This window comes from Taudactylus pleione, unplaced genomic scaffold (assembly GCF_031769625.1).
Source record: "Taudactylus pleione unplaced genomic scaffold, aTauple2 ptg000845l, whole genome shotgun sequence".
Lineage (NCBI taxonomy): Eukaryota > Metazoa > Chordata > Amphibia > Anura > Myobatrachidae > Taudactylus > Taudactylus pleione.
The window spans coordinates 3040889-3177745 of record NW_028285247.1 but is presented as its reverse complement, the minus strand read 5'-3'; the positions used below and the strand labels follow the sequence as shown (position 1 = coordinate 3177745).

The 136857-nt window shown below is 45.1% G+C and overlaps 3 protein-coding genes across 3 annotated transcripts; 1 reads left to right on the top strand and 2 right to left on the bottom strand.

The window, feature by feature from the left end:
* The first annotated feature begins 22990 nt into the window (after nt 1–22990).
* Nucleotides 22991–73017, top strand: LOC148474405 (taste receptor type 1 member 3-like). The gene is made up of 6 exons (XM_088458687.1): nt 22991–23193; nt 23641–23941; nt 26293–27063; nt 29869–30057; nt 71439–71559; nt 72030–73017. The coding sequence occupies exons 1-6, from the start codon at nt 22991–22993 to the stop codon at nt 72944–72946; spliced, it is 2502 nt and encodes an 833-aa protein (XP_088314813.1). The 3' UTR covers nt 72947–73017.
* On the bottom strand, nt 47182–55753 carry LOC148474406 (olfactory receptor class A-like protein 4). Its single transcript, XM_088458681.1, has 2 exons — nt 55467–55753; nt 47182–47530 (listed from the first exon to the last, which is right to left on the bottom strand). The coding sequence occupies exons 1-2, from the start codon at nt 55751–55753 to the stop codon at nt 47182–47184; spliced, it is 636 nt and encodes a 211-aa protein (XP_088314807.1).
* An 8040-nt stretch (nt 73018–81057) lies between the features above and the next one.
* LOC148474404 (olfactory receptor class A-like protein 4) lies at nt 81058–82044 on the bottom strand. The gene has a single exon (XM_088458686.1). The coding sequence runs from the start codon at nt 82042–82044 to the stop codon at nt 81058–81060; it is 987 nt and encodes a 328-aa protein (XP_088314812.1).
* Between the last annotated feature and the right edge of the window lie 54813 nt (nt 82045–136857).

The window sequence follows — 136857 nt, the reverse complement described above, 5'->3', positions numbered from 1 at the left end:
TGTTTTTCTTGCTCTTTCTTCCTTATTTCTTTTTTCTAACCTTTGTCAACTCCGTTTCTCTCCCTTCTTGTCTCCCAGTCTGTCCTGTTATTATCTCTGTCCCTTTCTTCTAACTCCTAATTTGTACTAGTGTTTTTCTTGTCTCATTCTCTCCACCCACTGTTGTGCGGACCTTTTCCAATGCCCCACCGTCCGGTTAAATGCGCTGCCCGCTCGGCTTCCCCTGGCCTGCTGAGACCCAAATGGCTGGTGGTCATGTGGCCTGTCGCGACTCTGGTGACTCTAGTGATGGCTGCGCCAGGGTCAGAGGCTGCTCCCGGCAGTGTGATGCAGTGGCAAAGGGCCCCGTCACGCCGCATATTGATGAGGGTAGCGTCCCAGGCGGCTGCAGCGGGCGCGTCCCTGGGTGCTTTCTCCATGGCACCGGCAGGGTTAGCGGTACTTCCGCTTGTCCCCGCTGCTGGTGCAGGGCATGGTGTTGGGTCCCTGGTTGCTGTTGTCTCTGACCAGGGTCGGCGGCGTTCCGGGGCAGGGGGTGGGGCTAATGGCCACAGCTGTCCCGGTGCCCAGGAGCTCTAGGCCAGGGAGGGGGAGTAGGGTGCCTTTACAGGTCCCTGTTGGGCACCCTGCAGGTCAGACTGGCCCTGTCACTCAGGTGCAGCATGTTCAGAGAGGCATAGTGCCCATACACAGCAGGATGGCTTACACTGCCCCGCTGTATAGTGAGGTGGTGTCTGCGGGGAGAGTCACATTTGGTGGGGGCCACTTGGTGCTGGGTAATACCTACACCCTGCTGTTAGCGCAACGTGTGTGTCTGGCACACTTACGTAATTCCCTTGTTTTTCCACTGTGGCTTTGGCTAGGTGATCCAGCACCTGTAGTGCAGCAGGTTGAGTTAGCTTCCTCCCATCTCGTAATCACGGGTTCGGCACATAGGATTGCTCCTCCCATGCCGCAGCCTTCCCTACCTGCGCCAAACACGGATCCATTAGCGGCCGCTAATGCATTAGTAGCTTTGGCAGGTGCTTTGGCACCTTTGTTGGCGTTGCAGTCCACGTCAGCCTCCCCCGCGTCGGCTCAGTCATCTGCACACTTGCAGGAAACTTTTTCCCCCCTGACGGGGCAGCTTCTGCGCGCTTTAGGTTTGCAGGGGGTTTCAAGCCCTGGTGCTGCGCCTTTGGCTTCTCCTTCTACGTCTGCTTGCTAGATTGGTGTTGCGTTGCTTACGATGTAACATTAGCTTTCGGGCTAAGCATGTCCCTGGAGTCGATAATACGGTTGCAGATGCCCTTTCTAGGTTTAATTGGGTAAAATTGTGGGAGCTGGCACTGCAGGCAGCGCTCCTGGGAGATAATTGTCCTGATTATGTCTGGCAGGATATCAGACCGGATTGGAGGAACTAGCAAGGCGTTCTGTTGCTCCTGGGACTTTGCGTTCATATGAAGCTGCTTGGCGTGAGTGGGACGAATATTGTCTTTCTCCTGTGGATACGGGTAGGAGGCAGCATCAGTTGATGCATTCTTTTATTTTGTGGCGCGTCGTTCCTTGTCATCAGCGCAGGCTTGTGTCCTCCCTGCTGGTTGGAAGGACATGTTGTAGAGCAGAAGTCAGACAGAGGTCCCCTGATTTGAGGGGACATGGACCTTTAGGAGTAAGTCTGCTGAAGGAGGCGGGGCTATGCAGGGAGTGTAAATAGAGACAGCAACCCAGTGAGTAGAGTACAGATGGGAAATAACAGTGCAACAGCATCAGCCATGTAGTCTGTGGAATAGTCTGTGTGGGCCGGCAGGGGACTTGGAGGATGGCTGTGCTCCAGCAGCTACAGAACAGGACTCCAGGGATCAGTCATGGAGCAATGGTTATTGGGGGTGGCCTTTTTCTCTAGCCTGCTTGGACGGCCTGATCCCACCCATAGTTTTTTAGTCGCCAAAGTGCTTAAGGGTTGGGGGCGGACTAGGTCGGTGAAAGAGGATTGTCATCGGCCGATCGATGTTAATTTGTTGTCACATCTATTGACGGCAGTCGAAAGTGTATGCTTCTCGCAGTTTGAGGTTCATTTGTTCAAGTTAACATTTGCAATGGCGTTTTACGGTGCATTTCGGGTTAGTGAGCTGGCGTCGCCGGCGCGCACTTCGGCGTCTGCTCTGCTTCATCGGGATGTATTTTGCAGCGAGGTTACTCTATTGTGCAAGATATGCCGCTCTAAAACCGACCAGATTGGGTGGGGTCATTGGCTAGCTTTGCAGAAGTGTCAGGACGCATGCATATTTGCGGCAGCATCCCGAGTGTGGGGAAGCGTGGCTGGTGCATCAGGATGGATTATTGGCCATTTATTCATTTATTGGGCCGCTGAGTCGGCCGCTGCACATTATTTAAGCTCTTTTGCTTCGGCCCATAGTGTTAGGTGGTTGGGTTTTAGAGGAATACTGTGGCATGAATTGAAAGGGTGCTTGGTGTATGCTGTGCGAATGTCGGCCTAAGGTGTTGATTGTGCAGTTGGGTGGAAATTATCTGGGTAAATGTACGTCTTTGGATCTTAGGTGGGTTATTGTACATGATTTTGAGCTGATGCATCAAGAGTGGCCGTTTTGTACGTTGGTTTGGTCTGCGATGATTCGTCGCTGTTATTGGCGATCCAGCAAACCAGGTACAGTAATGGAAGAGGCGCGGCGGAAGGTGAACACTGCGGTAGCTCGTTTTCTGTTGTCAGTGGGTGGCAGAGTTGTGGTTCATAGTGCAATCAGGTTTAAAGACGTGCATTTTCTTTCTTTCTTTGTATATATTGTATAACCAGCAGCACATAATCTGAGATAGTGGCTAACTCGGACTTCAAGCAAGAGGCTTTTATAGCACATAAACAACAAATCAATAATATTCCCCATGAATTCTTTCCTCTGTCACATACAGCAGCACACACACTGTGTCACACACGGCAACAGCACACACCCTGTCACACATGGCAGCAGCACACACACTGTGTCACACACGGCAGCATCACACACACTATGTCACACATGGCAGCAGCACACACACTGTGTCACACACGGCAGCAGCACACACCCTGTCACACACGGCAGCAGCACACACACTGTGTCGCGCACGGCAGCATCACACACACACTATGTCACACATGGCAGCAGCACACACCCTGTCACACACAGAACCACACACCCTGTCACACACAGCAGTGACACACACACCCTGTCACACATAGCAGCAGCACACACTCCCTGTCACACACACAGAAGCACACACAGCCACACACACAGAAGCACACACACCCTGTCACACACAGCCACACACACACAGAAGCACACACACCCTGTCACACACAGCCACACACACAGAAGCACACACACCCTGTCACACACCTTGTCACTCACAGCAGCACACACACCTCTCTGTACAAGTGACTTACCTCCTGCATCCAAGGAGTTAATCATCAGGAGTCTGAGGCTGCTCCGCCTCCCGTACCTCTCATCTCTCTCCTACACACCACGCACCCCCCACCCCCCAGCAGTAGAATAATATGGCACCTGTATTAAAAAAAAAAAATACTGGGACTCCCAGCCCCCGCCAACCGCCCGCCCCCCTCCCACAGCAGTAGAATAGCAGTAGAATAGCAGTAGCAGTAGAATATGGCAGTGCCAGGGGGGGGGGGGGCGGGCGGCGGGGGCTGGGAGTCCCAGTATTTTTTTTTTTTGAATGGTGCCGACCATTCAAAAAAAAAATACTCGGACTCCCAGCCCCCGCCGCCCGCAAGATCCCCGGTACTCCCCCGACACATACTGCAGCTTGAACAATTCGGCGGCCACTTACATCATGCGGCCCGGCCGAACTCAACAGCTCCGGAGGCGTAGTCCACAGAGCGCCGCTGACAGCTGCATGAGAGGCGCTGATGTCACGGTGCCAGCCTGGGAACTGGCTGGGAGGGGCTTGCGTGCTGCAGCTCCCCCTACAGCCAGCCCAGGCAGTGTCAGTATTTCTTAAAAAAATAAAACAAAATTTGTTAAGCAGCGCTGCTCGCCGGGTCAAACAGGGGGGGTTTCCAGGGACTCGGAAACCCCCCCTGCGTGCGCGGGTGCTCTCCGTCCCTACAGGGAAATGACACAGCCCGTCCGGATGTGCTTTTTTCTGGAGAGTTGAACACCAACGAGTGATGTGTTTGGTCTGCATGTGTTTTGTTGGAGTGTCTGTTCTTTGTTGTCCACCACCGTACTAACTGTAAGCTCACAATCAATTTCAATTGGCAAGATCTAATTATCTAATTCGATAGCTCTAATTCAATATTTAATTCATAATTAATAATCTGATGTCAGATAAATTTGACCTTTAATTTTAAATCCAACTCCTGTTGTCTGTTTGTTTATTTTTAGATAAGTTTAGTCATGTTAAGTCTGTAAGGTATAGGGAGTTTATGCACAGTCTGTATGCACTAGATCATTTGCCCAGGAGTTCACGGGAAATCGCTGACGACATAGCATTGTTTGCAAGTCGTCCAGTGTGTACCTAGCTTAAGAGTGGCAAGTAGCATTCCTCTCAAAAACAGCACAGAAAGGTTCAGCATTAACCCCCTAGCAGAGGGCCATGCATTTAGTCTATAGAGGCCAGGTAGCTTTCTCCTACAGTTATCATCGTGACTACAGCATACAAGGGCAGACAGACGATGAAGCATCCTTGACAGCAGATGTCCTTCCATCCTGGCAGCCAGCACTGAGTAGGGGCCCTACTAAACATTAGGGGATAAAAGTTGATCTCACCCACCATATCGGCCCAAGTCATTCCTCCATGCAGCACTGACAAGCTTGGCGAATGGGGCACTCGGCGAGGGGCTATCCTGTGGGCAGGTTTCCTCCAGACATGGCACCCTGACAGCAAGGACAGAACCTGCAGAAACCAGCAGCGTACACCATCCATAGCAGGGGCTTTAGACAGGAGGCTCTGCAGTCAATCCCCTGGCCAGTCTCCAGACCCAGGCTGTCAGCAGGAACCGCCAGACTTCATCTCTGCAGACTGTGCCCATGACTGATCCCTGGAGTCCTGTTCTGTAGCTGCTGGAGCACAGCCATCCTCCAAGTCCCCTGCCGGCCCACACAGACTATTCCACAGACTACATGGCTGATGCTGTTGCACTGTTATTTCCCATCTGTACTCTACTCACTGGGTTGCTGTCTCTATTTACACTCCCTGCATAGCCCCGCCTCCTTCAGCAGACTTACTCCTAAAGGTCCATGTCCCCTCAAATCAGGGGACCTCTGTCTGACTTCTGCTCTACAACATGTCCTTCCAACCAGCAGGGAGGACACAAGCCTGCTTTTTTCAGTTGCTGGGCCCATGGTCAAGTCTTCTCCCCTGTGCTTACAGTTTCTAACACGCTGACCGGCGGGGTCACTGAATGTACACAGCAGCCCTATTTGACTGACAGAGTTGCATTCTGGCTATCAGGGCTGAACTGAGTGATAACAGGGGTACTCCAGACTATGGGGTACCACAGAGGACACAGACACCCGCCAAAATCTCCCTCGCCTGCAGGCACCCGCAGCAGCCCCAGAAGCAGCCGATGGGGCAGCCGGAGGAGCCACGGCCACTAAATCCACCAACAAAGCAGCAGGGCCTGCCAAACGGTGCCGGATGGTAACTGGTGGCTGTGGCAAGCCCAAAGACAACTTGCCCATGAACACCAGGGGAGAGGGGTCCCTGAGCATCCATGTAACAGCTAGGCAGAGCTACAGGAAAAGGAAAGGAAAGGCTGAATAGCAAGGGAGTACAGGAAAGAAAGAAAATTGTTAGAGATAGAAATTACACAAAACACTGAGCACACTGTACCAAAGGGAAGCGGTTAAATTACTGCTGCCCGGAATGCTGGCCATCGGAATCCCGACGCTGGAAGTCTGACCTGCAACTAAAGATAGACGTCTAAATCCTGACGCCTGTCTTTAACCAGATGCCGAAATCCAGACATCCGGCATCCCAAACAGAGGTAAGTGGGAACTGTTAGCTGTTAGTCGCAGGGGGGGTTTAGATTTAGGCACCCCCATTGGGGGGGGAACGATGGGTTAGGCACCACTAGGGAGAAGTTAGGGTTAGGCATGCCCCTGGGAGGGTTAGGTTTAGGGTGCGGGAAGGGGGGGTTAGGGTTAGGCACCACCGTGGGGATTTAGAGATAGGCACCACCAGGGGGAGGTTAGGCACCACTAAGGGAGGGTTAGGGTACTTACCAGCCCCAGTCAGGATCTCCACTATTCGGACTTCCGGCGTCGGTATTACGTCCACCAGGAACACATCCGGCGCCATTACATACCGATTTCGTACCAGAGACACTGCAGCACTTCCTGGAAATTCACAGGAAAAGAGGCAGATCCCTGCCTAGCACTCAGCTAAAAACAGAATTCCCCACCCCTAAACATTCCCCAAACCCTATTATAGGCTAGACCAGTGGTCAGGGAACAGGGGTAAATTACCCCACATGGGGTAAAAATTAAAGTCCTGGGGGTAATAGATGGACATAGAATGATTCATATGCATGCCAGGCTGTGCCGCAGGGAGGCTCTAAGCTGGACGCCCGCTGAGATGTTATTACCAGCGGGTGCCCGGCTCTTTCCCTGCAGTGCCGCGTTAGCCAGAGGCTGGAGTTCTCTTCTGAACTCCAGCTTCCGGCTCTCTCCATGCGCACTATGGGAGAGACGTCATGACATCTCTCCCATAGTTCCGAGGAGCAGCCGGGTGGACAGGACGGCGGCGGATGCAGGAGCGGGGATTAAGGTAAGTGGGTTTCTTTTGGGTTTTTTGTACAAGCGGCACTACAGGGGCATTATATGGGGGCACTACTACAGGGGCATTATATGGGGGCACTACTACAGGGGCATAACTATGGGGGCACTACTACAGGGGCATAACTATGGGGGCACTACTACAGGGGCATTATATGGGGGCACTACTATATGATTTCCTTCCTTTCAAATCAAGGGATAACGTCGTCGTATCTAAATATAGTTTGGGGTAAAAGGTAAAAAAGTTCCCTGAACCCTGGGCTAGACAAAACACAATATATTAAGTTCCCTGCACTGTGGACCTCACAATCTAATGTATACTAAAGAAGCGCTTGTATAGTGGATAGTGCTTAAATGTAATACCAGCAATAGTGAAACATACACACAATAACACTCAATACGTATAACGTAGATAAATGTTTAAGTGTTTTCAGTGAAAAATGAAGTGTCCTGAAAAGGTTTCCCCATTAAGACGTGGGCGCTGGATACCAGGGTAAGTGGGATAAACTGACCCTACCTGTCCCTGTGTAAGATCTTCTCCGTGCGGGGGCTGGGTGTGTCTAGGTGGCTGCAGTATAATCAGCTGTATGACAATTCCGTCTGCCGCTTGTAATATCAGTGGCTCGCCGGAGCAGCGTCTTTCTGCACTCTTCTGCCTGGTGGAAATCTGCCGTTCTCATGGAGAGGAATTTGCGTTCACTGGAATAGTGACGTCAGGGGTAGTCTAAACACCAACGCGTTTCATCCGGTAGGACTTTATCAAGGTGTTGCTGTGAAGCCCTTGTTCACCTTTTATCCTTGTGCTAGCCTGGTAATTGGCTGGTTAATTATGTCAATCAGACATGTCTCAATCCCGCATATTTAGCCGGATAACGGGATAAAAAGCTGGGCAATCTAAAAGTGTGCATTTCTTTAATATGTGTATACAATAAAAATGATAAATGAATTTTATTAATAAAATCTGTTTAAAAGTAGTGTGCAGTTATAATTGGTTTAATAATAAAGCCAATTAATGCGAATGTAAAATCACAGAATGCTAACAGACAAACATTTACATTACATTATCAGTAGAGTGTATCATGTTGTTCCATTTTTTGCTGGATTGTATCATATAAACAATAAATAAATAAATATAAAATCAAATCAGTCTTTAAACGAAAAATTGATACAGATTATAATTTGAGAAAAGCTCCTAAATCAAAGTCTATATTTAGACCCTTGGGGTGTAGGGTTCCAATTCTGTATATCCATTCAGTTTCTGTTCTTGAAATTTTTTCTATATATTGGCCCCCTCTACAATCTTTTTCCACTTTTTTAATTGCCATAAATTTCATTCCTTTAGGATCTTTGTTATGGTGCATCAAAAAGTGATTGGAGACACTGTGTGTGGTTAGACCTTTATGTATGTTGTAAACATGTTCTCCTATTCTTGTTTTTAATTGCCTTATCATTCGGCCCACATACTGGAGTCCGCAAGGACATTCCAGTAGGTAAACCATACCTTCAGTGTGGCAGCTCAAACTCTGGGTGATGTTGAATTTTTTCTTGTTCGTATTGGAACAAAATTCTGTAATCGTTTTGGTGGATTTCTTGCCTGTTTCCCTGCAGGCTTTACAATTTAGACAGTGATTAAATCCTTTTTGTTTCTGTGTAAAATTCAGTCTCTCTGGAGGTATACAACTTTCCGTAAGTATGTTTTGTAGAGTTCGTGCTTTCTTGTAGACAATACTGGGCTTGCTGGTAATTTCATTTTTTATCTCTGGATCAAGTTCCAATAGGTGCCAATGTTTCTTTAGACTCTTTTCCAATCCCTTAGTGTAGCTATTGTATTGAGTGATGAAAAGGGTCTTAGGCGGGCTCTGTTCTTTTTTATTTTTGTAGAGTAGCAGATCTTCTCTTTTCATTTCTTCTACTCTTTTCAAACTGTGATCGATGTTTTTTTCTGAATAATTTCTTTCCAAGAATCTTTTTTTGAGAAAGTTGCTTTGTTCTTTAAAGGTTACATTATCCGTACAGTTTCTTTTGATTCTTTGGAATTGTCCCCCTGGGATATTACCAATCCATTTTGGATGGTGATTACTGGAGGACAGAAGATAGTTGTTACAATCAACTTTTTGAAAAATGTCCGTGTCTGTAATGTGTTGTCCTCTATATATATCTCCAGGTCCAAAAATTGAATACTCTGTTTACTATAATTGTGAGTAAACTCTAGATTCAATGAATTGTTATTGATGTAGTTCAGAAATTTGGTAAGTATTGCTTCTTCTCCATCCCAGATAAATATGACATCATCTATATATCTTTTCCATTTTATCAAATGCTTTAGAAATGGGTTGTTATTCCATACATGGTCGTCCTCCCATTTGGCGACAAACAGGTTCGCATAACTAGGCGCAAAGCGACTACCCATTGCAGTCCCAGTCTCTTGCTTAAAAAAGTGATCCTGATACCAAAAATAATTATGGTCCAATATGAACTCAATACTACTCATAAGGAAGTTTATTTGTTGGTTGGGAAGGTTAGACATACAGTTCAAATAATGATATGTATGTGCGCAACCGTCAGCATGGCGGATACAGGTGTATAAAGATTTGACATTGCAGGTTACCAAGATATATGACTCCTTCCATAAAATGTTATTCAGTTGTTGAAGTATGAATGTGGTGTCTTTTATATAGCTCCTTTGTTGTACAACTATTGGTTGCAGAAAGATGTCCACATATCCAGAAAGATTAGAAGTTAGGGATTGGATGCCGGATACTATCGGTCTCCCAGGTGGATTCTGTGGGTCCTTATGAATTTTAGGAAGTTGATAAAATACTGGTGTTCTGGGTGTGCTGATGTTTAAATAGTCAAACTCTTTCTTGTTTAGAATGCCCAAATCTAATCCTTCTTTAAGATGTTCTTCCAATTCTTTCTTATAAGTTTCTAGAGGGTCTCTTTCAAGTTTTTTATATGTTGTGTCTTCTGATAAAAGTTTTTCTGTTTCTGCTAGATAGTTACTTTTATTCATGATCACCAATCCTCCACCTTTGTCCGCTGTTTTGATGATTATTTCTTTATTCTTCTTCAATTCTTGTAGAGCTTGAATTTCTCCTTTATTTAGATTCATTTTGATGGTGGGTTTCTACGGCATATTTTCTATGTCTCGTTCCACTAGTTTTTGGAATGTTTCTAGGACTGAACCCTTCATAAAACTGGGAAAAAAGTTGCTTGGAGGTTTCAAATTTGTATGTTTAATACTTTGTTCATTATTTCTTTGTTCCACATTGGTCCTTAATATGGGATTTTTTTGAAAATATTTTTTGAGGCAGATCTTCCTCATAAACTTATGTAAGTCAATGTACATCTCAAATTTGTTTGGTAGGGATTGTGGTGCGAATTTAAGTCCTTTTTTTAAAAGGTTTTGTTGATCGTCAGAGAGTAATGTAGAGCTCAAATTAAATATTCCACTCTGATTGTTTCCTACAGTAGAAGTGGTCCCGTTTATGGAAGATTTCTGTGTTAACCCTCTTCCTCTCTTTCCTCTTCCATTCCACTTTTTCGAAGTTTCTTTGTTTGCGGACTTATATTGGAGTTGTCCAAACTGTCCAGAAGTTCTAAAAAATCTTCCGTTGAATTCTTTCTGGATCTCTTCTTAAGACTAGTGCAATCAACAATAGCATTTTCTGTATCTCTTTGTGTGATTCTTTGTCTGAGCTGGAAAGCTTCTTGTTCATTTAGTTTCAATGCTTATTTTCTTCCTATTTCAAAGGAGTTGTGAGCTGATTGGGATTTGTGAGTTCTTTGATGACTTGTGGATTGATTGAAATTTTGATAGCTAAAATTCCTTTTGTTGTATGGTAGATATATTCTGCTTCTATTATTGGTAATGCCTACCTGCGCTCTGACTTATACAGTGGGGGATGTGTATTCATTCAGCAGCGGTACCTATAAGGTAACCCAAACCTTGTAGTTAATAATGGTAAATGAAGGAGGGTACAGCGCTCGAATGAAGGGATATTTAGTGAGTGTTCCCAAAGAAGAGAGGTAGACAATCTGTCTGTATGAGACAATTTATTAGGAGTCACACTGCTCCTTTGTTAAAACAATGGATATATGTCCATAGGTATATATATATTAAGGATACAGTTTGTGGATGAATGTCTGTAACGTTGGTGGTTACCACTAACTGGTCTGACTGTCCCAAACTTAGGGTGATTACTTAGATAATTGCAGTGTTTCAGTATATAACATGCAGTGTGGTACGTGCTGTTTGCGCAAAAAGGGATAGAAAGAGACACTCTACTCACATATTCACGGAAAAAGGGAGAGAAAACAAACCCTTACAAAACAGCTTTCATAACCCAATACAACCAGGACACAAACAAACTGAAACACATCCTGGGGAAACATTGGCACATATTACTCGAAGATGAAATACTAGCAGACATACTACCAGATCGTCCAAAGATAATATACAAGAAAGCGAAAGACTTGAAGCAAAAACTAGTGAGGAACCATAACAAGATAAACACACCAATACAAACCACCTTATACCAAACCAAATTAAAAGCAGGCTTCTACCAATGTGGAAACTGCCAATATTGTAAAAATGGGCACCTAACCACAAAACGAATAGAGAAATTCCAATCGAATCAAACTAAAGCGATACATGAAATTAAACAACATATCACTTGTAACAGCACCGGAGTGATATACATGGCAGAATGCCCCTGCGGCCTACAATACATAGGACGCACCACTAGGAAACTGAGTGTAAGAATGGGAGAACACATCAGGAATGTGAAAAGAGGTATAGACACTCACAATTTGTCACTACATTTCAGAGAGACACACAATAGGGATCCCAAAGGACTGAAGTTTTTAGGGATATGTACCATCACAAAAAATTGGAGAGGTGGGGATTTTGAAAAAATTTTGAATAGAGAAGAACTCAAATGGATATTTATCATGAAAACACTCACACCACTTGGATTAAATGTAGACAATGAGATCAAAGCAGTGATTGTTAAAGAATAGGTAGATTACATATGTCATATAACTTTTCTTTCCCATAACCAAGATGGCCGTCGAGTATCACTATTCCGATAGATATGAGATCCAAACAGGAATAGATCTAGCGGAATATGCAGCACACAATAAGCAGAATACACAGTAACTTGTCTATCTTGTTTCTCCCTTCATCAAGATGGCTGCCGAGCAACACAATCCCCCCTTTTTTCTTTTATATATAAGATATCTAAGGGATCACCACTAACCAGGTTCCCTTAACAAAGATGGCCACTGGATATAAGAGACATAAGGAAGTACATACACCACAACCAAGATGGCGCCCATCAGGATTTCCCTATATATAGGGACACCACACACAAGATGGCGCACAACTTCACTCCTTGAGAAAGGCCCGGAAGGCCGATACGCGTCGGAGTGTCATATCCACAGACCCCTTATCTAACATAGAGACCGCCAGACACCTAATAAGGAATCCGAAGTCTCCTCGCGACGGAGCGAGTGGAGCCGCTGATACCCCCGCTGAGCCTGGGTGCCGTAAGATCACGCAACACGTGACACCCGGAAGTCTCACAGGGCACAGTGTGTACTGCACGACACCGGTGCGGAACATCGGAGACCAGGAGGACACAGCGGAAGAGATCAAGTACACCTGGAGGTGTACAACAAGGACGTAGAGGGTAAGTAAGTGCACCTGGGGGACACGGGACGCCGCCCCACCAGACACTGCTTACATACCTCGCGTAGAGAACTTAATACTTTTGAAGCCAGACTCACCCTTTTTTTGCGCAAACAGCACGTACCACACTGCATGTTATATACTGAAACACTGCAATTATCTAAGTAATCACCCTAAGTTTGGGACAGTCAGACCAGTTAGTGGTAACCACCAACGTTACAGACATTCATCCACAAACTGTATCCTTAATATATATATATACCTATGGACATATATCCATTGTTTTAACAAAGGAGCAGTGTGACTCCTAATAAATTGTCTCATACAGACAGATTGTCTACCTCTCTTCTTTGGGAACACTCACTAAATATCCCTTCATTCGAGCGCAGTACCCTCCTTCATTTACCATGTTCTGCTTCTAGGTTGTTCTCTGGGGGTTTTTAATAGGTAATTCTTCTGAAACTTCTTTTCCTGTTGTCTGGGTGGTTCTTCTTTGAGATGTTTTTTCTGTTCTGCATGAAACTTGGTTTTACAGATGCTTGGATCATAAAGTTTTTTATCTTCTAGGTCTCTCCAAAATTTCCTTCTCTTCCGCTCCTTTATGTCTCCTTCAATTTCATCAATTTTTGTGTTAGTGAACTGAATTAGCTTCTTATAATCTTCCATGTTCTTAACTGGAATAAATTCTTCTTCATATTTCTTTATACAATCCTGTATGTCCTGTAACGATTCCTTTCTGTCTTGAATGATTAATCTGATCAGTTTCATAGATGCCTCATCCAGGATTCTGTTCCATTCTTGGTGGAAATCATTATTTTTAGGCGCAAACGTGGGATTCTTTTGCAATTGCAAACCTCTAGGAATAAGGTTACATTCTGTATATCTCTCTAATGTGGTGATTTCCCACCATTGTTTTGTTTCTGATATACAGAGTTTTTCAAATTCTAAAAATTTAGCGCAAAAACCCTTTTCTTTATTGGGTAAATCTTTAGCCTTTAAGTTAATGCTAAAAGAATCAGCACTCTTAAAGTTCCGATGAATGTGCCTAATCTCAGACATATTTTTATTTGGATATATAGGTGTGTATAAGTACTGGGTGCAGCAAGGATTTATACAATTAAGTATTGACAATATAATAATGAATCATGCGCTCCCAGTGATAAGCAGCTTTCTTTTAAATGGCAAGATCACTGGCCAGGTAAGGGTTAATGTATGCTACAGAAGCGCTTGTATAGTGGATAGTGCTTAAATGTAATACCAGCAATAGTGAAACATACACACAATAACACTCAATACATATAACGTAGATAAATGTTTAAGCGCTTTCAGTGAAAAATGAAGTGTCCTGAAAAGATTTCCCCATTAAGACGTGGGTGCTGGATACCAGGGTAAGTGGGATAAACTGACCCTACCTGTCCCTGTGTAAGATCTTCTCCGTGCGGGGGCTGGGTGTGTCCAGGTGGCTGCAGTATAATCAGCTGTATGACAATTCCGTCTGCCGCTTGTAATATCAGTGGCTCGCCGGAGCAGCGTCTTTCTGCACTCTTCTGCCTGGTGGAAATCTGCCGTTCTCATGGAGAGGAATTCACGCTCACTGGAATAGTGACGTCAGGGGTAGTCTAAACACCAACGAGTTTCATCCGGTAGGACTTTATCAAGGTGTTGCTGTGAAGCCCTTGTTCACCTTTTATCCTTGTGCTAGCCTGGTAATTGGCTGGTTAATTATGTCAATCAGACATGTCTCAATCCTGCATATTTAGCCGGATAACGGGATAAAAAGCTGGGCAATCTAAAAGTGTGCATTTCTTTAATATGTGTATACAATAAATATGATAAATGAATTTTATTAATAAAATCTGTTTAAAAGTAGTGTGCAGTTATAATTGGTTTAATAATAAGCCAATTAATGCGAATGTAAAATCACAGAATGCTAACAGACAAACATTTACATTACATTATCAGTAGAGTGTATCATGTTGTTCCATTTTTTGCTGGATTGTATCATATAAACAATAAATAAATAAATATAAAATCTCACAATCTGCCACTACCTAGGGGTTACGTATGTTCCTGTACATAAAGTGCACCCTCTCCTCACAAAATGGCAGAGGTGGACATTGCAAAATTTCTAACACCAAATACAATACAGTACAGTACACATCAACAACTTGACTGTCCATGGCCAATATGAACTCATATCAGGACTACACAAGTATCTACATATAAAGGAATTTAACACCACATAACATACAAGGGGGGAGGGGTATTTATCATACAGTGGCAATCATCTGAAGAATGGGATTGTCTAATTTTTTAATTTATTAATTAATGTTTCTCCCTCACCCAGTTAAATGCTGTCAAGTCAGTTGGTATGATGTGTACTACACAGGGTTGTAGCAAAATATATGGGGGTCTCATAGCAATAATTTTTCACAGGGCCCCCTATGCCTCCCCCCATCCTAGCGAGGGCCATCAACCATCGATGATTACCAATCATCGATGGTTAACCACAAATGGCCGATGGTTTTGCCATCAATGGTGGAATTCCAAAGGTTCTCCACCATCGATGGCAAAGAGCCCTACAATGTTTTTTTTTCTCCTTCTTGGAGCAGAGAGACTGAGCATAACTTCACCACAGCATGACACGCAAAGTCCCACCCCCAAATATGATTTGCCTGCTCCCCTGTGACTAATAGAGCAGGGCTGACCATCGGTAGGCAAAACCATAGATGGTTTCCAGTCCATGGATACACACCATCAAGGCTAACCACCAATGGAACCATCAGCGGTGACCATTGATGGTTAACCCACCAAAGACCATCAACTGCTCAGAGCAGTGTGGGTGCTCATCTTCCTGAGACCCATGTTCTGCTGCAGGGCAGCACAGCAGCTGTTACACAGGCCCAGCCACCTCCACCTCTCCACATTAATGATGGGAGGAGGCATAGCCAGAGGTGTAGTCATGGAACCAGTTAAACATTAGGAGCAGTATTTGATATATATGCAAATTATTTTGCAGTTTATCCATTATGATTGTAATGATCCAATGTTTGCTCTTTCTGCTTTCTAAATTAACATACAACATTAAATTAGCGGTGTGCACCGGCCACTTTTCGTGTTTTGTGTTTTGGTTTTTGATCTGGATCTTTCTTCGTGTTTTGGATCTGGATTGGTTTTGCCAAAACCACCCTTCGGTGTTTTGGGTTCTGGGTTTTGTGTTTTGGATCTGTATTTTTTTTTAAAAAAAGCTTAAAAACAGCTAAAATCACAGAATGTGTTGATTTTTCTGCTCCTATGCTATTATTAACCTCAAAAACCTTAATTTCCACTCATTTCCAGTCTATTCTGAACACCTCACACCTCACAATAGTGTTTTTATGTCCAAAAGGTTGCACCGAGGTAGATGGATGACTATGCTAAGTGACACGAGTGGGCGGCACAAACACGTGACCCATCTAGGAGTGATACTGCAGTGGCAGACAGGATGGCAGTTTGAAAAACTAGGCCCCAAACTGTACATAATGCAAAGAAAAAAAAGAGGTGCAAGATGGAATTGTCCTTGGGCCCTCCCACCCACCCTTATGTTGTATAAACAGGACATGCACACTTTAACAAAGCAATCATTTCAGCGCCAGGGTCTGCCACACAACTGTGGCTGAAATGATTGGTTCGTTTGGGCCCCCACAAAACAAGCTGGCAATTAATCTGTCCCTGCACAAACTGGCTCTACGGAGGCAAGATGTCGTCCTCATCCTCCTCATCCACCGATTCCTCACCCTCTTCAGTGTTGTGTACATCCTCATCCTCACAGAGTATTAACTCATCCCCACTGGAATCCACCACCACAGATCCCTCTGTACGTTCTGGAGGCTGGTCTCCCTGGAAGAGTTGATAATTCATTTTGATGAACATCATCTTCTCCACATTTTGTGGAAGCAACCTCCTACGCCTTTCGCTGACAAGGTTCCCAGCTGCACTAAACACTCTTTCGGAGTACACACTGGAGGGGGGGCAACTCAGGTAAAATAGAGCCAGTTTGTACAGGGGCCTCCAAATTTCCTCTTTTTCCTGCCAGTACAGGTATGGACTGTCTGACATGCCTACTTGGATGCTGTCACCGATGTAATCCTCCACCATTCTGTCAATGGTGACAGTATCATATGTAGTGACAGTAGACATGTCAGAAATTGTTGCCAGGTCCTTCAGTCCGGACCAGATGTCCAAACTTGGTCCTGCCTGCCCTGCATCACCGCCAGCGGGTTGCTTAGGATAGCTAAGTTTTTTCCTGGCAGCCCCAGTTGCAGGAGAAAATGAAGAAGCAGCTGTTGACGTGTCACGTTCCGCTTCAGCTGACAGTGTGTTCACCAGCAGGTCTTTGCACCTCTGCAGGCTTGTGTCGGCCGGAAAGAGAGACACCACATAGGCTTTAAACCTAGGATCGAGCACGGTGGCCAAAATGTAGTGGTCTGATTTCAACAGATTGACCACCCTGGAATCCTGGCAAAGCGAATGAAGGGCTTCATCCACAAGTCCCACATGCCGAGCGGAATCGCTCTGTCTTAGCTCCGCCTTCACTTTCTCCAGCTGCTTCTGCAAAAGCCTGATGAGGGGAATGACCTGACTCAAGCTGGCAGTGTCTGAACTGACTTCACGTGTGGCAAGTTCGAAGGGCTGGAGAACCTTGCACAACACGGAAATCATTCTCCACTGCGCTTGAGTCAGGTGCATACCCCCTCCTTTGCCTATGTCATATGTGGATGTATAGGCTTGAATGGCCTTTTGCTGCTCCTCCATCCTCTGAAGCATATAGAGGGTTGAGTTCCACAGCGTCACAACCTCTTGCTTCAGGTGATGGCGGGGTAGGTTCAAGAGTGTTTGCTGGTGCTCCAGTCTTTGGCATGCAGTCGCTGAATGGCGAAAGTGGCCAGAAATTTTTCGGGCCACCCAAAGCGTCTCCTGCACGCCCCTGTCGCTTTTCAGAAAATTCTGCACCACCAAGTTTATTGTGTGAGCAAAACATGGGACATGCTGGAATTTGCCCAGATGTAATGCCCGCACAATATTGGTGGCGTTGTCAGATATCACAAATCCCCAGGAGAGTCTAAGTGGGGTAAGCCACTGGGCGATGATTTCCCTCAGTTTCTCTAAGAGGTTGTCGGCAGTGTGCCTCTTACTGAAACCGGTGATACACAGCGTAGCCTGCCTTGGAACGAGCTGGCGTTTCTGAGATGCTGCTACTGGTGACGCTGCTGCTGTTGCTGCGTAAGGTGATACATCTACCCAGTGGGCTGTTACAGTCATATAGTCCTTAGTCTGCCCTGTTCCACTTGTCCACATGTTCGTGGTTAAGTGGACATTGGGTACAACGGCATTTTTTAGGACACTGAGGACACTTTTTCTAACGTTTCTGTACAGTCTCGGTATCGCCTGCCTAGTGAAGTGGAATCTAGACGGGATTTGGAACCGGGGACACACTACCTCCATCAATTGTCTAAATCCCACTGCACTAATGGCGGATACCGGATGCACGTCTAACACCAACATAGCAGTCAAGGCCTCAGTTATACGTTTTGCTTCAGGATGACTGCTGTCGTACTTCATCCTCCTCGTTAAGGACTGTTGGAGGGTCAATTGTTTAGTAAAAGTAGTGGTGTTCCTACTTCCTCTCTGGGATGATGAACGACTCCCTGCAGCAGCAACAGCAGCAGCGGCAGCAGGAGGCGTAGCAATGCAGGATCCTCCGGAGGAATCCCGGATAGGAGAGTCAGTCATGCCAGTGACATGGCCTGCAGGACTACTTCCGATCCTGACTAAGGAGGAAATTGACGAGGAGGGAGTTGACGGTGTGGTTTGCAGGCGCTTGGATACAACAGGACAACGGGATTTAGGTGTCCCTGGACTGCTTACGGTCTTAGCCAAAGTTTCTGAACTTGACAGTAACTTATTATGAACGCGCTGCAGGTGCCGTATAAGGGAGGATGTTCCTAGGTGGTTAACGTCCCTACCCCTACTTATTCCACCTTTACATATGGTACATATGGCAAGACAGTTGTTGTCCGGATTTGGATAGAAATATTGCCAGACCAAAGAGGTGGAATGTTTGGTCTTCTGCTCAGGCATGACCGTGATGGGCTTTTTCATCCCAGGGACAACAACTGTCTCCCCCGGAGCCTGATTTAAACAAACCACATCACCATCAGAATCCTCCTCGCCAACTTCCTCCTCAGCGCCAGCTACACCAGTATCCTCATCCTGTTGTACTTCAACAGTGACATCTTCAATTTGCATATCAGCAAGTGGACTGTGGGTGCTCCTTTCAGCACTTGCAGGGGGCGTGCAAATGGTGGAAAGAGCCACCTCTTCCCGTCCAGTGCTGGGAAGGTCAGGCATCGCAACCGCCACCACACTTGGACTCTCCTTGGGGATTTGTGATATCTTCTTAGAACGCACAGTTCTTTGCTGTGCTTTTGCCAGCTTATCTCGTTTGATTTTTTTAGCGGGAGAAGGGCTTCCATCGTCATGTGAAGCTGAACCACTAGTCATGAACATACTAGTCATACTAGTATGACACACACTAGTCATAGGGAAAGACCTTAGCCGTTCCTTGCCACTACGTGTCATAAATGGCATATTGGCAAGTTTACGTTTCTCTTCATATGATTTAAATGTTTTTTTTAAGGTCATTTTCCTGAACTTTGTCATTTGGGATTGTATGTGGCTTCTACTATGACATTGGGCATCGGCCTTGGCAGACGACGTTGATGGCATGTTATCGTCTATGTCATGACTAGTGGCAGCAGCTTCAGCACTAGGAGGAAGTGGTTCTTGATCTTTCTCTATTTTATTTTTATCGGAGAAAGTTTGGTCCTCCATTTATGTTATATCGATTTGATATATACGTGCGGCTAAGGCGCACACAAACAGAAAATATTTTTTTATTTTTGCCGGAGAGTAGTGCACTTTGTGGGTTACACCACCCTTTAAGAAATGAGCCAGCTGGCTCTTTACTTATGGGACACAGGCGCACACTTGGCACTGCTCCTTTGTTGATGCACGTGCGGCTACTGCGCACACAATTCACAAACACAGAAAATATTTTTTTATTTGGTTTGGAGTGTACTTTGGGGGTTACAGAACCCTTTAACGGTAAAGCCAGCCGGCCCTTTACTTATGACACAGGCGCACGCTTGGCGCTGCTCCTTTGTTGATGCACGTGCGGCTACTGCGCACACAATTCACAAACACAGAAAATATTTTTTTATTTGGTTTGGAGTGTACTTTGGGGGTTACAGCACCCTTTAATGGTCAAGCCAGCCGGCCCTTTACTTATGACACAGGCACACGCTTGGCACTACTTTGTTGATGCACGTGCGGCTACTGCGCACACAATTCACAAACACAGAAAATATTTTTTTATTTGGTTTGGAGTGTACTTTGGGGGTTACAGCACCCTTTAACGGTCAAGCCAGCCGGCCCTTTACTTATGACACAGGCGCACGCTTGGCGCTGCTCCTTTGTTGATGCACGTGCGGCTACTGCGCACACAAATCACAAACACAGAAAATATTTTTTTATTTGGTTTGGAGTGTACTTTGGGGGTTACAGCACCCTTTAATGGTCAAGCCAGCCGGCCCTTTACTTATGACACAGGCGCACGCTTGGCGCTGCTCCTTTGTTGATGCACGTACGGCTGCTGCGCACACAATTCACAAACACAGAAAATATTTTTTATTTGGTTTGGAGTGTACTTTGGGGGTTACAGGACCCTTTAATGGTCAAGCCAGCCGGCCCTTTACTTATGACACAGGCGCACGCTTGGCACTACTTTGTTGATGCACGTGCGGCTACTGCGCACAAAATTCACAAACACAGAAAATATTTTTTTATTTGGTTTGGAGTGTACTTTGGGGGTTACAGCACCCTTTAACGGTCAAGCCAGCCGGCCCTTTACTTATGACACAGGCGCACGCTTGGCACTACTTTGTTGATGCACGTGCGGCTACTGCGCACACAATTCACAAACACAGAAAATTTTTTTTTTTTTAGCACTTGGGGGGAGCACTCCAGATGAACAGAGCACCCCTGGACAACACTACAGCACCCCTTTAGGACTGGGACACTGCACAGGACTTTGGAGTGGACACAGCCTCTATGGACAACTGACTGCACAACACAGTCCAGCCAGCCCCTATGGACTTTGAAGTAGTTGACACAGCCCCTATTAACAACAGCAGCACAGCACAACACAGCCAGCCCCTATGGACTTTGAAGTAGTGGACACAGCCCCTATGGACAACAGCAGCACAGCGCAGCACAGCACAGCACAACACTACTCTGCACTACACTACACTACACAGCCCAGCCCAGCCAGCCCTAACTCCCACCCTCCCTCTTCACTGTCCACAGCCGAGTGAGAAAATGGCGCCGACGCGGGTACCTTATATAGGATCCAAAACCCGCGAGACCCGGAAGGCGGGATGATGACATTTTGCCTCGATTTCAGATCCGAGTCAGGCGGGAAAAGTTGAGCCTGACTCGGATCTGCCTCGGATCGAGGGGGCTCGGGGGGGTTCAGATTTCAGAAATCCGAACCCGCTCACCCCTACATTAAATGAATGGTGATAGCAAATGTAGGTATAAATGAAAAAATATATATATATAAAAAAGAAAAATGATATAGTCTCCATAATCATATAATATAAAGTAAAATTTAAGAAGGTTATGATCCGCTAATAAATCAGTCAGGTAGTTATGCTCCTTGAAGACGAGACATGGATGAGCAGAGACGGAGACAGAGCCCGTGACAGCAGATCAGCTGTCCTGTAACAACACACTGCTGAGAATAAAAAAGCCATAGCTAGGGGGGAAGCCTGGCCTTGGAGGCGGCCCCATAGCAGCTGCACCCCCTGTAGCTATGCCTTAGTACTACACCTTTAAGGAAGACTTTTCATTCACTCACTGAGAGGGTTTAGATGTAAAACAAATGTGGCCTATGGTAAAAAAAAAAAATCTCCTCCACTGCTCAATCAATATTTATGTAAACCAGGAGCATAGCCAGAACTTTGTGGGTCCCATAGCAACATTTTAAAGGGGCCTCCTTCCCCTTCTAGAGAGACACCTTTCTCCACAGTGGTTGCTCATTTTATGCCCCATAATAGTGCCCTAGTTAATTGTATGCACCTTACAGTAAGAGTGCTATAGTTCATTTTATGCACCATGCAGTAATAGTGCTCTAGTTCATTTTATGCACCATACAGTAATAGTGCTCTAGTGCATTTTATGCACCATACAGTAATAGTGCTCTAGTTCATTTTATGCGCCATACAGTAATAGTGCTCTAGTTCATTTAATGCACCATACAGTAATAGTGCCCTAGTTCATTTAATGCACCATACAGTAATAGTGCTCTGGTTCATTTTATGCACCATACAGTTATAGTGCCCTAGTTCATTTTATGCACCATGCAGTAATAGTGATCTAGTTCATTTTATGCACCATACAGTAATAGTGCTCTAGTTCATTTAATGCACCATACAGTAATAGTGCTCTAGTTCATTTAATGCACCATACAGTAATAGTGCTCTAGTTAATTTTATGCACCATGCAGCAATAGTGCTCTAGTGCATTTAATGCCCTAGTTCACATAATACCACACAGTGCCACCAGTTGAAATTATGCCATATTGTATTCCGCGCAGGTCACAATATGCCACATTGTGGTGCTGCCAGTACACATTATGCCACACAGTGCCCCCAGTTCACATTGTGCCACACAGGGGGCAAGCACCAACCAACTCCTACCTGAGGGGGATACTACCTAATGCAGGACATTCCATTTTAAGAACTTCTTAATGTAGTCACACTGTTTCTTTCTTAAACAGTCCAATTTCCGCCCCCCACCTAACCAAGAAGAAGCAATATGACAGTGCTGCACTTACTGATTAATGGATCAGACCCAATTTCTTAACAGGCAATTTCCAGAACTTGGTAGACAATTATAAGAAGGGGATCCTCGGCCCCCTGTGCCTCTGGGCCCAATAGCAATGGCAACCCTTGCACCCACGATAGCTTCGCCCATGATGTAAATATAAATTTTAGGTATGCATTTATATTGGCGTAGTGGTTATATTTGCTGCCTCACAACCCTGAATGCATGAGTTAAATTTTTAAACAAGGTACTATATATGTGTGGAGTTTGTATGTTCTAGCAAACATTTTGTTTATTTATTACTAATTTTCAAAATAAAAATGTGCCCATTCTAGATTATAGATTAATATTCCCCCGACATGTTGACAGTCTGATATAAACTGTTCATCCGGTGAAAATAGTCAGTCCAAAATGAAGCTGTTGTGAATATTTAGTAAGTCACATATGTGAGAGATGTGTATTTGCACAATACCAGCTGGAAAGCGGAGCACTGTACACAAATCCATCAGAGCAAATAGTTGCTCATTTTCATGCACTCTGCAATCAAATAATAATTTTCTGCAATACCAATGGAACACATAAGCATGTTCCTGTATTCCCAATGGAGATGCCCAGCTTTACTGTATTTTCCATTGTATTAGTTATCAATTACCAGCCAGTGTGGGCTCTGCTGAAGACAGACGTGACCAAGGGGACGTTTTTCAACAAACCTGGAGATTTAAAACTTGGTGGCCTGTTCTCCATACACAGAGAAGCTGATGTGCTAGACGACAGGAGGAGGAATGACACCACTATGTGCAAAAAGTAAGACAGATTCATCTCTACCTAACATGAGCATATATGGGAATATATTTATTTTCAAAGCCCTGTGGAGTATACTGCTCATATCTAAATATATAAATAAATATATTTATTTATATACAGTGTCATTGTTCAGCAGGAACTCAGTTTCATTAAGTAAGATGTAATGTCCTGGGCCAAAATTTATTTTCCATAAGATAAGTGTTATTTTTTTAATTAAAGCATATACAATTAATTTTCTATAGCTCCACCCACAGTTCCTGAACCTAATATATATATTATTTTTTAAGATTTCAGGATTTGAGTCATTTCCATTGGCATTCTGGGCATCTAAAAAGTATCTAAACTCAATAAACAGCCGGAATAATTTATAATTTCCAGAATAATTTCATGCAATGTTTCTTTTCATCTCAACTGAAAATTATTTTTCTGAAAATAATTTTTCTGCAGCTTAAATCTACCTGAGTTTGTTGGCTTACTTGCAATGAAGTTCACTGTGGATGAAATTAACAATCGCAGCGACATCCTGCCTAATATCAGTCTCGGATATGAAATATACGACACCTGTTCTAATACAGAAGTGATCCTACAAGCAGCTCTGAGGTTTCTGGCTGAGAGAAATGAGACAACTCTCCAGGTTCTTTGTAATTACACAGATTACAAGACCAGGGTGTTGGCTGTGATCGGACCTTCGACATCAGACATGGTTATGCTAACTGCAAAGGTGTTTGGATTCTTCCATATGCCCCAGGTAGGCACCAGAAGACTGCTAAGGTTATGTTATTATATTTATTCCGGGATTCATAGAAACAATATTTTTATTCTACGATATTTATTCTTATGGATATTGTATTACAGGGTCATGATATAATTACTAGTACTATAGACAGAGGGTATACATCTTCCTTCCTATTATAGTTTTAATGGAATTGTTGATGAAATGGAAGTGACTTTTATGGACTGAAGAAACTTAATTTTAAGTTTTTTTCACATTGAGGTTAATTTAAATCCTGAAAAAGCAGTTTGTGCTACAAAACAAACATATCAGCAATACATTAGGACCTTTGCAGACTTGTTTTATACAGTTTTTGGAATGCTGTTTAGGTAGGCTTCCCATATCATTACTTTAATTTGGGGGACACATTGACACAATGACCCTCAAATTAATACAATAGTCACTGACACACTGTGTGCATCCTTTTAGAACTAACTGCATTGTACAAAGGAAATGGGGAAGATCTTTAATTACATACTTTTCTCATAATGCAATAATACAATAAAAGGCTTCAATCCTTGTTCTTGGGGTAAAACTGACTCTGGCTGGGAAAACATAGGAACATTAGCTTAATGATACAGCTAATCTTTCTGTACTAACAGGCATATTTATCACAATCTGCAAAAAATATCCAGAAAATTTGAGTACATTCGAAATGCGATATTTGCAAATATTGCATAAATGTAATATAATTTGCATCATGGAACCAGGGGCGTATCTATAATGGGTGCAGGGTGTGAGAAGCACACGGGCCCCTGGGTCCAGGGGGGCCCGCACAGCCGCCGGAGAGAGAGGAGGAGCCCTGGTTGGTGAGTGAACACAGAGGAGAGGAGGGTCTCTAAATACGTCCCTGCATGGAACAGAGCTTTTGAAAAAGCTCTGTCCTTATGAATCCCTATCCGTACTTTTCAGGTATTTTTCTCATAAAACACCCTGAGAATGTGTCTGCGCATGTGCCGGCCTCAATGCCACTGCACCTGGAGCTGGCTTCTGTGATCAGCCTGTGTGTCTAAATAGACTACAGGCTGATCACAGAGAAAATAAATAATTATAATAAAAATTATATAAAATAAAACTTACCTGCACGTCTTCTTTGATCCATGGTCAGCTGATCTGTGTGGTCAACTGAGATGCCAGCTGAGACTTCAGATGACCGCACAGATTAGCTAACTTGGTCACCGAAGGAACCCACCAATCACCAATCTTAGGGTGCAGCATGCAAGTAAGTTTTCTTTTTAGTTCAAAATGATAAGATGTATTGTCTGTTAGTCAAGCATTAACTTGTTTAATAAAATTGAATAAGATTATGTACTGTAATAAAATATTCTGAGAACAGTATACTCAATCAGTCATGTTTCTAAAAATATGTGCAATGGAATCAATCATGTGTTATTATAACCAGAAGCAGCCAATCAGATGTTGGAGTTTCATGTTTTAACTAGAAAAAAATACTACTGATACGGGTTAATAGCACCTCTTTCGGTTTTCTCATATGCTCGTTGTGTATTCCCTGATATCCCCACTTAATAGATTTACTAATTCCTTCCATAATGCATCTTAATGGTATTATTTCCCTGATTATACGTCGCCGTTTCCCAACATTTTACACCATAACGTATCAGATGCAGTGTGTTGTGCTGACTTAGGGGTTTGTTTGTGAAGTTGAACTAAAGCATTTCATTTTTGCTGGAGAAAGGGGTGTATATCAGCTTCTCTCCATTTATCAAACTGTTTATACTGGAGAAATAAGTGATTTATCTGGTGATAACCTATTTTGCAATGTGCTTACCAGTGCCATAGACTTCTATGGGGACCAAGACCTGAGTCTCTTTGATAAGTGGTAAAAAGCTATACTAACTAGCATTATCCAGAGAATCCGGAGAGGCCGCTCTAGTGCACATTACTGGAATTCTATGCCAACAGTGTTAGGCTATAGTCATACAAAGAAAATCCTCCTTTTAGAAGTGGGGTTTCTGCCAAAACTCCAAGAGGAGACCCAGATTAATAAATAGTGGGGAAACTGTGTTCTGTAAGTCTGCGATATGCAGCAATAGAACCCTTAGAGATGTATATTGTCAGTACAGTATGGTAATTCATGACTAAGTGGTGCAAAAGCTCGAAAACACACAACATACCGTATATATGTATTCTAATCTGTGCATATATTCCCAGTCCAGCATCAGCAACTGTTCACTCAGCAGACAAAGACAATAAAAAAAAACATGAAACCTGCACTTTACACATTGGCCGCAGGGCTATAATCATCATCATAATAATATATAATATTCTTCACCCCTAGGAACCCAATGTTTGTATTATCTTTACAGATCAGCTATGAAGCTTCCAGTGAAAGGCTGAGTGACAAGTCTACTTTCCCATCCTTCCTGCGCACCGTTCCTAGTGACAGCAGTCTGGCACAGGGGATTGTGCAGTTACTGAAGGACTTCCAGTGGAACTGGGTGACAATCGTGGCTAGTAAAAATGAATATGGCAAACAGGGTCTCTTACAGATTACCTCGGAAGCTTCCCAAGCTGGCATCTGCATTGCCTACCAAGACTACATACCACAGAACATAAGTGACCCTAACTTTAACACATCTTTGCAAAAAATGTTTCTTGAAATTCAGAATACAGGAGTTAATGTCACCATATTATTCTCCTCTCTACCGGAAACTCTACGTTTTTTTCAAGCGGTAATAGGATCGCAATTAAAAATGGTTTGGATTGCAAGTACAAGTTGGTCTCAGTCTGACACTATCCACCAGCTGCCAGGCATTCAGACCATTGGCACGGTCATTGGCTTTGCTGTACAGGGTAAAATCCTGCCTGGTTTTCAGGAATATGTACGAAATATACTATATCAGATAGAGCAAGAGAGGCAGCAATTTGTATTCCAGACCCAAGGCCTTCAAGAGCAATGTGAATCATGCAGCATGCTGACTACAGACAATATTACAATGCTACAGGACCCTATGGTGCCCGGCTTGGCATACCGAGTGTATATTGCTGTATACTGCACAGCTCAAGCTCTGCACAATATTATGCAAAATACACAGTGTAAGCAGTGTACAGATGCATCCAATATACGTCCTTGGCAAGTAAGTATGGCAAGCTTTGGAAAGTGCATGCAGTACATCTAGAAAATGGTTGCCCTCTAGCTGCCGTCCCAGCAGTGCCTGGCAGAGTGTGCTTGGATTTGTAGTTCCCCAATAGCTGGAGGGCCACTGGATGTCTAACTATTATGTCTCTTGTTTATTAAATTCAGTCTATTAGGGGTCTATTCATCATGTTAATTATAGGGGGCCGGGTGGCCCTTGATAATTAATTATCCAACTTGCTATGAGTAGCAGCTGTTGATACAAAATCACAGGACTGATTCAACATTGCTCCGTTGCTGAGACAGCTAATCCGAAGATCAGCTGTCTCCGCGATTCTGGCTTAGCAGTGCTATAGCGCATGCTTGAACTAGGGTTCACACATGCATACAATAACTCTGCATCCGGCGGAAGGAGCCAAACAGGGGCAGAGGGATCAAATCGGATCCGATCCCTCTTCACAACCCTGTACTTCCTTCCCATAGGAAGGAGCGGGGGTCTAGGAATAAACGTCACCTGAATATGGTGAAGGTTCCCGCTGTCAAGCCCTGAAAATTCAGTATTATTTCAGGTTTCCTGGTTTTTCTATGGATGGTTCCATATGAAATGTTAATTCATAGGGCCGGATTCAATTAGCCTCGTTAATTTACTGCATGAGAAAAAGGGTGATAACCTCAGACTTGTACGCCCCAAGGTCAATCAATTAAAAGCACTTTTTCTCGCTCAGTAAATCTGCCGCTATTGTACGTTAACTCATACAATCCAGGATAAGTACCCAGAGCTATGGGTTGACGTGTTTGCGGATGCCACGATAAGGGCAGAAAGCCCTATTTAACACAGATTTCTGTTCGATCCTCAGGAGGAGGTGAACAAAAATCTCCGGTAAGTGACTGCCACAGGCTATAACTGAATATCCCCGGGCACTGCATTGTGGGTAATTAGCCATACGAGGCTATCTGTATTCGGCCCATAGAATTAGTTTTTCCCAGAATTCAGATTGCTGAGGAACCTACAGTATTCTAATAGGAAGAGTTGGACAAGGTTTCTATAAATGATCTAAAAGGAAATATTAATTTTTGATATTAACAAATATTAGGTTACAAAGGTGGTGAAGGTTTTTAATTTCCAAATAATGGGAACCCAACTTAAGGGCCCAGCAGTGCATGCAGAACCATACACACAAAATCAGCAGGATATAGAAAGGAATTACCCCAATAATAATTGTGATGCAGAATTATTTTATTTAATATACCCAGTCAGTGTACTATTATCTCTAGTATAAAGACAAGCAGTGATGGCTGGTGGCATAACCTGTTACTATGGGGCCTATTCATCATCACTTAATTTCTACAAAAGCCGGTGAAAATGAAAATTTTCACCTGCAATTGTAGAAATTAAGTGTCCGGGACATTCATCAAGAAGGCAAAGCAGGAGATATAACAGATATCTCCTACTTACCGGAATGGCTCGCTGTCCCCATACACTAGTATGGGGACAGCAATCATCAAGCTCCGAAAATATATTTTCAGAGCTTGACTTCAGGAGCATTCGCCATCTTCAGATGGTGTTTGCTCCTGCAACCCGCTCCTTCCCTCTGGGAAGGAGTCCCGGTTTGCTAAGAAGGATCATTTTCGGATCTCTTCCGCCGGACGTCGGGGCTCTTGTACGCACGCATGACCTGTAGGTCACGCATGCGCACTAGTGTCACTTCTCTGAAAAGGAGCAGTGAACAGATTCTATGATGCCGTTGTCTGAGTAGGGCACATCATATGCCAAATTAAAGGTCTTGGGGCCTGATTCAGAGCCGTTCGCTATTTGCGGTCGTTCGTTCAAAAACAAGGGGTGGCTATTCAAATGATCCGTTTGCAAATTGCAGTCTGTTCACACCTCTAAGTCTGAACGAGCGAGCAAAACATACGCTCGTTTATTTGATAAAAACGCCCCCTGGCCGCTCGCACCATACGTCAAGTCCGCTATTTATTAGATTAATCGAGTACATCGTACAGCGTATGAACTGCTCGCTATTCTTGTGGTTGGTTTTTTCAACCACTATTTTGCGAGCAGTTCTGAGTTAAAAAAAAACAAGTGACGTGGTCAATGACGCTGCTGTATTAATTATGCACTCCCTTAAAACGCCCGTTTTGACCTTTAAGCACGCCTGCGTTCGAATTCCACTCCCCCGTTTTCAAACACCTTCCCCTGTTACCACCCACATACGCCTCATTCTGTCACTCAAAATAGCAGGCACTCGCTATATAGCGGACAAACGATTTTCGGCCGCACTGACTGGTTCGCGCATGCGTACTAAAAACCGTACGCATGCGCAGATGTGCGAACATCGCTCGGAACGAGCGTATGGCCGCTAGCGAGCGGCTCTGAATGAGGGCCTTGGTCTGTAGATTTGTAGAAAAATATTGACGTTGGTTGCTTTGTTTCGGAGTTCTTTGGCAAAGTGTCCACCCACCATTTACAATGCATCACCATTGTGCTCTGGAAAATATGACAATTGGTGAACCCCCCCTGTGCACCTGCTGGATGACCTGTAACATGTGACCTGCTGGATGATCTGGAAACTGTGACAGTTATTTGCGGCAACATATATCAGTGCGTCTTGCAATTTAGACCCTGAAACACAACATAGATGTTAATCGATTTAGAATGATTTTTAATCGATTGAAATCGACATTTAGTAAACTTACCCTAAGGAATAAAAAATGTGGTCTGCAAATTCTAGCCTGAATTTTTTTAATTGCTCATCTACATTATTTGCATTTATATTACTTACATACAACTTTGTTCTCCTTTCAGCTTCTGCAAGAGCTGAAAAATCCTAATTTCAGCCTGAATAGTATTACCTTTAACATCTCTGGCAACCCTAACATTGGATATGATATCCTAAATTGGAGACATACTGCAAAGAGTCCATTCTTTACAGTGGGAACATTCCAGGAGAAATTGACATTGAAGAGATCTCAGATTGTTTGGTACAGTACAAAGGTAAGAGTTTAGTAGAATTATAGATAAAGTAGACACACAGGCCCTGATTCAGAGGTGTATGCAGTTGCAGCCACTGTTGCGTTTTTTTGTGTGGAGTTGCAGCGGCGGTAACATGCAAATACTAGCTCAGCCCTACCCTTGTGCACTAGCACGCGCTTGACTGTGACCCCACTTTCATTGTCCGTGGACAGTGTAACTCCGCCAGTGCTTCTGAACACGCCACCACCGGCGCACCATTATGTCCACCATTGACTCTTGCATCCGCTTGTGGTAGGCACAGTTTCTCCTTCTGAAATCCAGCTAAACATGGTGGCTGAGGCTCTGTGTTTGGGTATGCAGCCATGTTCACTGACATGGCAGCACCACCGTATGCAACAGTGGACTCAACGACGTACACTCAAGGGAATGCATGCGCCATAGGGGTTTACGGGACTTTTCACACATGTGCTGTAGCAAATAATTGCTCAACTGTGCAAAAATTGGCACTATGTCCACCTCTGAATCAGGTCCACCATGTCTTCAGTCACTCCATCCCAGGATTTAAAACTGCTCATTTTGAAATTCACCATGTTCTGTGGCTTTGAGAGTATTGGGAGAGCAGGTTGACTGGACAAACTGTGAATGGCAGTGTCCTGAGAGTGTGACCCACACTGTGTAATTGGAGGCTTTAGATTAGAAAACTGGTTTCACTCACAATAGCATATAATAAAATATTGACTTTTGCATCACATGTACATTTGACATTACATTGTTCAAAAATTCCAGATTTTAAGTGTTTTTAATATAAAGCATCTCCCCCTGAAACCACAAGAGGGAGCCATTTATCACATTTTTGGCTGAGCAGTGAGCAGTAAGTATTGTATGCCTTTATTGGTGTGTAATAAAGTACATGCATTGTAGGGCTATTTTTTTCCACTGAGATGCAATGTGGAACATACACTTGTTTGCGGAGCATATCTTGCGTGCTTTTGCACTGCACATTGTCAGGAAACGAGTGTACACAAGTATGGGCAATGCAGAGCTATATACGCATTTCAGTCTAATTTTATTTGCAACTGTTTGGGCATAACTGGGCTGTAGCAAAGGGTTCTAATGTAGGCAAAGTTCAGAGAGGGCATGTTGATGAAATTGCAGACAATGCAGAGTTGTGTAAATGCGCCTATTTTCTTGCGGATCTTTTGCATGATTAAGTACAGGCGGTCATTGTGTGCCTGTGTAAAGCTGCGTTCAGGCCTAAGTCAGGTGTATATTTTAGGAAAAGAGAAAAGGCGTCTACTTTGTGTCTTTTAGATTTTAATGGTAACCCCAATATCTCACTGTGGGTCAGGATGTACTAAGCATCGCATCTGCAGTGCTTAGTACATCCCGAAAGGGGCGGATTGGGATGGAAAACCAGCCCGGGAAATTTCTGGAAGCACCCCTTATGGGGGCGGGTCTGTTAAGGGTGTGGATCTGTTGAGGGGGCGGGGTCTGTGGAGGAGGGCAGGGTCTTAGGGCCTGGAGGGGCTTCTGCAAGCCACTGAGGGGAGCAGGGTCGGTAACAGAAATCTTGGTGAATGATACACTCTTTTTGGGGACCCCCATCCCTCTGCACTAGGTACAGGCCAGTCAGTTTGAAAGTCTTTTTTCTTACCTCTATTTTGGTTTCTCTGCAACGGGGAACCTCTGAAGAATTGAGCCCCACTGAGCAGCGTCTTCAGCCGGTATTCACTATTCATGTAGATCACACTGTCTGGAAGATGCCTGTTTACGCGATAAATATAATCAATGTCATCATCAGAGCCAGGTAATGTATAGTAACAGAAATGTTTGTGCAGAGCAAAAAGTGAATTTCCTTGATCAAACAATTTCTGTGTATTTCCAGACCCCCTTACGTCTCTCAATCCTAAGGCCCCCTGTGGTTCTCCTGGCTGCCTGTGTTTCTCCATCTGCAGGACACCATGGGGTAGATGTATTATAGCGGCACTTAACGTGCCCCTATAACGCTTCCCGCTTCGCCTCTTTACCGAGGCACAGCAGGAAGCACTACCGATGAGATGTATAAACATCTCATCGGCCGGAGAGGGGGAGCGTTAACTCCCCCCTCCGGCGCTACCCGTCAGAGACAGCAGCGCATCAGCCTAGTGCTGATGCGCGCTGTGTCTCCGTCCCGGCCGGCTCCACTGAGCATGCGCGGGATCTCGCAAGTATTGCGAGACCCCCGCATGGAGCCTAGAGCCGGCAGCCGCCGCAACATGGACAGCGCTGTCCCTGCTGTGGGGATAGGCTAGCGCCAGGCTGTAGCTGTCGATAACGACAGCTACAGCCGGCCGACTGGTCATGCGTTATTACCGTTCGTACATAGCCCTGCCGTCGGCGCTGCTATCTTATAGATAGCAGCGCCGATAATGACAGGGGCGCATAGCACCCCTGTCATTTACCGTCCAGATCCCCGATCATACATCGGGGAGAAGCGGTATCAGCGCTGATACCGCTTCAGGGCTTCATACATCTCCCCCCATATGTCTCTCCAGGACCCCCTGCGTCTCTCCATACCCAGGCCCACCTGTAGCTCTCAGCCTCATTCCCCCAACCCCAGTATGTCTCAGCCTCATTTCTCAGACCCAGTGTGTCTCTCAGATCCATTCCCCCGAGACCCAGTGAGTCTCAATCCCATTCCCCAGCCCCAGTGTGTGTCTGATGCTGGCCATACACAGCACGATATACATGCTGATCCGACGAATCGGCACGGTATAGGTGATATATCGTGCCATGTATGGGCACGATATCGTACCTGATATCGTGCTGCTCGCTCCCGCGGGATCGTACATCGCATCCCCAGATCTTCCCGCAGGTTTATCTGATCTGGGATGCGATGTACAATCCTATTCAGATGGAGGAGGGGGGAGCCATCATATCGTGTGGTCAGCGGGGACCGCATGCTTGTCAGCAGGGACAGCACCATCTGTCTGTCGATGGATTGGCAGTTGCCCTACATGGTGCATTACAGCGTGTATGGGCCCGTCTGTTACAGTCACAGGACTGCCTAGAGAAAGCAGCTATCGGCGAAACGCGCGTCGGCATACCACGCTGCCGCCGGCTATAGCACTATCATATGCTAATACGTTAACAATACCAGCAATAGACATCATGTGAAATAGGGCTTATGGAGATTGTTTGTAATGGGAGGAATGTGTGACGCCGTCCTGTGACTGTAACAGACGGGCCACGATATTACAATAAGAAATCTATGTGTATATGAGTAGTGAACGGGATTTGGGACATGAGTCTATGCATTACAGCACAGACCTGATAAACCTCATAGAAACGCTACAGCATTACAGATAAAGAGCCAAACCATATTATATGAAGACTCTATCTGTCTAAGAACAATAGCGATATATAGGAACTGTGAGGGAGCTCATGATTGAAGCATACCCGCAACTGTATCTTTATGTGATGTAATTTTGTTGCGAGTACAAAAGGCAACATATTAACAACTGAGTAATACTGACAGTGAGGATAAGATACCATACAATATATATTCAGCAAGATGTCCTGTCACTCTCAAGCAACATTTGACTAAAATTATTTCCTAATATAACATCATAGGAGTAATAAGGATATTGTTTGCAAAGCAATATTATTTGTTTCTCCCTTCCCTCCACTCCTTAGTAAAACACTAATAACACTCAATTCCCATGAAATAATCACCAGGTGTAACAATTTGTGAATCATATGGTATAATAATATTAATACTATTCATAAACTTGATTGAAGTGCACCATATAAGCCTCAGGTATTATAATATACGTTGAATAAACCGGCAGCAGGTGGCTTTTTAAATCACCTTATAATATTCTACATATATGTACACACTCTTTACTTATCTTTCTTTATTTTAATCATATTTCGCCTATATAATTTTGGACTCAATCATTGGAATTTTAAGTATATTTAATTAAAGGTTACATTTTAATATTGTTTCAGAGAACTGTTTAAATACTAGAATATTTTGACCCTATAAGTGCACCTGCCAATATCTTGTCCTTTTTCTATGTTTGTTTGTTATTGTGATATTTACAAGATTACAAGGTAGCACCTTCACCTATATCATAAATACTAATTTATAAAAGAAGTGAGGTTGTAGGATCTTCTATATTAAACTAAATTAATGAGAAAATTTCTCTGGAATTTATCTATAAATATATTGGTGCGAGATCATCCCTTGTTAGTTTTCATTTGTGTTGTTATCCTGTCCATCAGGCTAGGGCTGCAGTCCATAAAGGTGCTGTGTTGTGCAGGAGGGGTGCTCTGTCCATTAGGGGTGCTCTTCCCCAGTGAAAAAAATATAATAGTGCTTTTTTTTTTATGTGTGTGCGTCAGCAACTTAGCTGCGCTATTATTGTATGATGACACTGCCGCAGTTTATCATCCATGTATTTGTGACTCTGCAGGTGGTCTGTCCGCACTCGGCAGGGGTGCTTTGTTGTCCATAAAATAGAGGTGCTGCTGCCTTGTTCAGGGGTGTTCTTCCCCAGTGTAAAAAAAATAAAGGTGAAATAAAATGAATATTATCAATCCACAAAAAAAAAAAATGTCAAAACATTAAAATAAATAAATTAAAAACTAATCAATCCTTCCATCCTTTCGCTGTCTTCAGTCCATAAACATATTCCAACTCTGTCGGGCCTCTGACATAGTTAAGTAAAACATTCTTGGTTTTTAAACTTCCTAGGGGTCGTATAGTTTATTAAACTGCCATTCTGTCTACCACTGCAATGCCACTCTGTGCCATGTTGGAAGCTGAACTGCCACATGTCAGTGCCGCCCACTGCTGTCGCTTATCTTAGTAAGGAAGCTTTTGGCCTAAACTAGATTAAATCAATATTGTGAAGTGGTCAGAATTTACTGTAAATGACTGTAAATAAGTGTTATTGAGGTTAATAATACTGTAGGACAAATACAGGCCCAAATTATGTGATTTTAGCTGTTTAATGATTTTTTTAGCAAAATACACATCCAAAACCAAAACACGCAAGGGCATCAGCTCCTACCTATTATTTAATAGACTGTACTTGAAAAAAATGCTACTTCAAAGCTTATTGGTTGCTATGGACAAATTGCTTTTTCACTATATAAAACCCTAAGGCATGCTTGCCTACTTTTGAAAAAGCATTTCAGGGAGATTGTGAAAGGAAGACCTATGATCGCTGATTTAAAATTGATGTGAACTGTTCCGCCTTAGAGGCGTGTCATAAAGTTGACTTAAGCTGACCACACACATAGCGATGTGCACACGATCAGCCGATGTGTACGATTTCCCTTGAAACTCTCCCCGGCAGCTCTGCACACGATCTGCACACGATTTGGTGTCCAATCTTCATGCGATTTCTCCTGCAGTCAGAGTTTCACAGTGCATCGTGTTCTAGATTGTCAGATCTGCCCTACTGCACAACAGATCTGACGATGCGATGTGCGACCAGCGGGGACGCGCATTACATCGTGTTCGTGAGTGGGGACTCACAATTTACTCAGGATTTGGACATATTTTACGCGATCTGTCGTTCCAATGTGTCGGAATCGGCCAGATCGGGTTAAATATCGCTATGTGTGTGGCCAGCATTACATCCAAGCCACAAAGCAGCAGTTGTTGCTTAGTAAGATCTGTTTATATATTAGAACACACTGATACATCATTATGCCTTATAACTAGGGATGAGCGGGTTTGGTTCTACTCGGTTCTTTTCGGATTTAAAAACCGAATTTTATTGACTATCCAAAACCCGTGACAGCTGATAGCCAATAAGATTCGGTTTTTAAATCCGAACGGAACCGAGTAGAACCGAACCCGCTCATCCCTACTTATAACCAATGCAGGGAAATTACACTGATGATCCCATTTCAATGTACAGTATTTATGTTATTTCTATTTTTCCAAGTATATAACCGATACATAATGGGGGTAAGGTGCAATCAGGGAGATTACTATACTCGTCAGGGAGTCAGGGAGATTGCTACTATTTCAGGGAGTCTCCCTGACAATGAGGGAGAGTTGGCAAGTATGCCCTAAAGGCCTTATTTATCAACAAGTTTTATCACTCACAATGAGTGATAAAACTCGCTGCGTATGATAATGGTGCTCCAGCCAATCAGCTCCCAACTGTCATCTGTTTGAAAACTGACAGTTGGGAGCTGATTGGCTGGAGCACCATTTATCATACGCAACAATGGTTTATCACTAGTTGTGAGTGATAAAACTCATTGATTAATTCACCCCTAAGTCTTGGAGATAGATAAAGTACCAACCAATCAGCTCCTAACTGTCATGTTACAGGCTGTGTTTGAAAAATGACAGTTAGGGACTGATTGGTTGGTACTTTGGGGTCTATTTACTAACTTTGGATGGAGATAAATTGAACGGTGATAAGGTACAAACCAACCAGCTCCTAAAGCTGGCCATACACGATACAATTATCGAGGCGATCCGCCTGATATCGGCGGATTGCCCCGATAATTGTAGCTTGTGGGGGGTCAACCGAGGGTTAAATATTGCTCGGTCGGGCATACAGGATTGCAAGCATGCCCGTCCGATGTGATATTTACCGGCAAACTGTCGGCCGCATCGGGTAGTGTAAGCCCAGCCGCAGCCGACAGACAGGCATTTCCTGTGTTCCTTCCTATGGAAGGAACAGGGAAATGTCTCCTCCCCAGGGGCGTAGCGCAGATGTCGGGCTGATACACTGTGAGAGAACTCTCACAGTATATGCCGGCGACATCTGCGGCTGGCAGGCTGCCAGATAAAATGTCTGTTGGTCTGACAGACATTTTATCTGGACGTGTATGCCCAGCATAACTGGCATTTTTCAAACACAGCCTGTGACATGGCAGTTAGGGGCTGATTGGCTGGTACCTTATCTTCGTTCACTTTATCTCCATCCAAGGCTTAGTAAATAGATCCCAATAGCTCTGTCTACTTTATCTCTCTCCAAGGCTTAGTACATACATTTTATATACATTTTAAATCTCTCCTCAAGGAGCAGCCCAGAGGAGAGACGCAACTGACTTGAGGTGGGGATGGAGCCTGGCAATACGAGAACACTAAGCTCCGTCCCTCACAGGAAATGCTGGGTTAACCAAGAGGGGGTGGCCAATATGGCGTAATTTTCTTAGAAACACTTCATATTGGCTCCGCCCCTTCACTGTTTACCCTCGATTCACGGGACTATCCTCCTCATAGTGCCCACTTCACTAAGAAATGGTCAAGATGCAGGAGGGCTGCCTACTCTTCCGAGGGTGCAGAAGGGCTGCCTTCTCCTCCGGGCATGCAGGAGGGCTGCCTACTCTTCTGGGGGTGCAGGAGGGCTGCCTACTCTTCTGGGGGTGCAGGAGGGCTGCCTACTCTTCTGGGGGTGCAGGAGGGCTGCCTACTCTTCTGGGGGTGCAGGAGGGCTGCCTACTCTTCTGGGGGTGCAGGAGGGCTGCCTACTCTTCTGGGGGTGCAGGAGGGCTGCCTACTCTTCTGGGGGTGCAGGAGGGCTGCCTACTCTTCTGGGGGTGCAGGAGGGCTGCCTACTCTTCTGGGGGTGCAGGAGGGCTGCCTACTCTTCTGGGGGTGCAGGAGGGCTGCCTACTCTTCTGGGGGTGCAGGAGGGCTGCCTACTCTTCTGGGGGTGCAGGAGGGCTGCCTACTCTTCTGGGGGTGCAGGAGGGCTGCCTACTCTTCTGGGGGTGCAGGAGGGCTGCCTACTCTTCTGGGGGTGCAGGAGGGCTGCCTACTCTTCTGGGGGTGCAGGAGGGCTGCCTACTCTTCTGGGGGTGCAGGAGGGCTGCCTACTCTTCTGGGGGTGCAGGAGGGCTGCCTACTCTTCTGGGGGTGCAGGAGGGCTGCCTACTCTTCTGGGGGTGCAGGAGGGCTGCCTACTCTTCTGGGGGTGCAGGAGGGCTGCCTACTCTTCTGGGGGTGCAGGAGGGCTGCCTACTCTTCTGGGGGTGCAGGAGGGCTGCCTACTCTTCTGGGGGTGCAGGAGGGCTGCCTACTCTTCTGGGGGTGCAGGAGGGCTGCCTACTCTTCTGGGGGTGCAGGAGGGCTGCCTACTCTTCTGGGGGTGCAGGAGGGCTGCCTACTCTTCTGGGGGTGCAGGAGGGCTGCCTACTCTTCTGGGGGTGCAGGAGGGCTGCCTACTCTTCTGGGGGTGCAGGAGGGCTGCCTAATCTTCTGGGGGTGCAGGAGGGCTGCCTAATCTTCTGGGGGTGCAGGAGGGCTGCCTAATCTTCTGGGGGTGCAGGAGGGCTGCCTACTCTTCTGGGGGTGCAGGAGGGCTGCCTACTCTTCTGGGGGTGCAGGAGGGCTGCCTACTCTTCTGGGGGTGCAGGAGGGCTGCCTACTCTTCTGGGGGTGCAGGAGGGCTGCCTACTCTTCTGGGGGTGCAGGAGGGCTGCCTACTCTTCCGGGGGTGCAGGAGGGCTGCCTACTCTTCAGAGGTAGATATGGCTTAGTACATCTCCCCCAACCCCAATATGTGCACATACAATGTAGAAAGCTCCTATCAGCATCAGATGTGAATCCGCAACCAATCAGAAGCAGTTTGCTAGGATTGACAATCATCATCGGAGTACAATTGTATGATAATCACATAATTGGCCCCGCCCCATATTTAAACATGCATAAATGTGACTTTTTGTTGCAAGGGGCGAGGCCTAATGATACGACTCGCCCGGCTCTGCCCCATCACCTTCCACTTGTTTCTCCTCATCAAGGCAGGAAAGTATACTTGCATGCTGTCCAGGCCTCCCATACCCCGATAAACTTCCCTAGTGAAAATGCAACACTGTAAGTATTGTACAGAGGCAGTGTAATAGCAGGGCATCTCTGCACCCTGGGTCACCCAACACCCTCAGGGGCGTCTTAAGAGAGGAGGGGGCCCCTTGTGCATTCCCCGTGCAGGGCCCCCTCCTCTCTCCCCGGCGGCCGGTAGCTGACTGAAGCGGCTGGCCAGCCGCCGCAGAAGCAGTAGACTCTGGGCACTACTGTGTGCCCAGAGTCTACTGTGCATGCGCAGAAAGCCAGAAAAATGGCAGCGGTGCCCATTTCCCGGTGTTCTGTGCAGCGGTGGAACCACGGACAGGTGAGTTTTAAATAATATGGGTGCAGCATGTGTGGTGCGTGGACCCCCTGGACCCATTATAGATACGCCCCTGTACACCCCTGTCTGAAGAGAACTGGGAGCAGGAAGATGGGTTTAATTGCTTTTTAAGTACATGTGTTGTGCCCCTCTTTGCAGCGTCATGCCCCCAGCTCCCCTTGGATCTCCATGAGGAAACATGATGTAGTCGGCAAGTAAGGATTTATGTAACCATATTTAGTTGCTCCCTTCTACTACAAAGACAGAGGCTGAAGTCAGTAACCTGCAGTGCGCCAAGGCAAGCTACAGTGAATGTAATCCTGTGTGCTACTGTATCTGCCTGAGAGAATCAATAATGCAAAGTCACTGCAACAAAAATAAACATAGGAGAAGGAAATAATGACTGCTGATGTCTCACTTTACTCTTAGTTAGCTACACGCTGTCAGGAAACAGGTGATTTTTCAGCAAATTGCCAGCCCCAATATCTGTGCTACACATTATACATTTTTTCATTACAAGCTACCGATTTTCCACCACACCACACTGATTTTGCACATGTCCGCCCACTAGGAGGATGACATAGTGACAGGGAAACATAAGAATTATCAGAAGATTATCCAAAATGCACACACACTGCTCGATATCGGGAAACTGAGGCCAAGATTTTCATTCTTGGCCGATTGATCGGATAATCGTAAGAAAGCGTTTGTGGAATTTTTTTTACCATTTTATCAGCTAAAAGCTAAAATGATCGTTCATACACACTATGCAATAAATCGGGCCAATCAACCGATTTTTGGCAAATCGGCCCAATAATTCTATAGTGTGTAGCTAGCTATAGGCCTATCATGGCATCTCTATGGTATATACTGTATCTATACTGCTCATTTATATATTAATTCAAGAAATTACCCAAGTAAACGTTTAAAACTTTGCAGCTTTATTCTACAAGTGTTTACATATTTACCGGGCAGAAATACGTTTCCAGAGTACAGTAAACACCAACATCAGATTTCACAATCGTCTGTGGTATAGGAAAATCTCTATAGAAGAAATACTTTAAGGCAGTGGTTCCCAAGCTTGTTTGAATCACGGCACCTTAGAGTAACAGCATTTTCTTCACGTGCCCCTAGGTCAAAAGTTCCTTATTAAGACATTCTGCAAAAAAATATTAAATGAAATAAATTGTGCTTACCTGTCATCCTTATGGTTAGTTATGTGGTGGTGGACAGGGCTGCGCTTTAGTTTGTCCACATATTTTATGATTAGCAGTAACCAGCACATGGACCATGAATAATTTTATTTGGTCTTGGCCCACCAACCCGTGGGGCCCCTGCAAATGCCCCGCAGCACCCCAGGGTGCCACGGCACCCATTTTGAGAACCACTGCTTTAAGGGATGGTGCATACTGGCACTATTTCTCCAACAGTCATTTATTTTCATTATATGAATAGTTTTTTATTAATCAAAGCCAATAGGTGATTAGATACAATAGATCACTGCAGATCTGTACATAGTAAATATTCCCTGTATTGCAGAGGGCGGTTGTGTAGTGTGCCACGGCGCGAGAGCCGCCAATCACATTATAGAATGGACCGGGCAGCATTGAAGATGAGCTCCTTCTCTCCTCCACCGGGCTGTGCCTAGACATGGTGGCATGTCATCACAGGTTACCCAACGCGTTCCCTGTCTGCCCGGCCACCCCGCTAGTCACCCAGCCCTTGCGAAGATCCGCGGATAGTGCTCTGATAGTGGAGGAGGAGCCAAGAAGATGGGAACATGTGAAGAGAGAAGAAATTGGTAAAGTAAGTGAAGGGGGAGGGGGCACACAATAACGGACACTGTTGGGCACGAGGGGGAGGGAGAGAGGGGGGGAGTGCAGAATAACAGATGATGGGGAGGAGGGGGGAGAGAGCAGAACAGACACCGATGGGGAGGAGGGGGAGGGAGAGTGTAGAATAACAGACAACAATGAGGAGGGGGCAAATGAGGAGGGGGAGCACAATAACACAGATGAGGAGGAGGGGTAGCACAATAACACAGATGAGGAGGAGGGGAAGCACAATAACACGGATGAGGAGGAGGGGTAGCACAATAACACAGATGAGGGGGAGGGGGAGCACAATAACACGGAGGAGGGGGGAGCACAATAACACGGATGAGGAGGAAGGGGAGCACAATAACACAGATGAGGAGGGGGAGCACAATAACACAGATGAGGAGGGGTAGCACAAGAACACAGATAAGGAGGAGGGGGAGCACAATAACACAGATGAGGAGGGGGAGCACAATAACACAGATGTGGAGGAGGAGGAGCACAATAACACAGATGAGGAGGGGGAGCACAATAACACAGATGAGGATGAGGGGGAGCACAATAACACAGATGAGGAGGAGAGGGAGCACAATAACATGGAGGAGGGTGGAGCACAATAACACGGATGAGGAGGAGGGAGAGCACAATAACACAGATGAGGAGGAGGGGGAGCACAATAACACAGATGAGGAGGGGTAGCACAAGAACAAAGATGAGGGGGAGCACAAGAACACAGATGAGGAGGAGGGGGAGCACAATAACACGGATGAGGAGGAGGGAGAGCACAATAACACAGATGAGGAGGAGGGGGAGCACAATAACAGATGAGGAGGGGTAGCACAAGAACACAGATAAGGAGGAGGGGGAGCACAAGAACACAGATGAGGAGGAGGGGGAGCACAAGAACACAGATGTGGAGGAGGTGGAGCACAATAACACAGATAAGGAGGAGGAGGGAGCATAATAACACAGATGAGGATGAGAGGGAGCACAATAACACAGATGAGGAGGAGGGGGAACACAATAACACAGATGAGAAGGAGGGGGAGCACAATAACACAGATGAGGAGGAGGGGGAGCACAATAACACAGACGAGGAGGAGGGGGAGCACAAGAACACAGATGAGGATGAGGGGGAGCACAAGAACACAGATGAGGAGGAGGGGGAGCACAATAACACAGATGAGGAGGAGGAGGATGAGCACAAGAACACAGATGAGGAGGAGGGGGAGCACAAGAACATTGATGAGAAGGAGGGGGAGCACTATAACACGGATGAGGAGGAGGGGGAGCACAATAACACAGATGAGGAGGGGGGAGCACAATAACACAGATGAGGGGGAGCACAATAACACAGATGAGGGGGAGCACAATAACACAGATGAAGAGGAGGGGGAGCACAATAACACAGATGAGGAGGGGGAGCACAATAACACAGATGGGGAGGAGGGGGAGCACAATAACACAGATGAGGAGGAGGGGGAGCACGTTAACACAGATGAGGAGGAAGGGGAGCACAATAACACGGATGAGGTGGAGGGGGAGCACAATAACATGGATGAGGAGGAGGGGGAGCACAATAACACAGATGTGGAGGAGGGGGAGCACAATAACACAGATGAGGAGGGGGAGCACAATAACACAGATGAGGAGGAGGGGGAGCACCAGAACACAGATGAGGAGGAGGGGGAGCACAAGAACACAGATGAGGAGGAGGGGGAGCACAATAATACAGATGAGGAGGAGGGGGAGCACAATAACCCAGATGAGGAGGAGGAGGAAGAGCACAATAATACAGATGAGGAGGAGGGGGAGCACAATAATACAGATGAGGAGGAGGGGGAGCACAATAACACGTGGGAGGGGGAGCACAATAACACAGATAAGGAGGAGGGGGAGCACAATAACACAGATGAGGAGGAGGGGGAGCACAATAATACAGATGAGGAGGATGGGGAGCACAATAACACAGATGAGGAGGGGTAGCACAAGAACAAAGATGAGGAGGGGGAGCACAAGAACACAGATGAGGAGGGGGAGCACAATAACACGGATGAGGAAGAGGGAGAGCACAATAACACAGATGAGGAGGAGGGGGAGCACAATAACATAGATGAGGAGGGGTAGCACAAGAACACAGATAAGGAGGAGGGCGAGCACAATAACACAGATGAGGAGGAGGGGGAGCACAATAACACAGATGAGGAGGAGGGGGAGCACAATAACACAGATGAGGAGGAGGGGGGCACAAGAACACAGATGAGGAGGGGTAGCACAATAACACGGGGGAGGGGGAGCACAATAACACAGATGAGGAGGAGGGGGAGCACAATAACACAGATGAGGAGGAGGGGAAACACAAGAACACAGGTGAGGATGAGGGGGGACACAATAACATAGATGAGGAGGGGTGGAGCACAACAACACAGATGGGGAGGAGGCAGGGGCGTCTTAAGAGAGTAGGGAGCCCGTGTGCACTCCCCGTGCAGGGCCCCCTCCTGTTTTCTTGGTGGCCGGCTGCTGACTGAAGCGGCTGGCCAGCCACCGGAGCATTAGTAGATTCTGGGCTCTAGAGTGTGCACGTAGTCTACTGAGCATGCGCAGAACACCGGAAACATGGCGTGGCGGCCATTTTCCGGTGTTCTGAGCAGTGCTGACACCCGACATGGGACCATGGACAGGTGAGTTTAAAATAATATGGTGTGTGCGGTGCGGGGCCCCCCTGGACCAGGGGGCCCGTATGCCTTGCAAACACTGCATCCATTATAGATACGCCTCTGGGAGGAGGGGACACACAATAACACAGATGGAGAGGAGGGGACACACGATAACACTGGTGGGGAGGAGGGGACACACAATAACACAAATGAGGAGGGGGGAGGACTATCACACAGATGAGGACAAATTACAATAACAAAGATAGGGAGAAATGACAATAACACTGATGGGGAGGAGGGGGGTGGCAGAATAACACAGACAGGGAAGTAAATCATATGTATGTTTTTCATAGGTCGCGCACGCCGTATCGCCGGATGGTGTGCCTTGGCAATTTAAAAAGCTTGTGTAGTGTGCCTCGAGTTGGAAAAGGTTGAAAATCACTACTGTAGGGCATACATTTAAACTGTCGTGATTGCAGCAGTACAGCCCAACTAGTGGAAAACCTGAAAAGGGTGTGTGAGCTTAGCGTTGTTAGAAAGTACAGGGGTTGGACATACTCTATGAGGGTGCATTTTGGGTGAATTGGAAATGTGTTCACAGTCACACAGCTCGTGTCTCCAGTTTTACCGTAAAAATGTTGGAATGTATGCATACCTCCCAACTGTCCCGCATTCAGCTGGACAGTGCCGTTTTTCTGGGACTGTCCCGTTGTCCCACCTGCAGGCCGCAATGTCCCACGGTGGGGGGGGGGGGAGTTGGAGGAAGCATACACCACTGCTCTGCATAGCAGAGAGAGAATAGATGCTGTGCACATGCACATGCACACAGCATCTATTAACAGTACTGGGCTAAGCCCGGGGGCAGCCCATTATCTCGGAGACGCTGGGCACGCCCCTTAGTGATGTAAACGGGGGCATGCCATCAGTACATGCCCCCTTTACGGTCAGGCCACGCCCCTTTTCGGGAAGTCCCAGCTCTCCGGGTGCAAAAGTTGGGAGGTATGTGGACAGTATGTACAGTATGTTGTCTTAGAGATCCTACCGAAAAAATACATATGGGTAGATATACTAAAACTTCTAAAAAAGGAAAAGGGACGACCTTGCCCATACCACTAATCAGATTTCCTTTATCATTTACCCAGTGTAATGTAGAAAATTATAACTTGATTCTGATTGGTTGCTATGGGCAGCACCTCCATTTTTCCATTTATGAAATTTTAACAAATCTACCCCACAGTGTACACTTCAGAAATGTTATCATGGACAATGGGTTCACCAAGTCTACTCTCTTATGTATAAAGTCAATAGTGTATCTATAATGGGTGCAGGGTGTCTGATGCAGGCTTGCCAACATTCTGGCTGCCCCTTCTGGGTGGGAGCAGCCAGGTCGGCATAATGGGGGGGCGTTGTGGCATTGGGAGTGGAGTGGGGACGTGGTCACGCGATCACGTCATTTTGGCCCCGCCCCCGATACACAATGCTGATATTACTTGTATTGTGAAGCAGGTGGCGGGGTCATGCACGGATCGTGTCATCGGACTCCTCCGCTGTGGGGGTTTGTGTGGGGATTGCGGGGGTCCGGAGGAGCCGATGGCCGGCCGCGAGGCTTGCCTGATTTTCGGGGGGGGCCAGGTACGCCACCCGATTTTCGGGAGGCTCCCTGACGAATTGGGAGAGTGGGCAAGTATGGTTTGATGCAAGTGGCACCTGGGTTCTTACCTTCTGCAGTGGCTGCTGCAGCGTCAGAAGAAAACTCCTTGAAAATGGTGCCAGCACCATTTTCCTGTAGATATGTGCATGTGCATTAGTGGAAACTGCCAGGTTTACACTGTGCTAATGCCTTTCGCCTCATGGGGGCATCATGGACAGAGCACACAGGCCACCTCCCCTAATAAAACTCTCCTTTATAAAGTATTTAGCATTAAAACTGCATGATCATGAACAGTCAAGACTGGGGGGGGCTATTCATCATAACTAATATATCGATGGAGGTAATTAGGTTTAGAACTCGCATGGAGTTCTACCTAATTACCGGTGGAATTCATCATTCCTCCTCTCCATAACTATTTCAAAAGGTTGTAATTTTTGCGATGACAGCTTTTCAAGAAATAGATACTTTTCCTGCCTATACCTACCTTACCGCAGCTGTAATCGGTGCTGCGCAGGCGCCGTTATGTTCACAACATCGGCGCATGCGCAGCACTGCCTACTGCTGCGGTAACTCTGTAACCACCCCGAACTCCCTCCCCTCCACTCACCTCCCTGTCCCCCACCTATCTGGCCGCTGCAGCTGCGGACCCTGACCTCCCGTCTGAAGAGGAGAAAGCAGTAGTTACAAATATATATATATTATTATTATTTCATTTTTTAAAAACTTTACTGTGTTCTGCCGGGAGAACAACAGCCGGAGCCGGAGGAGGGAGCGATGGAGCGAGCCGAGGATAACCTGCCCAGCTGAAAGCAGGTAATTGTAACCCGCTGTGCGCTACCTGAGAGTGACGTATAGTAACACTATCAAATTCGGAAAATATTAAATTTTCAGAATTTGATGAATAGCATACTTTCCATATCCCCATACTAACGTATGGGGAGTGTGGAAATTAACGCAGGCGGACTGTCACTTAACCAGTAGATATCAGTGATATCGCTTGTGTTAAGTGTGTTAATGTATACTGAAATAACGGTAATTAAGGAAAATGTCCTTAAAACCGTTATTTTAGTGTTGATGAATAGGCCCCTATGAGGGGGGGATTTATCAATGCTTGGAGAGAGTGGAGAAAGATAAAGGGGTAGATATACAGACGCTGGGCACGTCAGCCCATGTGTACAGACAAACGCAGAACCAAAGCCATCGCAGAGTGAGTGACGCAGAGTTGCCTACCTTTTCAGATCTCTTCCCGGGAGAAGCCCGGGTAAGAGAAGCAGGAGGGTGGTGATGGGGGCGGGGCCTGATGATTCGCGTCATTAAGCCCCACCCACCTCACGGTAAAATTGCTGCGATAGGCTAGAACTTGCATAGGGGCGGGGCCAAATGACATGATGCCTGTAGAATCATGTTTTAAGCCCCGCCCCCTACACGGAGACCCGCGATCGCCGCGGGTATTCTCATTCTGCCCACTTCACTAGGAAGTGGGCAGAATGCGGGAGAAATGCCTACCCTTCCGGGGGTGCGGGGGGTTACCCGAACAATCGGGGGTCTCCCGCGAAAACCGGGAAGGTAGGCATGTACGGAGTGACGAGACGACAGCATTTGGGGGTGGTGACTGGGGAGTGGTTGGAGAAATGCAGACGTGCCTGTCCAGTTGAATGCCATTGCATGGGCGTGCATAAATTAGCCACTGCGACGGCATACGCTTGCCGTGTGCGACGAGGTTAGCAATTTCTGAGTAAGGTCAGACCTGTTGTTATTGTGCGTGAGGGGCCGATGTTACTCGATGTTCCCAATGTATACGCAGGATTGCAAGGTATTACGGATGTGCGAAAGCGGTAGTGGGCGTCTCTATGCTGGCTTTGGGCGTCTCTATACTAGCTTTGCGATTGCAGTCATTAGCATATTTTCGCAAAGGACTTGGTGCTCAGCATAAGAATAACAGGAATGACTTCATGAATGACCAGTGATGTGGTGACAAACAGAAGGTTTGAATTAACACTGGGAAAGTCCCATACACAACCCAGCACAGGCCTGGTACTGGTGCCTATTAACTGCACTGAAAAGGTCACATTGGATTCCACACGGGCTGTATACAACAAAGCTGGGATGTAATACAAGATGTTAAATGCCCACAATGCTGCTAGGACTTTGACTGTGGTCCAGAAAGCATTTCTCCTCAGTTTTAAATAACTGTTCTTGATGCTGATGTAATGGAAAACACTAACAGAAAATGTTCCCCAGACACTCATAGGCCCTCATTCAGACCCACTCGCAAGCGGGCGCACGTACGTTAGGTGTACATACAAAAATATTTAAATTCAATGGCTCGCTCGTATTTTCGTTCGCATCTAAAATGCCTCCCAAAACTCTGACGACCCCTCCTCTAACTAACGAGCGTACGAAATAGCGAGCGTACATCCCCGAAATGGCTTGAAAGGAACGCACGCACAAGTATAAACAGGAAGTGGCCTTGTCAGATGTCGATTACCTGCTCCTTTATTCTGCCTACCTCCATCAATCGTATCATGCCAATCAATGTATCAATTAGCTTAATTGTTTGTTTTTTTCAACACAATGCAAGAAACTTTACTCTTGTCCGTGTTTGTGTTTACCCGCAGAATACGTACGGATGAAACATTCGCTTTTATTGTTCAAAAAACATGTGAACCACAATTAAACAATTGTACTATTGCTGTGGATCTCCGCATATTTCCCTGGGTTAATTTCTTTATTTAAATTTGCTTACGCATGTCACTGCATCAAGCCTATCATAACTCTCCAGAGATTTCTGGCCCTGTCGAACACATGACTCATACACTAACCAATAAAATTGCTCCTGTTAATTTCCAAAATACATTAGCCAATCAGAAAATTTTTACACACTTTATCAAAAATGATTTTTAAGAAAAACACCATTGCCATCATGAGAGCCTCCGCATTCACCAGGCGCGAGCTGCTGGTGCTTACGGAGGTCATGGATCGCCGGATCACCAGCCAACCTCAACCCATGACCAACCGGCAGAAGCGCTCCGCGTATGCGGAGGCACGGTCCCGCCTGCGGTCCTTCGGCTCACGCCGCAACATCGGGCAGCTGGAGCGCAGGTGGTCCGACCTGCAACGGCGAACGCCCCGCTTGCTGGCATGCTTTCGCATGCAGATCCTGGCAAGTAAGTGTTATGTATTGTGGTTTTAATGTTTGTGTTTGTGGGGCAAACTGCGTGTGCATGTTTTCCTGTCTGTCCTATTTATTATTTGTACTCATATCAGCGTGTGCATGTTTTCCTGTCTGTTCTATTTATTATTTGTACTCATATCTGCGTGTGCATGTTTTCCTGTCTGTTCTATTTATTATTTGTACTCATATCTGCGTGTGCATGTTTTCCTGTCTGTTCTATTTATTATTTGTACTCATATCTGTGTGTGCATGTTTTCCTGTCTGTTCTATTTATTATTTGTACTCATATCTGCGTGTGCATGTTTTCCTTTCTGTTCTATTTATTATTTGTACTCATATCTGCGTGTGCATGTTTTCCTGTCTGTTCTATTTATTATTTGTACTCATATCTGCGTGTGCATGTTTTCCTGTCTGTTCTATTTATTATTTGTACTCATATCTGCGTGTGCATGTTTTCCTGTCTGTTCTATTTATTATTTGTACTCATATCTGCGTGTGCATGTTTTCCTGTCTGTTCTATTTATTATTTGTACTCATATCTGCGTGTGCATGTTTCCCCTCTATTTCTGATTTATTCATTCTACTGCTATTTGGCTTATTTGTTGTTTTTTTTTTTATTTTTTTAGTTTGGTTGCCCGGATTTGTCCATAAACTAACCGCAATTTCTTTGACATATTTTAGGGGGACAGCCAAGACTCCGCCGTCACCGTCCGTCCAGACGGCGTTCCCGGCCACTATCCCCAACCCCCAGCCAACACTCCACCCCAAATCTTTCCCCTATTCCCCACTCCTCCCCATCCTTCCCAGACCCTCTCCCGGAAATGTCGTGCCTCCTTCCCCTCCGTCCCACTTCCCCCTCTCCTCCACCCACCCCTCTTCCAATTACCCCCTCCCCGGAGTCCATCATAACTCCTCCCCATTCTTTGGGTAATGACGGATCCTCCGAGGAGGATCATGGAGGTTTTTCCGGAGCTCCCGTTTTGTCTCCTGGTATGTTTTTTTTTTTTTTTTTTTTAAAGCACAAACTGTTTGTATGTAATCATGTGTCGTGCCTTTCTTCGTGTTTTTGTGGCTTGACTTTTGGTGATTGTGAAGGTTTGCCTTTACCTCTGCCTGGTGATTTAAACATACACATATCATACCTGTGGGAATTTGTACCTAGGCCTTGTATTTTTGCCAGCCCCCCCTTTTTTTTTTTTGGTTTGGGTTTAGGAGTGATTTGGTTGTGTTTTTTTTTTTTAATGTGGATTCCCTATTGTTGTATTAACCCACACACTTTTCTCACCCACAGAGGAACAGAGGCGTCGGCAAGAGGTGGCGGATGTTGTGGGGCAGATGCGCCAACATGTCATCGGCATTCTGGTGGCCCTCGACCGGCTGTCTGGCCTCCTTCGGCAGTAGTTTTTTTATTTTTGTTATATTTTCAAATTAAATTTATTAAGACAAATATACGTTGTGGCTCATTTTTAAAAACCCAAACCAAGATAGTTTAGCATGACATAAGTAGACTGTTCCTGCAAGGATTTCCCTTTTTTAAAAGTTAGATTGTGTTTTGTCTTTGTATGTCAAACAGACACAAGAAACACATAACAGTAACAATGTCATTTCCCTTTTTGGGTGTAGTGTCAATTACATATTTCTACATTTTCCAGGTTCCTACTTGGTGCGCAAGCTGCTTAGGCCAATCTTACAAATCCCAAGGTTGGGCCAGGCTTCCTTTTGGTGTGGATTGGGAAGCTGAAAACATATTTCAGTTTAGCTCAACTGGCGTCAGTACTGGTTTACCCCTTAGTCAAATGTAACTTGTGTTAACCTGGTTACACTTGCTGTTAACGTCCCAAAAAAGGAAGACCATTTCACTCTCCAAAAATGTATTAACAACATAACAGAGAAAACAAAGTGGTCACTCCCAAAAAAAGAACACAGTGATAAATTCAAATACAACACATACCAAGAAATAATTAAATAAAAACAAAAAATCAAGAACTGGTTGACGAAGGACCATGCCAACATGATTCCACAAACATGGCGTTGCGATATGGGTTCCAGAATATATGCCCAAAAGGACCAGATCCAGGTTTGGTAAGGGTAGCAGGAAGTAGTGAGCGTTGGAGTGCCAAAGATTATGTGAACAAACAGAAGATGGTGAGAAAAAAAAAAAAAAATTAGATGTTCGCAAACAAACACAAACACATTAGGTATAAACACTGGAGTTTTGTTCAAACTTACCTAAAAAATCTGGCCACCACATCATCGCGTATGGCCCCCCCACATACTGACCTTCGACCAACCTCGGGGGGGCCATCCTCAGGTAAGGCATCCTCTGGCTGCATTGGGACACCACTCCTTATGGCAATGTTGTGAAATATCCCACACAGGACCACAATTTTCGACACCATATCCGGCACATACATGAGCTCGCCACCAGAGCGGTGGAGGCATCTGAATCGGCCTTTTAAAAGGCCGATACAGCGCTCCACCACTTGCCTGGTGGCTGTAAGTGCGGAATTATACGCACTTTGTGGCCCTGGTGTGGGAGCCAAATAAGGAGTGAGCAGCCAGGACATGCAAGGGTATCCACTGTCTCCTGTGAACAAAAATAGACCACATCAGGAACACTGTGTATCAAGCTTAACATTGTTATGTACTAAAGGTCTCCACTTACCCAGAAGCCACGCATCACCAGCTTGTAGGTTGGTTAATTTCTGCCATATCCCTGATTGCCGGATGACGAAGGAGTCATGAGCACTTCCGGGTAATTTAGCATTCAGGGACAGGATCTGGAGGGAGGCATCACATACCACCATTACATTCAGGGAGTGATAGTGTTTACGGTTTCTAAATATTGCCTCCAGCCGTGCTGGAGGCTGAAGTGGTATGTGAGTACCATCCACAACCCCTATGATGTGTGGGAAGCCAGCTATTTGGTAAAAATTGGCCTTGGCCACACTAAGGGCACCCATATCCAAAGGCATTTTAATAAAATGATGGAGGTGCTTGAAAAGTGCCTCCATCACTGCCCTCAGGATCCGGGAAAAGGAGGATTGGGAGATGCCCGCCACTATTCCCACCGTTGTTTGAAACGATCCTGAGGCACAGAAATGTAACACCGCCATAAATTGCGTAAGTGGTGGTATTGCTGTAGGACTGTCAATTTGCCGCTCAAGATCACTTTCTATTAATGAGAGAGTGTCTATGATGATTTTGGGAGGTAGACGGTAGCGTCTTAAAACCTCATCATCGGGCATTCCAAAAAGGGTGACACGTGTTCGAAATATCTGGGGCCTTGCATGCCTACGATGCCTACGCCTGGGACGAGTTTGAGGTTGGTCGTCTTCCGGGAGCAGGGCCAGAACAATTCGCCCCAGATCTACCTGAAATTCAAAGTTTACAATGTAAGGCTTTTGAGCCACCCCAAAAGTAACAAAAAACAACTTAGCTTTCTGATACCATCCATAGCTGCTTACATGCCGGGGTATTGTCATGATACGTATAAACTGTAAAAAAGCCAAAAATGAGACATCAAAAATTTAGAGGGTGATTTTTTGTTTTTCAAATTGTTGCAAGCCAACACATAAAATAGGCGAAACACACATTTGGCCATCGATGAAAACGACATTGCACACCGTACGTCAAATAGGGTTCAAATGGACCCCAAAAATGGAAAAGGGAAAAGCAAAACTGGTTTACATGATGAATAAGCCGCCAAAAATGCGTTAATTAGTTCGCAAATGCAAGTCACTACACCAACAGTCAAAAATGCGGTAATTAATTCGCAAATGCAAGTCACTACACCAACAGTCAAAAATGCGTTAATTAGTTCGCAAATGCAAGTCACTACACCAACAGTCAAAAATGCGGCAATTAATTCGCAAATGCAAGTCACTACACCAACAGTCAAAAATGCGTTAATTAGTTCGCAAATGCAAGTCACTACACCAACAGTCAAAAATGCGGTAATTAATTCGCAAATGCAAGTCACTACACCAACAGTCAAAAATGCGGTAATTAATTCGCAAATGCAAGTCACTACACCAACAGTCAAAAATGCGGTAATTAATTCGCAAATGCAAGTCACTACACCAACAGTCAAAAATGCGGTAATTAATTCGCAAATGCAAGTCACTACACCAACAGTCAAAAATGCGGTAATTAATTCGCAAATGCAAGTCACTACACCAACAGTCAAAAATGCGTTAATTAGTTCGCAAATGCAAGACAAAAAATGGACTTACCCAACTCGAATATATAAGATTTCCAAAAAAAAGGTCTTTGGGTCCGAAAGCCAAAACAAACTAAAAAAGATGAAATTAGTGTTAAAAAAAATTAGCTAACCAAAAAACAGAAGTAGACACCAATTGGCCACAAATTAGACTGCACAAAACTTACCAAATCAGGAAAGGATGTGGAAAAAAGCAAAAAAATGCGAACGGAAAAACAAAACAACTGTAGCAAAACCAAACAAAAAACCAACTCTGCCAAATCCTCCAACCGCAAACAACCAAATCCAAACAACTTAACCGCCAACAATCCAACAACCCCACCTCGACTCCACACACACCAAGCCATAAACAGTGTTTATTTTCCCGCACAAATTAAGGATGAATCATAGGGACGCACAATCAATGATGCGGCCGCAAACAAAGGACGCATGTATAAATACGTCACGAAATCACATTGAATTTCTGGTTGATTTCATTCTGGAAGCAGAGACATGGCTTCAGACCAGGGAAACAATGGCCAAAAATCCGGCGGTAAGGCCTTCATGCATTTTGTCTCCATGATTATTTTAAAACAAATATATTGGTCAAGTTGTGAAGTGCCTAAATCTGCATATTTACCCAAATAGGTGAGGAGGATGACATGGAAGAGACTGCTGGCCCCAGTCAACCCGCCAAAGCTGCCAAAAAAAAAAGGCAGCCACATTTCACAAGCAAGGAGATGGAGGTTTTGATCCAGAAGTGCGTTGACATCCTGCCCCAGGCAGCCAGGAATATGAGCCAAAGCCAGAAGTGGAGAATGTGGGAGGAGGTCGCCGTTGCTGTCAATAGGGTGGGTGATTATGTCCGTCTAGCCCGGGATGTCAAACGGCGGTAAGTAAACACTTTCCCATCCTATAAACAAACCCCATTGTAAAAAAAAGGATAATGGGTCCAATTTTATTCCACAGATGGGCAGACTTCAAATATCGTCTCAAGCAAAAACTTGCCGACAGGGCTAGGCATGCAAGGGGGACAGGTGGGGGTCCCACCCCTGTGTCATTGGAGTTGACAGACTTAGAAGAGCTGGCACAGGGGTGTGTGCAGGCTGTGGAGGTGTTTGGCGTGTCCAACATGGATACGGACATGCCAGACTTTGCGGCTCCTCATGTTGGCCAAGGTAAGTCTTGTGATGTCACCAACTCTGAAATGCTATTGTGCCAATATGTAGATTCTAATGTGAGTCTTTTCGCAATTTTCCTAACAGAGACAGAGGCGGATGAGTCTGCTCCAGAGGGGAGCCTTGGCCGCAGAATTTCTGCTGGCTCTGCAGGGGAGGAACCAGTACATCCGGCTGAGGACCCTGCAGAAGCCAGTCCAGGGCGTGCCCCCTCGCAGGCAGTGGGCCTCCTCACAGAACTCAATTTTAAATCGGATTGCCATACGGAGATTCTGCAGAGGATGGACGCCAGTCTGATACGGGTGGCTGAGGCCCTGGAGCAAAATGCTGCGGCCAACGTGACCATTGGTCAGGCCCTGGCGGAAAATACCAGGGCCAACATCCGCATCGCCGATGCCCTGGAGCAGCTCGTTCGCCAGCACATGGTGGAGCCGACCTCCCTTCCTGCCGGAACATCCGGATCCTCCACCTCTGGCACAACATCAGCCAATCCTCCAAATGTGCCTAGCCCTGTGCCTAGTCCAGAGGCCACAACATCTGCCTCTGGACAGGCCAGCCCGATGGCATCCCGGACCCGGTCTGGCGCCCACCCTCACCCAGCCAAACGGGCGAGAAAACGGTGACAGCAATGGCGACTTTTCCCACACTCCTTCTGTGCTTGGCTCATATTCCTTTCTGGTCAAAACTTCCCTCTCCTTTCTTGTGAAATGTTTTTAAATTTTGTATTTACGCTTATGTTAGCAGTTATGGTTTTTTTTTTTTTTTAACAAATATCTTTGCCACAAAAAAAGGCAACAAAATATTAGGCCAATTTGTTTGTGTTTAAACAATAAATTAAAAACAAAAAAATGAGATTGTATTGTGACATTATTGTACAAATGGGTTACATTTAATCCTGGCCCTAAAGGCAAAAACTGACCCTCTTCAAAAAAAAAAAAGGCCTCTTTAAGGAACGTTTAAAAAATCACATAGCGATGCAAATTCCACAGTAAACCAAAAAAAAGGGGAGCTAATTAAAACATGATGACATTATTGTTACAATAGGCCATAACCAACAAATTGTGGCCAAAATAAAACCCCAAAAATGTACGCTAATTGATTGTGTAATCATGACATTAGCAGCTCTGATTTCCACCTGCGTACGCTTTTGTGCTATCCCAATAAACTGCTTTCCAAACACATACCAAGCCGGTTTTCAATCCAACACTAATTACTTTACTGACCAGCCGCGATTAATCGCAGCACCATCGTTGAGTCCCGGGACGGAGGAGAAGGCCATCGCCAATGTGGTCGAGTAATCCTGACCCTAAGCTGTGCGAGCATTTTGAAGGGAAAGCGGATGTTCCAGTGACGTATGAGACGGTCCGAACACATTTGACGTTCGCATCTGCTAATGTATGTACGCCCCAAAAACGCCTCGCCACGCCTGCGTTTTTTCATCTCCACCCCCGTCTACACCCAAAAACGCCCTGTTCTGTCAATCACATTTGACATGTCACTTCCTGTACGCTATTTTAGGAACGAGAGAAAAAAAACTTGCAATCTGCCGTACGCACATGCGCAGTGTAACACCGACGCATGCGCGGTTAGTCAACATCGGAACGCAACGAGCGTACTGTTGTTAACGTGCGGCTCTGAATGAGGGCCATAGACCTCAGGAGAGTCCATATGAACATGAAGACCTTGCACCAGAATGTGAAGAACAAAATGTTTATACCATTCTGGAAAGTGACAATCAAAACATTTCTGAAGAGGGAGAGTAGGAGCAGAATGATGGTCAGATTGGTCAGTATCAGATCAGAAGCTGGCATCATTTTGTGCTCTACTGCATTACTTAATACTGTCAACAGGACCAGCGTGTTTCCCAGGATTCCAAAAGCCACCAAGCCAATATAAAAAACTATGGCCCTCATTCAGAGCCACTCGCAAACAGCAGTACGCTCGTTGCGTTCCGATGTTGAATAACCGCGCATGCGTCGGTGTAACAGTGCGCATGTGCGTACGGCAGATTGCGAGCTTTTTTGGTCTCGTTCGTCAAATAGCGTACAGGAAGTGACATGTCAAATGTGATTGACAGAACAGGGCGTTTTTGGGTGTTGACGGGGGTGGAGATGGAAAAACGCAGGCGTGGCGAGGCGTTTTTGGGGCGTACATACATTAGCAAATGCGAGCGTAAAATGTGTTCGGACCGACTCATACGTCACTGGATGATCCTCTTTCCCTTCAAAATGCTCGCACAGCTTAGGGTCTGGATTACTCGACCACATTGGCGATGGCCTTCTCCTCCGTCCCTGGACTCCACGATGTTGTTGCGATTAATCGCGGGAGGGCTGAAAAGCAATTAGTGTTGGATTGAAAAGCGGCTTGGTATGTGTTTTGAAATCAGTTTTTTGGGATAGCACAAAACCGTACGCAGGTGGAAATCAGAGCTGCTAATGTCAGGATGACACAATCAATTTGCGTACATTTGTGGGGGTTTATTTTGCACTCAATTTGGTGGTTAGGGCCTATTGTAACAATAATGTCATCATGTTTTAATTTTCGCACCATTTAATTTTTGCCTCTTGAATTTGCCTCGTAATATGATTTTTTTAAACATTCCTTAAAGAGCCCATTTTTTTTTTTTTTTTTTTTAATTTTTCCAGTTTTTGCCTTTTGGTGCAGGATTAAATTTAACCCATTTGTACAATAATTTCACAATCCAATGTCAGATTTTTTGTTTCAATTTATTGCTCAAACAAAATTAAAAAAAATAAAAAATTTGGGAACATCTTTTTTTGCCAAAGATATGTCCCAAAATCAAACAAATTGGCCCAACATAACTGTTGACATAAACATACAAAAAAAATTTTAAAAACATTTCACAAGAAAGGAGAGGGAAGTTTTGACCAGAAAGGAATATGAGCCAAGCACAGAAGGATTGTGGGAAAAGTCACCATTGCTGTCATCGTTTTTTCACCCGTTTGGATGGGGGAGGGAGGGCGCCAGACCGGGTCCGGGATGTCATCGGGCTGGCCTGTCCAGAGGCAGATGTAGTGGCCTCTGGACTAGGCACAGGGCTAGGCACATTTGGAGGATTGGCTGATGTTGTGCCAGAGGGGGAGGATCCTGATGTTCCGGCAGGAAGGGAGGTCGGCTCCACCATGTGCTGGCGAATGAGCTGCTCCAGGGCATTGGCGATGCGGATGTTGGCCCTGGTATTTTCCGCCAGGGCCTGACCAATGGTCACGTTGGCCGCAGCATTTTGCTCCAGGGCCTCAGCCACCCGTAGCAGACTGGTGTCCATCCTCTGCAGAATCTCCGTATGGAAATCCGATTTGAAATTGAGTTCAGTGAGGAGGGACACTGCCTGCGAGGGGGATTGCCCTGGACTGGCTTCTGCAGGGTCCTCAGCCGGATGTACTGGTTCCTCCCCTGCCGAGCCAGCAGAAATTCGGCGGCCAAGGCTCCCCTCTGGAGCAGACTCATCCGCCTGTGTCTCTGTTAGGAAAAAAGAGAAAAGCCTCACATTAGAATCTACATATTGGCACAATAACATTTCAGAGTTGATGACATCAAAAGATTTACTTGGGACAACATGAGGAGCCGCAAAGTCTGGCATGTCCGTATCCATGTTGGACACGCCAAACACCTCCACAGGCTGCACACACCCCTGTGCCAGCTCTTCTAAATCAGTCAACTCCAATGACACAGGGGTGGGACCCCCACCTGTCCCCCTTGCATGCCTAGCCCTGTCCGCGAGTTTTTGCTTTAGGCGATATTTGAAGTCGCCCCATCTGTGGGAAAAAATGGAAGCCATTATCCTTTTGTTTAAAATGGTGTTTGTTTTTAGGGGGGGCAAGTGTTTACTTACCGCCGTTTGACATCCCGGGCTAGACGGACATAATCACCCACCCTATTGACAGCAACGGCTACCTCTTCCCACATTCTCCCCTTCTGGCTTAGACTCATATTCCTGTTTGCCTGTGGCAGGATGTCCACACACTTCTGTATCAAAACCTCCATCTCCTTTCTTGTGAAATGTGGCTGCCTTTTTTTTTGGCAGCTTTGGCCGGAATACTGGGCCCAGCAGCCTCTTCCATGTCATCCTCCTCACCTATTTGTGTAAATATTCAGATTTCACAAAATCACAACTTGCCCAATCTTATGTTTCAAATTAATCATTGATACAAAATGCATGAAAGACTTACCGCCTGACTCTTGGGCATTGTTTCCCTGGTCTGTCGCCATGTCTGAGGTCCAATCAAGAAATACCCCAGAATTTTAATGTGTTTTCGTGACGTATTTATACATGCGTCCTTATTTTGCGGCCGCATCATTGATTGTGCGTTCCTATGATCCCTCCTTAATTTGTGCGGGAAACAAAACACTATTTATGGCTTGGTGTGTCTCGAGTCGAGGTGGCGTTTTTGGATTGTTGGAGGTTACCTTGGCTGGAGTTTATTGTTTGCGTATAAAGGAGTTGGCGGTTGGAGATTATTTTGTTTGGTAGATTTGCGTTTTTATTTTCCGTTCTCTTTTTTGTTTTTTATTTTTTTTACCTCGTTTCTTGATTTGGTAAGTTTTGTGAAGTCTAACTTTTGATCAATTGTTGTTTCATTGTGTTTCTTCATTTTTGTAAATTTTGGATCCATAATTTCATATATTTTAGCTTTTGATTAATTTCGGCCCCAAAGACCTTTTGATTTGGACTCTTATATATTTGCTCTTGGTAAGTCCATTTTTTATCTTGTATTTGTGAACTAATTAGCGCATTTTTCACAGTTTGTATAGTGACTTGTATTTGCGAACTAATTAGCGCATTTTTACTACTTACTATTGGGACTTGTATTTGCGAACTAATTAGCGCATTTTTACTACTTACTATTGGGACTTGTATTTGCGAACTAATTAGCGCATTTTTACTACTTACTATTGGGACTTGTATTTGCAAACTAATTAGCGCATTTTTACTACTTACTATTGGGACTTGTATTTGCGAACTAATTAGCGCATTTTTACTACTTACTATTGGGACTTGTATTTGCGAACTAATTAGCGCATTTTTACTACTTACTATTGGGACTTGTATTTGCGAACTAATTAGCGCATTTTTACTACTTACTATTGGGACTTGTATTTGTTAACTAATTAGCGCATTTTTACTACTTACTATTGGGACTTGTATTTGCGAACTAATTAGCGCATTTTTACTACTTACTATTGGGACTTGTATTTGCGAACTAATTAGCGCATTTTTACTACTTACTATTGGGACTTGTATTTGCGAACTAATTAGTGCATTTTTGCTACTTACTATTGGGACTTGTATTTGCGAACTAATTAGCGCATTTTTACTACTTACTATTGGGACTTGTATTTGCGAACTAATTAGCGCATTTTTACTACTTACTATTGGGACTTGTATTTGCGAACTAATTAGCGCATTTTTAAATGCTTATTAATCATTTTAATTTTTTTGAGGTTGCCCTTTCGCTTTTTGGGCAAACATTTCAACCCATTTTGATGTACTGTGTGCAATGTCGTTTTGCTCTTTTGCCAAATGTGTGTTTCGCATATTTTAAGTTTGGTCTAGCACAAAATTTAGAAACAAAAATGCACAGAGTGAAATTTTTCTAATAATTTTTGTGATTAATTTCAGTTTGGACGGATCATGACAATACCCCGGCATGTAAGCAGCAATGGATGGTATCATCAAGCTAAGTTGTTTTGAATTTTCTTTTGGGGTGGGTCCAAAGCCTTACATTACAATCTTGCCATTTCAGGTTGATCTAGGGCGGATTGTTCTGGCCATGCTCCCGGAAGCCGACCAACCTCAATCTCGTCCCAGGCGTAGGCATCGTAGGCGTGCAAGGCCCCAGATATTTCGAACACGTGTCACCCTTTTTGGAATGCCCAATGATGAGGTTTTAAGACGCTACCGTCTTCCTCCCAAAATCATCATAGACACTCTCTCATTAATAGAGAGTGATCTTGAGCGGCAAATTGACAGTCCTACAGCAATACCACCACTTACGCAATTTATGGCGGTGTTACATTTCTGTGCCTCAGGATCGTTTCAAACAACCGTGGGAATAGTGGCAGGCATCTCACAATCCTCCTTTTCCTGGATCCTGAGGGCAGTGATGGAGGCACTTTTCAAGCACCTCCATCATTTTATTCAAATGCCTTTGGATATGGGTGCCCTTAGTGTGGCCAAGGCCAATTTTTACCAAATAGCTGGCTTCCCACACATCATAGGGGTTGTGGATGGTACTCACATACCACTTCAGCCTCCAGCACAGCTGGAGGCCATATTTCGAAACAGGAAACACTATCACTCCCTGAATGTAATGGTGGTATGTGATGCCTCCCTCCAGATCCTGTCCCTGAATGCAAAATTACCAGGAAGTGCACATGACTCCTTCGTCATCCGGCAATCAGGGATATGGCACAAATTAAACAACCTACAAGCTGGTGATGCGTGGCTTCTGGGTAAGTGTAGACCTTTAGTACATAACAATGATAAGCTTGATACACAGTGATCCTGATGTTGTCTATTCTTTTTCACAGGAGACAGTGGATACCCTTGCATGCCCTGGCTGCTCACTCCTTACTTGGCTCCCACACCAGGTCCACAAAGTGAGTTTAATACCACACTTACAGCCACCAGGCAAGTGGTGGAGCGCTGTATCGGCCTTTTAAAAGGCCGATTCAGATGCCTCCACCGCTCTGGTGGCGAGCTCATGTATTTGCCGGATATGGTTTCGAAAATTGTGGTCCTGTGTGGGATCTTTCACAACATCGCCATAAGGAGTGGTGTTCCAATGCAGCCAGAGGATGCCTTACCTGAGGATGGCCCCCCCGAGGTTGGTCGGAGGTCAGTATGTGGGGGGGCCATACGCGATGATGTGGTGGCCCGATATTTTAGGTAATTATTGATCAAACAACAGTGTGTATACCCAATGTGTTACGGTTTTTTAACGTTCATCTTTTTTTATATTAATTCTTGCACCATCTTCTGTTTGTTTGCATAATCTTTGGCACTCCCACGATGACTACTTCCTGCTCCCCTTCAAAAACCTTTCTGTGGAAACTTCGGGAATATATTCTGACACCAATATTGCAACGCCATATTTGTGAAATCATGTGGGCATGGACCTTCGTCAACCAGTTCTTGATTTGTTGTGTGTTTGTTTAGTGTTTTTGGTATGTGGAGTTTTTCTGATTATCACTGTGTGTTTTGTTTGTGAGTGACCACTTTGTATTTTGATTTCTGTTGTGAATAAATATTTGGAGAGTGTAATTTGTTTCCTTTTTGGGCACGTTAGAAGCAAGTGTAAACAAAATCCCAAACGTTAATTTTACCTAAGGGGTAACCCAGTAATGAAGCAAGTGGAGCTAAAATGTAATATGTTTTCGGGGTACTAACCAACACAACAAGGAATCGTGTACAATCAGTTGCCTTCGTAAGATTGTCCTAAGCAGTTTGGCCACCAAATAGGAACCTGAAAAATGGTGTAAACTATCATGTTGACCACCACAAAAAAGGAAAATGACATTGGTACTGGGAGGTGTTTCTTGTGCCTGTTTGCATTCAAAATACAACACACAATCTGTAGTGAGTTTCTGGGGCAAACCTTGCTTGAAGAGTCTACTTATGTCAGTGTAAAGAATCTTGGATTTACTCCAAACGCATGAGACAGAGCTTGATTTTAAACTGATTTATTAAGAAACAATTAAAAAAAAAAAAAAAAAAAAAATTAATTCCGAAGGAGGACCAACAGATGGTCAAGGCCCTGCATTAGCCTGGTGACCTGCTCCCGCATACGGCCCACACAATTCACAATCTGTTCCCGACGCCTCCACAATCTGTTCCTCTGTGGGTGACAAAAGTTTGGGGATTAATAAATCGATAATGAAGCAACATTGTAAAAAAACAAAAAACAAGCAAACACAAACTTACAAGCTTGTGGGCCAAAAATAAATTACACGGATAAAACCCAGAACCCCAAAATGTCGTATGCCAAAAATACAAGGGCCCTAAAAAAAGGCACACAGGTGTGATATGTGTATGGTGACATCAGCAGGAACAGGTAAAGACAACCCCCAAAAATACCCTAAGGCGAAAAAAAGAAAAAAAAAATGGGGACTACACATGATTACATACAAACAGTTTGGGGTGTCCAAAATAAAGTTTAAAAACATACCGTTCTCCAAAACGAGAGAGCCAGAAGCCACTCCCTGGACCACCTCGGAGGTGGCTACATTCCCCAACCCGAGGGGCAAGGTGTTTTCGCCATCCTGGGAGGGGGTATTTGGAGGAGGGATGGATGGAGGAGAGGGGGAATTGGGCTGGAGGGGAAGTAGGCCAGAAATTTTGGCCACAGGGTCTGGGGAGGAGGGGGGAATAGAAGAATTGGGGGTTGGAGAGAGGGGCCGGGACCGGCGTCTTGTGTGGCGATGCCGCCGTAGTGTTTGCTGTGCCCCTAAAAAATGACCAAAAAATTGTTGTTAGTTTCAACAGGAAACAAAATAAAAAAAAAAAAAAAAACACAATAGGACAGACATGAAAACATGCACATGCAGATATGACTACAATGACTCAATAGGACAGACATGAAAACATGCACATGCAGATATGACTACAATGACTCAATAGGACAGACATGAAAACATGCACATGCAGATATGACTACAATGACTCAATAGGACAGACATGAAAACATGCACACGCAGTTAGGGCCCACAAGATAAACTTGAAAACCACAGTCCAGAACACTTACTTTCCGCAATCTGCATGCGAAAGCATGCCAGCAAGCGGGGCGTCCGCCGGTGCAGGTCCGACCACCTGCGCTCCAGCTGGCCAATATGTCGGCGTGAGCCGAAGGAGCGCAGGCGTCGACGTACCTCCGCATATGCGGAACGCTTGCGCCTGTTGGAGATGGGTGGAGGCTGACTGGTGATCCTCCTGTCCATCACCTCCGTCAGCACCAGCAGTTCGCGCCTGGTGAATGCGGCGGATCTCATGATGGCAATGGTGTTTTTTTGACAAAATATTTTTAATAAAGCACCACAAAAAAATTTGATTGGCTAATGTATTTGGGAAATTAACAGGACAAATTCTATTGGTTAGTGTATGAGTCATGTGTTCGACAGGGCCACAAATCTCTTGAGAGTTATGATAGGCTTGATGCAGTGACATGCGTAAGCAAATTTAAATAAAGAAATGAACCACAGAAAAATTGTGGGGAGACAAACAAATAGAACAATTGTTTAATTGGGGCTAACATGTCTTTGGAACAATAAAAGCGAAGGTTTCAGCCGTACGTATTCTGCGAGCAAATACAAACACGGACAAGATTAAAGTTTATTGCATTGTGTTGAAAAAAAATAAAAAATTAAGCTAATTGATACATTGATTGGCATGATACGATTGAGGGAGGTAGGCCGAAAAAACGAGCAGGTAATCGGAATCTGACAGTCCCACTTCCGGTTTGTACTTGTGCGTGCGTTCCCTTCAAGCCATTTCGGGGATGTACGCTCGCTATTTGGCACGCTCGTTAGTCAGAGGAGGGGTCGCCTGAGTTTGGGGCGGATTTTTAGCTGCGTAGGAAAAAACGAGCGAGTGCTTGAATTTAAATGTTTTTTTACGTACGGCGAACGTGCGTACGCCCACTTGCGAGTGGGTCTGAATCAGGGCCTATGTCTAGTACTATGGCCATTTTAGTTTGCAGTGGTTTGTAGTGACTTCATGAAAGATCTTGATACAGGCAGAGATACTTTGAGAAAATCTGAGAAGGAACGAAAAAAAAAAAGTTTTAAAAATAAAAACAGTCTCTCTTCATTCAGAGTTATGGAGACAACAAAGTGAGGTAAACTAAATACAACATAAGTCGGCCTCCAGGCAAACTCTACAATTATGATAAGTGTTCTGACCTGTGCCACTGCAGTAATACCAATTAAAAAAATAAAAATAATAAAATAATACTCAAAGGTTAGGCACAGTGTCCTGGAGCCTAAGAGAACGAGGGACTTCCCAAAATGTCCTGGGGAGGAGGGGGGGGGGGGGGGTTAGGAGATCAGTGACGTGCAGGGAGGTAAATGGCTGAGGAGGCACTAGTTAGTATCAGAGCCAGATTTACAGATACATATGTGAACCCGAGGGTTCACGTGGGCATTATACAAAGGTGCAGCGGTATATAGTGCTGGAAATTTGTTTTGTTTTGATCAGGGATGTGCAGAAAAAGTAGACAGGGGAGGCAGTGCCTCACCTCCCATACACTTTTTACTGAAGAGTTTTGATTATAAAAATGATTAGAATATTACAAAGAAGATATTTATAATATTTTCTTTAAATTTTACTTATAATTTTTATAGTCAAAATTCTGGAGTATACCTAAGTATGACAGGAAAGGCTCTGCCTCACCTCACCGCACATAACTGACAGAGATAGGTATTTTGGGCTCTATTTATTAACATTATTTTTACTAAAATAAAGTGAAAAAGGGTGTTTTCACACCCTTTTCACATTATTTTAGTATCATCTATAGTTATTACAGGGTAATTAGAGTAGAATTCGTAAAATTCTACTCCAACCCCTAAGTATCACTTATTTTTAGTAAGCAGATCGCATTTCCCATAATTGTAATGGGAAATGTGATCTGACCAAAGTTGCTAAAAATAAATTGTAAAAAAAATACCGGGGAAAGCCCTGTGATAATAACGCCACCTGCAGGTTACCGGACTCCTACTCTGCTCTAAAAGGCAGAGCAGAGCCCGGAGCCAGTCCCAGTGATCAGCTGTGTGATCTAAACAGACCGCAAGCTGATACACTGCAAAAAAAAATAGTAAAAAAAAAATTCACTTACCTGACTCCAGGGACCGGTGGTCTGGGCTCTGGTGATGTCTCCCCTCTGGTCAGCTGGTCTCCCATGCTGCACTGCGGCCTGGTCATCAGGTGATTGGGTCCCAGTGCAGTATGGGATATCAGCTGACCGGAGGCATGGAAGACATCACCGGAGCACCGATGACTGCAGGTAAGTGCTATTAAGGGAGGGGGGGTCGCGGGGGAATCCGCGATCACGGGGGGTGGGGCTTAGCATCGAGGGCGGGGCTTAGCGCCGGGGGTAGCTGCGGTGGCCGGTTGGCGCATACACGGGGCACTAGTCACTGTATTTTTTTGCAAAATATTGTGAGTAGAGTGCGGAGGAGATTCGCAGGGACAGAGCTTTCTCGCAAGTTCTGTCCCTGCAAGGGATTTTTAGTAAATCCCTGCAATGCGAATTCAGTCGATAATATCACACTACAATCTGCATTACAAATGCAGATTGTAGTAAATAGAGCCCATAGTGTCTATTGATAACTATATACTTTTAGTGGAGATCTAATCTATTACTCACATAATAATGAGAACTTGATGTTTGCGACACATTGAATGAGACAGCAGTCAGTTGCACTGAGAAACACGTTGTAGAGACATTAGCACTTTTTCATGTAATAAATTAGTTTTTATATTTTTCATAAACTTTCTATCGTCAGATGATAAATGTGACCCACAAACTTAAACTAAACTTAACTAAAATAAACACACGAGAATTGGTCAGCTTTATTTAGTTACAATGGTAGGTATGGTGGCAGGAGAAAGAACGGCAAACATCCAGCGTCCACTTGTCTTAGGCCGGAAGTATATCACAACTTGTGAGGGCCAACTATCCTCCACAAGGGCAACTGTGATCTTAAAACTTGCAAGGGCCAACTATCCTTTTCAGAGCGGCCCCAACACCCATGCCAATGCACCATTCATCCTGCTCGGTCAAGAGGTGCCGCTGACCCCAATAGGGTGAAATCAGCCTAATCAGTGCATTGAAGGGGTGCGCACCGCTATTACTGCCGCAAGATGGACGCTTCAATATTGCCAGTCTTTCCCTGCTATGAAATAATGCCGACACAAGACACAAAAGGGGAGGGAGGGTGGGAGATCAAATTCATAGAGGTAGATTTACAACAACAGATTCCCCACACCCTCTCACATAACACGCCCTCTAACCTCTCATCCTATCACCACACCCTCTCACATAACACGCCCCCTAACCTCTCATCCTATCCCCACACCCTCTCACTTAACACGCCCCTTAACTTATCGCCCTATCACATCTGCCTACCTGCTGTCAAACAAACATCTTTAACTTTATTAACCCCCTCTATCCCTGACTAGAAGTTTATGTGCCCTCGGTTCTAGCCCAAACCTCCATTATATTTTCATGATTTTGTAAAAAATAATTGTCTATGTTGTTTTCTAGTATGGAATGTAGTGTTGTTTTGTATAGATTTTTTGGTTCAGAATGAATTTCAAATATATCTGCCTCATATTATTCACCTTATGTGTAATATTTATTGCTCAATTATTGTAAGTATATACCATTTATTTAGTGCTTAAAATACTGGGAGTATAACCAATAGTGCAATTGTACCCTGCTATTTATCTGTATCTACCATTAGATGCTGGGGGTGAAGTAATGAACATCCCAGACATCTATGTTTTAACTTTTAACCATTTGATTTAATGCATAAGACATTCTTATCACTTGGTTGATTTTTTCTAAACATCAAGTTCTCATTATTATGTGAGTAATAGATTAGATCTCCGCTATATAGTAATCACCTGAGAACCACGATTAGAGCCAACAAATCCAATTAGGGCTGGCACATTGTTTTTCCAATTAATATACCTGACACTATACGTAAATATTTCATATTCGGTACCAAAAAAATAAACAAACTATCAAACTCTACAATTAACCAAAGTGGGATGAAAGTGAGATTAAATGCCCTCGGGAACATCGCGCAACATCGGCCCCTCACGCACAATAACAACAGGTCTGACCTTACTCAGAAATTGCTAACCTCGTCGCACGCAGTAAGCTTGGCTAATTTACGCATGCCCATGCAATGGCATTCAACTGGACAGGCACGTCTGCGTTTCTCCAATCACTCCAAAGGGAAGTGGGCAGCTCTATAAGCTGGGGGGCATCTTGGTATAGAGCTGCGGTAGCATTGCGGTCGTGGTGCGATTGCATTCATTTGTACATTTTCACAGCGAGCGGGTGCATACAATTGCAGACCTACGATCTGTGTTGAATCAGGCACTTAGTACATCAACAATACGAACCAGTCAGCTCCTAACTGTCATTTTTCATATACAGCCTGTAAAATGTTAGATGTAGATTGGTTGTAGAGGTGTAACTATAATGGGTGCATGGTGTGCGGTGCACATGAGCCCCAGGGTCCAAGGGGGTCAACACCGCACACTATGCACCCATTTATTCAATACTTACCTGTCTGGAGTCCCACGTCAGCAGTAGCAGCACTGTATAAATCACTGGCATAATGGTTTGGCAGCCATTTTCACAGCGTTTTGTACATGCCGGCGCCGGCTACATAGGATGGGCCCTGGACGGAGATTGCACATGACCCCTTCCTCTCTTAATACGTCTTTGAGTGGTTGGTACTTTGGGGCCTATTCATTATGTTAATTATCGGGACCCCATAGGGAACGAACGGGTTGCGATGCCGGAGCAGGAGCATTCGCCATCTGAACACTGTAATTGCTCCCGCAGTCAAGCTCCGAAAATATAATATTTTCGGAGCTTGATGAATACTGTCCCCATACTAGTGTATGGGGACATTGGGCCATTCCGCAAGAGTTAGGTAAGTAGGAGATACTGTACCTGTGATATCTCCTGCTTTACCTTCATGATGAATGGCACAATAACTTCATTTTCACAATTGCAGGCAAAAATGTGCATTTTCACCTGGTTTTGTGAAAATTAAGTGATGATGAATAGACCCCTTTATCTCTCCACTCTCCACTTTATCTCTCTCCAAGCTTGATAAATCTCCACTTGAGTTACCAAGGACATATTTTAATCTATGATGATTTAGGTTCCTAAAAACTTAAAGCTATGAAATCACTGCTGGTTGCAAGTACATCTGAAGGATTAAAAGTAGTTTATTCGTGTTGATTAGACAGAAGTCTACAGGAATCTGTGACCTGCAAACTTGATTTGTGCTAGGGAATAGGATTGCCACCTAGCAACTGCTGGTGGATTAGGCAGTAAGCCTTCTTATGATCATTGGAGGCAGGGAAAGTGAAATTAATTTCACATCCCTGCCTGCACAATATAGGGAGGAGCAGGGTTGACAGTCTACTCTCCGTAGGGCAGCATTAAGGCTTGTGGGGGCCCTTGGACAACTAAGTTGTGGGGGCCCCCACTAAGCCACATGGAACCTACCCCCCTCCCCCGCCACATGTTAAACTTGCACACACACATAAAATACATATGTAGCAAACATATATATTTTATATAACGTACACACTAACACACACACATATACAGTATGCACTAACTCACACATATACAGTATACACAAACACATATACACTAACACATATACATTTATAGATAGAGGAACTGTAAATAAAGCACAAAATTACTACCATACACACACTAGCACATATATACACATTAACACATACATACACACTACACTAACACATGCCACAGTATACATACACTAACACATACTGTATATACAATAACACATACACATATGTACACACATACACACACTAACACATACAGTACTGTGTATACAATATCACATATATACACATAAACACATATAGTACACACATATATATGTATACACATATAGTACACTTACAGTCTATGCAGTTGCTGCTCACTTCATTAGGCCCCATCCCCTCGCGCTGTACTGCTGTGATTTGCGGGTCATATGGGGTGGGGCTTGTCATGTTGGCTCCGCCCCCATTTCAGCAAAAGTAGAAGGGGGAATTTTGGTCGTATGGGGGGGTTTCTAGGTACTCAGAACCTCCTCCTCGCATGCTCTAGTGGTGGGGCCCCCTCTGTGTGTGGGGGCCCCGGGGCGACCGCCCCTGTTGCCCTCCCCTTAATCCGGCCCTGACTCTGGTCAGTCATGCAGCCAACGGCGCAACTAGGTTATTCGGAGCCCAGGGCAAATGTAAAAATGTAGCCCTCCCCTCCCCCATATACTATGTGTGTACGCCGAAGCCGCGCATGATGAAAAATGGGCGTGGTCACTTAAAAACAGGGTGTGTCAACATGACACACCCCTTTATCATCACTCTGAACATTCCTTTCCATATGCACCTTAACCCCAGTAGTGCCCCTTAAACAGCACCCCCAGTATGCAATGTCCCCAGTTGTGGTCCCTCTTATGCAGGCCCATAGTAGTGCCCCTTATACAGTACCCCCAGTAGTGGTCCCCCTTAAACAGCCCCCCATTAGTTCCCCTTATACAGTACCCCCAGTATGCAATGCCCCCAGTAGTGGTCCCCCTTATGCATCCCCTCATTAGTTCCCCTTATTCAGTGCCCCCAGTAGTGGTCACCCTTATGCAGGACCCCAGCAGTGATCCCCCCAATCCAGTGTCCCCTATACAGGGCCCCCTGTAGTGGTCCTCCCTCTTTAGTGCCCCCAGTAGTGGTCCCCTAGTAGTAAGCCCGTTATATAGTGCCCCAGTAATAGTTTCCCCCCCAGTAGTAGTCCCCAGTAGAGGTTCCCCCTCCCGATGCAGTGCCCACAGCAGTAGCCCCCCCCAGTAATGGTGTCTCCAGTAGTAGTAGCTCCCCCCAAGTAATGGTGCCCCCAGTAGTAGTAGCTCACCCCCCAGTAATGGTGCCCCCAGTCAGGGGTGTATCTAGTGATCCAAGCGCCCCTGGCAATGTAATGGACTGGCGCCCCCCCATGCAGAGGCCCCAATAGTAATCCCTCAGTAGTAATCCCCCCTATGCTGCATTGCCCCCAGTAGTAGCCCCCCTATACAGTGCCCCCAGTAGTAGTCTCCCCATACAGTGCCCCTCAGTAGCAGACCCCAGTAGTAGTCCCCCACTATACACTGTGGTCTGCCCTAAACTTGTGGGGCCGGGGGACTTGGCTACTGGTAGCACTGCCGGGCAGCTCCCCCCCTTTGGTCAGCGCCCCTGGTGAGTGCCATCCTCACCAATGGGTAGATACGCCCCTGCCCCCAGTAGTAGTAGCTCCCCCCCAGTAATGGAGCCCCTAGTAGTAGTAGCTCCCCCCCAGTAATGGTGACCCCAGTAGTAGTAGCTCCCCCCCAGTAATGGTGCCCCCAGTAGTAGCTCCGCCCCAGTAATGGTGTCCACAGTAGTAGTAGCTCCCCCCCAGTAGTGGTGTCCCCAGTAGTAGTAGCTCCCCCCCAGTAATGGTGTCCCCAGTAGTAGTAGCCCCTGCCCCGCCCTCCCCCCCCCCAATAGTGCAGACACACAAGTTACAAAAAATTTGTAAAAATACACTTACCTGAATCCATGCTCCGGCTCCGGTCACTGCTCCCGCCACACGTCAGTCCTCCTGGGCTGGCACGCTCAGTATTATGAGAGAGACGTCATGACATCTCTCCCATTACCCACTGCATGAGCCGGAAGGCGGAGCTCATGAGTGAGCTCCAGCCCGGCTCTTGCAGTGGGCGCTGCAGCAGTCAATGAGAGTCTGTCTGACTCTCATTGGCTGCTGATTCACACACACATCGCTGCCGCTCGGCAGTGATGTATGTGCAGTAGCAGCAGCAGCCAATGAAAGTCGTCTGACTCTTATTGGTTTCTGGTTAACACACATATCGCTGCCGAGCTGGTGGCGATGTGTATGTTAGCACAGCCTGAGCCCGCCTCCCACCCTCCTCCTGGCGCTATTGGGCAAGCGCTCAGGGGGAGGAAAGGGGCTCGGCTGTGCAGCACAGGACCTGCGCAGGGAAGCCTAGCGCTGGTCCTGTGTAAATGTGTAGGGCTGACCGCACACACTGCAGTCGGTGCTACACTGCCTAACTAGGGTGGGCCGGACCATGGCCGGTGGCGCCCCCCGTGCGCCGCCAGTCCTATGGCGCCCAGGGCACATGCCCTGCTCGACCCCCTTTAGTTACTCCACTGCCTGCAGCAGCAGCATGGTGTGGGGAGCCAACTGTGCTATCTCCCTCCTCAGCGTGACACTGATACACACCCTAGATCATGCACTGAGCTGAACAAGCTGTGTTCAGCCTGTGCTGTGATCGGAGCCTGTGTAATGAGCTGCCTGCGCATTACACAGGCTCCGATCACAGCACAGGCTGAACACAAACACAGCCTGCTCAGCTCAGTGCATGATCCAGACTGTGCTAAGGGGGGCGATCGCTACAATCACCACCACCCCCCCTGGATCCGCCATTGCTCTCCGCCCAGTGCAACGGCACCAGCCGTACTGCCCTCCTTATGGCTCTGATGAAGTGATATGTCCCTGATTTTAAGTTTAGGTATGAAGTTGATGATCTTAATTTATAGTTGTCCTTCAATGTTCTATGCCGAAAGACAACAGCTTTACCATTCAGTTTCTAACTGAATTAACCACAGTTGTGATACGGTAATTCATATGAATGAACATTGTAAAATAATATAGTTAAACTGACGATTGCTCCATTCAGAATAGGAACACTGTAAGTGACTATAATTTTCAGGTAAGAAGGTAGGTATACTGAGAATAACCATCTTTTGCTGACATTGTAGTTTGGATGTGTTTTCATTCACAGATACCCGAGTCTACCTGCTCCAGGCAATGCTCAGACGGCCAGGTGAAGATGATCAAAGACTTCCAGTCCTGCTGCTTTGATTGTGTCACATGTCCTGAAGGAACCTATGCAAATTCTACAGGTGATTATTACAGCTGCTGTACATGTGGACCATCGTTGGGCATTTACCAAGGGTTAATAATCTATATAATGAGAACAGTAATCAGAAAGATTAACATATTTAGCTTACTTTCATCCATGGGCATTATACCCAATTACCAAGCCCCCTAGCATTTTTTGGTGGTGGTGGTGGGGCGGGCAGGTGGGCTGACAATACACTCCAGTTACCTACAGTCTGCTCTTATTGCCCAGGGCTTCACTGCACATAGGTTGACCACAATGATGTTCAGTACTGCATAACATCTATAGTGGATGGGCCAGTAGATTGATGGCTCCCAACAACAACTGCCGGGCCCCACAGTAGCCGTATGGGATGTTATAGGGCTATTCTTATATAGTAAAACTGTCACCTATCATTGTTTTCTCCTATATTGCTAGACACTACAATGTTACCTTCACAGTGAACACATTTATGTCTTTTCCTTCTCACAGAGTGCACACTGTGTCCTGCCGGCCAGTGGTCCAAGCCAGAAAGTATAACCTGCCAGCGTCCAACTTTTCTCTTTCTAACATGGTATAACTACTATGTTATTGCTCTCTTTGGATTCATGGGAATCATCATATGCCTTATTTTGACAGCCACAGTGATCTTATTCCAACACCGTCATACTATTCTAGTTGTTGCTTCTGGTGGGCTTCAATGTTTCATTATCCTGTTTGGTCTGCTATGTATGTGTGTCTCCATCATCTTGTACATCGGAGAACCTTCTGACTTAATGTGTCTTCTGCAGCAACCCCTGCTGTCCATAAGCTTTACCACATTACTGGGACCCTTACTGGTGAAATCCATACAGCTTCTGTTCTCTTCACTGTCAAGAACATCGTGTCTGTACAAACTGATACACCAGGGCAGGTGGATCATCTTACTTTGTACTTGGTTGGGTCAGTTTCTCTTCTGTGCTATGTATGTGAAGTCAACCCAGCCCTTCTCAGTGAAAGTGGCTTCCTTAGATGTGAGTTCATTAGTTATTTATCTCAGTTGTAAATATGAACCATTGCTACAGTTCGGTTTGATGTTTGCCTATAACGGTCTCCTGGTCTTACTTTGCTTTACATGTTCCTTCATGGCTGAGAAACCAGTCCACCAGTATTACATGGCGAGAGATATCACTGTAGCAATGCTCACTCTAATTCTAGCCTGGATCATTTTCATACCCACCTATGTCAGTGCCGGTGCTGCCTACAAATCTCTCATTCAGATGTGTTTTATTCTTAGCAGCTCTCTGGGGGTTTTGTCAGGTGTTTTTTTCCCCAAATGCTACCTTCTCATCTATAAAAAGGAGTTAAACAGCAGTGAATATTTTGGGACATACATTCCAACCAGACAAGATGAAAAGGCAGCAGAATAGAGACCCATTTTGGGTTTCCAGCATTTTTGGACACTTGTTAACATTTGAAAGGACATTACAATAAAATATAATGTATTCGGAAAAAATATGCATGATTTGATTTATTTTCTTAATAAAATAAACAAGGGTACCCCATGAGGTGATATGCTGTGTTATCATGCCAGTAAGTGCCTGGACATGGGATTTTTGGCACGCAACTACAAAGTTCTCCCTTTCTCTGTAAATGCCACAATGGTCAAAATTCTAAGATAAACTTTTCTGAACAATTTTGAATTACCTATTAAAGGGTAAGTTCACTTTTAGACCTTCCCTGCTGTTTAGGCATCTCCTCCCAAACCAGTGTCGGACAGCACGCAGTCTCCAGAGGAGATAGCTTGCAGTCTAAACTCATCCTAGCTGACTAAGTGCCTGATTCAGAATTGTACTCATACCCAATTATTTACGAACAACTCTGATGTTTGGAGACCTGCGTATGTGCAGGTGCTGTACTGTAAGATCGCTCGCACTACCCTGGACACCGCAGTCTGATTGACAGGCCATGGGATAGACAAATAGATCCTGCATCAGAATATAATAAACAATTCACAAACCAACAATTGAATACAATAAACCAATAATAGAATAATCCACTATGTTGGTGGTGCTCCCCGGAGAAAATATAAATCCTACTCATAGTAAACAAAAAACCTCTAGACTGAGGCTAAAAAAGAAATTCCCTACCTGGGGCACGCTTATTAGATATAAATTATGAAATGGTAGTAAAATTAAAACTTAACCTTTAATGTAGTTGTATAAGTAAAATATATAGGGTATATTAGAGCTTTAAATTATTGACCATATATATCAGTCTCCCCTATTTTAATGTGATACTAAATAGTATGCTCAGTCAGGTGAAAAAAATATATTATTATAATCAGCACTCTATAGATAGAAATACATGGGGATTCAATCATCCCTTAGTGAGTTCTATGGCAGCACGCTCCTGCAATAATTAATATTGGTGGATATGGGCTACAGAAAGCTTCCTTAGAAAAATTATTTATTATAATAAATTGAGGTTAAGCCCATAATATCCACCTTGGTATACTAATTTGAAGAGCCACAATTTCTGCTTTAATAGATAATTGCACCTTGCCCGGATTTAAAAAGCCTAAACAGGATAGACAGGGTAAATCCTGAAAACCTGAAATTTGTGCAAAAAGGATAGAAACATTTTTTTTAGATTTAATAAATGATTGCACTCTGCCCATATATCACAGGCTGCACATATATAGTACAATTCCCATCACTTTTTCTGATTTCTATGTGGAAATGTATCGGCTTTAAGTCAAAGGAAATTATACACAAGATGTGTTGATTTAATATCTTAACTAGTTTGACAATTCAATCCCATATTTTAGAAAAATGTGGATAGGGCAAAGTACAGCGCTAATGCCCTGATCACCTTCTACCGAAACGCGCGTCCGGCATTCACTCCCTGTCACAGCGGGGAGCAGTATATGGCAGCCAACACCTGCAACTTGGTCTGATATATTTTAGACTCAGGTAATTTCTCCAGTGGGTAGCGACTTTCCCGGCGGCGAATCCTGTCCTTGCGCTGCCCAGGCAACAAGGACAGCCTAACACCGCATACGGGACAGTGTCCTCCCACCTGCCTTTCTCTCTCTCTATCAGTGCTGTCCGGGATCCCTCTCTCATCTGAGGTCTGCTCAGTGAAGACCTCAGACAGTAGAAGGTGATCAGGGCATTAGCGCTGTACTTTGCCCTATCCACATTTCTCTAAAATATGGGATTGAATTGTCAAACTAGTTAAGATATTAAATCAACACATCTTGTGTACAATTTCCTTTGACTTAAAGCCGATACATTTCCACATAGAAATCAGAAAAAGTGATGGGAATTGTACTATATATGTGCAGCCTGTGATATATGGGCAGAGTGCAATCTTTTATTAAATCTAAAAAAAATGTTTCTATCCTTTTTGCACAAATTTCAGGTTTTCAGGATTTACCCTCTCTATCCTGTTTAGGCTTTTTAAATCCGGGCAAGGTGCAATTATCTATTAAAGCAGAAATTGTGGCTCTTTTAGGCCCTAGTTCCATGTTTTCAGGATTTACCCTGTCTATGCACATTTTGGAATGACATTTCGCATAACATGTGTATGTAACTCAATGATACATGTATCTGAGCTAAGTGCAATTATTTATTTGATTATTGTTAATGAATTGTTGGATGCAATTAGTTATCTGATTATTGTAAGGCACTAGCTCCAGGTTTTCAGGATTTATCCTGTCCATGCATACTTTGCAATGAGATCCGCACAATATGTATATATGATTTAATAATATATGTATCTGGGCTAAGTGCAATTATTGCAAAAGAACTGCTGGGTGAAATTATTTATCTGATTACTGTAAATGTACTGTTGAAATATTTTATGTATAAGTAAAGTGTAATTATTTATCAGATCAAATGCTACGTTCCTTTTCTTTTGTGCACCAGCTCCAGGTTCTCATGATTTACCCTGTTTTTGGTCATTTTTTGCAATTTAAACAATATGGATATATGATTTAACTACATATGTATTGGGCCAAGTGCAATTAATTATTTGACCATCAAGAATGAATTGTTGAGATACCCTGGGTACTAAGACTGCACGCTTTTACTATATGATGTATATAATCATGAACTGTTAAGGATTCATATATACTGCAGTCTAACGGGCCAAGTGCAATATTCAAATAAGTATACCAAGGTGGATATTATGGGCTTAACCTCAATTTATTATAATAAATCATTTTTCTAAGGAAGCTTTCTGTAGCCCATATCCACCAATATTAATTATTGCAGGAGCGTGCTGCCATTGCACTCAGTAAGGGATGATTGAATCCCCATGTATTTCTATCTATAGAGTGCTGATTATAATAATATATTTTTTTCACCTGACTGAGCATACTATTTAGTATCACATTAAAATAGGAGAGACTGATATATATGGTCAATAATTTAAAGCTCTAATATACCCTATATATTTTACTTATACAACTATATTAAAGGTTAAGTTTTAATTTTACTACCATTATATAATTTATATCTAATAAGCGTGCCCCAGGTAGGGAATTTCTTTTTTAGCCTCAGTCTAGAGGTTTTTTGTTTACTATGAGGCCATGGGATAGGCCATAGGACCTGTCCAATCAGCTGATGTATACAAGGCATGTAAACAAATCAGTCACACAGCCATGCTGACAGTATCTGGACTCTCCACCAGGTGTAGATTCCTGATGGGCCATCAAGTAAGTAGTAGCTAAATCAACCATTTATTCAATGAGAAGTCATATAAACTTTAGATAAGATGGTATATGGACTACATAAGATGTTTCCTTCAGTCCTGACCCTATGTGGCAAGGTTGTGGATATAGAGGTGATTTTCTTCATGTAAGATAGAGTTGTCTGTACACAATATTTACTCTTTTAGGTGATATATAAAAACATTATGCCAATATCAATCACTGGTTTGGGACTCATATTTTTCTAAAAACTTTAATAAGCTTCTATTACATGTCTCCAGGCTTCCAGGTGTACAATTGCAAAATCATGAAAACAGTCAACATCATCACCAATCCATCATAATCCATGTAGTTATAGTGTCACGGCTGCCAACACTTGAGACTCCTGGAAGGAGTCAGGCCTTTGGGCACTATAAACTGAGGTGGTTTTAGGAATGACCTGTTCAGGGAATCTCAGTAACACGGAATAAAAGTAAATAGAATTTATTCACAAGCAAAATATATAGCAACGTTTCACATAAAGTCTCAACAACACAGAAGTTCAGATATGCAGTAGTCAATATAGGAGCAATCCCCAATATGTAAATAAAGTCTCTGATACTAATGTGGTAGGGAACCCTGAGTTCAATATGAGGCTAAGACATCAGGATGGTATAAAGGATGTTACTAGGGTTGAGCCCTGTAGTATGATGAAAATCCGGAATAGGGCTGAGCCCTACAATGTAGTGAAGATCCGGAACAGGGTTGAGCCATGAGACATGGTGAAAATCCAAGACCGGGTTGGGCCCTGTGATGTGAAGCAGGGTTGAGCCCTGTGATGTGAAGCAGGATTGAGCTCTGTGATGCAGTGAAGATCTGTGACAGGGTTGAGCCCTGCAATGCAGTGAAAAACTGGAACAGGGTTGAGCACTGTGATGTAGTAAAGATCTGGAGCAGGGTTGAGCCCTGTGATGTAGTGAAGATCCGGGACAGGGTTGAGCCCTGCGGCATGAGGAGGATCCAGAGCGGGGTTGAGCCCCACGATGCACGAAGGGTCCGGCGACGATAACTGTGACGGTGCAGTTGACAACTGTAGTAAAGGTGAGTTCAATGTCCATGGAAGTAGAAGACAACAGGCAGAGTAAATAATCCAGCAGGGGATGCAACCACAGCAATGGAGCAGAATAACAATACTTAGGCAATGGCAATGCTGAGCTCTGTAGTACGGCTGGTAACCAGTATCAGAAGTTTAACCAGAACACAGGCAGAGAGGCAGAGATATAGCAAAGTCCACCGCAAACCACAGGCACAGCAGGGATCTGGCAGGAGTCCAAGAAAGACCTGAAATTAACGTTGCACAGACAATGAGACACAATTAGTAACAGACTTTATACTAGAGGTCTGTGATCCATAGGAAGTTCAGAACATGTGACCCAAATGGAATCAGGTTTGAAATAATAAGCAATCAGAAATCCCACAACCTGACAACACGTTTGAGACAGATGATCATTATAACTCTCTATTCCCTGTATGTGGGGAACGCCAGCAACCAGGATAGCTCCTCCAATGACCACAATGGAACTTTGGCAAATGTAGTTTGTCTTTATGTACTGAAATAGTCACAGTCCTGCGATCTTGCGAGTTGTATTGCATGTAAGTCCCTCCCTCGTGATTTCAGGTGCTGTGAGGTCATCAAAATTGAATGGAAATGACTGGAAATGAATGGTATTGATGTTAATAACACTATAGGAACAAAAACGTGGAAGTTACATGATTTTTGCTGTTTTTACCAATTTTTAAAGAAAACCAAAACCAGAAACAAACCAAAACATTTGTGGGTGGTTTTGGCAAAACCAAAACATGATGATGATTTAGAACAAAAACACTATATATACTCGGAAATGGACCCAGCCACCCCAGGCTCTCCCTCCCATCCCATCTCCGAATACCACCCCCCCTTCCCCCTTTCTCTGTCCTCTTCTGTCCTGTTGTTGTGGCTGTTGGGGTTTTTAGTGAGATCCAGTAGGTCTACATAGTGGGAAGTAATATATTGTGGGCAATGGTAAGTTTATTGCACACTGAACATGGAATCCAGGCAGCATGTGTATAGGGAGAATAGTATTTTGTCTGTATGTTATTAAAGGTAGGGTAAAGATGAGGAACACGGGTGATAAAGTTTTTATTTATAATCAGCCTTAAGTGCCCACCCTTTGGCTGATGACATGCTAGAAGTATGGTCTGAGGAAATACAGTGTAATTAAATGTTTAACTATATATAATATAGACTTCAAAATGCATGTTGCCTGAAGGCAGTCATTTTGTGGGCCTGGGTGCTAAGGGGAGGGGGGTGGCCACGCCTGCTTGTTAAAACTTGTGCTAAAAATAGCGCTGAGGAGGGGGATCTCCTCCTTCTCCAATCCGGGCCATGGATTGGGTAATAAGTACACACCCCACCCCTTTCTTGGCACCCTTGATTTACACTATAGTTAGTTTCATTAGGAAAGGGAGTCATGTGTCTCATGTGTTAGTAATGTCAAAATTGCACTTTACAACAGAATAAACTATGTCTAAGGGCTCTATTTACTACAATCCGCATATAGAATGCAGATTGTAGTGTGATATTAACGACTGAATTCGCATTGCGAATTCAGGCAATACCACAGGGATTTACTACAAATCCCTTGCAGGGACAGAGCTTGTAATAAAGCCCTGCGAATCCCCTCTGCACACTAGTCACGGTATTTTCGCAAAAAATACTGTGACAAAATGCCTGCGCATGCGCCAACCAACCGCCGCTGCACCCCCCTAGCGTTGAGCCCAGGCCCCGTTGTTAAGCCCAGCCCCCTGCGATCGTGGACCCCCCATGAATCCCCCTCCCTTAATAGCACTTACCTGCAGTCATCAGTGCTCCGGTGATGTCTTCCATGCCTCTGGTCAGCTGATATCCCATACTGCACTGGGACCCGATCACCTGATGACCGGGCCGCAGTGCACCATGGGAGACCAGCTGACTGGAGGGAGAACATCACCGGAGCCCCGACCACCAGTTCCTGGAGTCAGGTAAGTACTTTTTATTTTAAGCAGAGATCAGCTTGCGGTCGGTTTAGACCACACAGCTGATCACTGGGACCGGCTCCGGGCTCTGCTCTGCCTTTTAGAGTTGAGTAGGAGCCCGGTAACAGGGGGAGACCCTGGATAACGCCACCTCCAGGTGGCGTTATTATCAAAGGGCTTTCCCCGGAATTTTTTCACAATTTATTTTTAGTAACTTTGGCCAGATCACATTTCTCATTACAATTATGGGAAATGCGATCTGCTTACTAAAAATAAGTGATACTTAGGGGTTGGAGTAAAATTTTACGAATTCTACTCCAATTGCCCTGTAATAACTATAGGTGATACTAAAATAATGTGAAAAGGGTGTTAAAACACCCTTTTTCACTTTATTTTAGTAAAAATAATGTTAATAAATAGAGCCCTAAGGCACACACTAAACACACAAGATGACATGAAACGGAGGCCGTCGCCACCCCCTCCCCCTGCCTTCTCCCCCAAATAGCAACAGACTGTCAATCACTGACAATCTGCTGCTGCTCTGCGTGTGAACTAGGGATGTGCAGGCTCGGATAGGTTCGAGTTTGCACGCCGAGTTCGGATTTTTCCCTCAAAAAAACGGGACTCAGAAAGAGGCAAAACGTCATCTTGCATGGACAAACATCATCATTCCTGGACAGTCCAGGAATGATGACCCATAGTGACCCATACTGTACATGCGCAATACGGATCCGGCGCCTGCGCTGATTCCCGGCCATCAGGAATCTGCATTTAGCAGTGAATAAGGCCCATAGACAGGAGTAGGATGGCTTCACGTTGTTGACATGCCCTTGGTTCTCTCTAGGCCTATAATAAAAGAAATGCTTTACGAAACCAGAAAAATGTGTTTTATATGCCAAAATGTTAATCATTTCTGTAACTAATCTGTTCCTTATTTATGGCTGTGAGTGCCGCTGTCAGTTATCTGACTACATAAGAACACATGAAAATGGGAATACACTTTTGATACAGTTTCAATTCATGTTCCCATTTCTTTTAATCATTAAAGATACATTTGTTGTTCTGAGACTGCATAAGGCTGGGTACACACTAGATAACCCAGCAATCTTGCCGATACGTAGGTAACATGATGTATGGTATTAAGGGCCTGATTCAGCACAGATCGCAAGATTGCACACGCACGCTCCCAGCCGCTGCAAGATTAGGCAAATGAATGCGATCGCAGCACTATACCAAAATGCCCGCCACTGTATAAAGACGCCCACTTCCTATTACTTACATCCGTAATACTTAACATCGGACCCATACGCACAGTTGTGGTTGAGCTAACGTCACTCACAAACTGCTAAACTTCCTGTCGGTATCTAGAGCTCAGGCTGCCTATGCCGTTGCAGGGGCTTAATTATGCATGCCCCTGTAACGCCGTTTAAACGCACTGGCACGCCTGCGTTCCTCCACCCACCCCCCGTCACCACTCACAAACGGTATTTCCTGTCAATCACTCTGCCATGGATCTGCGTAGCCACTGCGATCGCAGTCCCTATCGCAGTAGAGCATTTGTGCACGCGCACTGCGGCTTTGATGCATGCACATGCACAGTGCATAACAATCGGCCAACTCTGTACGCATTCGCATCTGCGATCCTTGCTGAATCAGGCCCTAAGTTCAAAATACTTCTGCACACCACATACATTGATAATTTATTTTATTAGTCAATATGTTATATGAATCACAGTTGCTATAGGATACACTCATGCACATTTATGGCGATACACGACCTAGGTTAATGTCTTAAAACTTAACAATAGTAACATTCCTTTTACATTTTGGTGAGCACCCTGCCTGACCGACTTTATGTTTCCATTGTTTACAAAGTAGATGAATCAACTTTCTACGCAACTTGCTGTGCCCAATCAGCAGGACAAGAGGGCTGAAGCCCATAAAGATATAAGCTCCAAAGTTTGCCATCGTCAGTAGAAATAATGTAGAGGATGAGCCTTTGGTAAAGTTGTAGAAGTTAGTTGCCACAATGTTGGTTCCCCAGCAGATAACAAACAGCACCACCAAGGTGGTGATCACCCAGGCTGCTTTGCGCTCAGATGCCATGCGGTTGATGGTTTTCTGTGCCACTATGGCATCGGAGTGCTGTTTTAGGGTGTACAAGGTACTTATGTTGGTGCTCAGCATAAGAATTACAGGAATGACTTCATGAATGACCAGTGATGTGGTGACAAACAGAAGGTTTGAATTAACACTGGGAAAGTCCCATACACAACCCAGCACAGGCCTGGTACTGGTGCCTATTAACTGCACTGAAAAGGTCACGTTGGATTCCACACGGGCTGTATACAACAAAGCTGGGATGTAATACAAGATGTTAAATGCCCACAATGCTGCTAGGACTTTGACTGTGGTCCAGAAAGCATTTCTCCTCAGTTTTAAATAACTGTTCTTGATGCTGATGTAATGGAAAACACTAACAGAAAATGTTCCCCAGACACTCATAGACCTCAGGAGAGTCCATATGAACATGAAGACCTTGCACCAGAATGTGGAGAATAATATGTTTATACCATTCAGGAAAGTGACAACCAAAACATTTCTGAAGAGGGAGAGTAGGAGCAGAATGATGGTCAGATTGGTCAGTATCAGATCAGAAGCTGGCATCATTTTGTGCTCTACTGCATTGCTTAATACTGTCAACAGGACCAGCGTGTTTCCCAGAATTCCAAAAGCCACCAAGACAATATAAAAAACTATGTCTATTGTTATGGCCATTTTAGTTTTCAGTGGTTTGTAGAGACTTCATGAAAGATCTTGATACAGGCAGAGATACTTTGAGAAAATCTGAGAAGGAAAGAAAAAAAAACTTTTAAAAATAAAAAAAGTCTCTATTCATTCAGAGTTATGGATACATCAAAGTTAGGTAAACTAAATACAACATAAGTCGGCCTCCAGGCAAACTCTACAGTTTTGACAAGTGTTCTGACCTGTGCCACTGCAGTAATACCAATTAAAAAAATAAAAATAATAAAATAATACTGAAAGGTTAGACACAGTATCCTGGAGCCTAAGAGAATGAGGGACTTCCCAAAATGTCTTGGGGGGGGGGGAGGTTTAGGAGATCAGTGACGTGCGAGGAGGTGAATGGCTGAGTAGGCACTAGTTAGTATCAGGGCCAGATTTACAGATACATATATGAACCAGAGGGTTCATGTGGGCATTATACAAAGGTGCAGCAGTATATAGTGCTGGAAATTTGGTGTGTTTTGATCAGGGATGTGTGGAAAAGGTAGACAGGGTAGGCAGTGCCTCACTTCCCATACACTTTTTACTGAAGAGTTTTGACTATAAAAATGGTTAGAATATTACAAAGAAGATATTTATAATATTTTCTTTAAATTTTACTTATAATTTTTACAGTCAAAACTCTGGAGTATACCTAAGTATGACAGGAAACGCTCTGCCTCACCTCACCGCACATCACTGACAGAGATAGGTATTTTGTGTCTTTGGCGCTGGATATATAGAGTATTCAGGTATAGTGTCTATTGATAACTATATACTTTTAGTATATACTTTTAGTGGAGATCTAATCTATTACTCACATAATAATGAGAACTTGATGTTTGCGACACATTGAATGACACAGCAGTCAGTTGCACTGAGAAATATGTTGTACAGACATTAGCACTTTTTCATGTAAGAAATTCGGTTTTATAATATTTTTCATTTTATTATTTTGTAAAAAAAATTGTCTATGTTGTTTTCTAGTATGGAATGTAGTGTTGTTTTGTATATATTTTTTTGGTTCAGAATAAATTTCAAATATATCTGCCTCATATTGTTCACCTTATGTGTATTATTTATTGCTCAAATATTGTAAGTATATACCATTTATTTAGTGCTTAAATTACTGGGAGTATAACCGATAGTGCAATTGTACCCTGCTATTTATCTGTATTTACCATTAACTGCTGGGGGTGAAGTAATGAACATCCCAGACATCTATATTTTAACCATTTGATTTAATGCATAAGACATTCTTATCACTTGGTTGATTTTTTCTAAACATCAAGTTCTCATTATGGGCTCTATTTATCAACATTATTTTTACTAAAATAAAGTGAAAAGGGTGTTTTCACACCCTTTTCACATTATTTTAGTATCACCTATAGTTATTACAGGGCAATTGGAGTAGAATTAGTAAAATTCTACTCCAACCCCTAGTATCACTTATTATTAGTAAAGCAGATCGCATTTCCCATAATTGTAATGGGAAATGTGATCCGACCATAGTTACTAAAAATAAATTGTAAAAAAATACCGGGGGAAGCCCTGTGATAATAACGCCACCTGGAGGTGGCGTTATCCAGGGTCTCCCCCGGTTACCGGGCTCCCACTCTGCTCTAACGGGGAGAGCAGAGGTGGGAGCCGGTACCAGTAAGCAGCTGTGTGGTCTAAATAGACAGCAAGCTGATTGCTGTAAAAAAAAGGAAAAAAAAAATGGAAACATTTTTTTTTTACTTACCTGACTCCAGGGACCGGTGATCGGGCCTCCGGTGATGGCTCCTCTCCGGTCAGCTGGTCTCCCACAGTGCACTGCTGCCCGGTCATCAGGTGATCAGGCCCCAGTGCAGTATGGGAGATCACCTGATCGGGAAGCCCGGAGAAGATCACCGGAGGCCAGGAGGATGCAGGTAAGTGTAATGAAGGGGGGGGTCGCGGGGGGGGGGGTCGTGGGGGTCCGCGTTCACAGGGGGCGGGGCTTAGTGCCGGGGGGCAGGGCTTAGCGTCGGTGGGGGGGTAGTAGCGGTGGTCGGTCGGAGCATGCGCGGGCTCTTAGTCGCGGTATTTTTTCCGAAAATACCGCGACTAGAGTGCGGATGGGATCCGCAGGGACAGAGCTTTATCGCAAGCTCTGTCCCTGCAAGGGATTTATAGTAAATCCCTGTGATATTGCCTGAATTCGCAATGCGAATTCACTCGGTAATATCACACTACAATCCGCATTCAATATGCGGATTGTAGTAAATAGAGCCCAATGTGAGTAATAGATTAGATCTCTGCTATATAGTAATCACCTGAGAACCACGATTAGAGCCAACAAATCCAATTAGGGCTGGCACATTGTTTGTCCAATTAATATACCTGACACTATAAGTAAATATTTCATATCCAGTACCAAAAATATACACAAACTATCAAACTCTACAATTAACCAAAGTGGGATGAAAGTGATTTTAAATGCCCTCATTTTAATTACTGACAATTATTTTTGCAACTACCTGGTTACACCTCCAGCCTGACCATATCTGCCCATTGTCCAGATAAATTCTATGTGTATCTGCAAAGTTGATGCACTAGTATTGGCATTTATTTACACACCATGTATAACTAGAATAGTCTACTTCATGTATATATATATCCTTAATATGGCTGGTTGGAACAAAAATCTGGTAATGTATGGGAGCAAATGACAATTGACCATTTGCTCCCAAATGACGGAAACCGCATTTAACCAATTTGTCTGAATGACCATTTTCTCTGTTTTCCAGTGTTTGGGTACAAATAGTCAATTGTCATTTGCTCCCATAGATTACCAGATTTTTGTTCCAACCAGCCAGATTGGGCAGATAATCATGTAGGGCGTGATGCAGGATGCCGGTCATCACATGCATGCCAGCGTTGGTAACGCCGGTATACATGACAATCCCTGCAAAGGACCACTCTGTCGGTAAGAGCGGTCCTTTGCGGTGTTGGGGCTTCCTGGTCTTTGACCCAGAAGCCCCTCCGGGAGTCCTTCTGCGCATGTGCAGAAAGACGCGCGTGCCGATTGGAGCCTTCTCTCAGCTCACTCCCGAAAGAAGCCCATAGGCTTCTATGGGTAACACCATAAGGACGATGGCGTTACCCACTGCAACTAAGCGGCTTGGTGCATATGAGAAATGCGGTCAAACCCGCATTTTCGAGGTTAGACCGCATTTTTCTCATTGATGCAATCCGCCCATGGTGCGTACCTAGCTTTAGTGTTCACTTATGGGATGTGGAACGCACTGTTGTATTTTTTTGTTTTTCAATTTATATTATGGGCTTCATACTGGAAAAAAAAACAAATGGAGGCTGTCTGCTAATGATGTTGTCCATGATAAATACAGTATGCACTCTTTATAGTACTTAATATAAATTAGAAAAATCCAGTTTTTCTCATTCTCTAAAATTACTTACATTTTCAGTGTTTTTTTTAAAAAAAAAACAATTTTTAAATGCTTTAGTTCTGAAACTAATAATTATATTTATTGCATTAGTTATCATTTATATTGATAAGAGGAAATATCCCTGGTATTAATCCCTATGTGGACTCTAGACTAACTGGAAAAAGCATTTACAGCCCAAACCTATTGCTAACTCCGTCTTGCAAGGTAGTGCAGGCTTTTCATAGCAGCCTTGCTTAGGTGTAATGTTTATTATATATGAACTGTAAGTATTACTGAATGTGAATATTGTAGGATATAGTAAAGCTGGATTTCCCCACCATCAAAAAACACTTCACTTGCCCACTATTCATATTAATCTAAGTTATTATATACAGCAATACTATAGATGGCAGAAGCACTTACCTCCGACTTTATGAATATGTCTTAGAGGGTCTGTGGCCTGATACACTTGTCACACAGTCTGTGGTCTGTGAGAATCTTAAGCCTCTATTCAGGAGCATCCTTTTTGCTGATAAATCATGTTTGCAGCCCATTAAACCTGAGCATCGGATGCTTAGCAACTAGATAACTCTTTCTTCAGATGTAGTTATCTTACTAATCTCCAGACCTCTGAGAATTCTCAACACTTTTACTTTCTGCTGCAAAATTACCTGAACACCTGGGATACATTTTAAATTTACATTGAAAATTGCATTTCAAGTGGTTCGGATGTAGAAAAAAAAATTGAATGAAGAGATGTGCGCCGACCCCCGTGTTTTGATTTTGGATCTGTGTCTCCTCTTGTTTTGGATCTGGGTTGGTTTTGCCAAAACCGCACTTGCGTGTTTTGTTTTTTGGTTTTGGATCTGTATTTTTTCAAAATAAATCATAAAAACAGCTAAAATCACATAATTTGGGCATGTTTTTGTTCCTACAGTATTATTAACCTCAATATTTATTTCCAGTCATTTCCAATCAATTTTGACCACTTCACAATATTGATTTTTTTCATCTAGTGTAGGGCCAAAAGGTTGCATCCAGCTAGCTGGCTGACTAAGCTAAGCGACAGCAGTGGGCGGCACTAACATGTGGCAGTTCAGCTTTCACCACGGATACAGGACCTGATTCAGAGCCGCTCGCAAAACGCGAGTGCTCGCTTTGAATCAGGGCGGCTGCATTTTTTTTTGACCCGGCCTCCTGGCCGCTCGCTAAGCTGTGGGTGACCACCCACAGCTTTAGCAAGCGGCCAGGTGATGGTCGTGATGGTTGCGACCATCGGGGCTTACGACGAGACCCTTGTGGTAGAGTCTCGTCTGCGCAAAGCCCCAGTGAGTTTCCGGCTCTAATAGAGACGGAAGCTCACTACTGACATCACTCGTGATGTCAGTAGGGCCGCCCCCAAATGGCAGGCATTCCTTCAGGTACGCCTGCGTTTGGCCAGCCACCCCACCTCCCCGCCTACAAAACAGGGCGAGCTGTCGATCAACATCGACAGCCGCCCCGTTTGTAGCGAGCCCTGGAGCGAGAGAATTTCTCTCTTGCCCCGAGGCTTGCGCACACGCAGTGTGCACGCGGCGCATGCGCACTCCCTGGCCTTCGACCCGCTTGCGAGCGCATAGCACTTGCGAGCGGGTCTGAATCAGGCCCACAGTGTGTTATAAAGTGTGGGTTGAATACACCAATTGTGCACTTACTGTGACAGGCAGTGCAGGGTGCTGGCGGTGTCCTCAATATTCAATGGGCCTACGCTGATTGGCTGAGAGCCGTGACAGACGGCTCTCTCAGCCAATAAGCGTTAAGCCCGCTCGACGCAAAACCTCGCAATCCGACAGCGGATAAGGGATCCGGGGCAGAAAGGGAGATCCGAGCTGTTTCTCGGATCCCCTCGGATCCCCTCAATTCGGGTGGGTCCGGTTCACAGAGAACCGGACCGGCTCATCTCTAGTAGTAATTCCCCCTGTAGTAGTAATGCCCCCTGCAGTAATGCCCTCAATAGTAATTCCCCCTGCAGTAATGCCCGCAATAGTAATGCCCCCTGTAGAAGTAATGCCCCCTGTATTAATGTCCCTCAATAGAAATGTCCCCTGTAGTAGTGCCCACAGTGGTAATGCCCCAATAGTAATGCACCCTTTAGAAGTAATGCCCCTGCAGTAATTCCCCCAATAGTAATGCCCCTTGTAGAAGTAATGCCTCCTGTAGTAATGCCCCCTGCAGTAATACCCCCTATAATAGTGCTCCCAATAGCAATGCCCCCTGCAGTAATGCCTCCTGTAATAGTGCCCGCAATAGTAATGCCCCCTGTAATAGTGCCTCCAATAGTAATGTCCCCTGTAATAGTGCCCCGAATAGTAATGCCCCCTGTAATAGTGCCCCCAATAGTAATGCCCCCTATATTAGTGCCCCCTGCAGTAATGCCCCCTGTAATAATGCCGCGCACACACACAAAAAAACCCACAATACTTACCTTAAGGCCCGCTCCTACATCTGCTGCCGTCCGGTCTGCCTGGCTGCTCTTTGGAGCTATGGGAGCGATGTCATGACATTATAACGTCTCTCCCATAGTGCACGGTGCAGAAGCCGGAGCTCAAGAGTGAGCTCCATCCTCCAGCTGCAAATGCCGCTGTAGGGAGGGAGTCGAGCACCTGCTGATAACAAAAAGTCTCAGCGGGCACTCGACAAATGGAGCCTCCCTGTGGCACCAGGCTGAGGTGAGCCAGAGGAGGCGGAACTGGTTCCGTCTCCAAATAGAAGTGACGCAGCACAGTTCCGCCCCGTTCCAGCCCACTTTAACCCCTGCCCGTACCACATTTGTATTCTCACCTATATTGGGTATTACATTACACACACAAAAATGTATTAAGCCTTTTAAAGAAAAGAGAAACTTCTAGCTAGCATTTATCAAGTACTAGGGGCAATTTGTCCAGTTCTCCACTTTGCAGAAAGCTTTATAATGCATTAGAAGACTTAGCAATTTATTTATTTGTTTTGTTTATATAAAAAAAATATATAAATCACATTTGGTTTTGTGTTACTACATTGAAATTTAAATTAAAAAAACACTTTTTGGGCCATATTGGTCAAAATTGTATATGGGGCGTTAGACAAAGGAAAAAACTAATAGTATTTCCTGAAACTGCAATGTCTTCTGAAAAAAACAAAGTACAATTAAAACTTACAGGAAATGCAGGAGAATTCTGTGATCTCTCTGCAGTTGCCCTCTTATTAAATAGGAAACAGTGATATAACCCTTTCCAGCTACAAAATAGTGGTTATCGCTGCTTCATAAATAGACCCCTTACCAAGGGCATATTTACAATGGGTGCAGGGTGTGCGGCGCAGAGTGGCCCCTGGGTACAGGGGGGGCACTCTGCACACCCTGCACCCATATTTTCAACTACTTACCCGTCCGAAGTTCCGTGCCAGCTGTAACGCTGCACAAAATACCTGGAAAATGGGCGCTACGGCCATTCTCCCGGTGTTTTGCACATGTGCAATAGGGAGATCACTGGGAAAATAGCGACTGTGCCATTTCCCCCATGACCTGCGCATGCGCAGTAGACTCTGGACACGGACCAATGTCAGAGTTTACTGCTGCAGTCAGTGCATGGCCACCGCCGGGGAGAGAGGAGGGGGTCCCAGACGTGGAATGCACATGGGCCCCCTCCTCTGTTAATATGCCTCTACCTCTTACTGTTGCTACTTTGCACTCTGCAAATCCTTCATTTCCTCTATCCCACTAGCAGGGACGGGCTGAGGGGGCAGGGTGCCATTTGCCCCCCGGGCTGGTACAATTTTAGTGGTCCAGGGCCACCCACAGCTGCTCTGCATATACATAGCTGGCTGTGGGAAGCAGACAGAATATGCTCCCCAATCGCTCTGTGCTATAACACAATGGGAGTAGCCTGGCAGCAGCCTCTGCCTTCCTCCCTGCCACAAGCCAAATCCCCGTCTGGCTGCAGCGAACATCCTAGGGTTGGCCCCAGTGGCGTAACTATAAATTTTGCTCCCCTCTGCCAAAAATTTTTCTTTCGCCTCCCCCCTCGGCATTTTGGTAAAATAATTACAGGGCCATTTATATGCAATTTGGCCCCCAGTGCAAAAGTAAAAAATGTGCTCCCACCCCCTCTAGACAGTTTACAGTAGTGCCCATTATACAGTGCCCCCAGAAGTGGTCCCCCTATGCAGTGCCCCAGGTAGTCATCCCCCTATGCAGTGCCCCTTATATAATGCCCTCAGTAGTAGACCCCCTTAAATAGTGACCCCAGTACTAACCGCCCAGCAGTGCCCCCAGTAGTAGTGGTCCCACCAGTGCAGTGCCCCCAGTAGTGGCCCCACCAGTGCAGTGCCCCCAGTAGTGGTCCCACCAGTGCCTCCAGTAGTGGTCCCCCCACCAGCAATGTCCCCAGTAGTAGTTCCACCCCACCAATGCCCCCAGCAGTAGTCCCCCCCAGCAATGACCCCAGTAGTAGTCCCTCCAGCAATGCCCCCAGTAGTAGTCCTCCCTCCCAGCAATACCCCCAGTAGTAGTCCTCCCTCCCAGCACTGCCCCCAGTAGTAGTAAACAACCCCCCCAGCAATGCCCCCAGTAGTAGTCCCCCCCAGCAATGCCCCCAGTAGTAGTTCCCCCCAGCAATGGCCCCAGTAGCAGTCCTCCCTCCAAGCAATGCCCCCAGCAGTAGTAAACAACCCCCCCAGCAATGCCCCCAGTAGTAGTCCCCCCTCCCAGCAATGCTCCCAGTAGTAGTAGTAGTAAACAACCCCCCCAGCAATGCCCCCAGTAGTAGTCCCCCCTCCCAGCAATGCCCTCAGTAGTAGTAGTAGTAGTAAACAACTCCCCCCAGCAATGCCCCCAGTAGTAGTAGTAGTAGTAGTAGTAGTAAACAACCCCCCCAGCAATGCCTTCAGTAGTAGTAGTAGTAGTAGTAGTAAACAACCCCCCCAGCAATGCCCCCAGTAGTAGTAAACAACCCCCCCCACCCCCTGCCAGACAGACAGACACACAAAATCCACTTACCTTGATCAACGCTCCGGCATCAGCTCCTCCGTCCGGCGTCCTCCCGGGCAGGCCCGCTCTGCATGATGGGAGAGACGTCATGACATCTCTCTCATCATCACCCACTGCAGGAGCCGGAAGAGCCCGGCTCCGGCAGTGGGCGTAAGGCAAGTAGCCGATGAGAGTCTGTCTGACTCTCATCGGCTGCTAAAACAAACACACAGCTGCCGGCGCTGCCGGCTGTGTGTTTGTTGTACTAGTGTAGTGCGGACGGCACTTATGTGTGGTCCACACTACCGCCCTGCCTGCGTGACTAACAGATGCTAGAGGTCCAGTAGGACCTCTAGCATCTGTCTCCTCCTAGGCTGCGGCCATTTTTGGAGGGCCGTATTCTGCAGATTCCATGCGGAATCTGCAGACACCTCGCCCCACAAGCCCCCCCCCCGGGGTCTGCGGGGGCTGTAGTTACGCCACTGGTTGGCCCTGTCTGGTATGTGCCTAGAAAATCACAAAGGACAGCTCTCCCGGTAAGAGCTGTCCTTTGCAATAGAGGGACTTCCAGGATTATGACTTAGAAGTCCTTCTGGTGTCTGTGCGCATGCACAGAATGATGCGTGGTGGGGGTATCTGGGAGGGGTCAACCAACGGAGATCCTGGCCTCACCACTCCCCCCCAATGGCCAGCCACATGCCTCCATTTTGGGAAAAGGAGGCCATCATCGCCCCCTCCTCACCCCGAAAAGGCAGCAGAATGTCAATCACTGACAGTCTGCTGCCGAACTCCGTCCAACATCGCAGACCTGTACTGCACATACGCAGTACGGGTGTGACGCATGCATAGATTCCCGACCATCCGGAATCTGCGATCAGCAGGCCCATGGTCCTCAGTGAGTTACTGCAACAGTTATTTATTCAGAAGAAACTATGTAAAACACAAAGGATGTAGGATTAGCTGTAAGATACCAAAGTGATTCATTATTGTGAGTGTGACAAGTACTGTACATACTTCATTTTTATGTCTCTGGGTGATTATAAAGATGCAGCCATAGTATTTTGTTTTAGAAAAACTGTTCTTCATTTTATCCTGATTGCTTTGGGCTGTGCAGTAGAGTAAATCTACCTCTAGTTTAAGACTTGTAATCCAGAAAGTTACCATGGGATAGAATGGTAAGAGGAGGTAAGTGTCAAATGCACTATAACTAGAGATGTGTGCCGACCCTCGTATTTCGGTTTTGGTTTTGGATCTGGATCTCCCCTGGTTTTGGATCTGGATTGGTTTTACCAAAACCTCACCTCCGTGTTTTGTTTTTTGCTTTTGGTTTTGAATCTGGATTTTTTCTTAAAAAATCATAAAAATAGCTAAAATCAAATAAAATGGACCTTTTTTTGTTACTACAGTATTATTAACCTCAATAACATTTATTTCCACTTATTTCCAGTCAATTTTGACCACCTCACAGCTCACAATATTTATTTTTTTCATCTAGTTAATGTCAGGATCTGCAGCATTCAGCCTGAGGCACTGCGTTAATTACTGCCTGTCTGTGTGCAGTGTCAGGTGCATGCTAATTAATTCTGATGTCTGTGAACAGCACAGCTGCACACTGGTCTATCATTAAGGGAGACTTGCTCTGATTGGGCCTTGTTCCTGTTAAATTCCAGCCAGCCCTGCACTCCATGCCGGTGATAGAGTTATTCGTACTTCCGGTTCCTGTCTCCTGCTTGTCAGTCGAGTTCCTGAGTCAGTCTAGCTGTGTTTCGTGTGTGCCATTTACTCCATCCAGGTGGCTCCACCTGCATCCCATCCACACATGCTGCTTGTACCATATGGGCAGCATGGAGCTCCCTACCCCAGAAGCGTCTGTCACCATCCGGTGGCCAGTGTCATCCCAGCGGCACTGGTAGCTACTCTGTGTTCCAGGTGCACAACCTCACACACCGTTGCCAGTGTCATCCCGGCAGCACTGGTAGCAGCTCTGCATTCCAGGTGTTGCTATCTTGCACACTGTCACCAGTGTCATCCCGGCAGCACTGGTAGCAGCTCTGCGTTCCAGGTGCACAACCTAGTACACCATTTCCAGTGTCATCCCGGCGGCATTGGTAGCAACTCTGTGTTCCAGGTGTGCAATCTAGCACACCATCGCCAGTGTCATCCCGATGACACTGGTAGCCACTCTGCGTTCCAGGTGCACAAATTAGCACACCATCACCAGTGTCATCCCGGCAGCACTGGTAGCAACTCTGCATTCCAGGTGCGCTATTAAGCACACCGTCACCAGTGTCATCCTGGCGGCACTGGTAGCAGCCCCACGTTCTTGTTGCATATCTCACCTGAGTGTCATCAGCCCAAAGGCTGCATTGGTCCTGGGGCCCCAGATCACAATCAGCCCTCAAGGCTGCTGCAACAGCCCAAAGGCTGCTTCACACCATCAGTCCCTTGGCTACGACTATTAATGCCACAACCAGCCCTAAAGGCTGCTTCTACAGCCCACAGGCTGCATCACACCTCTTTCCCTCGGCACAACTAGCCATAGCAAACCAGCCCCAAGGCTGCAACCAAATACTTAACCCTTGGCCACGACTAATACAATACAATCCAGCCCTCAAGGCTGTCATCAGTTGGCTCTACATTAATACAGTCAATTCCCTCCAGGAATCATAACAGTTAAGGGCCAAAAGATTGCATCCAGCTAGCTGGCTCAAAACAGTGATAAATAGAGTTGAGCACTGTGCAAAGATGATGGTTGGGGTATCCCTTGAGGATTGAATAATTGATAGTTGATAGTTGCCGCAGTCACTGGCTGAAGTAAGAAGAGTTGATACTTGATAATTGGTGCAGCCCCTGGTTGGCGCAGACACTGGCTGAAGTAAGAAGAGTTGATACTTGATAACTGGTGCTGCCACTGGCTGAAGAATTGATAGTTAGCAAAGACACTGGCTGAAGTAAGAAGAGTTGATACTTGATAATTGGTGCAGCCACTGGGTGAAGTAAGAAGAATTGATACTTGATAATTGGTGCAGCCACTGGCTGAGGAATTGATAATTGGTGCAGCCACTGGCTGAAGAAAGAAGAGTTGATACTTGATAATTGGTGCAGCCACTGGCTGAATAATTGATAGTTGATAGTTAATTGTTGATGTAGCCTCTGGGCTGAGTAGTAGTAGAGGAATACAGAGCTATGAGTAGGAAGGAACCAGTCCTGCAACAGCCTTGAGAGCTTGAACTCTTGGCAAGTTGCGGCCGATACAGCCTTGAGGGCTGGTGAGGAGTTACAACAGGTGGCCTTTGGGCCATGAAGCAGGATGCGGCCTTTGGGTCATCAAGCAGGATGTGGCCTTTGGGCCGTGTAGCAGCCTTGAGGGCTGAGAACCCTTGGCTCAATGTCACTGCTGTGCTACTTGTGCAGCCGGGTTGACACAACAAGCAGCAGTTGGTTCAGACTTTTCTTTAAAAAAATTAAAGGGGCATGCAGTAGATGCTGTCTGTGGCCATTACAATTTCTGGACATTCATAAACCATAACATTAAAAAGGTCAGGCAGCAATGCCCCAAACAGCACATAATGGAAAGGAAAAAGGTGCAAGATGGAATTGTCCTTGGGCCCTCCAATCCACCCTTATGTTGTATATATGAAACAGGACATTCACAGTTTAACAAACCAATCACTTCAGCGACAGGGACTTCCAGTTGTGGCTGAAATGATTGGACCCCCAACAAAACAAGCTGCCAATGCCTAGTGGACATTGGTGGCAATGATCCCATACACAAACTGGCTTTACAATACATTAGATTAGATGTCATCATCATCATCATCATCATCATCCCCATCAGTGTGTGCATCGTCCTCTTCTTCACACAATATTAATTCATCCCCGCTGGAATCCACCATTACAGATCCTTCTGTATTTTTTGGACTTAAGTGCTGGTAAAGGTCTTACTCATGGAATTTGTTATGAATTTTGATGAACATCATCTTTTCCACATTTTGGGGAAGTAACCTCCTAGGATGATCACTGACAAGGTTCCCGACTGCGCTGAAAACTCATTCAGAGTACACACTGGAGGGTGGGCAACTTAAGTACAGCAAAGACAGTTTGTGTAAGGGACTCCAAATTGCCTCTTTTCCTGCCAGTAGTGAAAGGGGCTGAGTGACATGCCTATTTGGATGCTATACCTAAAATAATCATCCACCATTCTCTGAATGGTAGCGGTATCAGACAAAGTCACAGCAGACATGTCACTCATTGTAGCCAGTTCTTTCAGACCCAACCAGATGTCATTAGGTTTTGCTGACTGATCTGCATCACCACCAGCAGTGGGGCTCTTAGGAAAATTTTGTTTTTTCCTGGCAGCTGTAAAAAATGAAGGAGGAGATGCTGCCATGTCATGTTCCGCTTGAGCTGACAATTTTTTCCAACAGCTCTTTGCATCTTTCAGATTTATGTCCGTTGGAAAGAAAGAAGCAAGTTATGACTTAAACCTAGGATCAAGTATGGTCGCCAAAAAATATAGTGATCTGATTTCAAGAGATTGACGACCCTTAGATCCTGTCAAAGCGAATGAAGGGCTTAATCTATGTGTCTGACATACTTAGCGGAATCACTCCATTTCAGCTCTTCCTTTAGTTTCTCCAGCTGCTTTTGCAAAAGTCTGATTAGGGGAATGACCTGACTCAAGCTGGCAGTGTCTGAACTAACTTCACATGTGGCAAGTTAAAAGGGTTTGAGAACCTTGCACAACACAGAAATTATTCTCCACTGCGCTTGACTAAGGTGCATTCCCGCTCCTCTCCCTATGTCAAAGGCCATAGTGTAGCCTTGGATGGCCTTTTTCTGCTCCACCATCCACTGAAGCATATAGAGGGTAGAATTCCACCTAGTTACTACCTCTTGCTTCAGCTGATGGCAGGGCAAATTCAACAGTTCTTGCTGGTGCTGCAATCTTCAACACGCAGTTGCTCAATGTCCAGAAATCTTTCGGGCCACCGAGAGCATCTCCTGCACACCCCTGTCATTTTTTTAAAAATGTTGCACTACCAAATTAATTGTGTGAGCAAACAAGGGATGTGTTCGAATTCGCCCACATATAATGCTCACACAATATTGCTGTTATTATCAAAAATCACAAATCCTGAGGAGAGTCCAAGTGGGGTAAGCCATTTTGCAATGATTTCCCTGAGTTTTTCTAAGAGATTCTCAGCGGTATGCCTCTTAGTGAAATGAGCTGGCATTTGTTAGATGCTGCTGCTGTTTGCACTGTTGGAGGCAATACATCTACCCAGTAGGCTGTCATAGTCATGTATTCTTTAGTTTGCCGTGTCCCACTTGTCCACATATCTGTGGTTAAGTGGACAGTGGGCACAACGGCATTTCGGAGGACATTAATTAGGCTTTTTTTATGTCCTTGTACAGAGTGGGAATTGCTATTCTAGAGAAGTGTAATCTAGAAGGGACATGGTAGCGGGGACACAGGACCTCAATTAACTGTCTAAAACCCACTGCATTAATGGTGTATACAGGATGCACCTCTAATACCAGCACAGCTGTTATGGATGTTATGGGTGTTTGCTATCAAACTTGTTTGCCAATGCAAAGGATTGTATGACAGTCAATTGTTTGGTTGAACTTGTACTACTAAAAGTAGTCTTCTTTCTGGTCCCCTTCTGGGATGAAGATCCACTCATAGCAACAGCAGCAGGCAAAACACTCAAGGATCCTTCTGAGGAATCACGGATAGGAGAGGAGTCAGTCCTTATGATAATGGATGCAGAACTACTTCCGATCACGAATGAGGATGTTGATGATGATGCAGGTGTTGGTGGTGGATATTGCAGGTGCTTGGATCCAGATAGAAGCGAGCAGCTAGGTGACACTGGACTGATTGTTGTTCGTTTTTTTGTCCCCAAAGTTTCTGTACTCTTTCCAATTTGATGAATGCGCTGCAAGTGATGTAACAGGGAGGAGGTTCCAAGATGGTTAAGGTCCTTACCTCTACTCACTGTTACATGGCAACGGTTACAAATTGTCATGGCTAGGAGCGAACCTGGACCCGGAGTGGAGTCGGACGGTGCTGGAAGGGTTGCTTTTGGTACTGGAAGGCAGCTGGTCTTATCGGGGTGTAACTCATGAATGGAGGATACATGTAGGGTGAGGACGGTGACGGAGATACAGGCAGTACTAGCGAACGGGGTCAGCCGGGCGTATAGCAGATGGTGAGTGCCAGAGGCGGCTGGAGACCAGGAGCCAGACTGCAAGTGGGCTATGAGACAGAGGTACTGGGAAGCACTGGAACTGGAGCACACCGCTTCTGGAACACTCTGGTACTGGAACACACTGGTACACACTGGAACTCACTGATACTGTGGAATACAGAGGCAAGGGAGCACAGAGAACTAGCTCACAGGTACTAAAGAGCCTCTTGACAGCCCTTTAGTACCCTCAGGTAGTGCAGGATTGGTTGCTAGCACTCCAGCCCAAGCTGCAAGCTGATTGGCCCAAATTAGACATGAGACCTGGATCAAAGATGGCCGCGCCCAGTGGTCACAGTGCAGAAGTGCTGCCAGTTACATCCTCTCTCACCTGTCTCCAGATGGAAGACCCTCAGTCTGCAGAGGCTCCCTGTGCCCAGCGCCGCTCTCCAGGGCCCTGCACCCCTGCAAGACGCCCTGCGCCAGAGCACCCGAAGCGGTATGGACACAATCTCGTCAGCCCCTCAGCCCTGGTCGTGACACAAATGGCTTGGCAAAAGTTGTCCAGATTTGGATGAAAATGATTCCACACATGAGATGTGGATTTTATGGTCCTTTGCCCAGGCATGCCAACAATGGGATTTTTCCCACCATGGGCAACAACTGTTGCCTGATTTACAGTTTTTGCACAAACATCCTCCGCAGCAACATCCTCATCATAATTGTTGTTGTTATCGCCAACTGCATAAATATTCTCCTCATCCTCCTCGTGGAATTCCACAGAAGCATCCTTGATTTCTGCGTCAGCATGTTGACTTGTGCTGCTCATCCCCACATTTGCAGAGGGCACACAAATGGTGGAAGTAGGATCCACTTCAAGTACAGTATTAGAAAGGTCATGGCAACCGCGGACACACTTGGGCTTTCCTCAGGGATTTGTGACTTTTCGGAGACAATTTTTTTTTTTTTACCTCTTCTACAAGCAGAAGGGCTTAAATCATCACAAATAGAACCACCAGTCATAAATAAAGGCCAAGGCCTTATCATTTCTTTGCCACTTCGTGTAGTGAATGGCATATTGCCAATTGTTTGTTTCTCTAAAGCTGACTTAGCTTTAGCTTTTTTTTTCTTCAGGGCAAAAGTTGATTTTTTTTAGCCTGAATTTTTGGCCTGACTTAAGCCCTGGTACATCGGCCTACATTGATGAAGTTGACAGCCTCGCATCATCATCATGACTGCTGCCGTTAGCTACAAGACTGGTGGATCCTGCTCTCCTGTCATGTGACTGCCCTCCATACTCACTGCAGTCTTACAGCAGTGTCACCAAGCAATTATAGTGCAGCTGAGTTGCGGCTAACGCACACAACCAACCACACACACAAAATTCTTATTTTAATTTTTTCACTGGTGGTGTGGCTAACACGCACACACAAAACATTTTTTTATGTTCACACTGGTGGTGTGGCTAACACGCACACACAAAACATTTTTTTATTTTCACACTGGTGGTGTAGCTAACAGCCACACGCACACACAAAATTTTTTTTATTTTTTCACTGGTGGTGTGGCTAACACGCACACACAAATTTTTTTTTATTTTTTTCACTGGTGGTGTTGCTAACACTCACACACACACACAAAAATTGTTTTCATTTCACACTGGTGGTGTGGCAGGCTAACACGCACACACCAAGAAAAATGTATTTTCACACTGGTGGTGTGGCTAACACGCACACACAAAAAGATTGTTTTTATTTTTTCATTGATGGTGTGGCTAACACGCACACACAAAAAATAATTTTTATTTTTTTTACACTGGGGGTGAAGAAGAGCACCCTTGATGGACAGAGGCTAGAGCACCCCTTGGACAATACAGCAGAACAGCCCTTATGGACAACAGCCAGCCCATATGGACTACAGCCAGCCAGCCCCTATGGACAGGACAACAGCCAGCGAGCCCCTATATGGATTAATATGGACAATAACCAGCCCCTATGGACAGGAGAACCTCAAAACAGCCAGCCAACCCCTACGGACAACAGCCAGCTAGCCCTAACAGCCAGCAACAACCAGCCAGCCAGCCCCTATGGATAACAAACAGCCAGCCCCTATGGACAGGACAACCTCAATTATGCACAACAGCAGCGCAGCACAGCTCCCAGCACAATCTCACAAGACACAATGCACAAAAGCAGCACAGCACAGCTCCTAGCTCCCTCCCTCCTCCCTCTCCACAGCCGGAATGAAAAATGGCGGCGATCTCGGGACCTTTATAGAATCCAAAACCCGCGAGAATCTGACAACGGGATGATGACGTTTAGCCTCGTTTTGAGATCCGAGTCAGGTGGGAAAACCCGAGCCGACTTGGATCTGACTCGGATCCCCTAAGTTTGGGTGAATTCGGATCTCTGAGATCTGAACCCGATCATCTCTAACTGTAACCAGCGCTACTTGACGCTTACTTTGAACATCAGTATGTATGAAAGCAGATAGTTTAGAGAAAAATCACTTTTCTCTATATTATTGGAAAACCTCTAATGAATTTGCCAACATCATACTATTGTATGGCAATGGAAAATCATTCCATAAGCACACTTCTGTAACTGATAATTTTTTCCATGTGGCCAGGATAACTTGCTGGTATGTGTGCTAACCCAGGGCCGTAACTAGGTTGGTGCGATCTGTGCCATGGCACAGGGCACTGCAGGGCAGGGGGCGCTGTTTGGGCCTGTTAATTTTCCTGTCTGTTATCATTCTCACTTGTAGCTTCCTCTTCTCTTATCCCCAGCATCTCCTAGCTGCCCCTATCTCTTCTTTGGCCCTTCCTCATGAGGCCATGGCCCTTTTTCAGGTGCACTATTTTATGTCCCTATTTAAAAAATGACAGGGGGGGGGCGCCAATGCTCTCTCTGGCACAGGGCACCAAAAAGTCTAGTTACGGCACTGTGCTAACCTATCTGCTTGTCAGACAGAGCTGGTAGGTGATGTAGTTGATTATAGTTCTTAGACATAATGATTTTTCACATCTTTAATTATATATTTACACTTCATCCCCATGAGATAAATCATGTTTGCAGTGTTTTTGCCACGTTCATTTTGCCGTTGCCATGTGCTGGCAGACAAGCCGGGGCCACTTGATTGCATTTGCCCCCAGACTAAGTTGCCAACCAGCCCCTGGTCACAGCTGCTATATAATATACAAATGCTAGTATCAGCCTTCCCCTGGTGTAGTATCCTGCTCCTGAGTGTGCAAGGACTGAGATGCCCACTATCAGCGTCTCTGCATGCTATAATACCACCTGTGATTCCTTTGGCGCACCATCGACATTTGCGCCAGCCCTATGGCAGGTGCACTATCTCTGTCTGATTGTGGGCCTGATTCAGACCCGTTCGCTAGGCTACGTTCTCTGCCTAATTACTAATGTGTTGGGCCCGGATTATAGTTGATTTATTCCAACCTACTTGAGGCCACTTTTCATATTTTTCCAATGCCACTTAAAGTTCCCAATCCTCCTCTGTCTGGCATAGAATAAGCTTGAATGATAAATCAAAGTTATCTAAAGTTGGATACCCCATTTTTAAGCACCTCAATACCTATTGGGGAATAGCGCTACATAAATAAAATTATTATTATTATTATTATTATTATTATTATTATTATCCTAACATTATTTTATACTATAAAAGTCTTACCCTAATGCATACATTGTCAATAATACATTTAACTTTGTAATTAAGTGAAAGAGGGACATATCAGTGTCAGGGAGATGTATCACGCCTTGGAGAGAGATAAAGTGGAGAAGTTGTCCAAAGCCACCAATCAGCTTCTGTCATTTCAAATATTGTGCTACTGTACATAAATAACAGAAGCTGATTGGTGGCTTTGGACAACTTCTCCATTTAATCTCTCCAAGGCTGCTGTATATAATATATGATTGTGTCTGGCAGCTATACAGCACCAGCAGGACAGGACAGTAACAGTCATATCAGTAATAATTTGTGGACCCTGTGAGAGTAGCTGTCAGTATGGAATGGAGACTCTGGCAATGATTACATCAAACATTTTTTATTATATGTTAAAAAATTTAATATAAAAATTTTTTATTAGGCAGAATATTTAACAACAAATATTTGTGAGTTATCCATGAAAAGTCACATTTAGGGGCTACCCACAAATATTAGGCACCCCCAGAATATATGTACTAGGGACTGTAACAGATATTACATGATCACAAAAGCATCCACCATAGGTTCCTATAAATTTACCAAGCTCCAGTATACAAAGCATTCCTGAGCGTGGCCTCGGCAGCTAATGACATTTATAAATGGGGGTATCTATTGTAGCCTATGAGCTACATGATGAAAAACTTCCCAGGAGAAGGGTCTATGGGATCCCTACACATTACTCTCCGCTCTCACATACACAGTCTGATGATTGCACATGTGCAGTAGCGCAGCCGGGGTCTGAACCCAGAAGTAAAGTGTTTGAATTAGCCATCATATTACTTCTTACACATCGCAGGGACAGGCTCCAATCAGAGCCCCTGTTCCTGCACGTGATTGATAGGTGACTGATGTGTGATCATAATGGCATAATAGCCACATACTTGGGCAACCTCTGGACTCACAAAGAATCATCCTTCAGCACTCAGGAGAGGAAATACCCCCTGTGGGGGAAACCTCTGGGAAACCATGGCTTCAGGATCGCCCTTCCCTCTGGGCATTAAGAGTTGCAGTAATAGGTACAGGGAGGGGTTCAATACTTACCAATACTTACCAAAGATCAGCAGCCGCTGTGCAGGCCAAGGGGAGAACGAGGAGAAGACATTGTTAGTGTATGAGCAGACAGAGTGACAAACTGTAACCTTGGTGCCAATGTGATGAGGGAAACTCTCTCTATATAAATAGGTTAATCCAACTTTCCAACTATTGAGGACATTGAAAATGCCTAAAATAAGAACAATTGACTCAAAGGGCCTATTTTATTCTCCCTAATTTGTGGATTATATAAATAAGTTTTCGTTCTTATAGTAACAAGTGGGAACCTTCTGAAAAGAAAGTTGCCCAGTAAATAAAAGCTATACAGCAAATTGCTAACATTTAGGTGTTAACTATAATAAAATAGTAAAATGTACTGGTGCAATTGTGTGCGATAAGGAACAGGATTCTGGGAAAAGGTCTATTTCACACTTAACATGGACAAAGATAGAAAAATGAGGAATCAGAAAACCTGCGCTGCTCCTTCTGAATCTATTGCTGCTGTTGGGAAATCGAGTACTCAGGGTCCCCTTAGTACAAATGGTAAATATGGCTCCCTCCGGTCTTCCACCATCCTGACTACTCCACTGCACCAAAAGCGTTCGACGTCCTACATGTGGGAAAAGACATATTGTTGATCCTGCCTTCCTCTGCTCCGTGGGTCACTCTAGTCTGCCATCCGGACTACGTCACTGCACCAGAAATGTCCAACGTCCTAACATGTGGGAAAAGACACATTGCAGATCCTGCCTTCCTCTGCTCTGTGGGTCACTCTAGTCTGCCATCCGGACTACATCACTGCACCAGAAATGTCTGACATCCCAAATGTGGAAAGAGACATAGTGCAGATCCTGCCTTCATCCACTCCGCGGCTCCCTCCAGTCTTCCACCATCCTGACTACACCACTGCTCCAGAAGCATCTGAAGACCTACATGTAGGAAATGACACACTGCAGATCCTGCCTGTCTCGACTCCGAGGCTCCCTCCAGTCATCTGCCATCATTACTACGCCACTGTTTTGAAAGCGCATATCCTAAATGTGGGAAAAGACACACTGCAGATCCTGCCTTCCTTCGCTCCACAGTTCCCTCCAGTCTGTTGTTCTGACTACGCCACTGCTCCAGATGCCTACATGTTAAGGATTCTGGATTCTAACCTCTATACACTCCTGCTATACCTTCTAATATCCTTCCTATAAACCTCTAAGGATGACACTATTTTGCTTATGCAGTCATACAGTAAATAAAGACTCCAGACCTTGAACCTGTGGTTCCAAAGCACAAAGTATTATTCAAGTAAAAGTACAGTCATTTACACGCTATGATCTAAGTACAATTTAGCGCAAAGAAATTATACAGACCCAAGTACAGTTATACATACGCAGGCGCTCTGGACCAGATCCTGGCATCAGCAAGATAACCTCCGTCAATCAGCAATCAGCAAGAAGACTAGAAACCCAGGGTCAGAGCACACATATTTATACCCCCCCAGAAATAGACAACACTATAGAAAGGCTTGTTGCTGATGCCATTGGTTCCCAAGGGGGACGCATCTGTTACAGAGCATTTAACAGTTTGATTCAAATAGACACAGTCCAGCCTCCGACAGCTGGTTGCCTCTGTTTCCCGCCTCATGCAAATCCTAACAGTTGGTTTTATAATGTACATTTCGGTGCTTGAAGTCTCTGCGGCCCATAAGTTGCGAGTGCATGTTGCGATCTTCCCACCGACGATACCGGGAAACTGTGGAGAGGGTGCAGATCAGTATAATACCAAGCACGGCATAGTTATCATGTATTAAACCTGAGCTACTAAATAACCTTTATTTCACAGCAATTATAATAAATGAACAAACTTGAATCTTATACTTTAAAGCTTATGGAACCTTGTATGTAAATATGTAATGTGTAAGTATGTGGGGTTTGATAAAAAGATGCTAGTAAACTTGGGGCAGATGCGTTTGCATGAGTCTAATAAACAGCATTCGCATGCAGGATATTGTGCATTCCCTACTGAGTGTCATGTTAGCAGCTCAACTGTGCGTAATGTGCGGTGTTTATGCATGAGATCCCATCTATGATGGACTTAACATATACATATATATATACATGTACATACACATATATATATATATATATATATATATATACACAGATACATACATACACACATACATCTCATTCCTCACTCACAGTTTCAAACTGCAATGCAAATGTGTTACCCCCAGCTGTGAAGCTGGGGCCATTCTGTCTGGGTGTGGGACTAAAACCTGTTTAGGATTCAGACAAATTCAATTGTGTAGATCAATGTCTGGGTTATATTACAATTGCCACAGCTATACTTGTCTACATACAGGGATTCCCAATTTGTATGTAAAACACTCACAGTATTCTGGTGCATTGTCTATTCTATTTACTTTTCTCAGGGGCTGTATTTCTAGTTGTTTTTGGTAGATTATCAAAAAACATTGCCATCTGTACATAGCTTGTGAGTTGTAACTTAAAATGGCGCTGGTCGCAAAATGGCGTCTTGCAGATTCTTGTTTCTAAAATGGAGTCTAGCTGCCATTTGCAAGATGGCGTCGCGCACGCTAATCTTTACACTGATTCCGTCTCAGCCACTAATCCAGCTTTGACAGTCCACCCTTTGATAGCGAACAACATGCTATCACATCCTGATGTTAAAATTAATTTTAGGCATACATACGTATATTACTTAATGTTATTAGGGGATGGCACAAAATGGTTCTTAATCCATCAATAATGTGTCTCTAGGAGGGGACATAAAACTACCATTATACGCACACCGCGGACCTTGGGAGATCATGTGAAAGATGTGGGGATACACCAGTCCTATAAAGGCAGTCTTGAAGGGAAATTGAGACTTTACATTATCTGAGGTGTTTCAAAAGTAACATTTCAATAATACATTCTATGCACATCTAAATATAATACATTAGATTATGGTATTTCCTAGTTCAGGGTTGTAATGCAGTTCTATATTTATCTCAGTATTCATATTGCCATTACTTACCACCATCATAATTCCGTTCTTTCGTCTTACTCTATTTTTACATTTTCCACACTTCAACACAATAGGAACATACCGTACACATAGGCCAATTACTATGATGACAATCAGTATAAGGATCAATAATTTGCCTATGCTGGCGATCACTTCCTGGACCCATTCCCCTAGGCATGAGAACCATTTCACTGGGTTCAACCATGAGACCCATCCTTCTATTTTCTCCCCTACTTCAGCCACTGAAGCATTATGGTTCTTACGAAACTCCCATTTTAGCTACAGAATTTCGTCCATCTTCTGGTCTATCACCTCTTTGGGATCGCTGGTATCATTGGTGACATAGGTGCAACACTTCACTCCAAATTGGGTGGCCAAAGTTATGCAATACCTTCCAGTAACAGCAGTTAAATAATTTAACACTAGTCTGTGTTGCACCAGTTCTTTCTTGTATGCTTGCAATTCTCTCCCTGTATACCTGAATGTGTCATCATACATCTCGGTGATATTATCTATCAATTTAGTAAGTTCCTGAATATATCTAAAATTTAATGTACCCCGAGCGATTCTGGTGGGTTCCAGTGCGACTAAAACTTGGAAGCCAGTTGTCTCACTAATTAACTGAGTGGCTTTATGCATGTCACCAGGTATCATATTTCGTTTGCCTCTGTGTTCATACTGTGTGTGAAGATATGGTGATGGTGTGTTTTTATGGATACCGAGCATTTCAACATGTGTGAGGGTCATAACTTCTGGGACTACTCTTCCCAGGTAACACAAACCTTCGGAACTCGGGGAGAGCCACTTATACACCTTTCTTCCACATATAAAATACACATTATCGGGGAGAACATAAGGAATAGTATGCATCATTATCATTAAACACATTTCCCTTGCAAACAATCCTATCTCAGGGTCTTCCATCTGGTACATGCAAGTCTCTGGTTGTATTATTTTTGCACAATAACCATCTGGTACCTTACCAATAATTTCTTTGGTGGAACTCAGGACCTCATTCAGAGTCGGTCGTTGCGGCCGCACGGTCGTAAGGGGAAAGGGGCCGGATATGCAAATGATGCACTTGCAAGTTGCGTCCTTAAGATCGGATCGTTAGCTGGTAGACCATGGGGAGGATGCGGCCATAAGACAAAAAATACGCCCCCTTCTCGCACGCATTACACGTCATCTCTGGCCATATAAGGATTAATCGAGACCATCGGAACTGGTCATAGAGCTTAAGGTTGACATACCCTCTCTTAAGTACTACGATCAGGTCAGTGTACAAACCACCCATGTCACATGTGCCATGACACTAATTTGTTAATTATGCACTCCCATAAAACGCTGTTCGCATAATTAGGTACGCCTGCGTTCGGATCTCCACTCCCCCATTTTCAAGCACCTTCCCCTGTTACCACCCACAAACGCCTTATTCTGTCACTCAAACTACTGACCTGGCTGTGTTCAAGGAGAGAGAAATTTATGATCGTAGCAGCTAGTTTGCGCACGCACATTGCGAACTTTTGCATGCGCAGTTTAGCGAACATCGGTGGCGTACGACCATGCGGCCGCAACGACCGACTCTGAATGAGGTCCTCAATGTGTACTGATACCTAAAATGTTTCCCACTAGATTTAATTGAACGTAGCAGATCATGGTTTATGGACTCATTATCAGCTCTCGGGGGGTCATTCAGACCCGCTCGCGAGTGCAGGACACTCGCAAGCGGATCGATGTTGGCCCACTGGGCATGCGCACGATGGAGGGAGCTCCGTCGTGCGCATGCGCGAGACCCAGATAGCAATGGGCTCTCCGTCGCTCCGGGTCTCGCACCAAAGGGGGCGTGCTGTCGATGTTGATTGAGAGCACGCCCCCTTTGGTGGGCGTGTCGGGGGCGTGGCTGCCAGACGGAGGCGTTCCCATGAGAACGCCTACCGTCTGAAGCCGGCCCCACTGACATCACTAGTGATGTCAGTGGGAGTGATTTTGGCTCTGATAGAGCCAAAATCACTCCAGGGCTTGCGGCAGCGAGACCCTACCGCAGGGTCTCCGTCACAAGCCCGATGGTCGTGATGGTCTTGACCATCGCGACCATCATCATGGACGCTCGCATAAGCTGTGGGTGGTCACCCACAGCTATGCGAGCATCCAGGAGGATGCTCCATTTTCATAGAGGAGGGCCCTGATTCAGAGCGAGCGGTCTGGTCAGAGCGTTCGGCTCTGAATCAGGCCCTCTGTGAGAAGGTCATCGTCTGATTATTCCCTGTCACTTCCCAACTTCTGGGTTTATTGGGGTTGGTTATGTTTAAACACAAAAGTGATCTATCTACTTGGAATTGATAGCATTTGAAATGAGGTGGTTTGGATGAGAGGAATTTTCCATCCAATGTTTTCCCTTTTTGTAATTCTAAAATTTCCGTGATATTCAGCGGAAATGGCACCAACCCTACGTTATGCTGTCCCTGTGGCACATGTGAACACACCCAGCAATCAGTTTGATTTAACACTTTACCTACCATGCTATGATAATCCTCTAAAGGATACCCACCCCAGTACGGGTTGTATTTAGGCTGGCACTTTTAAATACAGTTCTCATCAACTAGGGACCCACAAAGCTCACAAATACAGGAATCTTCAGACGATAAACCTCCACACCGCCCCCGAGAATCCGGAATTACAGTATAGCTCTCTTAACAATAACAGTACTAAGATTGGTCAGACACTCCCCTGATTGGCATTGCACTCCTCCTGGCTCCACTCCATCAGCACTGCCATCAGCTCCCATCTCCTCTATCAGTCCTCCATCACAGAAACTGGGTATCCCCAAACAAACCAAGATGATAGAAACTCTGGAAGAAGAATACAAAAATGAACACAGCAGAACAATCCCTTGCTGCGACACTGATCTACACTTTTCTTTTAGCTCAGGTTTCTCACTGTCACCTTTTTAATCCTCCTGGCACAAGCTCGCAATCGACAGGTCCACATTATCGGCCTCGTCTCCGCCTTGTATCTCCACTGGTTGGTTAACCTCCCTATAGTGAGTGGAATGGACCCACGTATCTTCCCCGCCCACCCTTTGAGGATGTGGTACTTTGTCAACAACGTCAGATAAGTCAAACAACCTGAGCTAAAAATTTTTGGATCATAACAAATTCCCCAGGTTTGACATCTTGGCAGTTTGCATCGGATATGTTGGAAAATAACATTTTCAATTTCAGTTGTTCTTACTCATCTTCGTGAGACACTGCACAGTAACCTCATTAGCATATTTTCACATGAGGCTGCCTGTTAAACAGTATCTGAAAGGGGGAGAGGTAGACAGATGGTCTGGGATGATCTTGATATTAATACCCATCACCTTACACAGGTTATAGAAGACATTACTTGTGAAATGAGTATCCCTCCAATATTCAATTATTCTAGGGATACTGTATTTGTACACAAATTCCTGCAATTTAAATTCTGTTATCAATATCTACTGCTCTAAATATTGCCTGGGCCCCTGGGTTGGACAGTATTCCGAGTATTTGACCTTAGCCTGGCATGGCTGCCGTTTGTCCTTAGCGACCTTGTGTCCTGTGTGTGAGAGATAAAGCACAACAGTTTAATATCATGTAAACATGACCTAAATACAACAATAAATCGTCCACATTTTACATTAGAACAGATCCATTGGCAGGTTGCAAAGATTGTAAACAGTCATATAAGGCCTGGGAGAAGATACTGGGGTTGTCTATGAACCAATGGGACACTCATGTCCATGTGTAGTGTGCACCTCCCCCTAGGTGGGAAAATAAAAATACTGACAGTCAGGGTGTTAGGGCACAGGGAAGAAAGCAGAACAGAGATTGGGTATCAGGTACATCAATTACCATTACCAGTTTTTCCCTAGTACTTCCCGTCAACCTGTCTATCTGCAGACCACAAGTATGACCCGACTCCTAGCGTTGGCTCTCACTCTCCAATAAAGCATTAATGGCCACAATTGGAGCTGGTGCCTGTTGGACATTTGCTGGTCTCTGTGCATATCCCTTATGATGATATTCAGGTACTCCCTGGTTTGGGAGTCCTACCCTCTTTGACGTGCAGCTATTACTTATGTGTCCTGGCTGGTTGCAATTAAAACACTTTTGTGGGAAGGATTGTTGTGTGGGTTGAGCAGGAGAGAAAGGTGGTGGGTATGGGTAAGGATATTGAGGAAAAGGATATTGTGGGAGGTATGGAGTTTGTGGGTAGTATGGGACTTGTGGTTGTGTAGGATAAGTGGGATAAGGCTGTGTTTGCTGTGGTGTAGGATTAGTGAGGGCATATAACTGTTCACGTGAAAGTGTGTGTGTGGGTGCAAGTGTGTCTGCTGGCTGGGATGTTACCGTCATTCCTTCCAGAGCTTGCATACTGACAGCAATTAGTTTTTCGCTCTGGGTCTCTCTCTTCTTTGAGATGTTTTTATCATGTTCTATGGCAGATTCTATGAGGGTATCTATTGTGACTCCCCTCCAGCCAGGCTGCGAGGTCTGAACCCGGGTTTTTTAGCTTCTCTTTAAGGTCATCTATGAGTATGGTGACAATCATTCCCCTGTGGTGAATGCTATCTTTAATATTCTCTAACCCAATGTACTGGGTGATAGCCTGCAGAGCCCGGTCGCAATAATCTTCTGCAGATTCACTCTCCTTTTGCTTTATGGTGAAAATTTTGTTCCAGTTAACTACTACTGGAAAATATATACCCAATTGAGTTACAATGCGGGAAATGTTACCTTGGTTTACTTGGTCTGTTAAGGGAACGTCACCATCCAATACACATTCCGTGATAAATTTTGCCACATCGATATTGCGTGGTAGACAGGCCCTTAACACCACTCGCCAATCTTTATTAGTTGGCTCATGAGAACTCCCCAAATTCCTCAAAAATCTTTGACATTTGGCTAGTTACTTTTTGGGATCGGGTATATCATTTATGATGGAGTTTAGTTCTACCCTTGTCCAAAGACAATGCATTACCACTTCCCTCATGGGCGCTACACCATTCGCATCAGCATTTCCATTCGGAACAGTTATTGTCCGAATGGGATGCAGACCGGCAGCGCTGCTACCTTTGACCTTGTTACCTGGCTGGGGGTTTAATCTGTTGCTGCTATGTATGGTATTAACAACTTCCTCTACGGGTGCAGAGGGTGTTAGCACTTCCCTTGCTGTTACCGATGGAGATGGCGGCACCACTCGTGATTGTCGTGGTACAGCATCTATCATTTCTACAGCATGGGAAATGGCAGATATTACAATAGGCTCATCATCCACATCATGAACATTTTCTTTATGGTTGCTTAAGAGAGTGTACAAATTGCTTGTTACATCTTTATTGTTTTTTTTTCGATAACTGTACTTGCACCCCCATCCACATAAGGTGGCGGTGGTGCGCGTGAACTGCTGGCAATACCTTCTGTAATGCTACCTTGCTGCACATGCGTGCCATTTTGCGGCTCGCACGCATTGCAATCCAGCGCCGCGGGTGTATTTGCTGGCAATGCGCTCGCAACGCTAGTTTGTGTCGCTTGCACATTTTTAAGCCATGCATCCCATTCATATTGCCACAATTTTAAACATTCATAATATTTTACCTTCTTACCTCGAAACCGCATCAGACTGATGTGGTCCCGAACATTATCCAATACATCTTTATCAAAACTACCAATTCTGGGAAACGGTCTAACACTCTTCATCGTTATATTAAACCATACGTCACAATACCTTATTGCATAAGTACCGTACTTAATATGCATAATACGACGGGCCGATCCAAGCGGCACCTCCATTAGCAGTACATCATTGTCTAACATCTCTATTGTTTGCGTGGCTCCCATCTTGAGACAACTCCTACGTTTTTCAATAAAGATTTAAACTGGTGAAAGACAGTCAAGATACTTTCACTTACCTGCGGACGCCTTTGAAAAAGGGTGTATCCACCAAACCTTATGAAGGACCTCTAGATGCCTTCACTCACCTATGGAAGGAAGATGCTCCCATACAATAAAATCCCTTTTTTCGACTATGTTTCAACTGCTAGGGGGCAGCAAAGTACCCTTTGTGATCCAGTTGATTTCGTCTACCCTCCCACCAACTCACAATCACAATCTAGCCAAGATTATGTGGTTCAATTATAGTGTTCAAAACAGATCACACACATTGATTACTGAACGCTATAATCACGCTGGGGGCCGAACCCTAACAAAAATAACAAACCATACACCTGCTCTGTGTAAAAGTAAACGGTATGCTGCTACCGAGTCACTAGGCCAACTCCTGCGCCTAGCACTTAAGGGTCCTACGATACCCTTAACATTTAGGTCCCATGTTACACCTTAAACAAACACTCACAGTTACACACTTTTTTCCTGCACAGAAAAATACACGTTAACTCAGTTATTGGCAACAGTTGAAAAATGTAAACCTCAACGGCTTTCTTTAAACATGTGGCAGCACAACTGGAAATACGTATACGCCATTGTGCGACCAGTCACATACACAATAATGCGACTACTACACAACCGTATGACTTACCCTTAGCTGCGTACGCAAAAGTGCATCTTTATTGTGCGCAAAAATGCGACTTAGCCGCGTGCGCAATACTGCGACACCCCTTTTAAACGCAAAATACTATCAACAAAGGAAAACAAACTTTTTCCTTTCTTGTCCCTGGATTCTAGTCAGCGTACCTTGACTCACACGATAACGGATAGCGATCTCTCAGCATAGAGTGGTTGCAGGGAAAACTGCGTGTGGCCACTATCCACCCTTTGGTGAGATATCGATAACCGTATGTTATCGTGTGAACAGGTAAGTGACTTCACTATGAGCCCCCAACTAAGGATTCTGGATTTTAACCTCTATACACTCCTGCCTATACCTTCTAATATCCTTCCTATAAATCTCTAAGGATGACACTATTTTCCGTACGCAGTCATACAGTAAATAAAGACTCCAGACCTTGAACCTGTGGTTCCAAAGCACAAAGTATTATTCAAGTAAAAGTACAGTCAGTTACACGCTATGATCTAAGTATAATTTAGCGCAAAGAAATTATACAGACCCAAGTACAGTTATACATACGCAGGCGCTCTGGACCAGATCCCGGCATCAGCAAGATAACCTCCGTCAATCAGCAATCAGCAAGAAGACTAGAAACCCAGGGTCAGTGCACAATTATTTATACCCCCCAGAAATAGACAACACAATAGAGAAGCTTGTTGCTGATGCCATTGGTTCCCAAGGGGGACGCATCTGTTACAGAGCATTTAACAGTTTGATTCAAATAGACACAGTCCAGCCTCCGACAGCTGGTTGCCTCTGTTTCCCGCCTCATGCAAATCCTAACAGTTGGTTTTATAATGTACATTTCGGTGCTTGAAGTCTCTGCGGCCCATAAGTTGCGAGTGCATGTTGCGATCTTCCCACCGACGATACCGGGAAACTGTGGAGAGGGTGCAGATCAGTATAATACCAAGCACGGCATACTTGTCATGTAATAAACCTGAGCTACTAAATAACCTTTATTTCACAGCAATTATAATAAATGAACAAACTTGAATCTTATACTTTAAAGCTTATGGAACCTTGTATGTAAATATGTAATGTGTAAGTATGTGGAGTTTGATAGAAAGACGCTAGTTAACTTGGGGAAGATGCATGTGCATGAGTCTAATAAACAGCATTCGCATGCAGGATATTGTGCATTCCCTACTGAGTGTCATGTTAGCAGCTCAACTGTGCGTAATGTGCGGTGTTTATGCATGAGATTCTATCTATGATGGACCTAACATATACATATATATATACATGTACATACATATATATATATATATATATATATATATATTAGGGGTGAGCGGGTTCGGATTTCTGAAATCCGAACCCCCCCGAGCCCCCCCGATCCGAGTCCGATCCGAGTCAGGCTCGACTTTTCCCGCCTGACTCGGATCTGAAATCGTGGCAAAACGTCATCATCCCGCCTTCCGAGTCTCGCGGGTTTTGGATCCTATATAAGGTACCCGCGTCGGCGCCATTTTCTCACTCGGCTGTGGACAGTGAAGAGGGAGGGTGGGAGTCAGGGCTGTGTAGTGTAGTGTAGTGTAGTGCTGCTGTTGTCCACTACTTCAAAGTCCATAGGGGCTGGCTGTGTTGTGCTGTGCTGCTGTTGTTAATAGGGGCTGTGGGCCTGATTCAGACCCACTCGCGAGCGGCTGTCCGCTCGCAAGTGGGTCGATGTTATGGACTGAGCATGCGCACGACGGAGGGAGCTCCGTCGTGCGCATGCGCCAGACGCGACGAGCGAAGGAAAGTCCTTCGCTCGTTGTGTCCGATCAAAGGGGGCGTGCTGTCAATGTTGATTGACAACACGCCCCCTTTGGTGGGCGTGCCAGGGGCGTGCCTCCCTGACGGGGGCGTTCCCACGGGAACGCCTCCCGTCAAAAGCCGGCCCACTGACATCACTAGTGATGTCAGTGGGAGTGATTTTGGCTCTGATAGAGCCAAAATCACTCCGGAGCTTGCGGTTGAAAACCTCAACCGCAGGCTCCGGCTCGCAAATTCGATGGTCGCGATGGTCTCGACCATCGCGACCATCACAATGCACGCTCGTATAGCCTGTGGGTGGTGACCCACAGCTATACGAGCGTCCAGGAGGACGCTCCATGAAAATGGAGCCCGGCCCTCATTCAGAGCGTGCGCTCTGCTCAGAGCGTACGGCTCTGAATGAGGGCCTGTGTCCACTACTTCAAAGTCCATAGGGGCTGGCTGGACTGTGTTGTGCAGTCAGTTCTCCATAGGGGCTGTGTCCACTCCAAAGTCCTGTGCAGTGTCCCAGTCCTAAAGGGGTGCTGTAGTGTTGTCCAGGGGGTGCTCTGTCCATCAGGGGTGCTCCCCCCAAGTGCTAAAAAAATAATATATTTTCTGTGTTTGTGAATTGTGTGCGCAGTAGCCGCACGTGCATCAACAAAGTAGTGCCAAGCGTGCGCCTGTGTCATAAGTAAAGGGCCGGCTGGCTTGACCGTTAAGGGTGCTGTAACCCCCGAAAGTACACTCCAGTCCAAACCAAAAAAAAAAATTATTTTCTGTGTTTGTGAATTGTGTGCGCAGTAGCCGCACGTGCATCAACAAAGTAGTGCCAAGCGTGCGCCTGTGTCATAAGTAAAGGGCCGGCTGGCTTGACCGTTAAAGGGTGCTGTAACCCCCGAAAGTACACTCCAGTCCAAACCAAAAAAAAATTATTTTCTGTGTTTGTGAATTGTGTGCGCAGTAGCCGCACGTGCATCAACAAAGTAGTGCCAAGCGTGCGCCTGTATCATAAGTAAAGGGCCGGCTGGCTTGACCGTTAAGGGTGCTTTAACCCCCGAAAGTACACTCCAGTCCAAACCAAAAAAAAATAATTTTCTGTGTTTGTGAATTGTGTGCGCAGTAGCCGCACGTGCATCAACAAAGTAGTGCCAAGCGTGCGCCTGTGTCATAAGTAAAGAGCCGGCTGGCTTGACCGTTAAGGGTGCTGTAACCCCCGAAAGTACACTCCAGTCCAAACCAAAAAAAAAATTATTTTCTGTGTTTGTGAATTGTGTGCGCAGTAGCCGCACGTGCATCAACAAAGTAGTGCCAAGCGTGCGCCTGTGTCATAAGTAAAGGGCCGGCTGGCTTGACCGTTAAGGGTGCTGTAACCCCCGAAAGTACACTCCAGTCCAAACCAAAAAAAAAATTATTTTCTGTGTTTGTGAATTGTGTGCGCAGTAGCCGCACGTGCATCAACAAAGTAGTGCCAAGCGTGCGCCTGTGTCATAAGTAAAGGGCCGGCTGGCTTGACCGTTAAAGGGTGCTGTAACCCCCAAAGTACACTCCAGTCCAAACCAAAAAAAAAATTATTTTCTGTGTTTGTGAATTGTGTGCGCAGTAGCCGCACGTGCATCAACAAAGTAGTGCCAAGCGTGCGCCTGTGTCATAAGTAAAGGGCCGGCTGGCTTGACCGTTAAGGGTGCTGTAACCCCTGAAAGTACACTCCAGTCCAAACCAAAAAAAAATTATTTTCTGTGTTTGTGAATTGTGTGCGCAGTAGCCGCACGTGCATCAACAAAGTAGTGCCAAGCGTGCGCCTGTGTCATAAGTAAAGGGCCGGCTGGCTTGACCGTTAAGGGTGCTGTAACCCCCGAAAGTACACTCCAGTCCAAACCAAAAAAAAAATTATTTTCTGTGTTTGTGAATTGTGTGCGCAGTAGCCGCACGTGCATCAACAAAGTAGTGCCAAGCGTGCGCCTGTGTCATAAGTAAAGGGCCGGCTGGCTTGACCGTTAAAGGGTGCTGTAACCCCCAAAGTACACTCCAGTCCAAACCAAAAAAAAAATTATTTTCTGTGTTTGTGAATTGTGTGCGCAGTAGCCGCACGTGCATCAACAAAGTAGAGCCAAGCGTGCGCCTGTGTCATAAGTAAAGGGCCGGCTGGCTTGACCGTTAAGGGTGCTGTAACCCCTGAAAGTACACTCCAGTCCAAACCAAAAAAAAATTATTTTCTGTGTTTGTGAATTGTGTGCGCAGTAGCCGCACGTGCATCAACAAAGTAGTGCCAAGCGTGCGCCTGTGTCATAAGTAAAGGGCCGGCAGGCTTGACCGTTAAGGGTGCTGTAACCCCCCAAAAGTACACTCCAGTCCAAACCAAAAAAAAATTATTTTCTGTGTTTGTGAATTGTGTGCGCAGTAGCCGCACGTGCATCAACAAAGTAGTGCCAAGCGTGCGCCTGTGTCATAAGTAAAGGGCCGGCTGGCTTGACCGTTAAAGGGTGCTGTAACCCCCAAAGTACACTCCAGTCCAAACCAAAAAAAAAATTATTTTCTGTGTTTGTGAATTGTGTGCGCAGTAGCCACACGTGCATCAACAAAGTAGTGCCAAGCGTGCGCCTGTGTCATAAGTAAAGGGCCGGCTGGCTTGACCGTTAAAGGGTACTGTAACCCCCGAAAGTACACTCCAGTCCAAACCAAAAAAAAAATTATTTTCTGTGTTTGTGAATTGTGTGCGCAGTAGCCGCACGTGCATCAACAAAGTAGTGCCAAGCGTGCGCCTGTGTCATAAGTAAAGGGCCGGCTGGCTTGACCGTTAAAGGGTGCTGTAACCCCCGAAAGTACACTCCAGTCCAAACCAAAAAAAAAATTATTTTCTGTGTTTAGCTGCACGTATATATCAAATCGATATAACATAAATGGAGGACCAAACTTTCTCCGATAAATATAAAATAGAGAAAGATCAAGAACCACTTCCTCCTAGTGCTGAAGCTGCTGCCACTAGTCATGACATAGACGATAACATGCCATCAACGTCGTCTGCCAAGGCCGATGCCCAATGTCATAGTAGAGGGCACATACAATCCCAAATGGCAAAGTTCAGGAAAATGACCTTGAAAAAGACATTTAAATCAGCCGAAGAGAAACGTAAATTTGCCAATATGCCATTTACGACACGGAGTGGCAAGGAACGGCTAAGGTCGATCCCTAGTATGTTCATGACTAGTGGTTCAGCTTCACATGACGATGGAAGCCCTCCTCCCACTAAAAAAATCAAAAGAGTTAAGCTGGCAAAAGCACAGCGAAGAACTGTGCTTTCTAAGAAGATATCAAAAATCCCCAAGGAGAGTCCAAGTGTGGTGGTGGTTGCGATGCCTGACCTTCCCAGCACTGGACGGGAAGAGGTGGCTCTTTCCACCATTTGCACGCCCCCTGCAAGTGCTGAAAGGAGCACCCACAGTCCACTTGCTGATATGCAAATTGAAGATGTCACTGTTGAAGTACAACAGGATGAGGATACTGGTGTAGCTGGCGCTGAGGAGGAAGTTGGCGAGGAGGATTCTGATGGTGATGTGGTTTGTTTAAATCAGGCTCCGGGGGAGACAGTTGTTGTCCGTGGGATGAAAAATCCCATCACGGTCATGCCTGGGCAGAAGACCAAACATTCCACCTCTTTGGTCTGGCAATATTTCTATCCAAATCCGGACAACAACTGTCTTGCCATATGTACCATATGTAAAGGTGAAATAAGTAGGGGTAGGGACGTCAACCACCTAGGAACATCCTCCCTTATACGGCACCTGCAGCGCGTTCATAAAAAGTTACTGTCAAGTTCAGAAACTTTGGCTAAGACCGTAAGCAGTCCAGGGACACCTAAATCCCGTTGTCCTGTTGTATCCAAGCGCCTGCAAACCACACCGTCAACTCCCTCCTCGTCAATTTCCTCCTTAGTCAGGATCAGAAGTAGTCCTGCAGGCCATGTCACTGGCATGACTGACTCTCCTATCCGGGATTCCTCCGGAGGATCCTGCATTGCTACGCCTACTGCTGCCGCTGCTGCTGTTGCTGCTGCTGGGAGTCGTTCATCATCCCAGAGAGGAAGTAGGAACACCACTACTTTTACTAAACAATTGACCCTCCAACAGTCCTTAGCGAGGAGGATGAAGTACGACAGCAGTCATCCTGAAGCAAAACGTATAACTGAGGCCTTGACTGCTATGTTGGTGTTAGACGTGCGTCCGGTATCCGCCATTAGTGCAGTGGGATTTAGACAATTGATGGAGGTAGTGTGTCCCCGGTTCCAAATCCCGTCTAGATTCCACTTCACTAGGCAGGTGATACCGAGACTGTACAGAAACGTCAGAAAAAGTGTCCTCAGTGTCCTGAAAAATGCCGTTGTACACAATGTCCACTTAACCACGGACATGTGGACAAGTGGAACAGGGCAGACTAAGGACTATATGACTGTGACAGCCCACTGGGTAGATGTATCACCTTATGCAGCAACAGCAGCAGTGTCACCAGTAGCAGCATCTCAGAAACGCCAGCTCGTTACAAGGCAGGCTACGCTGTGTATCACCGGTTTCAGTAAGAGGCACACCGCCGACAACCTCTTAGAGAAACTGAGGGAAATCATCGCCCAGTGGCTTACCCCACTTAGACTCTCCTGGGGATTTGTGATATCTGACAATGCCACCAATATTGTGCGGGCATTACATCTGGGCAAATTCCATCACGTCCCACGTTTTGCTCACACAATAAACTTGGTGGTGCAGAATTTTCTGAAAAGCGACAGGGGCGTGCAGGAGACGCTTTGGGTGGCCCGAAAAATTTCTGGCCACTTTCGCCATTCAGCGACTGCGTGCCGAAGACAGGAGCGCCAGCAAACACTCTTGAACCTGCCCCGCCATCATCTGAAGAAAGAGGTTGTGACGCGGTGGAACTCAACCCTCTATATGCTTCAGAGGATGGAGGAGCAGCAAAAGGCCATTCAAGTCTATACATCCACCTATGACATAGGCAAAGGAGGGGGTATGCACCTGACTCAAGCGCAGTGGAGAATGATTTCCATGTTGTGCAAGGTTCTCCAGCCCTTCGAACTTGCCACACGTGAAGTCAGTTCAGACACTGCCAGCTTGAGTCAGGTCATTCCCCTCATCAGGCTTTTGCAGAAGCAGCTGGAGAAAGTGAAGGAGGAGCTAAGACGGAGCGATTCCGCTCGGCATGTGGGACTTGTGGATGAAGCCCTTCATTCGCTTTGCAAGGATTCCAGGGTGGTCAATCTGTTGAAATCAGACCACTACATTTTGGCCACCGTGCTTGATCCTAGGTTTAAAGCCTATGTGGTGTCTCTCTTTCCGGCCGACACAAGCCTGCAGAGGTGCAAAGACCTGCTGGTGAACACACTGTCAGCTGAAGCGGAACGTGACACGTCAACAGCTCCTTCTTCATTTTCTCCCGCAACTGGGGCTGCCAGGAAAAAACTTAGGTATCCTAAGCAACCCGCTGGCAGTGATGCAGGGCAGGCAGGACCAAGTTTGGACATCTGGTCCGGACTGAAGGACCTGGCAACAATTTCTGACATGTCTACTGTCACTGCATATGATACTATCACCATTGACAGAATGGTGGAGGATTACATCGGTGACAGCATCCAAGTAGGCATGTCAGACAGTCCATACCTGTACTGGCAGGAAAAAGAGGCAATTTGGAGGCCCCTGTACAAACTGGCTCTATTTTACCTGAGTTGCCCCCCCTCCAATGTGTACTCCGAAAGAGTGTTTAGTGCAGCCGGGAACCTTGTCAGCGAAAGGCGTAGGAGGTTGCTTCCACAGAATGTGGAGAAGATGATGTTCATCAAAATGAATTATCAGCTCTTCCAGGGAGACCAGCCTCCAGAAGGTACAGAGGGACCTGTGGTGGTGGATTCAAGTGGGGACGAGTTAATACTTTGTGAGGATGAGGATGTACACACTGAAGAGGGTGAGGAATTGGTGGATGAGGAGGATGAGGATGACATCTTGCCTCCGTAGAGCCAGTTTGTGCAGGGACACATTAATTGCCAGCTTGTTTTGTGGGGGCCCAAACAAACCAATCATTTCAGCCACAGTTGTGTGGCAGACCCTGGCGCTGAAATGATTGATTTGTTAAAGTGTGCATGTCCTGTTTATACAACATAAGGGTGGGTGGGAGGGCCCAAGGACAATTCCATCTTGCACTTCTTTTTTTTCTTTGCATTATGTACAGTTTGGGGCCTAGTTTTTCAAACTGCCATCCTGTCTGCCACTGCAGTGTCACTCCTAGATGGGTCACGTGTTTGTGCCGCCCACTCGTGTCGCTTAGCATAGTCATCCAGCTACCTCGGTGCAACCTTTTGGACATAAAAACACTATTGTGAGGTGTGAGGTGTTCAGAATAGACTGGAAATGAGTGGAAATTAAGGTTATTGAGGTTAATAATAGCATAGGAGCAGAAAAACCTACAAATTCTGTGATTTTAGCTGTTTTTATGCTTTTTAAAAAAAAATACAGATCCAAAACACAAAACCCAGAACCCAAAACACGGAAGGGTGGTTTTGGCAAAACCAATCCAGATCCAAAACACGAAGAAAGATCCAGATCCAAAACCAAAACACAAAACACGAAAAGTGGCCGGTGCACACCCCTAATATATATATATATGTATATATATATATATATATATATATATATATATATATAGCAGCAAGTCCCATGTGGACAACATCCAGCACACCTCTTTGAGAATGATCCAAAAAAAACAGTTTTTAATAGTTAAAATGTTACCATCAGGGTATATTGACAAGCCATAATGCCATTGAAAATAGCTTTTTGATATACTCAGCACTTATTTTTGATAAGCAGCCTTCACAGGGCCCGGGGAGCCAAGCTCTGAACCCGGATGGTTCCAACAGCTGTTTCGGGTTACCTTCCTCAGGGAACCACAAAACCACAATGCACCGATAGCCTGTTAAATACCCCACCTTCTAAATTGTGAGATAACTCACCTGTGTAGTGTCAACGCCCGCGTCATCTCCACGCCTGGACCCCTGCCAACTCCATGCTCCACACTGACCACGCGCTCCGTCCGTCGCACCGGAAGTGACAACAGACGGAACCATCGTGCACCAGCTTTAGCAACGGGGAAGGTATCAAGGTTCCTAGGCGACCGGAAGTGACACTCGCGGACATCACACAGCCAGCAAATGTAAACAATAACACACATGACATTAGACAGACGAAGCTGTCATCAGAACATTAAATACATCACATAAATAACTCAGTTAAACCACCAAACTATAATGAATCAATCAAAAGTAAAGGATAGATATATACATATATATAGATTGCAGTGTGACAACCAGCAAGCTAAATCACTAGCAAAGACTATGAATTATAAATATGTAATTAACAAGCAGATCTTATTCCAGACGAGTGGTATAATTATATCCACGCGTCAAGGGTTAGATACAATACAAAGAAATCATTAAACATCAGAGGGCTGAACCGGTATATTAAAACATATTAACAAACAAACACAGATAAACTATTACTCGCCCAGATAGGGTGCAAATGTAAATTCCTCATTTAGTCCATGGGGAACCATGGTTCCAAGTTTATAAATCCACATGCACTCTTGTTTCAAGAGCAATTTGTCTCTGTTACCACCTCTCCTTAACGGGGGCACATGGTCAATGGGCATAACAAGAAAGTCTTTTATCGAATGGCCCTCTGTAACAAAATGCCTAGCCACTGGGGGTGTGGCAGGCTCCATTTTTACAGAAGCTTTTTTAATAGAGGATCTGTGCATAGCAATCCTTTCCTTTAGCATTCGGATCGTTTTGCCCACGTATATTCTCTGACATGGACAAATAATTGCATAAGTGACATATCTCGTATCACAGCTCATCCGATGCTTCAAAGGGTACACCGTTCCTTTCCTAGGATGGACAAAGGTACTACCAGTCTTCATATAGCGACAATTCACGCATCCAGTACACTTGAAGGACCCCTTCTGTAAACTTAACCAATTGGCAGCTAAGTTTCCTGTTGGACCAATATCAGAGCATGAAATTCTCTCTTTTAGATTACTACTCCTTTTATAACAGAATAGTGGTTTATTTCTACATATGTCCTTCAAAACTGGATCAGACTGAATAATATGCCAATGGCGTAATATGGCTTTCTTAATTACCCCTGAGGTGATTGAAAAAGTGCTGGAGATGATTAATGTCATATCTTTGTCCTCTTCCTTAGGAGAAGGCTTTAGCAGATCCTCTCTTTTTAACAACATCCATTTCTCAATTGCTTTCTTGACTTCTCTAGGTGGATAACCCCTTTCGATAAACTTGTTGCCCATAATTTTCAGAGCATCTGGAAGATTATGTTCATCAGAGGTAATACGCACTACTCTTAAAAGTTGAGAGTAGGGTAAACCCTTTTTAAGAGGTGCTGGATGAAAACTAGAAGCCTCCAGTAACATATTTTTATCTGTAGGTTTCCTGAAGATTTCTGTAGAAATTTGCCCATTAGAGACCATAACACAGACATCCAAATAGTCAATTCGTTCTGTACTAAATGTGTAAGTAAATCTGATAGATCCAGGTAACCGGTTCAAACCCTCTATGAATTCTTTGAGAGCCAACTCTCCTCCAGTCCACAGCATGAAAAGATCATCAATAAATCTCACGTAAAACAAAATAAAACGTGAAAAATAAGGATTTGCCATTGGAGCCACCCCAGGGCATCGCTCCAATAAGGAAAGGTGAAGTGTAAAAAGGTGTAGGATAGATAAGAGCAGCTGCTGCTGCATGTAGGGAGGTGAGAAATAAAGATGTGAAAATAATACATATATATTAAACAAACAATGGAAGTGCTAAGAAAAGAAAAATGTGTATATAATGCGATGCCCTGAAGCAGCCCAACCAAATCAATCCAGAGGACCCACGCCCCAAAAATCAACCCTTAGCTTTGGTTGGGCTGCTTCAGGGCATCGCATTATATACACATTTTTCTTTTCTTTCACTTTTAGCACTTCCATTGTTTGTTTAATATATATGTATTATTTTCACATCTTTATTTCTCACCTCCCTACATGCAGCAGCAGCTGCTCTTATCTATCCTACATCTTTTTACACTTCACCTTTCCTTATTGGAGCGATGCCCTGGGGTGGCTCAGCTGGGATGGTTTGGGGGTGTCCTGCGCTCTGGATTTCGACCCCAGTATTTTAGGGACCTACCCTCAGAGGTTACCTGGACGCGGTGGGTAGGCCCATAACCATGGCCATGATTATGCCAAAACCTCTTTTATGATTTGCAAAATGCTATTGCAAAATGTATTATATAGAATGAGTAATGTTGGAGTTGTGCATCTGTAAATCTTTTTTGTATGTTTGCAACACTGCAGATCCTGCCTGTCTCCACTCTGGGGCTCCCTCCAGTTGTCTGCCATTCTTACTATGCCACTGCTGTGGAAGCATCCAACGTCTTAAATGTGGGAAAGACACACTGCAGATCCTGCCTTCCTTTGCTCCGCGGTTCCCTCCAGTCTGCTGTCCTGACTACACCACTGTTCCAGATGCATCCGATGACCTACATGTGAGAAAAGACACACTACAGATCCTTCCTGTCACCACTCAGGGACTCCCTTCAGTCATTTGCCATCCTGAGTATGTCACTGCTCCAGAAGCGTCCGATGGCCTACATGTGGGAAATGACACACTGAAGATCCTGCCTGTCTCCACTCCAGGGCTCCCTCCAGTCGTCTGATATCCTGACTACGCCACTGCTCCAGAAGAGTCCAACTTCCTAAATGTGGGAAAAGACACACTGCAGATCCTGCATTCCTTTGCTCCGCGCTTCCCTTCAGTCTGCTGTCCTGACTACGCCATTGCTCCAGATGCATCCGACAGCCTACATGTGAGAAAAGACACATGGATAATCCTGCCTTCTTCTGCTCCACTGCTCCCTCCAGTCTTCTGCAGTCCTGACTACGTCACTGCTCCAGAAGCATCCAATGGCCTACTTGTGTGAAATGACACACTGCAGATCCTGTCTGTCTCCACTCCGGGGCTCCCTCCAGTCGTCTGCCATCCTGACTATGCCACTGCTCTGGAAGCGTCCAATGTCCTAAATGTGGGAAAAGACACACTGCAGATCCTGCCTTCCTTCACTCCGCGGTTCCCTCCAGTCTTCCACCGTCCTGACTACGCCACTGCTCCAGATGCGTCTGATGGCCTACATGTGTGAAAAGACACACATGAAATCCTGCCTATCTCTGCTCCACTGCTCCCTCCAGTGCTCTGCTGTCCTGACTACGTCACTGCTCCAGAAGTGTCTGACGTCATACAGGTGGGAATTGACACCCTGCATATCTCTTTGCCAGAACCCATCTGATGATGATCTAAACAATCAGATTTTCTTGGTTAGACATATTATTTAAATAATTGTGCTACTACTACTATATTTTGTTAGCTACTTTCAATTTGATCAATTTGCCATTTGTTTTCATCCAAAACCAAGACCGACTTTCCTCCAACCATCCAACTGACCAACCGTCCAACATGTCTGTCCACACACTAACCAACTTTTTCATCAGACCAGCCAACCAGTCAACTTTTCCATCAGACCACCCAACTTCTCTGCAATTTGGGAGGTCACAGAAGTAGGTGGACAGTGTTCACCTACTTCTGCATGTTTTGAAGAAATATTTGTTTTTAAAAAATTTGCATATCTATTTATTTCAATAAAACTGGGCTATTTTTTTTTCAAATTGTTTACTGTGAACTACAGGTCTATAACTGTGTTTCACTGAATATGTATTTAAATATAAAATAATCAAAACAGCCCCAACCTAGTTCATTCTATTATGACATTATGCACTTATTTTGGCACATTTGCAGCTGTTCTTACTCATGTTTTTTTTTTAATTTTGAGTCTTACAGGTTTTTCAAATCAGGTCTTTTTTATTTAATTTTGAATTTTGCACAACACAACTATATAAATGCACAACAAAAGATAAGCTAAACAAAAAGTCAAAACAGACAAGAATAAAAATTAAAATGAACTCATACCTCTACCTAAACTAAATGATTAGGTGGTGCCTATGGGACATATTCATCATGTAATATTTGCATTTTCGAGGGGTACCCGCAAATGTTAAGCAGCATATATATCTGACCATAAATGAAGCCCCATAGGCAGTGGGGTAACTAAGGTATTTGGAGTCCAGGGCAAATCTAAAAATGGAGCACCCCCTATGTGCAGGCGCCTTCGGCGTGCACAGCGAAAAATGGGCATGGTCACTTTAAAATGGGGCGTGTCAACATGACACACCCCTTTATCGTCACTCTGAACATTCCTTTCCATATGCACCTTAACCCCAGTAGTGCCCCTTATACAGTACCCCCAGTACGCAATGTCCCCAGTTGTGGTCCCTCTTATGCAGGCCCATAGTAGTGCCCCTTATACATACCCCCAGTAGTGGTCCCCCTTATGCAGCCTCCCATTAGTTCCCTTTATACAGTAGCCCCAGTAGTGGTCCCCCTTATGCAGCCCCTCATTAGTTCACCTTATTCAGTGCCCCCAGTAGTGGTCTCCCTTATGCAGTGCCCCATGTAGTGGTCCCCCCTATGAAGTGCCCCCAGTAGTGGTCCCCCTTATATAGTGCCACCAGTAGCAGTCCTCCCCAGTAGTGGTACCCCCTTATGCAGTGCCCTTTATATAGTGCCCCCAGTAGTAGTCACCCCAGTAGCGGTACCCCCTATGCAGTGCCCTTTATATAGTGCCCCCAGCAGTAGCCCCCCATGCAGTGCCCCCAGTAGTGGTCCCCCTTATGCAGGCCCCCAGCAGTGATTCCTCTATCCAGTGCCCCTTATACAGTGCCCCCTGTAGTGGTCCTCCCTATTTAGTGCCCCCAGTAGTGGTCCCCCCAGTGCAGTGCCCCTTGTGTTCCTAGTAGTAAGCTCCTTATATAGTGCCCCCAGCAGTAGTCCCCCCCATGCAGTGGCCCCAGTAGAGGTCCCCCTTATGCAGGCCCTCAGTTGTGATCCCCCTATCCAGTGCACTTATACAGTGCCCCCTGTAGTGGTCCTACCTATTTAGTGCCCCCAGTAGTAGTCCCCAGTAGAGGTTCCCCCTCCTGATGCAGTGCCAACAGTAGTAGCCCCCTCCCCCAGTTGTAGTGCCCAGCAGTGCCCCACCCCCAATAGAGGTCCACCCGAGTAATAGTGCCCCCCCCCCCGTAGTGCAGACACACAAGTTAAAAAAAAAGCACTTACCTTAATCCACGCTCCGGCTCCGGCCACTGCTCCCGCCGCCACATGTCAGTCCTCCCAGGCTGGCATGCTCTGCATTATGAGAGAGAGGTCATGATGTCATGATGTCTCTCCCATTACCCACTGCAAGAGCCGGAAGGTGGAGCTCATGAGTGAGCTCCAGCCCGGCTCTTGAAGTGGGCGCTACAGCAGTCAATGAGAGTCTGTCTGACTCTCATTGGCTGCTGGTTAACACACACATCGCTGCCGTGCTGGCGGTGATGTGAGTTTAGCAGCATAGCCTGAGCCCGCCTCCCTCCCTCCTCCTGGTGCTATATGGCAAGCGCTCAGGGGGAGGGAAGGGGCTCAGCGGTGCAGCACAGGACCGGCGCTGGGCGCAGGGAAACCTTGTGCTGGTCCTGTGTAAATGTGTAGCACTGACCGCACACACTGTGGTTGGCGCTACACTGCCTAACTAGGGTGGGCCAGTACCATGGCCGGCAGCAACCCCCCCACGACGCCGGTCATACGGCGCCCAGGGCACACGCCCTGCTCGGCCCCTCTTAATTACGCCACTGCCCATACGTTTTTTTTTTTTGCATTCCTGAGCTTGCCCCATGAGAGCTAATGCCATCTGCAGATGGTGTTAGCCTATAGTAGCCGTTGGCCCCGTTGACACATGCACCAGCCGCACATGCACAGTGTGCGCCAGGGATCCAAACCAGTCAGCGTTGTGATAGCGTAAGCTATCACACCGCTTCCAGCTATTCACCGGGACGGGCTCTTATCGGAGCCAGGCTCACCGCCAAGAGCAGAATTGTAAATTCAAGTGAAAATATTAATATTAATTTTTCACGTTGAAACTTTATGCTAAAATATTTATCACTTCCACATTAAATATGCAGATTGTGATACATACGGGGTAAGGTGCTGGAACCCTGCGCTCAACTATTATGTGTTTCAAGGGTAGGTGGGGACTAATATGATAAAGGACAGGGGGGACATGTCTCTCACAGTGCATGTGGTGATAAAAAAATCAGCTTAATCATTACATTTGGTGTTTAGTTGATAAATACGCCATTAAACCTCTATATGTACAGTCATTGTTATGACATACTACGCACATTTATCTGCCCTGTCTGTCTCTTACCTCATCATCCCTCCTCACTACCCATTGTATTACCAATGATCCCTCTGCCAGCCCTCCTCACTCTGCACCGTCCTCTGTTACTGTCTCATGTGGACAGTTCTCCTGTCTATTCCTCTTCCATAACCCAAGTCCCTGTTCTTCCAGCCACTGTATGTGTAATTTCTCTAACACTACATTATGAATTTATATAAATAAATGTGTCATTCCTCCCTTTACTTCTCCTAATGATATGTCCTTGTGCATACAGTATATTGCCTGTTCTATCTATCTTGTCCTGACTTTCACCCTAATAGACTGCACTATGCTTTCCTAACCCACCTCCATCACACCCTGCTATGTAGGACTTATAGTACCTTCCTCCTTCTTCCTGGCCATTAACTGGAAACTGCAGCAACTGTAGATAGAATGTTACAGGGTGAAGCACAATGATGTCACATGATAGGTGTATGATGTCACAACAACCATAGCGACCAATGCTGCTGAGTTACAGCTATCATACATATATATTTTATACATCAATAGTAAGAGGATTTACATGAACTTGCAGTAAAAAAAAATAAAAATAGAGAATAGTGTAGAAAATGAACTATAAGAATTATGTATAAGTGATGGTAACAGGTGGCACGGAATGCTCAATATTAAATTATTAATGCGGTTAATGCTTATTCATGTAACTGATGTAGCTGTGCTGAGGTCTGAATTTGTAACATCATGTGAATAGGTCATTTCAAATACAATTTCCAGTAAAAGTGACTGAATGGTTTTTCAGTTATAACTGGTGTGGTGTTGCCAATCTTGTAGGACCTGTTGACAACCATTTCTGATAGTGAGACACAGTACATGGATATGTGTGTAGTGGCATCTTGTAGTGCTGCAGCCACACCCTGTTTGACTGTATGGTGCACAGGACAAACATTTCTTTGATAAGGATGCAATCGGGAAACCGGCTAACGTGATCCCCAACAGCAGGCTTCCCAACTGGCGTGGGTTAAATGGTTAGGGTTAGGGGGGTTAGGTTAGTATATACTTACCTGAGGACGATCGGGATTTCCAGCGCTGTTGGCCTGCTGTTGCCGGTATCTGTCCATCAGTCGGGCTGCCGGGAATCAGCCGGCGGTATTTCATACCGATTCCCTTTGATATGTAACTGCCGCCCCAAATGTCAGTGCTTTGTCACATGAGAATGTAATTACTTAAGCAATGGTATCTGGTTTGCGTGTAAATTAGAGTTGTGCAGAACTTAGGAATTCCGAGTCTAATCGAGTCCCGGCTTGGATCACTTTTGGAGTTCCGAATAGAACTGAGTGCCGGTTCAGGTCTGCTGTAAGTTCGTAATTCGGATTTAAAAAACTAATCTTGGTTATGGATATTGTATGTAAACAGGTCGGTCCAAATTACATGATTTTTATCTGTTTTTATAAATGTAAGAGAAATCAAAACTGAATCCGGACCAGAACACTTGACGATTTACCAAAACCATTACATTTAAGGGTGGTTTTGCCAGAACCAATACCCGGGGGTCTGGGCACATCTTATATATATATATAATTAAGGCCTGGTGCGCCATTTTTCAAAGTGCCAGCTGAGACAAGGCGACAGGCAGTTTTGATGTTTATTTGAGTGAGTGTCAGGACTAAAAGCTATATCAGGCACTATATTTGTAAGTACACATTTTAGGGAATTTATGATCAATGAATAGAGCAACAACATTCTGCATTGGGGTTTTGCTTGGACTACGAAGACATATGGGCAAATTCTACTGGGAAATTGTGTGAAAATGTACAGCCAAATGAGCAATAGAGCAAATATTTGGGGCTCAGTGATGAAAATATTGCTCATCTCTGTAAAATAAGTTCCCAGTTAGGCCTATGGGCCAAGTCAATCAGTGTCTAAGACAAATGCCTTTTACGCTCATTCCCCGCCCTGACCATTGTGTCCACTGACCCCACATTCACTGGTGATATTGCTTATGTTCATAATTGTTGAGGTAGCATTGCACTCATGCTACTTGCTCCATTATCAAGTCATAAATGCCTTGGTTGTACTGAAGCGATCTCCAATGACCTTCCCAATGTATGTAAAACAATTTAAAACTGCATGTCAAATGCATAAGGGTTTACATGCAGTTTCACTGACGTATGTACCTGCATTTTGAAAGTAAAACAAATACCAGTCTGTGGGCTCTATTTACTACAATCCGCAGATTGTAGTGTGATATTATCACATGGATTTACTACAAATCCCTTGCAGGGACAAAGCTTGCGATAAAGCTCTGTCCCTGCGAATCCATTCCGCAGCCTTATTCCACAAAAAATACCGTGACAAGTGCCTGCGCATGCGCCGACCAACCAGACGCTGCTGCTACCCCCGTGCTAAGCCCCGCCCCTGGTGCTAAGCCCCACCCCCAACCGATCGAGGACCTCCCCTACCTTAATTGCACTTACCTGCAAGATCCAGGCTCCGGTGATGTCCTCCATTGCTCCGGGCAGCTGATATCCCATACTGCACTGGGACCTGGTCACCTGATGAGGGAGGACATCACCGCAGCCCCGAACTCCGGTCCCTGGACTCAGGTAAGTTAATTTTTTTTTTTTACTATTTTTTTTTTTGAGGTGTATCAGTGTGTGGTCTGTTTAGACCACACAGCTGATCACTGGGGCCGGCTCCAGACTCTGCTTTGCACATTAGAGCAGAGTAGAAGTCCGGTAGCTGTGGGAGACCCTGGATAACACCACTTCCAGGTGGCGTTATTATCACAGGGCCTCCCCAGGTATTTTTTTCACAATTTATTTTTAGTAACTTGCACACAGATCGCATTTCCCATTACAATCATGGGAAATGCGATCTGATTACTAAAAATAAGTGATACTTTGGGGTTGGAGAAGAATTTTACGAATTCTACTCCAATTGCCCTGTAGTAACTTTAGGTGATACTACAATAATGTGAAAATTGTGTGAAAACACCCTTTTTCACTTTATTTTAGTAAAAATAATGATAATAAATAGAGCCCTGTATGAGGCCTAACCCAGGAAATGAGCAGGATGCACAGTGTGACTTGAAGATGTCACTGAAATGGATTGGGAAGTTGTTAGATACTGTGCAACAAAAGGCCACACCGGGACAAACACAGGCATACCTCCCAACATTTGTACCTGCTGATTTGATACTTCTGCGCGCCTTACGGTGTGTGCGTCCGAAAAGGGTGCCTGGCCTTTTAGGAAAGGGACGTGGCTTGATGGCACCCCACCGTTTACATCACTAAGGAGCATGCCCAGAACTCTCTGAGATGCTGGGCTGCTCCTGGGCTTCCCCCACACATCTATTCTGTCTCTGCTTACCCGCTGCTCTGCTATGCAGAGCACTGAGAGCAGCAGTGTGCGCTCCCCCCACTGCGGTACACTGCGGCCTTGGGGTAAGACAGTGGGACAGTCCCAGAAAAACATGACTGTTACGCTGAATGCTGTATGCACAAGCCTCATATAGCTGCTCTCCTTCATGAGCGTTTCAGGGTTAATCTTTCCAGAAATAAATGCTGGATGTATGTCATGACGTGGTTCACTGCATGAAAGCAAAGCTCATGGTGACTCATTAATGGATAACACTTTACTCACAAGAGAAATCTGGAGGACTAATCATCTGAAATTTGTTGTGGGTACATTAGATCAAACAGATGTCAAAACAACTAATGATCAGTTACAAATGGGAATTTTGGCTGTGTGGATGTGTGATAGAAACTTTACTAGGACCTGATTTTAAACATCAGACTGCAGCACTATCCTGCCAGACGTGTATAACTGTTATGTGGCAGTAAATCGTATTTAGCCTGACCTTACTGTATATGAGCAGTCAATCCGGGTATTGAAAGACTACAACCTTTAAATATCTATTTTCTACAAATGCCAGATGACTCATTGTTTCATCCAATACAGAATAAAAGGGAAGTTAAGCAGTAGGCAAAGGAAAAGTTTAAAACCTTATTCACCTATAGTGCAAAGGATACAATGCTAGGTACATGACCAGACAGGAACTGAAGTTCATTGCTGGAATACAAAGCACTAGCATTAGTGTACTGATATCCTGATTCAGAGATGTACACTGTGAATTAGGGGTGTGCACCGGCCACTTTTCGTGTTTTGTGTTTTGGTTTTGGATCTGGATCTTTCTTCGTGTTTTGGATCAGGATTGGTTTTTCCAAAGCCACCCTTCCGTGTTTTGGGTTCTGGGTTTTGTGTTTTGGATCTGTATTTTTTTGAAAATAAGCATAAAAACAGCTAAAATCACAGAATTTGTGGGGTTTTCTGCTCCTATGCTATTATTAACCTCAATAACCTTAATTTCCACTCATTTCAAGTCTATTCTGAACACCTCACACCTCACAATAGTATTTTTATGTCCATAAGGCTGCACCGAGGTAGCTGGATGACTATGCTAAGCGACACGAGTGGGCGGCACAAACACGTGGCCCATCTAGGAGTGACACTGCAGTGGCAGACAGGATGGCAGTTTGAAAAACTAGGCCCCAAACAGTACATAATGCAAAGAAAAAAAAGAGGTGCAAGGTGGAATTGTCCTTGGGCCCTCAACCCACCCTTATGTTGTATAAACAGGACATGCACACTTTAACAAACCAATCATTTCAGCGCCAGGGTCTGCCACACGACTGTGGCTGAAATGATTGGTTCATTTTGGCCCTCACAAAACAAGCTGGCAATTAATGTGTCCCTGCACAAACTGGGTCTACGGAGGCAAGATGTCGTCCTCATCCTCCTCATCCACCAATTCCTCGCGCTCTTCAGTGTTGTGTACATCCTCATCCTCACAGAGTATTAATTCGTCCCGCTGTATGTTCTGGAGGCTGGTCTCCCTGGAAGAGTTGATAATTCATTTTTATAAACATCCTCTTCTCCACATTTTGTGGAAGCAACCTCCTACGTCTTTCGCTGACAAGGTTCCCGGCTGCACTAAACACGCTTTCGGAGTACACACTGGAGGCGGGGCAACTCAGGTAAAATAGAGCCAGTTTGTACAGGGGCCTCCAAATTGCCTCTTTTTCCTGCCAGTACAGGTAAGGACTGTCTGACATGCCTACTTGGATGCTGTCACCGATGTAATCCTCCACCATTCTGTCAATGGTGACAGTATCATATGCAGTGACAGTAGACATGTCAGAAATTGTTGCCAGGTCCTTCAGTCCGGACCAGATGTCCAAACTTGGTCCTGCTTGCCCTGCATCACCGCCAGTGGGTTGCTTAGGATACCTAAGTTTTTTCCTGGCAGCCCCAGTTGTGGGAGAAAATGAAGAAGGAGCTGTTGACGTGTCACGTTCCGCTTCAGCTGACAGTGTTTTCACCAGCAGATCTTTGCACCTCTGCAGGCTTGTGTCGGCCGGAAAGAGAGACACCACATAGGCTTTAAACCTAGGATCGAGCACGGTGGCCAAAATGTAGTGGTCTGATTTCAACAGATTGACCACCCTGGAATCCTTGCAAAGCGAATGAAGGGCTTCATCCACAAGTCCCATATGCCGAGCAGAATCGCTCCATCTTAGCTCCTCCTTCACTTTCTCCAGCTGCTTCTGCAAAAGCCTGATGAGGGGAATGACCTGACTCAAGCTGGCAGTGTCTGAACTGACTTCACGTGTGGCAAGTTCGAATGGCTGGAGAACCTTTCACAACACGGAAATCATTCTCCACTGCGCTTGAGTCAGGTGCATACCCCCTCCTTTGCCTATGTCATAGGTGGATGTATAGGCTTGAATGGCCTTTTGCTGCTCCTCCATCCTCTGAAGCATATAGAGGGTTGAGTTCCACCGCGTCACAACCTCTTGCTTCAGGTGAAGGCGGGGCAGGTTCAAGAGTGTTTGCTGGCACTCCAGTCTTCGGCACGCAGTCGCTGAAATTTTTCGGGCCACCCAAAGCGTCTCCTGCACGCCCCTGTCACTTTTCAGAAAATTCTGCACCACCAAATTTATTGTGAGCAAAACATGGGATGTGCTGGAATTTGCCCATATGTAATGCCCGCACAATATTGGTGGCGTTGTCAGGTATCACAAATCCCCAGGAGAATCTAAGTGGGGTAAGCCACTGGGCGATGATTTCCCGGGGCTGTGTGCCTCTTACTGAAACCGGTGATACGCCAGCTACACCAGTATCCTCATCCTGTTGTACTTCAACAGTGACATCTTCAATTTGCATATCAGCAAGTGGACTCTGGGTGCTCCTTTCAGCACTTGCAGGGGGCGTGCAAATGGTGGAAAGAGCCACCTCTTCCCGTCCAGTGCTGGGAAGGTCAGGCATTGCAACCGCCACCACACTTGGACTCTCCTTGGGGATTTGTGATATCTTCTTAGAACGCACAGTTCTTTGCTGTGCTTTTGCCAGCTTAACTCATTTGATTTTTTTAGTGGGAGGAGGGCTTCCATCGTCATGTGAAGCTGAACCACTATTCATGAACATAGGGAAAGACCTTAGCCGTTCCTTGTCACTCTGTGTCGTAAATAGCATATTGGCAAGTTTAAGTTTCTCAGATGATTTACATGTTTTTTTTAAGGTCATTTTCCTGAACTTTGTCATTTGGGATTGTATATGCCCTCTACTATGACGTTGATGGCATGTTATCGTCTATGTCAGGACTAGTGGCAGCAGCTTCAGCACTAGGAGGAAGTGGTTCTTGATCTTTCCCTATTTTATTTTTATCGGAGAAAGTTTGGTCCTCCATTTATGTGATATTGATATATACGTGCGGCTAAGGCACACACAAACACAGAAAATATTTTTTTATTTTTGTTGGAGGCTAGGGCACTTTGTGGGTTACACCACCCTTTAAGAAATGAGCCAGCCGGCACTTTACTTATGGGACACAGGTGCACGCTTGGTGCTGCTCCTTTGTTGATGCACGTGCAGCTTGCAGTGCACACAATTTACAAAGACAGAAAAAAAAGAAGAATTTTTTATTTTTTGTAGAGCGCACTTTGAGGGTTATACCACCCTTTAACAGACAGACGCATGCATGTCGCTGCTGCTTTGAGAATGCATGTACAGTGCACACAATACACAAACGCAGAAAAAAAAAAATATTTTTTGGAGTGCACTTTGGGGGTTACAGCACCCTTCAACGGATGAGCCAACAAGCCCTTTACTTATGACACAGGCGCACGCTTGGTGCTGCTCCTTTGTTGATGGACATGCAGCCACAGTGCACACAATTCACAAACACAGAAAATAATTTTTTATTTTGTTTGGAGTGCACTTTGGGGGTTACACTACCCTTTAACAGACAAGCCAGCCAGCCCTTTACTTATGACACAGGCACACGCTTGGCGATACTTTGTTGATGCACGTGCGGCCACAGTGCAGACAATTCACAAACACAGAAAATATTTTTTTATTTTGTTTAGAGTGCACTTTGGGGGTTACAGCACCCTTTAATGGTCAAGCCAGCTGGCCCTTTACTTATGACACAGGCGCATGCTTGACGCTACTTTCTTGATGCACGTGCGGCTACTGTGCACACAATTCACAAACACAAAAAAATATAATTTTATATTTTTTTAGTGCACTTTGGTGGTTACAGCACCCTTTAATGGACAATCCAACTGGCCCTTTACTTATGGAACACAGGCGCACGCTTGGCACTGCTCCTTTGTTGATGCACGTGCAGCCACAGTGCACACATTTCACAAACACAGAAAATAACTTTTTATTTTGTTTGGAGTGCACTTTGGGGGTTACAGCACCCTTTAACGGTCAAGCCAGCTGGCCCTTTACTTATGACACAGGCGCACGCTTGACGCTACTTTGTTGATGCACGTGCAGCTACTGTGCACACAATTCACAAACACAAAAAATATATATTTTTTTATTTTTTTTGGAGTGCACTTTTGGGGTTACACCACCTTTTAACAGACAAGCCAGCTGGCCCTTTACTTATGACACAGGCGCACGCTTGGCACTACTTTGTTGATGCACGTGCGGCCACAGTGCACACAATTCACAAACACAGAAAATCATTTTTTATTTTGATTAGAGTGCACTTTGGGGGTTACAGCACCCTTTAAAGGTCAAGCCAGCCAGCCCTTCACTTATGATATAGGCGCATGCTTGACACTACTTTGTTGATGCACGTGCAGCTATTGTGCACACAATTCACAAACACAAAAAAATATATATTTTTATTTTTTTTGGAGTGCAATTTGGGAGTTACAGCACCCTTTAAAGGACAAGCCAGCTGGCCCTTTACTTATGGGACACAGGCGCATGCTTGGCGCTACTGTGTTGATTCACGTGCGGCCACAGTGCACACAATTCACAAACAAAGAAAATATTTCTTTATTTTCTTTGGAGTGCACTTTGGGGGTTACAGTACCCTTTAACGGTCAAGCCAGCCGGCCCTTCACTTGTGACATAGGCGCATACTTGACGCTACTTTGTTGATGCATGTGCGGCCACAGTGCACACAATTCACAAACACAAAAAAATATAATTTTTTAATTTTTTTTGAGTGCACTTTGGGGGTTACAGCACCCTTTAAAGGACAAGCCAGCTGGCCCTTTACTTATGGAACACAGACGCACGCTTGGCACTGCTCCTTTGTTGTGCACGTGTAGCAACAGTGCATACAATTCACAAACACAGAAAATATTTTTTTATTTTGTTTGGAGTGCACTTTGGGGGTTACAGCACCCTAAAACAGACGAGCCAGCTGGCCCTTTACTTATGACACAGGCACACGCTTGGCGCTACTTTGTTGATGCACGTGCAGCCACAGTGCACACAATTCACAAACACAAAAAAAATAAAAAAAAATTTGGAGTGCACTTTGGGGGAGCACCCATGATACACAGATCACCTCCTGGACAACACTACAGCACCCCTCTAGGACTACAGCCTTTATGGGACACTGCACAACACAGTGCAGCCACAGTGCACACAACTCACAAACAGAAAATAATTTTTTATTTTGTTTGGATTGCACTTTGGGGGTTACACCACCTTTTAACAGAGGAGCCAGCCGGCCCTTTACTTATGACACAGGCGCACGCTTGGTACTACTTTGTTGATGCACGTGCGGCCACAGTGCACACAATTCACAAACACAGAAAATCATTTTTTATTTTGTTTGGAGTGCACTTTGGGGGTTACAGCACCCTTTAATGGTCAAGCCAGCCAGCCCTTCACTTATGACATAGGCGCATGCTTGACGCTACTTTGTTGATGCACGTGCGGCTACTGTGCACACAATTCACAAACACAAAAAAATATGTTTTTTTATTTTTTTTGGAGTGCACTTTGGGAGTTACAGCACCCTTTAACGGACAAGCCAGCCAGCCCTGTACTTATGGGACACAGGCGCACGCCCTGCGCTACTTTGTTGATTCACGTGCGGCCACAGTGCACACAATTCACAAACAAAGAAAATATTTCTTTATTTTGTTTGGAGTGCACTTTGGGGGTTACAGCACCCTTTAACGGTCAAGCCAGCCGGCCCTTCACTTATGACAAAGGTGCACGCTTGACGCTACTTTGTTGATGCACGTGCGGCTACTGTGCACACAATTCACAAACACAAAAAAAATATTATTTTTTATTTTTTTTGGAGTGAACTTTGGGGGTTACACCACCTTTTAACAGACAAGCCAGCCGGCCCTTTACTTATGACACAGGCGCACGCTTGGCACTACTTTGTTGATGCACATGCGGCCACAGTGCACACAATTCACAAACACAGAAAATCATTTTTTATTTTGATTAGAGTGCACTTTGGGGGTTACAGAACCCTTTAATGGTCAAGCCAGCTGGCCCTTCACTTATAACATAGGCACATGCTTGACGCTACTTTGTTGATGCACGTGCGGCTACTGTGCACACAATTCACAAACAAAAAAATTTATATTTTTATTTTTTTTGGAGTGCACTTTGGGAGTTACAGCACCCTTTAATGGACAAGCCAGCCGGCCCTTTACTTATGGGACACAGGCGCACGTTTGGCGCTTCTGTGTTGATTCACGTGCGGCCACAGTGCACACAATTCACAAACAAAGAAAATATTTCTTTATTTTGTTTGGAGTGCACTTTGGGGGTACAGTACCCTTTAATGGTCAAGCCAGCCGGCCCTTCACTTATGACATAGGCGCATGCTTGACGCTACTTTGTTGATGCATGTGCGGCCACAGTGCACACAATTCACACACACAAAAAAATATAATTTTTTAATTTTTTTTGAGTGCACTTTGGGGGTTACAGCACCCTTTAAAGGACAAGCCAGCTGGCCCTTTACTTATGGAACACAGGCGCACGCTTGGCACTGCTCCTTTGTTGTGCACGTGCAGCCACAGTGCATACAATTCACAAACACAGAAAATATTTTTTTATTTTGTTTGGAGTGCACTTTTGGGATTACAGCACCCTTTAACGGTCAAGCAAGCTGGCCCTTTACTTATGACACAGGCGCACGCTTGACGCTACTTTGTTGATGCACGTGCGGCTACTATGCTCACAATTCACAAACACAAAAAAATATATTTTTTTATTTTTTTTGGAGTGCACTTTGGGGGTTACAGCACCTTTTAACAGACAGGCCAGCTGGCCCTTTACTTATGACACAGGCACACGCTTGGTGCTACTTTGTTGATGCACGTGCGGCCACAGTGCACACAATTCGCAATCACAAAAAAAATAAAAAAAAATTTGGAGTGCTCTTT

Coding starts and splice junctions, on each gene's coding strand:
- LOC148474406 (XM_088458681.1), bottom strand. CDS start 55,753: ATGAGGGCCATAGTTTTTTATATTGGCTTGGTGGCTTTTGGAATCCTG. Junction 47,531..55,466: donor GCCCTCATTCAGAGCCGCAC/GTTAACAACAGT, acceptor AGGGCCTATGAG/TGTCTGGGGAACATTTTCTG.
- LOC148474405 (XM_088458687.1), top strand. CDS start 22,991: ATGGAGATGCCCAGCTTTACTGTATTTTCCATTGTATTAGTTATCAAT. Junction 23,942..26,292: donor GATTCTTCCATATGCCCCAG/GTAGGCACCAGA, acceptor TTATCTTTACAG/ATCAGCTATGAAGCTTCCAG. Junction 30,058..71,438: donor TTGTTTGGTACAGTACAAAG/GTAAGAGTTTAG, acceptor TTTCATTCACAG/ATACCCGAGTCTACCTGCTC.
- LOC148474404 (XM_088458686.1), bottom strand. CDS start 82,044: ATGGCCATAACAATAGACATAGTTTTTTATATTGTCTTGGTGGCTTTT.